Below are 121,976 nucleotides of genomic sequence, written 5' to 3' on the forward strand. Positions count from 1 at the left end.
CTCTTCTTTTTGGGCTGTTTTTTTGTGTTTTTGTAATCTTTGAAAGCTAATTCTGGACTTTAACCCGCTCAGACTAAGGGGAAATTTGTGTACAAGCTCCATATTTGCCCTGTAAAGTCTGTTGACAAAAACAATTCAATCTGCAATCCATCAATACATTTCATGCCACACAAACAAGTTTTTCAGTGTTATTTATTTTCATAACAGACCTTAATTTACAGAACCATGGAATATTTGGGTTTGGAAGACACCTTTAAAAGTCATCTAGTCCACCTCCCTACAATAAGTAGGGATGTCTTCAACTTCTCTGGGAAGGTGAATTTTCATGGTGCACCCCTGAAGGGAAAAGATACTCACTGGTGTAAGCCAGGTGCATGATTAGAGAGGCCATCAGTTGCTGGCCCAAATTTATTTAACTATTCTGTTGCACATTCAGCACCACAATGTCCGTGGGTGAGTTTCAAGCACTGCAGATTTGCTGGAGAAGGTTTTTTTGTCTTTTCTCTAGATTGTATGAGAACAACTGTGCTAAAAACTGCTTGAGGTAGAGAACAAGGTGTGGAAAATCCAGTGTGTCAGATATCATGTAAATGCCTCACACAAGAGAAGTAACAGGGACTTTGCTGAGGACTAATGTGTGAGCAATGCTGAAGCCAGGTCCAGGTTCTACTGTGTCACCATGATATTTTCTGAAAAATCCCTTCACCAGGATTTCTTCTCCTGGGAAACTGAGACGCCTTAGAGAAAAATGTAAATAACAATTATCTGATTCTCTTCTCCTGTGTTTGCTGCTTTGGAATGTGGCAGGTGCATGTTTGATTGGTTCCATGTGAATTGTTTTTACTTAATGACCAATCAAAGCCAGCTGTGTCGGACTCTCTGAGCAGCCACGAGTTTTCATTATTTTCTAGCCTTCTGATGTATCCTTTTCTCTATAGTTGAGTATAGTTTTAGTATAGCATTTCTTTTAATATAATATAATGTCCTAATATAATAAATCAGCCTTCTAAGAAACATGGAGTCAGATTCTTCTCTTCCCTCATCCTGGGACCCTCACAAACACCACCTACTGTTCTCACAAGTGTGTTTGTGAAAGAGAAGCAGCTTCAAGGGATAATTATAAGTAGAATTTAAATATGTTATGTGGGGTGAGGGGTGTTTGAAAGCATCAGGAAAGAGTAGAAATCCACAAATTTTTGAAAGGTGTAAACACCTCAGAAAGAGGTGTTACTTCTGAAGTTCAGTAAACCTCAGGATGGTACAACATTTTTTTTTCTGAGCAATGGACAAGTCTGAGTCAAACACCAGGTGAAAAGACCAGCTGAAAAACAGTTTTCTCCAGTCTGCAGGCTGGAAAGGAGATGTGGCCATCAATGGGCATTTACATGGTAATTTAGCAGGAGCCATAGAGCTCTTCAGACAGGCAGGCTCTACTGCATGCCTGGTTAAGGGTCCTAATGATTTTTTTTTTTTATTTACAGAACTAAGGGCAGAGATGACAGTTAACAGAGAGACTATTTAATACACTATCAGTTCAAGAGACTTCAACACTTTCTTCCTTTCAAAAGTGGTGAGAGTGATGAAATTTATACAGCTCCCGGATTCCCTGTTCTAACTCTCAGAAATTAGGAGAGATCTGCTCCTGCTTGAAATTTTGCTGTAGGTGGGAAAAGCAGGAAAGAACTGCTAATAGAAGTGAGAAACACCCCAGCAACCAGAGTTTTGACACAGCAATAACCTATATCACAACATTCCTTGCTGTTTTAAACAATAATTAGAAGAGCAGGGAGACTTCAAGTTGCACTGAAATTACAGGCAATTAATTTGACAGCTGCAGGAGAGATGTGAGGGGGAAAAAAGTAAAAAGGCCAGGAAGCAGGAGCCTGAGATACTTGATTAGAACCCAGTTGCAGCTGGTGGTCCCTCTCAGCTGAGGGCTGAGTGGCAGCAACTGTACCTTGTAAAGGTGATTTTCCAGCAAAAGAGCTCTCTGCTCATTTAAACGCTGAAGTTCAGTCAGCTCCTACTCCTCAGAGGAACAGCTAAAGTAGCTGTGCTGTCTCCTTCTGAGAAGGAAAAGAAGTTTGTTTTTTTTCCATGTGCTAGTGTAAGTATAAGGTCTTGGGCTGTGTTTTTTGTTGTTTTAGTTATTTTTTTTACTGGTGTATTACCAAAAAAAAAAATCAAATACCCTTTAATAGAGTGTTACTTATATCTGTTTGAAGGCTCCTGTGTGCTTAAAGAACAGTCCTAAACTAATTGCTGGGTATTTAAGTTTTAATTTAAAGGTAATTAATCTATCTATATAGAGGTAATTCATCTGTAATAATATATCCCTAATATAGAAGATTGCTTCCACTTCCTGGCATTTGTTTGAGAAGCAAATCTTTTAAGTGAGACATAGTTAAAAAGTAGTCTCTTCTCTAAAATTGCTCTGAGCTTCTTGTTATTCTTATTTTTTAAAGTATTCTTGTAGCTAAGGATATATTCATTAGGGTAAATGTTACTACTTGCAGAAATACTAGAAAAATAAACTTAGAGATCTTACCTCTGCTTACATAAACTAAGTTGCTGCCATGCAGGCAGCCTGCAATAAACCACCTTAAATTAAACACTTAGTATTTATGTTTATTTCAATCTAGATTAATAAATACTTATATATAATTTTATTCCTTGCTTCAAATATTATATAAGTGTTAGTGACACCTGCTGCTCTTTTGGGGGAAAGGAATTAATTTTTCTACATTTAAAAAATCACTTAAAATTTGATTCTTGAGAGCTTCACCCCGCTTCATTGGGAATGTTATTATTTAATAATATAGCTCCCAGCTGATCAGTGCAGGTAGTTACAATGTGCGGGGTGGACATGGGAACCTCACTGGGAATGAGGATTTATCCCTGCAAAATAAGCCTCCTGTGCCTTAGTCCCATGCAAACACACTTATCTTGTAGGAAATACCTTTTAAATGTTGCCTGGGAGATTAGAGAATAAAAATACACACAGGATGAGGTTCCTCTGTAGGGCATATTTCTTGTGTAATTCCCAGTGTGGCACTATGACAACTGTGGCTGATTATTACAAGGAATACTGGGGTTTGGAGTTTTTTTGGTCTCGTAGGCTTGCAGAAATGCTGAAAGTCTTATTGGTCTCACTTTTTCTGCCTCACCTCTGCCAACCCCAGTACAACTAAAGTGTTTCCTTTTATTTAAAAAGCCCTCTGCTAATTTGCAGGGTGTTCTTCAGTTTTTATTTTCATTCCCCCTCACCTCCCTGCTATGGTTATGGTATTTAAGAATAAGCAGTGAGATTTCAGGAAGTATTTCTGTCTTTCATCCCCAACATTTCCACGTCACCTTCTAGTTCCTTGGACAACCAAGTGTCCTGGCTGAAGGTTTCTGTCACAGCTGATAAGTGGAACAAGGGTTTTCAAACCCTTGGATACCAAAGCTTTAAGCTGCCTGCTGAATGGAAAAATCGGTATAAATACATGTTAATCACCCTGACTCTCATATCTTATGCCTATTCTTTCCAGATATTTGGCAAGAGAAGGGAAATTATGAAGTCTTTTAAATGTGGAGCTAAGAAACGGCACCACAACCCAGTGGACAGCATCTGCAGGAAGATCAAATCCATCCAAATGATGGACCAAGTCTCCAACCCAGCCTTGCAGATACCAAAATTTCAGTCCTGGAACTTTGACAGCCCACAGAGCAATATTAAAAAAAATCGGGAAGAAATACTGAAAGGGAGAAACTGCAGGAGTCAGGGGAGCACTTGCTCACCCTTGGTCAGCCCTGCCAGTGGCAATGTTTTCTCTGGTCTTGGGGCCAGCTCTGACTCCCAGACTGCAAGCAGCACCTGTTCCATCCTGGAAAGCAGTGAGAGATCCAGCTGCTCATGGGTGCCCTCCTCTCCCGTGGAGGGCTCTTCTCCATTCTGCTTTGGAGCCATGGAGGCCAATGCCCAGAGCAAACCATGTGCTTTAGCAAATGCTGGACCTAAAGATATGCAGCCCAAGCAGAAGTATCTGACATCAAGTCCGAATTTATATTACTTTGCATCTGAAAAAAAGCCAGGAAGTGCTGTGGTCCAACCTCCTGTGCCAAAGATGTTTCCTTCAAGTGAAAGAGGTAAAAATACTGAAGGAAAACACCCCCTAATTTGGAATTCTAGACATCTGAACATTCAGTCTATGTAGATGACATTTATTTACCGTTTAAACTGGTAAAACACATCTTAGTAGCGTTTAAATTTGATAAGACTGTAAAAACAGCTGAGGCAAATCTTAAATTTTCTCTAAAAATATTAATGTGAGTGCAAAAAGTGAGTAATTAATAAGGCAAGAACTTTTTCAAGTTTGCTATGTCATTTTTGGTTTAAGAGATAAAGATATTTTTAACAGTTTAAGAGATTGAGACTACGATTTGGCTAGTACTATAGCAATTTTTTTTTAATAGCCAAGTTTTATTTTGCTCTTAATTTAGCCTATGATTTGCCTATCAGACTGATTTAGAAGATACAGAAGTTTGGGTTTTGCTCTTAGTTTGGGGTGGTTTTTTTGGTTTTGAGGAGTTTTTTGTTTTAGGGATTGTTAATAAGTTAGCTCTAATGATTTCTCTACAATATATCTGGAGGGAGAGGGAAGAAATACCTGGATTCTTAAAATGTCCTGTTTCATATGTTTCTCCATAGAAATAACCAAGTTTTTTATAAAAATACATGTTTAAAGTAGATGCACTGAATACTTCCCTGGAGCTCAGAGGCTCCAGCTATGACCAGTTCCTGTTGTTAGTGCTAAAAGCTCTGTTTTGCCAGGGAAACTGGTTAACTGGTTTTGTTGTTTCAGTCATCTGGAATCAAAGTTACCATGAGGAAATAAAGATGGGCAATAATAGATTTATTCCTCACAGGACGGAAGCAGACTATGGGGTACAAAGCTGACAATATGTACAACATGAGTTTGATCTGTGAAGAGAACCTGCTGACCACCATCTTCTGTGCATGTGACAGCCACCACACAGGTTTGCCAGGGTTTTTTCATTGCTCTCTTTTGTTCTCCTCTCAACAGATTTCCAAGGTTCAGGTCGTGTTTTGGTCCCTGAGGGATGCCAGGCTCTGAGATGTGTAGGTGCCTGTGTTGTGGCAGATGTAGAATAAATGTCTAAATGCCTGTGCCTCTTTTGCATGGTGCCTGATCCTTCCCCTGCTGATCTTTGCAGTGCTTTAGCACAGGGGAAGGAGAGGAACAACCCATTTCTAGTAGTTACCTTTATTGCAAATGACTGTTTCTTTCTTTCAGCCTTTATCCTGTTAGAAACTTGGGAAACTACAGAGGAAGAGAATTCCTCCCAGTTCCACCTCAGACATGACTAAAAGTGGTAGAATCATGGAATGGTTTGGGTTGGAAGGGACCTTTAAAGAACATCTAATTCCAACCCCCTGCCATGGGCAGGGATACCTACCCCTATCCCAGGTTGCTCAGAGCCCCATCCAGCCTGACCCTGAGAGCAAGGATCAGTATCACGTGTCAACTTTTCTTCCTCTTAAACTGAAGTCCACAAAACTAGTGAACTGGATTTTCACACAGAAAAACCAAAACACCCGCCACTACATAAAAACAAACAAACAAAAACGAAAAAAAAAAACCAAAAAACCCCCCAAAACCCCCCAAAAAACCACCAACATCTCAATCCAAGAAAAAGAGAGCTCTAAACTACATTTTTTTCCAGATCCCACTCTAACTCAGTTCAGGAGTCAGTTGCTTGTCTGCAGCTCTTGAGGGCAGTTGGAATGCAGTTCAGTAGCGTGGCCTTTTACAGTATTTTATGGTGCCTTGCCAGGCTTTGGCATCCCGACCACTGTTCTTGCTTTAGGAAAAGTGACAGTGTCCAAGATAGTTGATTATTTGAGACATATGACCAGCTGGGAATCAGAGGACAGTGGTCTTGAAGAGCTGTGCAACAAGCTTGACCTGGAGCACAAAGATATCTCCATGGACCTGGAAATGTATCATGCCGTCGTAGGAGAGTGGATTGAAGACTGTAAGAGAAAATGGTAACAGCATTTAATAAATAAGTCTTCTGTGGAAAAAAATTATGTTATAAGCTTCCCTTGTGCCTCTGGAAAGAAAGAGGTATTGGGACAACATGTCCACAACATTGGGTTTGGCTAAAGTTTCGTAAGTGTTACAAGGTTGGTAAGCAGCCCAGTATCCTGCTGATTTTGTGACCCTTGATGCTCCCTTCTTTCAGGGAAGAAGGTGCTACTGAGAAATCATCATCGAGCACAGAAGACCTGGAATCTCAAGTACCTGAAAACATCTCTGAAGGTGCAGAACATTTTACTCTGTTTCTATTCAGGAAAGCTCCGCTTTCTTGCTCTATAACCAAAACCCCCACCTCTTTCAGCCAACAAGACACATGTTCAGATGAATGTTACATCAGGAAGCCTGGAGGCCTTTGGGGGTGATGTATCTAAAGGAGACATGTGAGTCCATTTGAGCTGTTCTTTCTCAGAATATAGTACTTCTGGCTTTGAACCACTTGACAGAAATTTTAAGAGCCTTTATTTTGGAATACTATCCACCTCAGTCTGCAGGAGCTCTTGATGCTGTCATCCTCTTCTGCTCAGGCTTAAAATACAACCAGTATTTTTTCCTACTAATATCTTGGTACTTCTGTGTCCGTTTGCCTTTTTAATCAGTGGTCAGATGTTTGTCATGTCTTTCCCTGTTTGAACTGGCTCCTTCCCTCCACCACATTCTTAGTTGTCTGACAGCAAGAAGACATTATGACCTGAAAGTCTGGTCTTGCATTTTGTTTGGGGTTGTTTTCCTTATGATAGGGGGGTTTTTGATGTGGGGTTTTTTTTGTTTGGGTTTTTTTTTTTTTGGTTTGGTTTGGTTTTTTTTGTAGTAGTAGCAATGAAGTCTGTGATTTGGACTGTTAATGGCAAAGCACTTAACAAAGAGCAGAAGTTTCATTTGTAGTTTATGCCGAGTCAGAAATCCAACATCTGCTCTCTAAAGCTTCCCTATAATTTCTCATGATCTCAGAAGAATGATCCTTATTTAAGTTTTGGTTGAAAGCATAAAGTAGGGGATGGCTTGGAAGAAAAGAAAGGACACAGAAATTGCAGAGTGAATACAGAAGCATCACTAGTGGCCCAAGAGGTGATTAGCAAAATCTTAAAGCACTCTCATGCAGACATCCGGCTGTGGCACTTTCTGACAGCAAACTCCAGTTGTAGGGAGCAGAAAAACACTTAAAACAAAAGTTCTTGATGCCCATAAAACTGGAGAATAGACTTGGAGCTGTTCCATTATCATCATGCAGAGCAAATGACTAGACACTGCAGTGTCACAAGTCCTCTGTGGGCTCTCATCTCACCTCTAATCAGTGCACTAGAATGCTTTAAAAGTCTGAAGTAGATGAAACCACCTTTCTCACTCTACCCTGGCTTTTTTACTGGGACAGGGAGACCTCTGACTTGATAACCTGCCTTGCGGACCTGCAGTACAACAACCAGAAGCTTCGGGAAGAGAACAACAAGCTGAAGCTCACCCTGGAAGCTTTGGATGAGACCAACAGCAAGCTCCTGGCAGATAATGAGCATTTACATCAACAATTAAAAAGGTAGGGGACCCTGATGGTGCCAGGCCTGCCATGGGCAGAGCTGTGATCTTCCAGCCTTGCTTTCATGCTTTTCTCCTCACCATTGCTTCATCACAGTGATTTCATGCAATATCTGTAAGGTTTAGCCTTCTTGCCTGGTTGTTGTGCTCTGTCCCTCCTGGTTCTTATAAAATCATTCCTCTCGGAGCCAGGTTCCTGCAGCATGTGGTGGTGTGGGTGCACACGGGGAGAATCTCAGGGTAAAGCAAACAAACAATATGACAACAAGATATATATTAAAAAAAGGCATAATATTACCAAGATAAGAGATAAGCACTGGAAGGCTTCCAATCCTAGACCACAGTTTTGTTGCCAAGCAGAGGGGAAATGAGTGTCTAAAAGCTATTTTGCTACACATTTGATGGACTGGGATGAGTTGTGTCACTTGTTCATCCTTTATGTATCCTGAGGACGTATCAGTGCTATGAGTACAAGCCCATTTTTCATTGTGTTCATCTGGCCTAATTAATTACACTGTGATATGGTTTGGTCAGCTGCCAAGGTGTTCCCAGGGTTTTCAGGGGAGATTAAGACAAGAGTTCTGCAGGGTAGCTGGCATGGGACATGTGTCCTTATGTGGAACCACCTGCTCTGGGATGCTCTGTAGGATCAAGTTAGCTTGGGAAAGGACCTTGCCTGTTGCTTTAGTACATGGTTTGGGGCTTATCAGATTAGGGTAAGAAAATGGTGCAGAGCTCATCCTTGAATGCTGAATCTAAATGGTTTCCCCAATGGTAAGACATCAATTGTTGTAAAGATGAATTTGTGCTCAGGTAACCTGCTATATTTAACTGTAATGAGCTAAATTTTTAACATATTTAACATAGCTTTGTTTGCGTCCACCTGTCTTGGATGGGGTTTCATCCCTGACTGGAAGAGGGTGATAAAAAGGAAGTAGAACCTTTTTACTGGAAGAAATTCGCTGGAAAAACGGGAAGAGATTTGCTTCCTGGACAGAAATGATGGGATTAAACTTGATTGTTGCTCTTCTGTTAAGTGTCATGCCAAAAAATAAGTCCCTCGTGGCTTCTAAAAATACTGTTTCCAGCCTATCTAAACAACCTTTACTAACTGGCTGAAGTTTCTCTGGATTTGCTTCCCCCTGTGCAGCATCCAGCACTCTGTGTTGAAAGCCAAATCCCTGGAAGAGCAGCTAGAGGAAGCAAGAAACAATCTGAACATGTCAGAAGAGGAAAGAGAGCAGATTCTTTGGCACAACAGACAGCTAGTAGGTGCTCTTCCTTCTTGTTTCCCTTGTACAGCATCTCGCACCTTGCTGTAACAGTGGTGTGGCTGCTCAGGCTGTTAAAAATCAGAAGTAAGACCTTCTCTGTGCCTTAGTGAAGGCTCATGAGCTGCACCAGCCTCAGCTCTCCCCTTTTTGTGTGTTCTCTGAAACAAAGGGATTCAATACCACAGCTGTGGATGTGTTTGTGATCTGTTGCTTACGTGCTGAAACCAACTCTTCTGTTGTTCTCTTTGTCTGTTATTTTTTTTTTTTTTTTTTTTTTGGTTTGGTTTTTTTCCCCCATAAACTTGATCAGGAAAAAGAAAATCAGTCTCTCAACATCAAAGTTACTTCTCTTCAGGAAGAGGTAAAATAAATCATGATTTGATATGTTCTTGCCTAGCTAAAATTTGCCATTAAGAAATAAAATGTTTGTCATACTTTGAAGCCCTGCATGCTTTGTATCTTGAGGTTGCACTGTGCTTCTTATTTTCCACTTGCTGGGTAAGTAAGGATATGAGGTTAGGGAAGCATAGGGACAGAGATAAACTACTTCTCCCCCACCACCACCTTTTTTCCAAGATTTATAGGCAAATTCCATGTATTTCTGGTTCTCACAGCTATAAATAGATGAACTCTATATTGAAACAATCTCCATCCAACACTTTATCATTTCATATTCACTTCTGTTTTCCTCCCTTAAGATCCAAAGGAGTAATCTTGTAAAAGCTGTAACACCAAAAATAAGTAACAAAAATAATAATTAAAAAACAATGCAGTGGGTGGGATCTCCACTTACAGATGGATCCATTTACACTGGCCAAGGACCTACAGAAGTTTTTTAGGGAATGCAGCTCCGTAAGCAGAGAACCCCCAAGCTTGTTTTTTATTCAATAGAGCTGTTCATTCTTTCTCTGTTTTTTTTGGGTTTTTTTTTTTTTTTTTTTTTTTTTTTCAATAGAGGTGTTCTTTTTTTTTTTTTTTTTTTTTGGTTTTTTTTTTTTTTTTTTTTTTTTTACTGCATCAGAGAAACTATTTTATAAACCAGTTTTTGTCAGGTGATTAAAGTTTTTAATGCTTGCTTACAGACTGTATTTCAGACTTGTCGGGGGAAATGGAGAAACAGGTTAAAGATAGTAAAGAAAATCAGCACCATTCAAAAACACCATTTGACGTCGGCCGTTTATATACAGACACGAATGGAATGGGACCACATCTGAATAGCGTCGTGAGCTGTTTATTTAAGAAGCATCAGTCTCATTGCATGGCTGTGACAACCAGTCTTTCTGCAAAGCTCCTTAGTCCAAATAGCTATTAAACCACATCTTTCTGAAAACAATTCTCATGCTGCAGGGCTGACTTTTCTTTAGCTTTCCAGGTCTGGCAGTGGTTATAAATAATGTTTTGAGGGGTTTTCTCTTTTACCGGTGCTCTGGGTGGGAAAAGGAGCAGAAGCAGTTTTGGTGGGGGAAGCACATGCAATGTATGTGCAGAAATGCTGGTAGTGCTTGAGAGTAGGCAGCAGCTTGGGGGTGGAGATGTCATTTTTGCCTGGTTTCTTCAAGGAGAAGCTTTTAATCCATTCAGCTGTGCCTAAACAATCTGTGTCTTGTTTAGATTATTAGGAATAGCATGGACACCAACGGGCTGCAAAAGAAGATTTTGGAGCTGTCTAAAAACGCAGCACAGCTTCAAGTAAGCATTTCCAAGCTGAGAGGAGTAAAGTCAACATGGATTTTACTTGGGTCTAGTGAAGGGGGAATTTCTGCTGCTGGAAGACGAACAGTCCTGAACCTCTCTGTGTTGAAGGACTGCAGTGAAATAGTAGTTTGGAGAGAGTGACAGCTTTCACTAAGGAAGTTGCTGTCTGGAGGCGAAAAACTAGGCTGATGGACACAAACCACAGTTTCACTATTTCCTCCAACTTTTTTTGGATACCTTTCCCTTACTAGTCAAGAAAATACATTAAGGTCATGCTTTGAGAGGTTGCTGAAAACATTGACCTGGACAGATAAGAGGAAACAAAAGTGACTGAAAGTTAAGAATGCTTTCACTCTTTGCTGGGTACAAGATCTGCACTTTGAAACAAACACCACACAAGGTTATTCAAAGAAGAATTTGATTTTTCTAAGAAAGAATATCAATGTTTCTTTTTCCCTTCCTAGTAAGAAATAGGAACAGACTTTTGTTATCGTCTGTAATGACAGCTGGGTTTACGTTTGGTCTTTTCATTCTTCAGATCCAAGCCCATATCTATGAGAGCACTGTGGTGAATAAAGAGGCAAGTCTAATCCAGGTTAGTTGCTTTTACTTCATTACTAATTGAAAACCACACAATCGCAGAATAATTTGGGTTGCAACGGACCTTAATGATACCTTGTTCCAATCCCCTGCCATGGGCAGGGACAGCTTCCACTGGCCCAGGTTTCTGGTCTGTACTGATGGGATGATTTGTAAAAAGGCAAGGCAATAGTATTCATGGTGGCACTTTGATTTCTACTCTTCTCACGCTGCAGAACCTGATCCTATAAATGGCTTTAAAGTAGGCGAGCTCTACTTTAGGACCTGCCCATGAGTCAGCATAATTAACGGTTTCAGGATTTTGCTTGCCTTTTTTTTTTTTTTTTTTAATCACAAGATATTAAAACAAACTTGCAAACTTCAGACAAATGTCCAGAACTCCTAAAGGCTACTTTGTTCAGCAGGGAGCTACAGAAGGCCTTTCCCTTCATGTCTTTTATTGAAATTGTTTGTGTCAAATTAGAAATTGTGACTTGGAGCCCAATGGAAAAGGATATTTGTCCTTTTATTGCCGAGGTGCAATTATCTAGCCTTTACTGAGGAGTGAACATTTCAGATGTTTTTAAACATGCATTTTATACTAGAAAACAAAGCTAGAAGACCATACAATTGTGCTGGCATTCTCTGGATACATGAATTATGCAAAGAGCTTTCTATGCCAGTGGAGTTTCTACTTAACAGAACATGCTACAAATCTCCTGATAAAATATTTTACTATTGGGCTCCCTGCAAAGTCACTGCAGCTGAATTCAAATAGCAAAAAAGAGAACTGAACTTCAGTGTGATCCAGCTGATGACTGTACTGAGCGTTTTAATAGGTTTGGCTGGTTGTTTTTCCAGATGCAGCTTAAGAGCAGAAATTCATTCTTTTTTTTTTAAGTAGCTTTCGCTTTCTCTGACTTGAATGATTCAATGCTTTTGTGAGCTCTGTAGTATCATTTTATTTCAACAAGATTCTCTTAGTCTATTGACTAAATGGGAATTTTGAAAGTAGACTGCTAGATTACATGTGGATAAATGTGAATGGTTGGAATAATTTTGAAGAAACTGTCATGGAAACTTGTTGGCATTAGGATAATCTCGTTCACTTTTCCTGCCTAGCTTTCTGTGCACTTCATCTCTTTCAAAAACCTCAATGATTTTTAAAGAGAGAGTAGGAAGAAAAGTGTGAGAGAGGACAAGAGCTCCTACTCTAATTTCCTATTTTTTCTTATAAATTCTCTGCTGTCTGTGCAGTGTCTTTTATTGGAATGGCATAACCTGACTGGAGCTATCTGCTAGTTGCTAAGAAAGGTGATTCATCTACCAATTCCTCAGTCCTACCATGAGGGCTGACTCTTTTTCAGCCTTTCTGTTAGGTTGTGTTTAATCTACAGAGTACACTCTAATAATGAAAAACAAGTAAACTTGAAACATTGGAACTTGTTTGAAGGATCAGTTGGGATTAAAACTCCTGCTGGCATATAATATAGGTCATATTTTAAGTTAAATCCAGGGTGCTTCTGTCTAGTTTAATCTGTTGGACCTGAAACCAGGAGAGTAATATATGAAAATACAACACCCGGAAAAGAGGGTTTGTTTCCTTAATTTCAGAGTTTAGGTAGGAAAGGTCATCTGAGTGCTTTCTATTAGTTAAAATGCAAGGTAACTCGCTGTATTCTTTTAAATTCACAACTATTTTTATGCCATAATCGGGTTGCTGCTCAAGCTAAACTGTACATTTTACTGCTATGATGGAGGATGGAATATAACTTTTTTGCTGCTGTTCTTTTCTCAACAATCTCTGCAGAAGGAACAGGACATCAAGGAACTCAAGTTAACCATTGTGGAGTGTTCCTCGGTCATAGAGGTATGGGTTGGATTTGGTTTGACCTGTTCTGATTCTGCATGGCAAAGTCAGCCTCTCACCAAACCCCATGGATGTTTCAGACACTGAGGGCTGAAAAAAATAAACTGCTGGAGAACATCCAACACATGCAGCAACAGCTGATCTCGTGAGTACTGTGGCCAAATCCCAGGAAAGGCAGTTCATCAGAAATACAAAATAGACTGATACCTGTTGTTTTTCCTGCTTCTTTTAGGAATGGGTTGAGTTTCTCATTGCTGTATAAATTTAACAGCAATATTCCTGAAGGGGCGAGTACACTGCACGGTGAACTGGAGCTTGCAGAGTCTTCTGAGGTATGGATTAAACTTTAAATTAATCTCTTCCCAGTTGTCTTGCATCAGCAGAGGCAGAACAAAGCTTATTGCCTGTATATGATCAGATAACTCTGGAATTTGAAGCCATTAATCCTAGCATGTAAGCACAGAATGAGAAGATTGCAATAGTGTTGCAAGCACCTTGAAGAAAGTCCAAAGAAGAGCAAACAAAACACTTGTAGATATGAAACATTAGCTAATAGTATCCTAGAACGGCCTGGGTTGGAAGGAACCTTAAAGATCATCCAGTTCCCCTCTGCTATACCAAGTAAATCTGGAGGAGCTTGGGTCATGCATTTAGCTGGCAGAAGAACAGATGGATGGGAGAAAATATCAGTTTTCCAATATATAAAGGCTTTTATGCTGCAGAAAGTAGCTGACAGTCTGCTTCTTGTGCTGCCTACATCAGACATGAACAATAATTTTTTTTTCAGTTGTGAAAGAAGAGACTTCTTTTTCTTTGAAGTTGACTCTAGTGAGAAAGGAAATTCAGCATTAGAGTGAGCATCTTGATAAAGTTGTTGGGTCCTAATCTAATGTACTCTTAAGAAATCAGATAAGCAGCTCTCATGGCAAATCAAATATATTTAAATGAATAAAATAAGTTATTTATGTAAGTAGAAGATAATTATTAGACTAAAATACTTTAATCAGAATTATTTACTTATGACTACTTGTACAGTGCACTAGCTATTAAACCACTAATTTCTAAGCTAATAATTAAATAGAGTTTGTTATTACTTGCCCATGTTGATGATCATGGACAAATCTTTTGTTCAGCTTTGAGGGGGTGTCCCCACTTGAGGGAGGGATCTCCACACACACCCTGTTAGAAGGGGTGTGTCAGAAGCCCTGGCTTTTAAAAAGTGGGGCTGGGTTTTTATGATATCAAGTGATTTGACTGTCAGATGTTTTCAGGACAGCTGTGCCAGCTCAGTCGGGTCCTTTCTCAGGAGCTTCTCCTGCCGCTTCCTCACTGGTGCCAGTTTTTGTCAGGAAACATTGTTCTTCACATCCTCAGAATTTTTAATTTTGAGATCAAGGAATCAGGCTGGTCTTTGCATTCTTCAACACCAACAGCAGCATGACTGCCCCCCCTTATAAATTCACCACTGATAATTTTTGCAAGTAGGGTATTACTGAAGCTCTTTTACACCACTTTAGGCAGAACATCCTGCTACAATTATGGCTTTGGTTCTGATTTTAAAGTGAGCTATTCTGTTCCCATTTCCTTAGACAATCTGTGGAGTCTCATCCTCCTTTATGTGCTGTTTTCCTTTCAGATGCAAGCTGTGCAGCACAGCTGACAGCAGAGAGATGTTGCTGAGTGATTTCTGCTTATTTTTATACAAGATGCATTTGCAAAGTGTTAGCACATATAGCAACAACAACAAAAAATGTACAAATAGATGAAACCCTTAGGCCCAGAAAGGAGAGGTAGGCTTAGCTAGGCAGCTTTGAAGAGTTAAGGTATCATCTTGTATTGCAGCTCCCCAGAGCTCCAGTGAGTCACTGTGTTTGCCCTTCAAATGCTGCGGAGAGACAGGATTCCACCAAGCCACCTGTAAGGAAAGGCTGTGCTTATTCATCACTTGGTGAAGACTCCTCTGAATAAAGATAACTAATTACTGGTTTCCTCTTGCCTACCCTGACATGGATATTTACACTGGATCCCTCAGCAGCTTAGCTGGCTTGCTTTCTTTTTTAAATCCTCATTGATGTGATGGTTTTGAAAAAGCTTTTCCAAGCCTCAAGTTTTGGTAGCTCTGACTTTCTGGTAAATACAGAGCAGGGGTACTTCAGGAAAGTCTAAATGTCATGCTGCTGGTTTGTAATAAGGGGATGTCAAAACAAACTAGCTGGCTCTTCCATCTCTTCAAAGATTATCAAGACTGAACAGACATCTCTGGATGAAACACTGGACCGTGAAGAGCTGCTTTTGCTTCAGGGGTCTGAATATGCAGGAAAAAAATTCAAGACTATCATGAAAAACCTGGTCAGTAGCAAAGCTTACATGGATAAGGGTGCTGTCTTTGATCAGCAATTTAATTAGGAATTCTCCAGGCATTGATAATCAGATTGTTTGCTCCTTTTGGAAAAATAAGAATAGTTTGAGATTGGAGGGGGTCGTAGTTTAAAAAGATCACTTGGCACCTACTCTTACACTAATTTATAAACTGGGTAATTCTGGGCAGAGTTGTGGAGGAGCACTAAAATTATGGAGTTTGGGGAGGTTGTTTTGGGGTTTATTTTGTTTTTCAGCAAAAGGAAGCCTCTGAAGCAGAGGAGCTTGTCATGGCTTCATTAGAATGGGTAAAAGATCCTGATGGGGACATGCAACAGGCCTGGGAAAGAAAACTTGTGGTGAGTAATTGTTTCTCTGAAGCATTTAGTGAAATGGTGGGGCTGTGCAAAAACTTCAGGTGGATATCTTGCTGCTGCATGCTGTGTGTGTTTATTACTGGAGATCAGAGTCCATCTGTGGGTTAAAGATGGCTGCATGGAGACAATATCATCTTTACTGAGGTTTTTTGAGGAGGAATGGATGATTGCTGTTCACTTACATGCTGTGCTCTTGCTGGCTTGTCTTGTGCAAGAGCTCCCTTAGTTAAAACTCTCCTTAAAGGAAAGGCAAGACAAACCAGGTCAAAAAGAAGAGGAGGCTTTATAACCAAATTTCCAAATCAAAACCTTCATAGGATCTATTTTGTTGTGAAAGGCAAAGAGTTCTGCTTTTACTGGGTATATTCCACAGGAAAAAAATCAGTAAAACCTTGTTTTACAACTTAATCTTGCATAATGTATTTCTTCTACTCCTCATACTGCTGGTGAGGCTTGCAAGCACAATATCTTCCCTATGTAGTGGCAAGTGCCTGTGGACAAAACTAAACACTTTTGTTCCTTCCTCCTCTCCTCTGTATTAGCACAATTTCTGAAATTTCCATCCATCTTATTGGATGTGGCTTTTCCTCTAACCTACTCCTTTCTGCTGATCTGTTGTTAGGAATGCTCCAACAGCCCCAAGCTGCACATTAATGCTGTTTTCCAGCTTCCTGATGGATGTCAAACCCCACAATTCCTCTCCCTTGGGTGACAGCAGGTGCCACCAGGGGATGTGCTGCGTGACATTGTTGCTTCTTTGGGGAGAAAACTGCCCTTCTTTTTTCTTGTAGTGCTACAGAATGGTGTAGCTGGGTCTCTTAATGCTTCCTGGGCAGGGCCGGAGAAATCACTGGGAGCCATCCAGTCCCAGAGCTAGGTTTTCTTATAATTTTTCTTCAGATAAATCCTGAAACCTTCTCCTTATTCTCCTTAGAGAAGGTGCAATCATCTCACTCTCTTCACCTAGATATGACTTTGGGTAGACTCTAGCAAACTACTGGCTCGTGAATTGCTGTAGCTTTTTGATCTTGACTGGAAACCTCCTCCTGCAAAGCTGTCAGAGCTGAAAAATACTTGTGAAGTTACATTCACATTGGGATCATATTCCTGTTAAACATGTGACGCTAAAAAACTTGGTGTGGGGGTTGGAGTTGATTGTGGCAAATGAATCCTATTCTGGCTCCTAAAGAGTGATGTATTTGGAAGCTGAGTTAACAGAGGATCAAGAAAGAACCAAATCCTTTATAAATAGAAGGTCCCATCCTTTAGGGTCCCATGGGGGATGAGAAGTGACTTCATGTCAAAAATTATCTCCACCTAGACAGAACAAGCCAGGCATGTGTGAAATTTCGTGCAGGCAGCTGAACATCAGTAGATCAAAAAAAGGGAGAGAGACTCAAAGTAGCTTCTTCCAGCCTCAGAGAAAAATCCATGGTCCAAGATTTAAGTAGTTGGTTAAGAAAATTGTCACTAGAAGCCTTGCCCACAATTTCCTGTGAAATTTATTGTGGACATGTTTTTCTGGAGGTTTAGTGTTCTCAAAAACATTTTAAAGGATATTAGACATAAAGCAGCCAACTTGAAGTGTGCACATATGCATGTATCGAAGTATATATAGTGACAGCAAAATCTTTTTCACCCTTCTGCTGGGAGATAAGACTGGTACATGTGCCCTGATAGGCCTATGCCACTTAAGTGTCGAAATCATGGTATTTCTATGAGTGAGTGCTGCCTGCTTTGGCTGAGGAACAGACTCGCAGGATGTGGGCAGTTGCACATGGTCACATCCCATGTCATCCTAGGAGACATATCAGCTAAAACTCCTTTTTTTTTTCCTTTTTTTTTTTTTTTCCTTTTTTTAAGCATGACCCTTGATGTGCTTTTTTTTTTTTTTTTTTTTTTGAAGCTCATGAGCATCAGACTCCAACTTGCAAGCAGATAACGTGGCCTGTATTTGTAAGATTGATGTTTTCCCCTTGGAATTGCTGCAAAATCCCAGGAATATAAACTTCATTCTTTCCTGACCTCTGTTTGACTCTCATTAAGCATTCTTTAAAAGCTGAGGACACTCTTTCATATGTTCAGCTGGGAAAGGTCAGAGAGAGAGTGCTGGATTCTTCTTCTCAGGACTTTATACTGCAAGTCTCTGTTCAGAGAAATAGAGAGTTCAGTCTTACCTAAAATTTAATTTCCACCCTTTTCCCTCCTACAAACCAGAGGTAAATCTAGAAGCCTTCATGGTGGGGGTCATCCCTGGCACAGATCATCTGCTAAGCATGTATGGCAAACAGGTTTTATTGGTTCTTGTTTATTTCATAAATTTTGCTGTAATACAAACTCAATTCGGTACCAGTGGACTCTGTACTTTGAGGAAAGGGCTGCAGAAGCCTAAATTATCAATTTTAGAGCTTCCTGCAAGATGATCTTTATTGAAACTTCCTCTTATGAGCTATGGTTTTTGTTGCTGTATCTGGGCGCCTTGCTGATGGAGTTTTATCTTTACTCTGATAGCGTGGGATGTAAATGATGATATTAATTGGTGGAGCAGGGAACTCAATTCTCACCACGTAAATTAGGGCTCTGGCTCATTTTCTGGCTCTGCTCCTTCTCTAACCACATGGTAACCGCACGGCAACTTCAAAATTCCACAGGCCCTCAAGAAAGAACTAGGAGAAAAAAGACATCTTTGGATCCAGAAACTGCAGCTTTTGGAAAAATGCAATGAGTCCTTAGACAAGGATTTTATTCGAGTGGCAGGCAACCTGAGGAGAACCAAGACAGAACAACTTCACCTAAGGAAAGAGCTCTCTGCTAGGTAGCCCTTCAAAACATGTGTGTCTTTTTTTGTGGGGGAGGTAGGGTTTTGGTTTGGTGTTCTTTTTGGTTTGATTTGGTTTTGGGTTTTTTTTTTTTCCTGGTTCCTTGGCAATTTAGTATCTAATATTGGGGTGAGTTTTTTAGTGGAACAAAGTCTACTGAATTCTCAAGGATTTTTTTCACAGAGGAAACTATCTTCTGTTTTGGAGAATGGATCTGGTTTTAGCACAAGGTTTACACTGTGTGGGAGTTAAGGTTTGTGTGTGAGCTGATGTACAACCTTGAAGGTAACTTTGAAAACACCAGGGAGACCACAGACTGAGAAGTTAAAGCATGAGGGCACTGCCTATTGAGCAGGTACAGCCCTTAAAAAAACCTCCTCGGTTTGTGTGAAGCAGGCGAGGTGTTAAAAATCTGTCTGCAAGTATTTTTCTTTGGGATACAGTTGCTAGGCTCAGGAAAGACAATACCTCAATTTCCCAAGGGTGTAACTTCAGTGAGTTGTCATTAAATATGAAAATGTAACTTTTTTGGCATTTGGTTCCTTCTATGAGTTGTGATCCTAGAAATAGGATGATAAAATGGCCTGGGCTGGAAAGAACCTTAAAGATGATCCAGTTCCAAGCCCCTGCCATAGCAGGGACACCTTCTACTATCCCAGGTTGCTCCCTAAGCCCCATCCCTGGGCTTGGGATGTTCCTAGGACTTGGCAGTCTTGAGAGCTGATGCAGAGCAGTTGTACCATACTTTTCCTGGACTTACCTTCCACTGAACCACCTATTACATGCTCTCCCTCCACCTGGAAAAGAGCTGATAAAAATACTGATGGCTTGATTTCTTAAAGCTGTCTCTGTATCAAAATTGTTTGTGGTGAAAGCAATAACAACAACAAAAAAAGCCTGAGGTGAGTTAGAGAGGAAATGGGCAATGGTTTCTGCAGTGGAAAAGAAGGGTTTTATTGAAAGCCATCCTCTTTAGCACCAGTTCCGATGACATCTGCTTGCTGTCAAATGAAATTCCCTCTCAAACATGAAGAAATCAATCCAATGAAGCAGTAATAGCTCCTGGATATCTTTCTCTAGAATGACTGCTTCTGTATCCAACCACTATTTTTCCCAAACCCTGAGAAAACACATTCTGTTGTCCAGAGTGCAAAAGCTTGCCCCACTGAGCTCTTGCTTCTTGACAGTTCTCTGGTGATTCCCCTGTGGTACCCAGAAATGTTACAGAAAGCCTTCATCCCCTTCCTGCTGTAAAAAAAAAAAAAAAAAAAAAAAAAAAAAAGGTGTCTGATTCCCTGGTGCTGGATCCTGGGGAGCTGCAGTGTGTAACAGCTGACTTGGTGCATGTCCCAGCAGCCAGAGTGTGTCAGCCCAGACCAGCCTGCTCCGAAATGTCGTTAATGTGTTGTGGTTTGTGCTCTCTCTTGCTCCACAGCCAGCACAAGATAGAAACTGTCAAACAGCTACAAGAAGAAACTGCTGGTCGGGCAGAAGCCCTGTGTTTAGAGCTGCAAAAAGCCACCAAGCAGCTGGAGGATGCCAGCAAGCACGTAAGGGGCAGCCCGGTTCCCTCTATGTGGGGAACCAGGAGATGCTTAAAGGGCTGTGGCTGAGGCGCGGCTGCCCTCGGTGAAGGGAATCGCATGTTCCAAATGGTGTGCCTCCTTGCAAAAGTGGAACCAGCAGAGGAAGTAAAATTTGAGGGGGTGGTGACAACAGTTTGCTGATGAAAGAAGCAGCATTGCATATTTATGGTGGCTTAAAAAAAAAAAAAAGAGAAAATAAGGGGAAAAAAAAAGCACCCAAAAATAGCTTCCATACACAGTCCACCCCAATGTAAAAATGCAGAAGTTCAGAGGGAGCTTTATCACTTCCTGAGAAAGAACAGATGCAGTTTGGTTTCATTTACATGAACCGTAGAGCCTTCTTGTGCTAGCCAGGCTGGTTTATTTTATATGTATATATGTATTTTATTCCTTTCTTTTTTCCCTAAATATTGTTTTCTGCTTAGGCAGAGGATCAAGTTGAAGCATTTCACTCTGCTCGTGAAGAAGCAGCATCCTTGAAAAGCAAGTTGGAGGAAGCCATTTCTGAGCAGCAGAAGCTCAGGGATGTAAATGCAGCTTTAGCAAGCACTTGCCAGTTGCTTCAGGAGAAGGTGGAAGACCACAAAAGTGAGTAGCTTCTGGCAATGTGCCAACATTCACTTTTTGCATGGGCAAGTACTTCAGGGTTTAGTTACATCAAGGGAAAATAGGACTGATCTGCAGGTCATCCAGTAAAATGCTCTGCAGAGTCTTGCTTGTTGTTTTGGGATTTTCCCCACCTTTTTTTCCACTTTCCTTTCTCTTTGAAGAGATCTGCCATCATCTGAGCTGAGAAGCAGGTGGGATCCACCAAAGCTTCAGAAGCTCCCAACAAAACCCCCAGTCCTAGGAGGGGGAATTAGTAATTCCACTGCTGGCACAGGTACTCCTTTACCAAAAGTGCTGTTCCCCACCTTATACCTAACAAAGTCATCCTTCTTTCTTAAGCTTCCTGAACCAAACGCACTTGATTTTTGTACATTCTGTGTTCTGTTTGCTGGTTGTGCTTGCTCTGTTTTTGACTAGATGTGTGGTGTTAGGCTGCTCTCTTCAGTGGAAAGCAATCCTGTCACTGCCTTGTACACATGCAACTTCTGCCACAGAACCATGGAAGCTTCATATTGCCTCTTTCTTAGTCACTTCCTGACCTCTTCTGGCACCTCAATAACCTGGGCAATTAAATAATGCTGAGGTCTGAATCCAGAACACATAACTTTTTCTTTCCTAACCCTGGAGTCTGATCACCTTCTTAGAGAAAAGGGACGTGACTCATTTAAGCCCTCTGAATGTTTTGCCCTCAGGCATGCAGTTATCATATATGCTCAACAAATATGTGTGCATTGCAAACAACTCCATGTGAAACCAGTTTGTCTCACCAGAAAAACTCCTGTGGGACCCTTTGCTTTAGCTCTAAGGCACAACTTTGCACTGATATGGCAGAAACAGCCCCAAATGTGCTTGCCTCCCTCTGACCAGTGTTTTGGTGTTGTTTGTGTGTGTGCTCATATTACTTTCATGTTTCCCACAACCTGTGAAGCTGCTTTATTTTGCTCTTAGCAAGAGGCATGACAGTGGAAATAGTTTGTCATTTTCCAGCTCTGAATAGATGAAGCTGTCCTGCAAAGTGAGCTTGATTAGATCAAGAGAGAACCCCAGATATGTGAGACTGGTGCCACTGTGACTAAACCCCACCACCCCGAAAAAAAAAAATAAAATTAACCCCCAAAGAACCACCACCACCCTGAAAATAGCTAGGACCTTGGCTCTAAATTACTTCAGTTACTTTACAGAAATCTTTCTGTAGATAAATAAACTGCCAGATGTGTGGAGAATTTGCAAAGCATTATGAAGAACAGGGCTGACAACAAGGCTGGCACTGAAGACAAGAATAAAAATGCTTCATATTGGCTCCTGTAGAAAGGCAGGCAGGTCTGGTGCCTCTTCTGACTGAAGGGCTGGGCTGTGGTCTCCTCCCCACCTGCACAGTAAGAGGGGAAAATACTCCTAGATACAAAGCCCAAGGACTTTACAACTTCTGTACAGAATGTTAGGTGGAAAGGCCAAATATTTCTCTTCCCCCAAGCTGTAAGTGAAGGATCTGTTTCCACAGGGAGCTGTGGCATCCTAACACTAATGATGTGGGGAAGTATTGCTCTTGATTTGCAGGTCAAGATGTCCAGTGTTTTCTCTTTCCTGTTACAGGCTTAACCAGACTAACGCAAACTACATTAAATTCTGATAAGGAGTAGTTAGAGATGCTGTAACATCGGATTGCTTGTTATCAAGTTGTTAGGAGCCCTGTTAGACTTTTAAATGTCTCTTCATAGCAACTGCTAATGCCCTGAGATGGGAACTGCTGCAGAAACGTCTCTGTGAATTGCTGTGCCGGGTATGGTGCCCTTTGCTGGGAGCAGGAAAGGTGGGCTTGCACAGGAAGGGCTCTGGTGGGAGAACAGCACAGCTGAGACCAGCCACAAACAATTTGCCATCTTGGCACCTGGTATCTTCTTTTCTAACATGTCCATAAGCTGTACGTACAGATCTGCACATTATTTTCCTTATTCAGCCTTCTAGGAAAAATATCCTGTCCAGTCAGGACTTACAGGTGTGGTGTTGGTCTTCACTGTGAGCAATTGTTGGTGACCATATCAAAAGGGGCTGAGGGAAACCTTCCCTGATGCACTGGTGTGATTTTTGTCCCACTCTGCAGATAGGCTTGAAAACAATTATTTAAAATCTCATAAGGTAAGGATTTTTTCAGTATCCAGACACTGGAATAGGCAATGAAACAGTTATTAACTTTGTGGCCCTCTGTGGAGAAATACATTGGAAATTACATAACTCTGGAGTGCTTTGCTTTGACTAAAATTACTTGCTTCAACTTTGGGAGAGGGTGGAGGGGGAAACATTGTGGAGAGACTTTTTTCCCAACTGGCTCTAGTAAGGAATGCTATAGCTCAGGATCTGAGCACTCTGGATTCAACACAGACCAAAAAGGTGTTTAACAGCAAACAGAAGGTCCTGAAATGTCCCCTAGGCTGTGACAGGGGCATCAGAGGAGCAGAGTCAAATCTGGGCCATCTGCACATGAATAAAACTTATATTTGTAGGTAAGGGTCTGCAGAATTAAAGGCTGAAAGTAGCAAGGGGAAACAGCTGCGCAGTTTTGCAACTGATAGCTACAAGTAGTTCAGTTGGAAAGATAAAGTTGCATTTTGCTCAGAATCAGTGGTGTAGTGGTCCTTCTCCTTTTATTTTGTTGGTTTTCTTTTTTCCTTACCTGCCTGCCTTAAACTCTCTCTCTATTACAACAGTGCTGTGCAGAGTTAGAATCTGACTACGCTCTGCTGCCCACGTTAGCTGAACATGTAAAAAGGAAGGTAAGTGTGCTTGCTGTGGTCATTGCTGAGCCTGTTAAAATGGGATGCTGAATTTATTGGGGTGGGGATTTTTCCCTTCATCACCTCAGGGAAATAACCTTCCTCATGAGAAACTGTGAGTTAAACATTCACTAAAAATAAGTAATTTGAGATCAATATCTGTGTATGTGCATGCAAGTGTTTACATGCATATAAAAACATATTCTGAACTTTATTGCAAAGCTGGGTTCCCACTGCCTCTGAAGTACAACACAGACGGGATAAATTGCTTTTTGAAAAGGATCAGAATCTGTAAATGGCTCTTCTAATTTCTTTCCATTTTTCACTGTTGAAGCAACATTAGGTTAAAAACAGCTGTGCACATGTTGTTTCAGAAGTTTTCTCAGATGCAATCTTCAGATGACACCTCTTGCCTTGGCTGAAATAGTGTGTTTTGGATTATTTTCTTTTTTTTTTTCTTTTCACCCCCTTCACAGGATTTGAGTGGCTACTTTGTTTATCCTCTCAGGCTCATCTTGCCTGGTTTTGTTGGATTTCTTTCCAGACCTAGCTTGAACCAATACGTTTTATTGCAAGTGTAAAGTTTCATTATCCTGCCTCTTCCTGTAACTGTTCTGCCCGTTAAAGATATGAGCTCTTCTGCTTTTCTAGACAAAAAAGCCACAGAAGATGTATTTGTGTAACTGTTGGTGTTACATTATGCAGATGCCTGTGTGTGGGGGGAGTTGGTGGCATTAATGTATTCAGTATGGTGGAATAGCAGCACTTCTTATTTTTTCAATTAGCAGCTCCATTGCTCCAAACGACCATGGAATGAAGGACCCACCTCATACTCTGACTTTCCCTGGGCACTGCCCTCAGGTGCTTCACACTGGCACAACTCCCCTCTGCTAGGTAAGACCTGGTAGTGTTGGACATTTCTCTGTCTTTCACCTGAAATATAGAAAGAGTAGACAGAACAGTCTCAGTAGTGCTGAGTGTGCTGTTAGAGTGTGGAAAATCTATTTCTGCATGTAATCCAGGAATCTGAACCATGATTACAGTTCTTGCAGTGAAAGGCCTGAAGAGGTGGCTCTCTGTCAACCTGACAGACAGTTCCCAAAATCTTCAGGAACTATTGGTATAAATCATACATGCAAGCATATTCCTGACAGGATGCTTGTCAGTCTGGACACAGAGGGCACGAGTTCTGGTCTTCCCATTCCCTCTGACTGGCACATCCTGGGATGTCCTGCTTGTTGGCTGCTGAGCTGAGGGCAGTCCTGGTTTAGGAACCTGAGCAGTAACAGAGCTACTGAGAATAAAATCACAGAGTGAGAGAATGGTTTGGGGAGAGACCTTAGAGATTAGCTAATTCCATCCCCCTGCCATTGGCAGGGACACCTTCCACTAGCCCAGATTGCTCAGAGCTCCATCCAGCCTGGCCTTGGACACTTCCAAGGATGGGGCAGCCTGTGCCAGTGTCCACTCAGCCTTCTCTTCTCCAGGCTGAACCACCCCACCTTTCCCAGAACGTTGTACTTGTTGCTTTTTCCTGCACTCCTGAGTTGTTTGAACTTCCTTGCAACTCTCAAACCTTATGAGGATTAAAAGCAGCCACTGGCAGTTATGCATTGCAGGGCTGCAGAGTTGCAGGGTGTTGCATTTGGGATTTCACATACAAGCATTTCTCCCAGCAGTGAGCTGGTACCACACAAAGGCTCTTCTCACACAGACTATACATGTTCAAGTGTAATTCCAGACATTATTGATGGGAATGGAAGCAAATCTTTCCTTGCTATGTGTGCTCTTAATCAGAGCATTCTGCTACTCTGAGAGGGTTGTTTCAGTTTGCCAAACTCCATCTACAGAACAAGTTGAAGCTATACAACCAAACCCTTTCTTACTAAGATAGAAGTTGCCTTATTATAAATCCCTGCTTGGTTGGTCTGCTTCTTGATTATTTTAGAGTTAGCCAAAAAATTGACTTGTAACTAAATCCAACTTTGCCAAGGACCACCTCTCTTCATGCTTGTCCTTCTTACCAGATGCTCTGACCTTGGAGACCTCCTGTCCAAATAACCCTCCTGGGCACAGCTGGGACGAACCTTGCAGGCAGAGCTCTGGCAGCTGCACCTTGGAGAGGTATGATGTGGGACATGTGTCCAGCTCAGGTGTGACATTACGAGAATGCAGGTAAGGTGATGTAATAACCCTTTTGGGGTGAAGGAGGGAAGACTCAACAGGATCTAGCAGAATCCATATGCTGGGTTCAGCTGCAGGGCCACCCCTTAGAGGTAATACTGGACACCTGGTGATCAGCTCTTGGGGATCCAGGGCAGCACTTTTCTTCTATTCCCAGCTACCAGAATTCTTTACTGGAACTGCTGGTAACCAGCCAGATACCATGATGGGATTTCTATTTCATGCTGGAGAACTGAGACATGATTTAGGCATTCTTGTCTATCTTCCATGTTTAACTCTAATTTAACAATTGGTGTTCCCATTAGGTGCCAAAATCCTATTGGCTTTGAGGAGTCACTTTTCTTCTTTTGCAGAGCTTAGAGCAGGAATTCTGAGGTCCTTGCCTATCAAACTGCCTCCTTAGATCTTTAAAATAGAGATAGAACTGCTTGAGATTATGAAAGCTGAAGTGAATTGTAGTGAATATTTAAAAGATAAGGATGTTCCTGAAGGTGCAGAAGCAGGCAGTCTGCAGCAAGAGACTGAGCAGTTCTCAAAGCTTTTGCCACTGATTTTCTGTAGAATAGTGCAGTGTGGAGGAGGTTGGGAAAAGGACTGGTGGTGGTGCTTGCTGTTTGGGGGAGGAGGGATTGATGTTGGTGATGAATTTCTTTCCCTGAGAGACCAGCTCACTGACTGCACAGAGAGTGGTGACTTCAGTTGTTGTGTGCTTAAGGAAAATGGGCACTCTATCTCTCTGTTGTTTGGGCAATATGCAAATAAAGCTTGTGTTGCCAGGTGGAAAATATGCTCTGCTGATGACTACACTGATGCAGACCTTCCTGTTTCCATTACAATGATGGATTCTTCACTTGCTGAGGTGAGTGCTGGCTCTAATGCCTGAGATGTGGTTTTGAACAGGCTCGAGTATTTCATGAGTTGCTCAGACCCAGGTGCAGATGGCTCAGCTATAAATTAGCACTGCTCCACAGTGGATGGAGCTGGCATCAGTCAGCAGGGTGCTGTGGGGGTGTTCCCTTGTGTTTGAGCATGTTTCTGCAATACCTTGGTTATAAAACTAAATTTCTTGATGTTCACGTGCAACTGGGTCATGCTTTTAGCTGTGGAGTGTTTTAGATGTGATTTCCAGGCTGGAGACCGTGCTGGTTCTGCAGTAACAATTGGTTCTGCCAGGGAAGAACTGAGTGTTTTCACTCCTTTTCTCCACCTGCAAGGAGCCACAGGATGCTTCAGTTGGGAGTACTGCCTTTCTTTACACTTTCTCCCATGGTCACCATGTAACAGTTGAAAAACTCCATCTTTGTTGTAGGGGAGCTTTCCTTCAGCTGGTATAGTCACCTATGCCTTCACTGCTGCTCTGAATCCTGCATCTACAGCTTGAGCTGCAGTTTCCTTGTGGCAGCAGCAAGAGAAACTGCAGCTCAGCACACCTAAGCTGTGCCTCAATCCTCACTGTTTGAAGTCTAGACCCCTCAGCTCCACCACACAAGGCTCCTAATGAGCTTTACAAACCCCTGTATTGGTGGGGATGGTGGAAGAATATTGATCAGTGGTTTCTGTGAACCTGGAAATAAACTTTTGGGACCAAAGAGCAGCCAGCCTCGGTGTGATCCTGCCTGGTGTCTGGTACCTGTGAGTACAGGATGGTCTGGTTGTAGTGGTAAATCAAAGCGGAAAGCGCAGTGTGGGTAGAAAATAAGAGTGCTGGGGACTCTGGTTTCAGCACACTGGGGTAGAGCAAGTGAAGAACTCCCAGTTTGTGCTGCTATTAAGTGCCCTTAAAGAGGATCCTCTAAAGGGTTTCTACTTTATCCAGTCTTTCTGGAAAGTCACAGCTGTGCCAAGGTGTGTGAAACATCTGTGCTTTGTTGCTCTGGGGCTTTCTGTAATTCCAGCTGGTCTCAAAAATGTCTTTTCCAGCCTTGTTATCACGTTTTAGTATAAGCTTTGCATGTGAATGTTCTGAACGGGGAAGATGAAAATGTTAAATCTTGCCCCAGAGAAAAGGCAAATGGGCTGTGCCCAGTATCTGTTCTAAACACTGGCATGTAGGAAAAGTTGCATATCCTTGTTCACTACAAGGTGTCTCCCTAGTTTTCTTTGGAGTTTTATTACTCTGCAGTTGCAGATGTATTTGATCAAATCAGCTTGTAAGTAACTCAAATTATTTGTGCCAAATCATTGTCACCATAAAAATTTAGGGGCTACTTAATAAAGAAGCACTTGAGAGCCAAGTGAAACTTGGGCTTTTTGTTCTTGGCTTTATAAATGTGGAAGTCATACCACAGTCTGAAAAACAGACACGTCTTCCAAATGTTAAAGATTGTTTGGGGGAAGTTGTATAAGACTGTGGCCAGAATTCATGGGTTGAGATAGAGAACCCTTGGGTTATTATGCTAATCAGAGGGATGGAGGTGGAAAAAGTGATTAGGGATGGGCTTCAGGATCTTCTTTGGCTGTTCTTCCTCATTAAAGGACTGTGCCATTCTCCAGCGCTCTGTGCAAACAGATTTTACTGTGAGGGTGGTGAGGCCCTGGCACAGGCTGCCCTGAGAAGCTGTAGCTGCCTCATCCCTGGAAGTATCCAAGGCCAGGTTGGGTGTCGGTCTGAACAACCTGGGATAGTGGAAGATGTCCCTTCCAGTGGCTGGAACTTTGATCTCTAAAGTCCCTTCCAACCCAAACCATTGTGTGATTCTATTTTATCAAGAAATCTGGAATGTAGTGTTTATCTTTATTTGGGATTTTTTTTTCCCTTTATGTGGAATCCATGGGAGTGTACAATCCTGGCAGCCAGCTTAGGGTTTTAAAAAACTCAATTGAGAGTTTTTCTTTATTGCAAACAGAAATCACTGACCATGTGCCCATCTGGGCAGGTACCGGTAATGTAGCCTAATGTATCATTTCAGTTCTAGGTGATGCAAGGGCTTTTCTGTTTACGTGGGCACTGTGTGTTAATTTTAAAAGCCCTTTAGATTTCTTTTCTTTCTAACATGATGGTATTCTCCCTCCCCAATACTTCTGCAAACCCAATGGCCTGAACAAGGCAAATATATTGCTGCACTTCCTCAACCTTATGAAAGAATTCAAATAATAATAAAAATAGCCTGAATTTGCATTAGGGGAAGCATCCTCCTGGCTGGGCCAGGGTTGTGCAAGAGCAGCCCAGCTCTGACAGGGCAGGGAGGAGGGAAAAGGCACTTCCTAATGCTGGGAGCAGTTGGTCACTCTTAGGAGTGACCAGGGCCCTTGGGTACCTCCTGTTCTAATTTGCTGGGTTTCCTGTGTTGTCTGAGGGAATTTGAGGGGGGTAGGAAAGATAACAGAACACAGGCAATCACTTGCAGATGTGGTTTTTCTGTTGTTTCTCCACACACACTTCAGCAGTGCTCTTGGGTGCTTGCTGTGTAGGGAGCTGTCCAGCCTCCCTCCTTCTCTTCTTGGAGAGAGGAGTGGGTTTGGGCTGGTTTTGTTTGCTATTCAGCACTTTTCTTCAACAGTGGGTGTAATTCAGCACAAGTCATTACCAACTTAACCCTTTAAACCTCATCAGTTCCCCTCTGTGTTTTCACCCATAAAGAAAGACCAACCCAACAACTGAATGAGCGAGATGGAGCTTTCTGGGATGAAATGCAGAAGGGGGATATTGCACATATAGCACCTCCCTCGAAATTAAAAGCCTCAAGAGGATATTGGTTTTGTCTGTGATGTGATAAGACTCAGGTCCCAAACCACACTCTGGCAATTAGAGGAACATGAGCAAAACTGCCAGCTTTTAATTGCTTTGTTTCTCTGCTGTTTGCACACCAGGGAGGCTTGAGGCCTCTGAAGGGGCTGGGTAATTGTTATATATAACATTGATGTACAACACAGAACACAAGTGTTCTGTGTTCTGAACCATCTGCTTGCTCATGTTGTGACTATTGGCACTTTTATTTACCTAATGAGTCTGATCTCTACAGCCAAATGAAGCTCTGTGTACCTCATTTGTAGGTTTTGAGACTCTGAAAATGGATCTCTCCTGATGCACAAAATTAAGATGGAGCAGTGGTGGTGCAGTAACACATTTGTTGGTCATTGAAGATGTGAGTTAGGAGCAAGCGATGGAGTCAGGAACCAAAACACATCTGAGTACGACATTCCTGAGATGGCTTTAGACTAGTGGGTGAATCTGTGAACTTACCAGCTAGTTCACTGCTGGAATAGTTTAGGCACAGCTGGGAAAGTTAAAGTTTTGACATACAGGTTTTTATACTGTCATGAATCTTCTGATACTCTGTTCTCTCTCTCTTGCTCTCTCTCTGAAGATTGACTGTGAGGCGTCAACACCACCAGCCACGCTGATTGCATCCAGGTCAGGTCTTGTGCAAGATTTGAAAGCCTTTATTAAGATCTGTATCATTGGATGAGTATCTGAAATGGTTTTGTTTTGGCAGTGATCACTTAACATCAACCCAAGAAACTCTTGCATCCTCAGTGGAAAACATAGCACCGGTACTGGGTGAGTCCTTAACCTGGGGCACTGGAAGTCCTGGATGTGCCCAAGTCTGTGTGTTTACTGAGCAAAGAAAGCTGTGTTTTCTGCTGTCTGGTGTTGCAGGCTGCCTTGTTATGGAGGAAAGATCATCCAAGGGCTTACACAAGAGAGGGGAAGATGTGCCAACTTCCGTGGCACCAGAGACAAGCAGCAATAAGGACCCAGCTGCTCCTGTGTCAGGTACAGTGGCTGCTGCACTGCCTGCCACTCACCCACTGAGGAAACAGTTTGCTTGCAGCACGTCTTTGAAGTGAGGAAGCTGAGTAAGAGCAACAACATAAGAATTTCTATTTTTGCAAGTGTTTTCACCTGCCAGTGCTCTCAAGCCTCCCTGAAGCTGAGTAGGAATAAAGTTTTTTACCCCTCTTACCACAGTACTGCAGGCAAGGGAGCATGAAACAACTTGGTGAGATCTTGGGGCTTGCTCAGCTGGCAAAACAGTGAGCAGGTACAAAAATCCCAGACCACTTTAACAAGAGAAAACATGTTTTTATGGGTTTAAATAGTTATTTAGTTCAACAGTGTCACTAAGCACTTTGCTCTCTTTCAAGGCTGTTGCACAAGAAGCTGGGATGGGTCAAGAGGAGAGATGAGGGTAGAAGCATTTAAGTATTGTTCTGTCTTCGCTAGAGCCATGAACACCCACCAGATTCTTACCAGCTCTGATGGTTTTCTTCCACTGAAAAACTATAAAACCAAACCAAAACTGGAGCATCTGTATACACTAATCAAGCTGGTTTTGTGAAACTGATCTGAATAAGCGGCACAGAATACCTGTGCATGCTTGTTTGTGAAATTTTTTTAATCTTTACCTCAATATAAGACTGCAGTTTCTTGCTTGGTTTTGTTTCTTTCCTCAGTACTATCTTCCTGAAATTTTATTCTCTCCCTTCATTTAAAAGCATTTTCCTTCTACTGATTTCCCTCTACTGTTAATTTTCATATATGATCCATGTGCCTTTGGCTAAGAAGAAGCAGATATGCAGATCAAATTTAAAGAAGTCCCAATAGCTTTGAAGTCTGAGAATCCAGATATCTGTTGCACATCTCTGAAAAGAAAGCGTTCCTAATATTAGGACTGATAAATCTCCCCTTGCAGGCTTCAAACCTGAAGCTGGAGTTTTTCTGGGTGTTTTTTTTTTTGTTTGTTTGTTTGTTTTTCTCTCTGTCATTTCTTTGGCTCACAGCTGTGTGTGACTGCATAAACAGAGAAGAAAACAAAATATTCTAGATGTTTTTAAAGGTATAAATATTAATTAAAAGCTGCCTCTTTAAACAGCAAACATATCAACAACAAAAAAAATCTCCCTGCTGGTAGCAAAATAATAAAATTAATTTATCCAAGGGAATATTACTGTAACTCCTGCATCTTTAACTACAGGAAGTACATTATATTCTCAGCTGTAGACATAAAACACTTCTTACGGGATTTTTTTCCAATCGTAGTTATCATACTTCTTCCTGTGTGTCTTTATTTTGTTCTTTGTTGCCTCCTCTTTTTCTTAGTTGTCTTTCGTGGCATTTGGTGCGGTTTTTTAGCTCAGTTGGCCCATGGCTAAAATGGTGGGTGTTGGAAGTTGTGTGTGCATTATTAATTGTTACATTTGGATTTGGGAATGTTTTCCACAGGACCAAGTCAGATCAAGAAGGAATCCTGCCTGGCCATGGAAGAACACAAGCCTGTGTTTCAAAATGTTTTGAAGCAAGACCCGGTAAGAGTGCTGGTGACAGTGAAAAGCCCAACTGGGTTGGCTGAGCAGTGACAAAGGAGGGGACAGGCCCCTCCAGGGGTGGTGTGGCTGCTCCCTTGCTCTAACTGCTCTGATGTGCCCTTAGGAAGTGGACCAGGAAAAGAAAAATAATAAAGAGTGGAGTGAGGAAGCACCAGTTGTGCTTTCCAGCAGGAAAGGTAAGGGGGTTTTGCTGAATGCCTTCATATTACTGGAGCACAAGCTGAGTGCAGAGTTGTGTAGAGAGTGTGATAAGAGGCTTTTGTTTTAGGGCTTGGTACCTGCAGTTGGAGATAAAAATGAAGAGAACAAAAGTGGTATCATGCAAAATCTGCTCTCATTTCTATAGATACTGATCTAACCAGCTCCACATTCCTCTAGACAGGAGGAAAATTCTTAGCTGCAAAGGAGTTGGGATATTTGAAACAATTTTGTCACTCCTGCTCTCCCCAGAGATTTGTAAAAGAAGCATCTCTGTGCTATCCATGATAGAGAGGAGCAGGATGTTGTTTCTCCTTAGACCTACCTACTTTTCAAATCACCTCCTCTTTTGCCTTTGGAGATCACTAAAAGCTGGTGAGGTAGTAAATTGCATAACATCCTGAAGAAAAAAACCTTCAATTAACCATTTCTGTGCTAATAAGATGCCAGCTGAAGTGCCCTGAAAAGCTGACTTTTGGGGCTTTGTACAAGTGGCAGTGCTGTGGTGCCTCACACTGAAATAGAATCTGAGGCACATGAGTTCTTCTCAGTGGTAAAAGCTTAATACTGGAAATCTTGAACAGGGGCTTCTGTGAAAGATTAAAAGAGTCTCACAGGTTGGTTTGGGGAGGCTATTTTTTCACTTTGGCCTGAAAATCGGGTTTTTTTGTCTCTTCTCAGGGAGTTCACCCACTGCAGGTGGCATTAAAGGAGATAAAACCAAGCAAAATGAGCTGTAAGTGTTTTCACTTTCAGTGATCGCCTGCAGGTATGGATTTAAAGCCACAGTCTGTTCCATGGTTCTCTTTCTTCTCCTACAGTGACTCCTCAAATGAGAAGGAAGTGGAGGTAAGTCTCAACTGCTTGTATCCTGAAGTATTTCAGATATCAGATTTTGTAGATAAACACTGATTAATATTTCCTCCTATGTAAAAGACATCCAGCTGGGTCATTCTGTAGGCTAACTTCTGAAATCTCTTTCCAAACCTAATGGAAATTTTTGCAAAAGATGGGATGGAGAAAGGTGAAAATCTTTAAAATTGAACAAAGACTTGTCACTACTGTGACATTTGTTTGCAAGCTTGAAGGAGCACAGCTGTGACCTCCTCCCAGGCAGAATGTGCTGATTTAAGACAGCTTTGTCAAAAGGCACAGATGGCACAGTGTACTGCCAGGATGTCACCTCTTCAGGCTGCAGAACATTCCCACCATCACTACAGATGGGAAGACCTGCTTTAAGGAAGTGGGTCACGTTCACTTATTCTTCTGTATTTCTCCTAAACTTTGGTCACAGGGTATAGCCCCAAATGTCATATCAGTGTCCAAATCTACATAAACTTCTGCATCACTTGGATTCCTCTGAAGGCTTTTCTCCCACAACAGGCTGAATTTCTGAGGCTGTCTTTAGGTTTTAAGTGTGACTTGTTTACCTTGGACAAAAGAGTGAAGCTTGAAGAGAGGTCCCGAGACCTGGCTGAAGAAAACTTGAAAAAGGAGATCTCAAATGCTGTGAATATGTTAGAGGTCAGTATTGGCCAGGGCTGGTAGGGTGGATGCGATAAGTAGATGTGAGTATCTCTCTTAAAACAGCTCTTTAAAGGCAAGGGGTGTGTGTGCATGGGATACATGATGAGCAAATATGAATGAAGTTCTGGAGCAGTGCAGTTGAAATATGAGAGATTAGGAGGGGTAACCTTGATCCAAGTGCATTGTGTGCTCAGGCAGCAGGGAATTTTTCTGTTGCAGAAACACCTGACCCCTGCTTCAGCTGCTTTTATGCTCCAGTCTCTGCCCACTGGAGCTCTCTATCCAATTTACACTTAAGGATGTTGATGTGGGCCTGAATGCAGCTCCTCAGTGTCATCAGCTCAACCCTTCATTCTCTGTTAATAACCAGTTTTCTTACCAATGTGTGCTCTTAGGCATTAGCTCCTTTGTGTGAAGAAGATAACCAGGCACAGGAGATCATTAAGAAGCTGCAGAAAAGTCTGCAGTTCCTTAGCCAATACGCAGCTCGAGTTGCCAGCAGAGCAGAGATGTTGGGAGCTATTAATCAGGTAACACTTTCCATCTAAAAGTACTTTGTACAAAGCTAAAACCTTCTAGCTGCAAAGGGATAGCCACATCTTCTTAATGGGCTTATGGTTCCAGGATTGCATTTGGGAATCTGGTGTGTGTAGTGTAGACTGGCCAGGACAGCTTAGTCCTGGCCTTTTCTTCTCTGTGTTCTTATAAGGCATCCCAGGCACTGTGAGCAGCTATGCTGCACTAGAATTGTGCAACAACCCACAGCAGAAATAAGGTTCTGGTTGAAAAAAGCCAAACAATAAAGACTCTGCAGCAGTGAGATGTACAAAAGACCTGCAGTGTGGTAACAATGGCCTTGATGCTGCAAATGTGGTTCTGTGCCTTATGGAAAGGGCAGCTAATCAGCTAAATCTATGGAAACTTACAAAGTCCTGCTCAAATGTTAGGTATAGTTGTGTATCATACCCCAGAGCAGCATGAAAATATGACTTGGCAATACCAGCAAATGTATGGTGGCAGCTGAGACTGTAGATCAGAGGAAATTATGATAATGAGTTTTAAGAGCTTGGAAAACTGAAGACTGATTTATTTTACAACAAGGGTGATCCCCAGAGAAATGAAACCTGTGTACCATGTGTCAGGACAGGGTTTGTAGTGAAGCTTTGAAAGGGAGGATAAAAGTGAGATAGCAGATGCTTGAGGGGGCAATCTCCAAACATTAGGCAGTTCCTGAGAGCTGCTGCTTTCCCTGCTCCCTCAGGAGAGCCGGGTGAGCAAAGCTGTGGAGGTGATGATCCAGCATGTGGAGAACCTGAAGCGCATGTACACCAAAGAACATGCTGAGCTTGAGGAGCTCAAGCAGGTCCTGCTCCAGAACGAAAGGTCCTTCAGCTCCCTTGGAGACAGAGGTAACCAGGAAAAACCTCTTTCCCCTTGCTAGCACCTGCCAGACAGACCCTTATAGCTGCAGAATAGTTGTGTAATCCCTCCACATCTTAGGTGATAGAATTATATGGTTGTTTTGTCCCCCCTTCTAAAAAGAGGGGAGCGGGGAGGAATAGCCATCTATTAATACTATTAAAAGCAGCTCTCTGAAATTTAACTTGTACCTAAACTGTCATGGATCTCAGGGAGTGTGTGTGTGTGGGACCACTGCAAGTACACAGGAATGTCCTGGCTTTAAGCCAAGTGCATGGCATGTGCTGGTGATAATCTTATTCCTTATGAGCAGTAAGTTGAGGGGCTTGTTCACAGTAGCTATTTCTAGGTAGTTATCTCTAGGTAGCTGAGCTTTGGCTACTCTCTACAGCCTGTACCCTGCCCTTTTCTGCATGGGAATTACAAACCCCTCAAGTGCAGGGGTTTTTTTTGCTATTTTTGCTTCTAAGCAGCCAGATTTGCAGCCAGTGCTGTGCACTTGTAGCTTTGCCAGGGAAGTATTAAATTCTTCTGAAAAATAGGATGTGTTTTTAAACACGGAAAGGAAAGTCTTGCACATGATAAAATCCTTGTAGGAGCCTTTTGGATTACAGTCCTGACTGTGAAAGACAGTCCTGTAATAGGACACTACCTCAATAATAGAATATATTGGATGATAGTGACAGGAGTTAATGCTTGCAGAGGATGGGTAATGTGTGAATGTTATGAACTTGTTTAATGAAATACAAAGCTTTTTCCTGATACCTCATTTCTGCTTTCTGAGAGTGCTTTGTTTAAACAAACACTGCAGAAAGTCAGACCTTAGGTTGCAAATTAAACTCACTGCACTCCTCTAAGCAGCAAGCTCCTTCTATAAAGCTCTGATGTCTCATCTCTTCACAGATGAATCTATGAATAAGAAGATACCAGGTCCTTTTAACTTTAAGGTAATGGTCCTTACATGAAATTTCAAATTTTTTAAATGTGTGTGTATTTTTCTTTGTTTTATATGCTGGTGCTCTGTTGCATGCTTGACTTGGTGCTTTTCTGTCACAAATATGGGCTGGTGTCATCAAACATTAGGATCTACTTTCCAGGCACCCCACCAACTAAGTGGTCCCCCTTAGAAGATGAAGGTGAAATCGCTGGGCTCTCACTCACTGGTTAAGAAATACTGTTCATGCGTGGTTCTCTTCAAATTAAAGGAGGGTTTAGCACAAAAATGTGAGCAGCTCAAACTGAGGGTAAGAATTCCTGTGGGCAAGGTTAGGGGAATTTAGTTACCCTTCAATGTTGGTATTTTGCGGGAAGCTGTGCAGCCAGTCTCACTCAGGTGGGCAGAAAGCACTTACTGTGGAAGGATGCTGCTTGAAAGATCTGATTTGATCTGTGCTTGAAATTGGATTCTTTGTGTGTCACTTCACACTAAGTGTCAGCATCTCCTTTTTTAATATAGTTTGTACAAACCAGATGGTATTTTGTGTGCTCAGTGAATAACTCAGTTGTGCCTTGCTAAGAGCCAGTAATGCTTCTTATTTGTGTAGCCCTCGTTAGCCCTGCGGAGAGTTAGCATTGCAACAGTGCCCAGGAGTGCTGGGAATGCAGGGATTGGGGTGCCACTGGTAAGTAGGGGCTGCTGGAGGGATGGTGAGGTGCTTCACCTCCCCAAAACTGGCTGGGATGAAGCGTCAGAATGCCAGTGCAGTAAACATGGCAAATTTCTCCTCCAGGCCCAGTTCCATGAACCTGATGGGGATGAACAGAGTGACACATTCAGCAGGAGATCAAGCAGTTGGTAAAGTCACCAGAGCTTGTCTTTGAACGGGGGAAATATTTTTTCAACTCTAACTGTGCCTGTAGTAAGCAGTTTATGGAGCATCTTGGGGTACAATAATGCTTAGGCTACACCTTTCACATTAGTTTTATGTGCTGTAATAATGTTTTATGAGCTCACCTTTTTAATTTAATTTAATGAACATTGAGAGCTTAAAAAAAATCCCACAACTTTCTTGCTTTAGAACTAAAATGTAAAATCTAAATATCTGCAATGGATGGATCTGTAGTTTTGTTTCATTTCATTTGTTTTTTTTTTTTAATTATCCTCATTTCAAGCAATTAAATTTGTAAATTATTTGTCTGTGGTTAACCAAATGAGTAGGCTGCTGCTAAATTTCTGATTTTCTGTTCTCTATCTGCTGGGGAAAATCAGACAAATTTGTTTAACACATGGCAGGGGCAGGCTAGGGGTGAAGCAGAACGAGAAGCGTCCTTCGCTGCAGAGGTTCCTCAGCACCTATTCCTGGGCGGAGTATGAAGAGGAACCTTTTGAAACCAAGTAAGTTCAGCAGTAGCCTCCTCCCAGGTGTGCTGCTTTAGTTTTTAATGAGCTTTTAATTCATCACCTGGTCAGGGCTATAAAGCCAAGCTATTGTGAATTTGGCAAAGCTTTGGAGCTGTTGGTTCTTGTTTGCAGGAATGAGCAGTTGGAATCACCTGCTGAAGTACAGGAACAACCAACTAGGAAGGAAAGTGTCTCTGAAAAAGGAAAATACCCACCCAAATGGACCCTGGAGTCAATGTAAGTTTCTTCACAAGTTAAAGCCATGTTTGGAAGGTGCACATGGGTTCAAACAAAAGGCCAGGACTTTCAGTGCTTTCTATGAGCAAGATTTCCTGCTGCTCTTGCAAGGCAGCTTTTGTGAATCCTCTTCAGAACCAGTGTAAGGAACAGGGAGCATGGGTGGATGGCTGATCTGAGCCAGCTTATCAAGAATTTGCTTTCTTGACTGTATTTTAAACTCAGAACAGAAGCTCCCATGCACAGCTCCCAAAACAGTAACAACCTGTCACTCTTGATGTTTGTGGGATCTAGTTTGCTCCAAGACTTTTTGGGGTGGGGTGGGAAAAATTGTATGTTTTGGGGAAACACTAAAGGGCTCTGTGCTTTCCTGCCCTGCCCAGGTACAATTTGATGCCAGTGTGGGCGTCCCGTTTCAAGGTTTCCTTTTGCAATGCCAACAAAACCTTCTGGGTATCCGTGTCCATCCTGGTCCTGCTGGCTGCTCTCACGAGCCTCCTGACGGGGCTGAACCTGCAGAGGCCAGCAGATGCAGCCCCTGTGGGCACTGGGGACTCCTGGAGGTCGCTGCAGCAGCTGCTGTGGCCCTACACAGGACTGCACCACCACGGCCCTCCCCCGGTATAACCCTGGCTCTGCTGCCAGGGCTGCACTGCCATGCCCTGCAGGACAGGAGCTGAAGCTGGTGTTATTTCAGGTTACATGTCTGGATTTGTTTTGTTGGGTTGTGGGTATTTTTAGGGGGAAATGAAGTTTTTTTCTTTAAAGCATGACTTGAAATGAAAAAAAAAAAAAATCTTTTTCCCATTCTGACAAAAGTCATCTTTAAAAGTAGCTAAAAGGGTCTCAGTTCTGTTGAGTTTTACAATAGAATAGCAATTTTGAATGTCGCTAACAATAAACATGTCTAGGTGGTCTAGGCACAATTGAATAAAGAATTGATTTTGCTTGAATAAAGATAAAATGTTTGCATTTTAGAACCTGTTTCAATTATTTGAATAGAAAAGGGTTTAAGACTTGAAATGTAACTTTATTGAAAGCTTTTGATAATAAAGTTTTGAAGGAAAGCATGCAGTATCTAAGAGTATGCTAAGACTCTGGTAGCAAGAAGCAGCTGATACACAGAATCAATAAACAGGAAGCCAGCTCTTTCCACTTTATCCATGGCTTCATTGCTGGCAGAATTCTTGAGCATATGGTAGAGAAATTCAGACTCTTCCAGCTCTTCTGAAAAAGGCTCACTGGATTCAGTGAGCTTGAGATTTTGTACTTTCTCACCATTGAACATAAATTGTGTAGGAATTCAGAAATGACATTGGTGTACTGATTTATACACCACTGAACAGATGGATAATCATGAGTGGCTTGAACTTTGAGAAGAAACAAGGAGCATTAGTGGTAGGCTACTAGAACTCTCTGTATTTCTCTTGGTAGAGCTGGGAGGAGACAGGAACACTTTTGAGCTCTCCAACAGGTGGAACAGGCTTGAATGCAGCAAGGCAAAACCAGCAGCAAAGCACTGACTGAAACTTTCCAGAGCAAATGCACATTTCTATGTGAAATGTACTATTTCTCATAGTAAATAACTGAAATTAAATAACCAGTGCAGTGCTTGGAAAGGAAGAGAGATTCAAATTACTCTTGTGGAAGCATCTCAAATTCTTAATCAGGGACACTGTAATAATTATGGAGGTTTTTAACTGCAAATGTTTGAGTAAAAAATGATTGACAGTACCTTCATTTGTATCTGAATGGTTGCAAAGACTGCAGTAACTGTGAAGAGTCCTTCATCCACACCAGTAGGATGCAATTCCCAGGCCTGATAGGGCAGGTTCAGATGACCATCCTGGAGAAGGGCTACTGTATAAAAGGCGCCCATACTAAAGGTGATGCTCTTTTCTTCTGCTTCATAGGTTATCTTGCTGATGCCATCAGTTCTCCACTGCTGGCCTGGACAAAGAGAATGGAAAGATGTATATGGAAGGCTTCTGGCAGTAATGCTGAAGTAAAACAAAACCAAAAAAGTAATAATTGATGTGGGGATTTTTAGGTTGGTGGTTTTTGGATTTTTTTAATTAACGTTGCCATCCCTATTTCTGGGCTCTAAACTGGCCCTTATTTTTACAGCTGGATTGTAACAACAGTCCAACTCAGGTATAGATTCTACTATTCAAATTTGAAATAAATTTATGTCTTAAGTTCACACCTGCAGGATCCCATTGGGCTACCACAGGCACTTGAAAATAAATCACATTATCAGGGAGCCTCAGGGTTATCTGTACTGCTTCCTGTGTGCCATCTTCAGCCTCTCCTGGGGAATATGGATACACCTCCAATCCAACATCCAGCAGCTTTGGCAAGAGAGGAAAAGGACAGATAAGGGGTTTATCAGGGTGGTTTTTTTCTTTGAGTTCATCTAATCACTGTAAAGCCTTTTAACACACCATTTAAAATGATTTGCTAATACTGCACATTTCCAAGTACAACTTTGAAGGCAGTAGAAGAGCAGCTACCAGGAGGCCTTGGACCCCTTCCTGTGCTGCTGAAGGCACCCTCAAGGCAGGGCCACAGCATGGGCCATTTCTCACAGATCCCCAGCCTCAGACAGGGGCACAGGAGGCAAAAGCAGGTGTAATTCCACTCTGTCCCCACAGTGTCAGAGGGAAGGAGAGGTCACAGGGGCTGGGAATGAACATCCTGGGCCTCTTCTCCTGACACAGTCCTGCCCTCTGAGTTTGGCTTTTTGGGAATTTTGCTTATTAGAGGTTTCCACAGTGCCATCTGTGGGGTAGGTCAGTGCTAGAGGAAACCAGAACCCAGTGACCACAGCCCTCAACCAGCCTGAAGAGCCTGGAGGTGAGCCAGTAGTGATTTTTTGTACCACTGTGCTTTTACCTTTCAACGTGAAAAACTGATTATTTGCAATCCTTGCCTGGTTAGTTTGCTGCTCAGGAACTTGCGTGCAGTGCATGTGACAGCAGTGACAAACCTCAGAAGCAGCTCCTCAGCTGCACCAGAGGCTGATCCCTGTCCTCCTTCACCTCCACCATGGTCCAGACCCCGACGTCCTGGGCCTGGGGTGGCAGCTGCAGGGCAGAGATGTGGTACACACCCCCCACGGGCACCACAATTTGTGGTGCCTCTTCTCTGCCTCCTGGCTCCCCCTGCAGCAGGGCATCCTCTTCTGGAAAATTCAGCAGACAGCAGGAGTTAACTGGGTGCTCAAACTCACCGACATTCCCCCTCTCCTGATATTCACTCTGTGCTGGAAGTGTTTCACTCTGCAGCATTTCAGCCCCATCTGCTGGTGCTCCTCAACACTCACTGAAACATGAGGACAGGCAGAGAGCTGGGCAATGAAAAGCACTTCTGGACTGGGGCTGAGCTTTTGGATTTGTAGCCAGTTCCAAATGCTTTCTATGGGAATAAAGTTTTACTGACAAAATGAGCCCATCGTTACCCACAGAAGAATTTCACAAACACAATAATACAGTAGATCCTGGACCGGTTTAGTAAGATTGTATTGATGTGAAATGAGGCAAATAACATAATGTATCAAAATAAATAAATATAAGGCACCAAAAGGTCATGGGCTGAAGGTGAAAAACATATAATTTTGAGAAGAAAAATTATATTTTCTATATGAGGGATTTAACATGAAATACAATTTTCAGATAACAAAGATAATTATGCATAGGAAAAAAAACCCAAATACATATCTCTAATATTAAATAATAAATTTAAGGTTTAATTAATTGGAAAATGTTAGTAAAAGGCAGAAACACTGTGGAAAATATGCCCATAAATATTTTCTTTAAAAAAGCCAAACCAGCCCATGAACAATCACAAGGGATGGTACAGGAGGAGAGAAGTTACTGTTGGCAGGAATCGAGAAAAAAGTGTTCAATACTGTAAAAACATCTACTGTAATTGTTATGAAATTTGTTCTGAGAGAATGAGACCAAATCAAAAAATGACAACTCTAAAATGCTGTGAAGTGGACCTAAATTATGCCAGTATTTTGCAGTTGTTTTATTTAAGTCAGTATTACAAGAAAACTCGCTCTTATTAAATCAATGAACGACACCACAACACTGGAGAAATTTGCAACTCATGTGGGACAGACAAACAGTTTTATTTCCTACAATCAGGCCCTCTTTTAACAAGGTGCAAGAGCAGGTATCTCACTTTAAGCACCCATTCAGGTAATACTCAGCAACACCCCACACTACACCAATGCCTACCATGATTATGCATTTGAATCATCATTTTCTGAGGAAGTAAATCTCCCCAGAGCCTGGCAGATTCATAAAGATTATGTGTCTCACCCTTAAACATATGTATAATAATACACATCTCTATATAAACATGATAAACATGTACAAAAGCATAAAAAATAAGTGTGGGGACAAACTCCATTTTCCTATCTGTCCTGTTATCGGCCCACGTGATTTAACAATCATTAATAGAAATGTCAACAAAACCCAAGTGTTATCAAAATTTTCCTATATTTATGAACTTTGCTCCATTCACATGGAGATATTGCAGTGCTTCCATGGATCATGGAATGGCCTGCGTTGGAAGGGACCTTGAAGCGCAGTTTCACTGTCACAGGCTGGCGGCCGTCCCGCGGCCCGGGGGCAGCTTGTCCCGGAATGCTGCCGCGGCTCCCACTCCCTTCCTGCGCTCGGGGCAGGAGTTGTCTCCTCCCGTCCCTGCTGCTGCCCCCGTCAGGCGGGAGCACCGGGATTCCAATCTGCGCTCACGGACCCATCCAGCAGCGGGATGGGAGCACCAGGGACAGACAAACCGGGAGTGGGAGCAGAAAGGACACAGGAAGAAAAGGAAGACTAGGGTGCGGAATGGAGATGAAATAAAAACAAGTGTGATGGGCAGCATCCCAGAGGACGACAGAGAGGGGTTAAAAAAGAATAGGAACAGGGAACGGGACAGAAGGATCCAGTGAAAAACAACGGCACAGGGAGCAGGACAGAGCAACGGGGAATAAAAAGAAACACGAGAAGGGCAAGTAAAAAGACAGAGTGGTAAACACACAGGAAGGACAGGGGGATACAGAGACAAAGAGGACAGAGAGACAAGGACAGAGAGAGAAAATGACCACAGCAGGTGGGTGTGGGGGGAAGGTGCAGCAGAGGGATGGAGAAAGAGAGGGATGGGCAGCAGGACAGGGGGTTATAAAGAGAAGAGTACAGCGAGGGAGAAGGACTGAGCAGCAGATGCAGACAGGTATAGGCAAAAGGACAGTGAGATGGACAAAGAAATACAGTCACGGCACAGGACAAAGGAAAAAGGAGAGGAGAAGGAAGAAGGAAAGATAAAGATATGAGCTTCTCCCTGCTCCAGCTGTGAAACACACCCTGGTGATTCCTGTGTATTATGGCCATCCTGTGAACTGCAGCCTGGTGTCTCAGTCTGGGTTAACCTAGCTTCACAGGACAGCATTTAATTTTTTTTAAGAGGGATTCAGAAAGAAAATTTCCTCTGCACCATTCAAGTAAATCCATGTGATCTTGAGGCAAAAGCTGGATCTTTTCTTCTGTAGAAACTGACACACCTACAACTCTGATAACGTGGATACAATCTAAATGTGCCCTACAAGGAAATGTACTTTTGCCTGCTTCATGTTTGTTTGCTTGTTTGTTTGTTTAAAAAGAAGAATTGAAGACTAAAATGCAGTAAGATTCAAGAAGGTGGAAAACATTACAGTGAAAAAGAGTTGTTTATTGACTGAGCTGGTACCTATGGTTCATATGCTGAACAAATTAAGCATGCTAAATCCCAGTGGTAGAAGTTTGCATTTCACAGAAACAAGCTTTTAAAAGTCACCCAGTAGAAATATAGGGTGATGGATGTTCCTATGGAAAGTCCAGTGTTTTGCCAAAAAGAGCAAAGACTCCAGCTTCTTGAATCTGACACCTAACTACAGCAGAACAGAATGTGGATCCCAGGGAGATGGACTGGCTTTGTGCACTGGTCAGGCACTGCAATTGCTTGTTATCACTTCTCCTCTCCCTAACTGCAGACAACTGAACACCAAGGAGTAAATCCTTTTTTCTCGATTCCAACATCCTCCTTCTTTCAGTCCACAAACTGCTGCATCTGAACAGTCAACCCAAAGTATATGAAAGGGTTAGAAGATGAGGTAATAACAACTATTTTGTTATTCTCCAGTTGAAGGTACTGCCCTATTCTGGAAGAGCAGTACAAAATACAGGGCACAAAAAAACCCAAACCAAAACACAAACATGAGGACAAGAACTCTGATGCCTGTTTAAACTTCAAAACTGTCAGAGAACATTTCTCCTACCTCTCCTCTCTGCTACCTGCTTTATGTGCCCCAGCATGGAGTTCATCACTGTTTCTCTGTCATTTGCAAAGGGCCACATCCCAAGGGCCCCAAATCCAATACTTCCCTCCCTCAACTGGACTTGATGATCCATATGGGTCCCTTCCAACTGGGAATATTGTGTTCTGCGATTCCAGCACAAGTCCAGTGGACAAGAAGAAGCTGCGTTGAAACAGGATTTCCTGCACTCCTGGGAATGATGAGATAAACCTCCAGTGGGAAGGAAATACGGGATAAACCAGATGGTTGGTATTCTACACACTTCCTTTGGGAAGACAGACCTGAGCTGGGAAAGGTCAGCCACGTGCTCTTCATTTCCTTTCCATGACCATAATAACATCACACCCCAGAGCAATGCTAGGTAGTGCTGCAAAGGGAATTACATCCATTAGCTTACAGACAGAGAGCCTGAAACCACTTTGGAGACACAGATATGTACCTATCTGCCTATCTAAAGAGAATATTTAATTTTCCATTAATAAATTTAGGAAGCCTGTAATGAGAGCTTGCCTGAACTTGCTCAATGGATTTTTTCATTTCTAAAGGCAAAGGCAGTATTTTGTTCAGTGGGTTAGATCAAAACAGTGAATAATAACCTGAACTGCTCAGCTGAGGGGAAGGGTTTCACTTCTTGTGAGAAACTCCTTTGAAATGACCCTATTTTGTGTCCAAAATATACAGCCTCTTGAGCATTATATGGTTTTATGGAGCAGATTTGGGCAAGGGACTTTGAGGGAGCCTGGTCCTGTAAGGGACTGGTTCGACTGCTCCCACCTGCTCTCCAAAACTGGCTGAATTTGGAAGGATTATGGAATCATAGAATGGTTTGGGTTGGAAGGGACTTAAAAGATCCCAGTTGGCCCCTCCTGGGGCAAAGCCCTGCACAGAGATGGGGGAGGAGACACTCCATTGCATTGCAGCCTCTCCTTATTTGTTTGGATTGTGACACTATTATTTACTTTATCTATAAATATCCCTCTGGCACAGGGAATAATGCACTGGATATTTTCCATATGGTCTCTGTCCTAGGTTGACTATATGGTGCTTTTATCCCCAATCGTCTTGTTCTGTTAACAGTCTCGTTTTCCTGGGTGAGGTGATCCCCTGGCATCATTTGGAGAGGGAAGAAAATGGGATCTGCAGGCCCACACACCATTGTGCAAGTGACCTTAAAATACTTTCATGTCTCTCCCTGCTCTCAGGACAAAGCAGGAAGAGCCAATTCCCTGCATTTTGTTGTGATTCCCAGGCTGAGACACAGCATCCCTCAAAATCCACATCCTGCAAAAAAACTCTCAGGCACACAGGAGTCAGTGGCTTTTCTTTTCTGCTTTTCTGCCCCTCAGCCTTTCCTTAATTTTTCTTCACAAAAAATGCTTTTTCTTTTAAGTGGGGGAGGGATTTGGTGTTTAAGAAATTGAAAACTTTGCTGTTGTTCCTTATTATGTTAGGGTTCTTTTTGGTTCTTTTAAAATTTCTCACACTTGTTTTGCCACAAAGAGCTGTGCAAGGCAGGTATTTGAAGTCACCACTGCTGTTCCAAACACCCTATGTTTTTCCAAGGCCTTTGGAAGGGGCAGCCTGACCAGGCAGCCAGTGGACCATGCCATGATTAGCTGCCATTAAGTTGTGCAGGTGAAGTGATATGCTTCCTGTGGCAGGACAGGCAGGATCACCTGGGGCATGCCATGGGACTCCTTGGCTGAGTTCCCCAGGAGCCCTGTGACATTCCTGCAGGGTGGGACAGAGGGGACAGCTGGAGCTGGGAGCTCTGGGAAAGGCAGAGGGGCAGTGTCCTGTGCATGGCCAAGATGTGTGTAATGAGATGCCCTGTCCCTGCATCTGGGATACCCTCTGGACACACAGGGATGCTGAGGAGGTGCTCTTGCAGGGGTCAGCAGGGTACAGAGCAACTGGATCAACTCCCTGAGTAGACTCCTTTGGGTGGTGCTACCCCACAGAGTCCTGTTGGAGTAGGGAGGAAAGCTGGGTTCTGGAGTGGAAAAGAACAAGCAGAAGTAGCCAGATGCACTGTGCAGGTGTGTAGCAGCTTTGTGCTAACCACAGGAACTCAGGGCACGCAGGCCAAACCCTAGCCAGATTAATAAAACATGTTGTGCCAATCCAAACATACATTCTTTTGTACTGTAATAATCCCATTGATTGATTGATTTATTGGGGGAGATTACAGAATGTGAGCCAATAGGGGGAAACAAGTAAATGCCTCTGCGTGGCTGAGATCACACCTCCAGACCTCCAGCTGGGACACAAACCTGCATTCACCACTGAGCCATCGGCGCCTGAGAGAAATCCTTAATGTCCGAAATTTGGAAGCTAACAGCTGGGAACCGAAGATGCCCCTGTGCCTGAAATGTCTCAGGTGTCCTCAAGGCCCTTTGAGGGCAGGAGGGGTCTCCACTGTTATTTTTACAGATTAGTAGAGCATGTAAGGGCACCTCTCGGCTTAGTAACAGTAACAGCTGAGAGCACTGGTTCCTGCTCCTGACATGCTGGCAGCCACTCCAGGGAGAACACTGGGAAGCCTCTTTGGAGCTTCATAGTTCACAGCCTGGCATATTGAGAGGCTGCCCCAGGTCAGTTCCTGTTTACTTTAATTCCCTGCTCTTTCGGGAGCTGCTTCCCAGGGGTCTGCAGCTCCCTGCAGGGCAAACAGAAGGGGTTGGCCACAGGTAACCTGTGTGTGAGGGCAGCTTCTGGATCCTGCGCCCTGCCCTTGGCAAAGCCTTGCTTCCTTGCAGGTCTCTGTATCATTTTTTATCCCAGTGCTCTCGTGGTTACCTGTGCAGCAGCAGCGCCATGGTCTTTGGATGGTTCTCCCTCCCCAGGGGTGCTGGCAGGGCCATTTCCAGCTGTGGGAGCAGTGGGGTGGCTGTGCCCTGGGCAGGAGTGCCAGCCCTGGGCAGCAAGCAGTACCTGGCCACAGCACTGGCCCTGGAGCTGAACAGAGCAGAACGGCTGTAAAACACAGGAGAAGCTTTGCCCATGCCAGTGGTGTTTCTGGCTGGAGAAGAGCAGCCCTGGAAGTGTTTAGGGGGCAGGGAGGACAGGGGGAGGATGCACTGAGAGAGACCAACCTGGCCATGCTGCAGCTGCCTGCTATCCACACCGGGAGTATTCCTAGCTCAGCCACTCTGGAAGGAGCTAGAGCTGCCTTTTTTAGCTACCTTTTCTCAGAGAGTACAAGGCCTGGAAAGAGGCTGGCACATGGGCTTTGCCCTTAGCAAGGGACGGCTCCAAGCAGGAGATCTGCGCTGTCAGTGCTGATGCACTGCAGGGAAAGTTCCCACTGTCACTGTTCCCAGGGCCAGGTGCTGCATCAGAGACAAAATCGGAGCTGTGGTCCCTGCTCATCCTGGCATTTGCCACCTTAGAGTCATTTGATGGAAACCTGGGAAGGGTGTGAGTTTCCGTGCTTCCCTTGGAAATGGAAACCACAGCTTGGGGAAGATCCTCTGGACTTCACCTGTGCACAACTCTCACAAGAGTGGCCTGCCCGCTGACCACCCCCAAAACACCACTACCACTGTACACAGATCTGCTGCCTTTAGCTTCACTTAATTTTAACTTCATTTTATTTTGGTTCACCTACTCCAGATTGGCTGTTATTTTCTCTCTGGAGCCAGGGAAAGCAAAACTGTGCATCGCTGATGGAAGCTCCTGACTGCCGCAGCTCTCAGTGGAGCCGCCTGAAGTGGGCGAGCACTGAGCTGCTTCATGGTCACTGCAGTGTCACAGGGCAGGGCACAGCCACAGGTCCCCTCAGCAGGAGTCTCCTTCACCAGCCCAAAGGCTGCACCTGCTCCAGGCTCTTCAGCCAGGAAAACGAACTGCCTGTCTATGCTGTCTGTACTTCCCGGTCATGGCAGTGGGATTAATCCCTAATCCTACACAGCTGCTGTAGGCAGGGTGTTTTCCCTCCTCCTGTGGGCTTAAGCCCTGCCTGCTGGCAAGTGAACACACGCCTTACTCACTGCTCAGGGCTGAGAGCCCTGCCGTGTTTACCGACTCCATGGCTACTACGGAAACCGCTCTGGTTTTCCTGCCCGCTCCTTCTTCCTTATCAGTCCAGGGGTGGCTAAGGATGAATGATTAGAAGCAACTGCAAATATTACAGCCATGCTACCAATTCTGCTTTTCAAATGGAAATCAAACAACATTTAACCTGACACAATACCCGGGAAGGACGTTGAGGCTGTTGAAAGACCATTAAGCTTTAAGGAGAGGATGAGCTGCAGAAAATGTTCCGTAATTAACTCAGCCACCCGCAGCCTGGTGGAAACCCAGAAAGCCTCAGTAATCATCAGCAGTTCTGAGTGTGAACAAAAGAACTCTATTTCACCGGTTAAATACTCACTCTAAACTGTGTGCTGGCATTGGTTTGTCTCAGGGGGAGTGAAAATCTTCTGTGGACCTGTTTTTCCCTGGTGTTTTGGTGGGTTTGTTGATCCTGCTCTAATGCCCCATCCCAGAAGGGAATAAATTTCCCTGGGGATGAATAGTTTCTGCTTTGCCTAAGTGTTGTGGGATTTTTGGCTCATAAAGCATCTCTAGCACCTGGCAAGGTCAGTGCTTAAGCATTTGCTAATCCTTGAGATTTGGCCTCTGGCCTCTGGCTCTGGAGTCTGGAGTTCTGCCCAGCCAGACCAGCTCTGACCTAAGCAGGACTTAGGTGGGATGCCACCAACAAGCAAAACCAGACAGGTCTGCTGGAATTCAGCCAAACAAGCACGAAACCCTTTGCAACACAGGAAGTAAGAAAAAACCTCTGTTAAATGATTGTTGTGATCCAGCACGTAATGTACACATGCCTATTCCTCTACCTGAGGATTTTTGACTGTTTCACAAGCTAGTTTTGGTGGCTCAGAAATCTCAGACAGCCACACTGTCTTGGTTTGAAAAGAGAGGTGAATGCTAGGGAAGGCAGTAGCCTCCTCTGAACTGGAAAATGTAAACCCCCTCCCTCTGAATTGTTATAATTTTGAAATTAAGGGGTCTCTCAGGCAAGATATGGGAGCAGGAATAACAGTTATTTATTAGGAAAGAAAATAAAAATAAAATAAACAATGCAGTAATACAAAACAACACTGACAGAGTCAGAATACAAACCTGACACCCTGTGGGTCAGGGTGTTGGTAGCAGTCCAATTGAAATGGTGGCTGCAGTCCTCCCAGGAGTAGCAGATGTGGTTCTGTTGGAGCAGTGATCCTGTAGGAGGGTGTGGTCTTCCTCTGAAGATCTAGTGATGGTATAGATGGGCCTGGTCTTCCTCTGAGAATCCAGTGGGAAAGGCTGTGCTGATATTCCAAAATCTCAGATTATATCCAGTTAGGAATGTTTGGCTCTTCTCTTTGGGCGGAACATCTCACAATGGGATGCTGTAATTTTTATCAGCCATGCAGTGACATTCAATGGCCCATTAACAGAAGATATCTACTGGAGGGAGGATTGGTTTGTGGAAGAGATAAAGAAAACTGCCCAATTAACAGAAGATAACTGCCACACCTCTAACAGATGGCATATAGAATACACACTTTACCTTGCAATCTCAGACACACACGCTGCTTTCAGACTAGTACAGGTTTCGTATCAAAATGGTTCACCTCCTTCAAGAGAAAACATTTAAATGAAGATGTCCAGCTCTGCAAAGCTCCAGCACTCAGACTAGACCATCCTCTTTCTTGCATTAGCACCTTGGAAGAGCAGCCCTGCATCAATAATGAGCCAGGCATGTTTTCTGAAAATGGACTTTCGCATCTGTTTATAGTCCTAAATGTATTTTACTTCCAAATGGCCTCTGAGTAAAGAGTGAGTCACATCTGAAGAGTCATGAAGTGCTGTAATATAGCAAATATCCTTAAGGACCAAGGGAGAAAAAAAAAGGTTTAAAATTACCTTTATTTGTGTAGAACGCAGTGGCCAGTTTGGTTTAGGGTGTCCTCGCTGCCTTATTTACCTCCACACCCCAAGGTGGGTTAAGTGTGAAGGTCAGAGCATTTTGTCTCATGCTGCACCAGATCTGGGAAATGCTGCAGTTGCTTTTCTTCCTTCAGGAAAATGTCACTTTATAGCCACGAATGGCTGACAATAAACAAATGTTCACAAGTAAATGTAAACAGAGGGGTGGGGGTAGTCAAACACTGGGCATTTGTAACTTGATCTCGGTACCCAGATCAGAACCACCTGATTTATGGGAACTGGCAGCTCTTACTGACCACGGTGTTACAGATCTGGGTTCTTATTAGTAGCTATGAAATTCGTCCATTGCTGTAATTGGTGGAGTTACTTTGGGATTTTTCTAGTTATTCAGGGTTTTCTGGTATTTCTTTCAAACTGGGGTTCTGGCAGGAAGAAGTGACTTTTAGTGAGTATTGAAACTAAAAGGAAATATGGTGAGGTGAATTAAAAATACACAAAAATTTTACAAAATTGACATTTTCTATGCAAACGTTTTCCCTCCAACACAAAACATATACTCCTTTTGAAATGGCATTTGAATTTTGAATATGGTTAAATCTATTTATATGTGATAGAAATTAAAATTATTTTATACAATCAGCATGACACTTTACAATATGATCCAACTAATTTGGTGGTGATATTTAATTCAGTACTCTCTAACTTTGGGCTTGGGCCAGGGAAAGCTTTTGCAATCTCAGGCTCCTACAGAAAGGGACAAACAAGTACTTCATTGTCATATACTCAAATGTTTCCTGGTCTCCCTGCTGCCAGCTGTAGTTACAGGGGAGTTGCCCTTAGGGATTCTTGGAATGGGGAGAAAGCTGAAGCAGAGACCTGCTAGGCCATTATTGTGCAGAGCAGGGGGGCTGCTGGCCTTTTGTCTGTGGTAGAACACCTCACTTTGGGTTTAAATTATGTAACAGTCATCCTGCCTTCTCTCTGAAGGTACCACACTGTTCCAATTTCCCTCAGTGCTCCAGTGTCTCTCACATCTCCATTATTAATCCACTTGCTGGACATGATGTTTATTATCACGCTTGACTCAACTGGCAAAGTGTATCAGAGTGCATAAACCAGGGTTGGTGCACACTGGTCAATAAGTATTATAATGTCCTAATGCCTCTAAAAGGATTTCTCTGTTTCTGCCAACTTCATTTTTTTTTTTTTTAAAAGCTCTTATTAGAGGCTCAGAAACTTCATTCCAAGGTGTGAGTGTCTGCAAGCAAAGCCACTCAACTTGTTTTATACTTCTTTCCTCTCACAAAAACTTGATCAAAAAAACCTGGGAATGGGAACACACTTCAGTGTCAATCTCACTGAGGCTGATTGGGAATACTACGGCACAAAAAATGCCATTTTCTTGGCATTTTGTGGTGCCATAGTATTCCCAATTTGTGGTGTTTTAAGGATCTCAGTCTGCAATCTGGCTCCTGGCAGGAGAACACCAGACAAGGGCTGCTGGCAGCATCACAACAGGGTTTGATCTGCTTTTCCAAAGGGATGGAAAACTTCTGTTTGGCTAAAAGCAAAGTAACAAGAGACCACAAGACAACAGCTGAGGCTGAAAAGCATGAGGGAGGAGAGGAGGTGTGAGTGTCCTTCAGCCCAGCCAGAGTCACCACCTGCAGCACCCCAGGACAAGCCACTCCCTGACATGACCCTGTGAGGAGCTGCTGGATGGAAAGGCAGGGGAAGTGCTGCACCAGACCCCCTGTGCCTGCAGGAGACTGCCCTCAGGCAGGAACAAACGGCCCCAAGGGCAGGATCGTAACCTGGTTATACCCGTTTACCACACTGATAAATATGCAGTTCTGTGAATATGTGGGCTGAACCTCTCCTCCAAGGAAATGGTACGTAAAACATCTGGGAGACTGATCCTGCGAGAGCTCAACACTTGTAATGTCTGGGAGACCCTGCTGGCTGCCTACCTGCCTTCCTTCCATCCCCCTGGGCTGTGTGCAGGCAGCCCTTGGCATGTCCCCCCTGTCCTGCTGTGTCCCCAGCCCTCTCTCCTGTCACAGGATCGCTGGGTGCCAGCCACGCCGCGCCCTTCTGCCTTCCCACCTTCCCCGAGCCCTTCACTTGTGCCCGGCTGGGAGAGCAGTGCCAGGACTTCGCTGCTTTTACAGGAGTAAATTCTGTGGGCGCTCTTTCCAGCCGCAGGGCTCAGCCCTGGCCAGCAGCTCGCCGGCTTATTTGAGGCAGGGACGAGGACGAGCCACCTCTATTGTCACAGCAACCCCTCCCCAGTGGCTTTCCTCTCCCAGGTCACACGGGAGTCGCCTCACCGGCTGACAGATAACATAGGAAACTGCTCCTCAAACCAAAACCGGACCCAAAGCTTGGAAACTATTTTATTCAGACGACTTGCAGCTGTCGAACTAGCTTAGAGGTGATGATGCTACTGCTCTGCCGGGTGCTTTGGACGAGTGATTTACACTTTGTTATGCTCTCCACGGGGACTTGGGGTAGATTATTTGCTTCCCACGCCCCGACTTGGCTCCCTGAGACCCCGCATACCCCAGCCCAGACCTATGAGTGGCGTGGATGGCATCCTTGGAGTACTGCCTCCCCTTCAAGCTGCAGGAACTGATGGTAAAACATCCCGGAGGCACAGGAGTGATCTGAATTCTGCTGGTTGGATATATCTCCATGTCCAGAAACTAAGATTTTACCATCCCTGCTACAGTAGTCCCAGGGGACATAAATGCTGGCTCTGGAACTCTTATGGAGACAGGTCTAGCCTGCAGACCCTCCTTCTCTACTTTGTCACCTTCCCACGGGGCGTTTGCATGTGGCAGCGCTGCAGACACTGTACCTGCCCTACGAGCCCCCACGATCCACCTGCTGGCTCCTGGACGCTCCCATAGGCTTCACAAACCCCATCTTGCCTCCCTCTGCATCCAAGGGCTGCTCCCATCCAGGGACTAGGCAAGGAATGGTATCCAAGCAGGGTGCTCCAAGGAGGATGAGCACTGACACCTTCAGTGGCAGCAACTCTCTCATTAATTTAAATTCTGCTCAGCTGCACAGAAAAAAAAAAATATTTTGAAGTATCTTTTAACTTAAAATTTGATTAAGACCTGTTCTGATAAAAGAAATAATGCATTATTGGTGGGGAGAAGCAATTTCAGTTTACTTGATTGTTGGGAAAGCGTTTTTGTTTGCAGCAATGTGAGTATTTCTGTGGTGGAAAGGTTGGTCACAGCTGCAACATTTGTAACACCTTAGTAACACATAAATGTTGTGGGAATCAAAACACGGGGCTGGAAGGCATCTCTAAAGAACCCGTGTTCAACTCTTGCTCCAGGTAGGAATATCTCTGTCTAAACCATTCTTGATTATATCACCTAACCTTCTTCGCAAAATCACTGGTGACCTTCCAGTGCAATTTACTTCACCCTACAGCAGCCTAGCAGTCAACGGTGCTTTTCTAAATTAAAGGCAAATTTCTCTTCTTTGTTCACGCTCATTAAGAACTTGTTAAGCAATCATTGCCAGGAATTTAACAGAAAAGTTCCTCCTACTTGAGGGTCGTTTGAAACTTGCTTTGCAACACGTCAGCAGCTCAGGCTGCCTTTTTTTTTTTCTTTTTTTTTTTTTAACTACAAATTTCAGTTTCCCATCTTTAGTGACTCGTGTTCTCTTTGCATATGATCGCCCTTGGCGTCAACAGGTGTGGAAAGTTTCCGCTTCCCTCTGCTCCTCCTCCAGTCCGTAATTAGCGGCTCCTGATGTCGGGATGTCTCTGGCCAGGGTAGGTCATCCTGCCACGCATCGGCACTCGAGCGAGACAACACAGGTACAACTGCGCTGGGATGCAGTTTTGGTTTGTGCTCTACCACGCTGGCTGCACGGTAGAGCACAAACTCCTGGAAGTGAGAAAGGAGAGAGCGAGGTGGGGGAAAAAAAAATCCTTAGGACAATTTTAAGTGGTACAGTGGGAATTCAAAGTCCCAGAGCGCCCAGCCGAAAGCGGCCGAGCCGGGGGTGGGGCCTTTCCGCGGGGCGCCGCCGCCGCTCCGGGGCTCGGGGAGGGAACGGGTCCCTCCCGAGGGGTCTCCCCGACCCAACCCAACCCGACCTGACCTGACCTTACTTGAGGGGAGGCCCCGGGAGGGACATCTCTGTCCCGTCCGGCGGTGGGAGCGGCACTGGTTGCGGGGCTGCGGGACGGAGCCGCGCTCTCAGCGAGGTGAGCCCGGGGCTCGGCTGGGCCAGGGCTGAGCGGCTTGGCCCTCGTGTCCCGCTCGGGGAAAGGGGCGTTTATGCACGGCGGGGGGCGCGGATCGGAGCGGCCGTGCTGCCGGAGCGGCAGCGGGACCCCGGCAGCGCCAGACCAGCTCCGTGCGGCCGCCTGGGCTCTGCGGGACAGCTCTCAGAGCTCCCTCCCGGAGCGGCTGCGGCGTTTCGGCCGTGGGGCGCGGAGAGCAGCCTCTCTTGGGTTTCCCATACCTCTGTGAGGTTTGTGTGGCGCGGGCAGCGCTGTCGGCGGCAGTGGCGAAGGGGCGAGTGAGGGCGGCAGCTTGCACGCCGTGCCCGCCTGTGCCGCAGGCTGCAAGGGCTCCATCCTGCTCCAGGAGCGCTGGTGGGATGCTGGAAGGTCTGGGAGGATGGCAGCAGTGGGAGGACGAAGAGGAAGGGGTCAGCTGGGAGGAAGAAAAACAGAATTTCTCTCTGCCAGCGGTGACTAAGAGGTCTGGCTTGGCTGAGAAGGTGGAAAGACATCAGAACTGGTGAGCGGGGAGGGTGCAGTTGGCTGCTGTGCTCCCGGGCAGACGTGCTCTGGAAAACGTCGGAGTCTGGACAGGGATAAGGTCTGAGGAAGAAAGATGGAGCTTCACAATAGCACTGTAGGAGAGGGAGAAGAGAGCACCTACTAGAGGCATAAAAAGAAAAAATACAGAACTCTTGTAACTGTAGTAACCTAAAACTATTAATGCTGCTGAAAGAAGACGAGTTTAGAAGCTTTGAGTAAAAAGGAACCATCCTGGTTAAGTGAACATGTTGCCTTCTAATGCGTGAGAGGTTTCTCAGAATAGACTGGATGTTTCTTAACTCTGAAGAAACCGGTGGTTTTGCAGTCTTCCATGGAGTTTGTTGCAATGGAAGCCAGAAGAAGTAATCTGAAGAAACTCAAATACCCCTGCGTTTGGGTTTTGTAGCAATCCCAGCAGCATCTCCAGTCAGTGGCTCTGTAGGAGGAAACATTGACTGGTGAGGCACATGTGAATGCCCTTCTCTTGTTCATGTGCCCTATTTGGCAACACACAAATGGCCATTACCCTTGAGGGCAGGAATGTGTGGAGTTGAGTGAGAAGCAGTCTGCCTACCAGGTTTAGCTTTGGGTGTGCAGTTCATGGAGCAGCTCTCCCTGCGCCTCAAGGTTTCCTTCCTGCGGGATTTCTACTGACTCTCAAGGCATTTGCTCTCTCCATCCAAGCTCTACGGCTCTAATTAAGTTTGTGGGTTTTTTTTTTTTTTTTTTTTTTTTTTTAATTTTTTTTTTTTTTTATGTGGCTCTAATTAAGTTTTTCTTGTTCAGGGGCATCACTGTGCCAAGTTACCATGCACTGAAGCTCAGTGACGCCAGAAGGATGCAGCCTCCTGCAAGCCTGCTGTAAAATCTTTTTGCGCCAATGTTTTTGTCTGTCTCACCGGTGTCTGTGCCACAAGGAAGAACATTCAAACCTTCAGCAGAAGCAGCCTTTTGCTGCATTAGCTTTAGCAAGGCTGGTCACAGCAGGCTCAGAGGAGCACCAAGGAAGAGCCTGAGGAGGAAGGGAGTGGGGCCACTTCCTTTAGCAGCAATCACCTTGGCTTTGTTATCAGCAGATATTTTGGCACAAGGTACTTACGAGAAATTCTTCTATCTTGCTTTAATTTCATTTGGTCTCTAGTATAGAGAGAAGCCTTTGTGCCAGTCACAGTCACCATGAGAAGCCATGCAGGTGTGCCTGTTCCCTGTGTAGAGGTGAGACCAGAGGAGCAGGATATCCATGTGCTGGATGTGCCTTGCTGTCAGTGCCCTGGTGGTTTGGATCAAGTTACAGTATGTGATGGCAGGAGAGACTGGGGACACTCATCTTGTCTCCACTGGCAGCCCCCCAGTAAATAACCATAGCTGTGCTATTATTCAGCTCCCTAAGGGATGTGCTTCCCAGGTTTGTCAAAACACTTGGACTGTGTCTTCTGGATTTGTGGTTCCTTTCTCTGCTCTCATCAAGGGGGTGTGTTTTACTCCTGATCAAATTAACACTAAAACACCTCAAGCTGCTGGGTTATTCAGGTTCCAGAACAGATTCATAGATCTTCTTTTGGGTGGTGTTTCCACTGGGAAACAGGTGATACTCTACCAACTCACTTCTCGTAACTGATTTTTTCCTGTCTTCACTGACTTTAATAATTATCTTAAACTGGGGCTGGGAACTCCACCCAACAGTTTACATGAGGTGTAGTGGAACTTCAGATTATGGCATTGTGTGCCAACTACTCCCCTGTCAGCAAAGGATTAAGTCATGCTTATTTAAATTTTTCTCCTAGAAAGGAAAATGTTCATACTCTTCTTTGTACAATTGCATAACACCTCCTGTCTATGCAAGGTTAGTGTCTCCCTATCTTTAATGAGTTCAACCTTGCAGTTGCACCGTCAGATAGGAAAGTACTTCCTCAGCACTCATAGGAGGAAAGTTGTGAGACAGAAAAACAACCCCTGAGATCCTTGAAGAAATTTAGACATTGACTTCAGTATCATTTCATATCAGAGGTGACACCTCCTGCTTCAGTTCTAAGTGACCTGCTCCTTGGTCTGTAAGAAACCTGTTCCAGAGCAGCAAAATAAACAGAGATCCCCTAAATCCATATGTAGTCTGCTGTTAGAACATCCTTCCTTGTAGTTAACAGTGATACTGTGAATTACAGATTTTTTTTCACTTCCTGATCAGGTGGAGTTCCGGCTTCTTATGTTCTTATGGTCTCCTCAGATGTGCCACCAAAGGGCAACTCCTTTTCCAGCCACGTGCCAGTATTCTCTTGAGCTGTGAGGGTTAAGACAGTGTTTAATCTTAAATTTTATACCCCAGCACACAAGCGCCTGCATGGCTTCCTACAGAAACACAGTAACAGGAAACTACTGTTTGGAAGCTGTTGGTGCCATGGAGCTGTTATCAGTTTCCCAGCTTGCCCACTGTGCGCATCTGTCCTTTTGTCTCTTTGCCCTTTCCAACAGCTTTACACAGCCAAATTCTGCCATCCCTTTCATTTTAAGTATTGATGAGAGGTTTATGTAGTTGCTTTCTGAAAACTAAAAGCTGTGAGGTACAAAGCTGCTCCTTTCAGTTAAAGAAAACACAAAAAATGGTCTACAAAAAAAGGTGTTGGGAAACTTCTTGACAGGGTGCTGAGAATTATCCTGTGTTCTTTGGGTGGAAAGTGAGATACCAGAGCTTTCTCCCCTGTTGTGCAATTCTATCTTCTGTCCTGTCTCACAGCCTCACAGCTCAGGGTTGGTGGTCACCTCTGATTCCTGAAACCATCCTTCAATATCTGTTGTTCCCCAGTGTCTCAAGTGCTGAGCTCAAGGGCTCTGGCAGAGTGGGGAGGAAGGTGTTGAGCAGAACAGTGTTGGGGAATTATGCAACTATCATGAGGAAGTGAGGGGGCCACAGCCCATCCTGAAAGGGGTGGATGAAGGTTCAGAAAAAAGAAAATGAGGGGTGGGCTTCAGGTTGCTGCAGGCCTTTTTGAGCTGGGAGGCAGGTTTCAGCTCCCACATCACTGGCATGCTGTGCTCTGCAGCAGAGAGGGCTGGCTGGCTGTACAGTACCTGCTGCTGGGGCTTTGCTGTTTTATCGTTGTGTCTGGTAAATCTTACCTCTCCATTCATGAAATAGGCACAGAAATCTGAGGAAGGCATCAAGCTGTGGTGTTTTTTTTGTGTTTATGAACCTTCACTTAAGAAACAGTCAAGATCATATGAGATCCTTGCAAGGACATGCAGAATCTTGCATTTCAACAAGTGGTCTTAGGACTAACAACGGCATTTTGTAAAGTTACAACAATGGCATTTTTGTAACGTTAAGAAAATTAATCTTCCCGGGGCTTTTTGGGTAATCCCAAGTATCCCTGAATAGCGAGGAGTAGACGTCACCAGAGGGTCCTGCTGCCCCACACCTTGGTGGCCTGGCCCCAGGGTGCAGCTCATACCTGCACAGCTCCCTGGAGAGCTTTGGGAAAGCTGCAGGGCAGAAATGAGACTTCTCTGTTCTGAGTAGAATCACAGAAGAAGCTGAGTCCCTAAAGGAAAGAACTCACAAGGATCATTGAGTCCAACCCCTGGCCTTGGCCAGGACACCCCAACAATCCCACCCTTGGCTGAGAGCATTGTCCAAATGCTCCTTGAACTCTCTCAGACTTGTGCTGTGACCAAATCACTGGGCAGACTGTTCAGTGCCCCAACACCCTCTGGGTGAAGAAGCTTTTCCCAAAATCCACCTTAACCCTGTATTGGTACAGCTCCAGCTGTTCCCTCCAGTAGTTTAGCCCTGTATTCATTTGAGCAGACAGTCACAATTTCAGTGTTAGAAATCTCTGCTCTTGATCAGGCAGGTGAATTATCTGTGTAAGTGCCATGTGGAGCATGAACGATATGGAATTTTAAAGGATGCATTCAGGGAGGTCACCAGTGATCCTGATATGCCCTGTTTGATCTAAGTGCAAATGGGATATTATTATGGAGTGTGCAGAAGTGAACAGAACCAATTGCATTAGCTGTTGGTGTTCCATATGTATTAGTATCAGGCTATCAATATTGGTATTCCATGTTCCATATGTTTGGGTATTCCTCAAGGAGCAAGAAACTATAATGAGGTGCATGCTGTGTAAAAAGTCAAGGCATTTGAAATGTGGTAAGGACAGTACATGGTGCAGCCTTGGGAAAGGTCCTGTAATTCCCCCTTAGGCTGTGATTGAGGCAATGGTTTTACACAGACTGACCTGCAGCTGCTCCCAGGCAGTCTGTAGCACTGGGACAGGAGCAGAGAAGCACAGATCCAAACACGAGTCCTGAGCCCATCTCTCTGCTGCACACTGCCCCATTCTGAGTATTCCTAGAGAGCAGCCTGAACCACAGCTCTCCACAGCACAGGGTAGCAATTCAGAGTATCAGTTCCTGTTTCTGCTCGTGGCAAACATGCTGGACTGGAAAGAGCAAAGGGGCTGGAAGCAGAAGGTGCACTGCAGGGCACTTTTGTCTGTGGCCTTTGGAAGGAAAGAACCCACATGCTTTGCTTTGACAATTTGTGCAGTCTGTATTTCTAGGAGGGTTTTTTCTAATTTGTTCTTGATGAAAGCTTTGCAGTCTTGAATTTTTCATTGTGCTCAAAAGGAAGAAAATGCCTGTTTGTAGCTGCTCTGAAACACAGTAACTGGGAGCTGATTTATGTAAACTTTCAGCAGCCCTTTTTTTTTTTTTTTAAATTTAACTGAAGGGTGCCTATAGAAGCAAAGGCGACCCCCAATGACAGGGAGAGAATGATGCATCTGACTCAGTCTTATCCAAAGGCTAATTAATCACTTTATTATACTATACTATACACATTTCATCTAAACTGAATCTGCCACGCACTCACTCTGCACACAATTGCACAGAACTGCACTCATCTCCTGACTCTCGTGACTGTTGTGACAGTCCAACACACTCTTGGCCCTAATAGCCCAAGGAAACAAAACATCCTCACTTTGGATAAACAATCTCCATATTGCATTCTACTTTGGCACAACACAGGCACAGCAAGTTATAAGAATTGTGTTTTCCCTTTCTCTGAGGTTCAGAGAATGTGAATCTCAGAAATATTCTTGGGAAGAATTGTGCCTTGCTTTTCTCTATGAAGAGAATGTGACAACAGGTGCCTTAACACCAAATGTATCTGTTGGGGACTACACCCACTGGTTATTTCTAAATTGCCTTAGCTCTAGATCCAAGATTAGTATGTTTAATTTTGGTGTGCCAAATGTTATTTAAAAGTCTGCCTTGACAATTGTGCTTTAATTCTAGTTTGAGCTTTTAAGATTTTGTTTATTTTCTTGTGATTTAATGTTTCCATTGGCTTTTAAAGGAAAAGCTTAAAAAAGAAAAAATCTTGGCCTTCTGGGAAAAACAAAAGCAAGGGCGAAACCTGTTGGCAGGTAGGAATGGAATCATGGATTTGACTTTCTCCATGAAGCAACAGCAAAAACACTCTGGATCTTTTCTAATGTTAATCTGGGAAAATATTCTGGACTCAATATCAAGGACCATATTTAACAAAGCATTTAAAGCCAGTGTTTCACCTGACCTGTGTGGAAATGCTCTAAGCTTGTCTTATATCACCTGGAGGGGGTTGCAGCCCTGTCTGCCTCTGGAAACTCTGGGATGGATGTTCTGTGCCTTGCTGAGCCAACAGCATGTTGCTGTAGCTGTGGGTAACCAACCATTGGGGCTGGAATGGGATGGGGCTCTGGCAGCGTGAGAATTGCTTTGTGCCTCTTGGGATTGCTGCTGGGATGTGGCACATAGTCCTGCACAGCAAGTGCCACACAAAAGGGACTGTAAAAAACCAAGCAAATTTATTCCTTGCTCTGTGTGCCACAGAAAAAGCACTCAACAGGTCAGTCCCTGGCCCCGTGGGAAGCGCAGCCTGGTTTCAGTAAGGGAGGACCTGGCTCTTGTCTCTGGCTGCTGTGATGCCTCTTTATTCCCAAGTCATTTCTGTGTTGTCCCAGTTAAGTCCTAAAGCCCTTCTTTCTGACAGGACCAGGAAATTTCTTTATTAATGTTTGCTTTATTTTTTAGGCAGTCACAAAGCACTGCTAAGGTAAAAACAGGAGTGAATTTCAGGCAAACACAGCTGCATGTTTGCATTGGGCTTGTGGTCTTTCCCCTCGCTTTATTTCCGCCACTGAAACTGCTGGGTGGAATCTCAGGGGTGCACCACCATCAGCTGTTGTGTAGCTTCTGATGAGACTTCATCAGACATGATGGGAAGAAATGGAGCTTTTTCTCTGGCTTCAGGGGTGTTTGCAGTACCCCAGAGGACCCTGTGGTTTCCCTGCTGCTTTCACCGCTGTTGCTGAAACAGCTGTTGGAACCTGCTGTGCCTATTTACTGCCTGAGATACTTCTATCTTTCTCTCCTGTTAAGCAGTGGAGTGTCTTTTAAAAAAACCAAACCAGATCATCGCTATTTCCTTGCTGTTTGTGAGGGAGAAGTGCTGAGGGAGAAGTAGCGCTCTTAACTACTCTCCCACACAGCTGTGCTTCAGTCGAGCTGTTCTGTGGAAACCAAAAGCTCAGGAAGGCTTCATATTTATTTTGTAGGCAAAGTTTTCTGCCTCAGATTACTGAGGTAATCCCCCCTTTGTTGGCAACTTCTTAGGCTGGTTTAGTTGCGACACAAATCTTTGCTTTCTGGGAAGTCTTCACAGGTGTGTGGCAGTGCTAGGATGACCCTATCTTCCTGTTTAAATGGTAGAGAGCCCTTTGGTGCATGCTAAAGAGCTGCTTGGGATAAGCTCTTGACAGGTTTAAGCAAATAATAAAATATGGAATGGGAAGCCATCAATAAATTGCTAGCAAGTCCTTTGCATTCAAGTCGGCAAATGATGACATGGCACTTAGGAGCGTTCATCTTCCTTCTTTAAAAAATTTCTAAAGAATTGGACGGGTAGTTTTTGGAAATTGACGTTACCACAAAGGGAAGGGAAATAACTATATGAGTAATTCAGGAAGTCAGTAACCCTCACCACCTACTTTCTTTTATAACCAGGTTTTTTTGCACGAGGTAGTGAGGAGCAGCTCACCAGCTGGAAAGCCAACATTCAAATCCAAGTTTCATCCTTACAGGAAGAAAAAATACCCTAGGGACTTCTCTGTATTTAAACACTGCAAAGTACTCTGTATGAGGTAGAACCGGCAGGGTTTGGGGGGCCGGGGCTGCAGGGCTCACCTGTGTGGAAAGGGGCCATGATTCCAGCTGGTTCCAACGAGCTCCAAACTAGACAAACCCAGCCCATTGCATATCAAAACCACAGCTGGTCAGAGCAGCACACTCTGCCTCTGCTTGAAGGTTTTGAAGAAAGGGTGGAAGCTGTTAAGGACAGGATGGTGGGGTCTTGCTGTTTCTTGCAGCCGTATGGGCAGAAAGTGTGTGTTACCCTTTCAGAGTCACAAGGAAAACAGAGGGTCCAGAGGGAAGCGCAGCTGAGCGGGAGGTGGCTGCGCCCTGGGCTGCTGGCCAGGTGATGTGTCAAGTAGTGTAGAAACATTCCAAAGTGGCTGGTCTGAGAGGCTGAAGGTGTCTTGGAAAAGTCATAGAACAATAAGGCTTTTGTTCAATAGAGGGGAAAAGAAAATGAGAGAGAAAAAAATTTCTCAGCAGAGAGTTTTCATCTTGTTTTCAACTGAAGAGCAATTAATCTGAAATGGAAAATTTCTGTTATCAAGCAAACCCATAGCTTTCTTTAGGAGGCATAATATAGTTATCCGTTACACTATGCACATTTCTGGTTTGTCTGACAGAATTTTTTTTATTGTTGAATTGTATTGATTTTATTTCTTTTAAATTATGCAAACTTTTACCAAAAGACAAACAGGGATTAAAGCAGAGGAGACACTAAAATGTTCTGCATCTTTCAGACAACTTTATCTCTTTCTTCAAAGAATATGTTCCTTATGAAATATTTCTGGGTTTTTAACTTTATTAAGAGAGGCACTTCTGAGAAAAGTGTTGCCACACTGACGACGGCGCCCTTCAATGAAACTGTGTTTATAGAGCTTATTTCATGCGTGTCTGCTGTCCTTGGGCTCATGAAGGTTAGCTGGTACATGGGTGCTGTACCTCAAGGGGGAAGCCAGGGGTGTGGCTGGAGATGCAGAACTGGCCAGTGCAGCAGAAGAGGAGCATGGAAGGATCAGAAAGGTAATCCTGGATCTGGTTTCCTGGGAAGTGACTGAAGGATCATTATTTTCTCTGTGCTGCCTGAGAGCTCTCCTGTGCCAGGAGCTCTTGTGTTGGGGGCATCCAGGACACACAGTAAGGAGTAATGCACCATAGAGTTATTTTCTCCCTTTTTATTCTCTTCTTTGTTTTATCCTCCCTTCTCTTGGAAGCCATGGTGCAAAGTAGATTCTTGTGGGAAAGCGCCGTTAACTGTCTTAATCTGATATATGCTGGGGATTGAGCTCTGCCTAGGGCTGGTGGGTCCTCAGCAGGAAAGAAGAGGGGAAGCAGCACTCTCCCCATGCTCTGTTTGGACATGCCATTTATGAACATCATCCCTTTATTCTTTCATAGATACTTCAGGGTTATCTCTCTCAAGTGATTGTGACCATTTCCTTGTTCACTTGGCTCGTGGTCTCTGGTTTTTGCTTTATAACCATTCCTGGAAATCAGATGAACAGGCAGAGTCCAGAAGAGAGAACTGCAGAAGGAAGTCACTCAGCTGCACCCTGCCATTACAGCGCAAACTGAGATCTTGACATTTAAATTTGTGTATAATGATGAAGCCAAACAGCATCCAGTAATATGCTGGCAGAGGTACGAGAAGTATAAAGCACTCTTCAAAATGGCATCTATGACCAGAGGGAAAATTAAGTGGGCACATGAAGTCGGGCAAGTTAAATAAGGCAACACCATGAGACTATAGAAAACACTGTTTGAAAACAATTTCCAAAAGATAGTAAAGCTACCAATATTATGAATCCTTTTTTTTTCCCAGTTGCTGAAGGAACATGAAGCCTGCTAGTGGGGCAGAAAGTCGGTAGGGAATGAGACTGGGAGTTCAGAGATCACTTTGAAACAATCCAGAATTAATTTCTGCATCTGGCTACAGGTAAGAGGAATTTGGGGATGCTGGGCCCTGCTGTTTATGAACAGAGAAGGGCTGGTGGGAGATGTGGTGGTTGGAGTCTGTCTTAGGCATAGTGGTCTTGAAATGAGAGTTTTCAATTCTTGTAGAAGTATGGAATGGAGTCACGAAACTTCTACTTTGGATTTCCAGACTTTGGCCTGCTCAGGGTTGAGGCAGTCCCTTAGGAGGTAGTTCTGAGGGATACTGGGCATTCTCCAAGATCAACATCTGAAAGGCACAGGAACAAGCCAGCCCAATGTGCCATAAGACAAGCCAGCAGAGAAGAAAACGGGCCTGGATGAACAGGGAGCTTTTGATTGAACTCAAGGGGAAAAAAATATTTACCAGTTTGGGAGAAGGGACAAATGGCTCAGGAAGATTACAAGAGTGTCATTAGGTTATGCAGGGAGAAAGTCAGAAAGGCCAAAGGCCCAGCTAGAATTTCATTTGGCAAGTATCACAAGAGATAGCATATTTATTTTTTCCAAATATCTTAATAACACAGAGCCAAGGAGTCTCTCCATTCTTTATTGCATGTGAGGGGATTACATGTGACTCTCCATCCTTTATTACATTGCCACCAAGGATGAGGAAAAGGCTGAGGTACTTGATGCTTTCTTTGCTTCAGTCTAACTGAAAGGCCAGTTATTATCAGGGTGTCAGGTCCCCTGAGCTGGGAGATAGGGACAGGAAAACACCGCTGTAATCCAGGAGGAAACAGTGACCTGCTGTTCTACTTAAATTGCACAATCTGTGGGGCCAGGTGGGATCCACTCAAGGGGACTGACAGAGCTGGTGGACAAGCTCATGGAGCTGCTCTTCATCATTTACTGCAGCCCTGGTGAACTGGGGAAGTCCCAGAAGACTGAGGGCTAGCCAATGTGACACACATCTACAAGAAGGCTGAAAGGAGGATCTGGAGAGCCACAAGGCCATAAGCCTGACCTTGATACCAAGGGAGATCAAGATACAGATCATACTGAGCGTGACCCACCAAGGGGTCAGGCGCAGCCAGCACATCTTCATGAGAGGAAGGTCCTGCTTAACAAACCTGATCCTACAAATTTCTGACTGTCTAAGTATAACAGCAGTACTGACCATTTTCCCTTCATCTAGGGCTACTGCTTATTGTATTCAGGGAGGCTGATTGACATGTAATTATGTTGCCATGTCTGGCTATCTGATTTTCTATTTTGGCCTTTGCTTAGGTACATCATTGATAGCTCTCTGTTGCAAATAACAGAGCCTGTAGGTACTTTTTCTGGACAGCCTCAGTGAGATGCCATCATATCTGTGGCTGCTTTGTGTACAGTGATCTGGGAATCAGCAGCTATCAAAACTGCCATGTCATTTCTTTCCACAATCTTTTTTGGTTTTGGTTTTTTGGTTGGTTGGTTTGGGTTTTTGTTTTTTGTTTTTTTTTTTTTTTTTTGTGGAGAAAGTTGCTAATCTCATTCTCCTACTCTTTGCTCTGGCTTGCTTTCAATGCATCTTATCCCACAGGGTGTCTATCCAGCACTTCATTACAGCTATACAAGAGGGTGTGTACACTTTCTTTTATGTCAGGAAAAAACATAGTTCTAAACCCACTTTGAGTGAATTGGATATTGCAGGGTTCATTCTGAAAAGGTGAAGTCATGATAAATACAGAAGATGCAGTTAAGAGACAGATGCCTTAAATGTCCTCTGCCTTCAGCTGCAGTATTTTATTGGTCTAATATACTACATTTACAATACTTGCTCTCCTCTTACCTCAAACATTCACACATGCTTGGTCTGCTGTCCTCTCTGGGTTCAGGAGAAGGAGCTCTAAAGCTCTTGGTAAAATGCTAAAAACTAATTGCCCTAAATACTAGGGGAATTTGCTGGTGGATGCATCCCTGTTGGGCATCACTCTGTGTTTCTATATCTAGCAGCCTGATTAGTTAGTTACTGAATTGTTGCTGTTATTGTTAAATCTCACCTCTTCTACTCTCATTGGTAATGTAAATATGGAGAAAACTGAGATCTTCAGGTGTTTTCTGGTGGGTCCCTAAAATACCTCTATCAGGCTGCTTGTGATGATATTTATTGTTCCAGACCCTTAGCAGCTACCTAGGTATGCAAAGGTTTGCTGGACCTTTTCCCCTCCTCTCTGTTTTCTGCTACTGAATTTGTAGTAAATTTACAAACACCCTCTCAGGTGTTTTGCAGTTCCTATTTATGTCCACACATTTGCTTGAAAGTCACTAAACTCAAGGCTATTTGGTTAGTTCCCCTGAAGACAACAGAGGCTGGCACAAACACTTTTTCCAAGGCTAACCTGTGTTGCTGTGTTTGTGCTGGATGTGCATTTAAACATCACTTTCATAGTTTAATGCCATAAAGTAGTTGAAGTCTTGATAAAAATACACAACAACAAGCCGTAATAAAACAAAGAAGGAAATGAAGCTATACCACAGTGTACTTTCCATGAAGACTGGATGCTTATGACTGGATGCTGATCTCTACCAGATCCTCCAGCCAACCCCAGGCTAGACTCCTTCAGTGCTGTGTCCCTTGCTGCAAGAGCTGCCACTCTGCTTTGCTACCCCAGCAGTACTTTCCCTAAACCCAGAAGGATATTTTTAGTGCCCAGAACTGTAGGAATGAGAGTTGACTTGGCCACAAGAGGGCCCAGCTATTGCGTGAAACTGTTGGGATCAACCAAAGCATCTTGCCCAACATGCAAAACCATCTCTAACCAGTTTCTCTGCATGTTCCGAGGTACAACAAAGAATTACACTGCAAGTCCATTTTAGTTAGTAATATATCATGTATCTGTAGATACACATATATTTGCTAATAGTCAGATCATCCCTTTGCACCCTCTTTCCTGTAATTTTCTGTTAATTTGCAGGCCTATTCAGCTTCATAGGCTAAATCTCCTAATTACCTGGGTATAAGCCATATCATTTAAATCCTAGAAGGGAAACAATAGCGAAGTCCTTATTGAGATCCTCCATTTATATCCTGGTTTTGAAACAATACTTGCACTTCTGTCATATGGACAACTGTAGTTTTCCTGTAATCATCTGATCACCTCTAGATAAAACACTTAGTTTTACTTGGTATAGTAAGATTTAGGCCTGGAGGTTTTGTGAACTTCTGCAGAACTTGTACTCTGAGAATTACACAATACTAATGTAATTATGTAAATACAATCCTAATTGCTTTCAGTGCAAAGTGAGAACATTTTGTTCTCTGACATCACAAATGCACGCCCTTAAAGAATTTTCAGAGTTCATTTCTTCCATTTGTTATCACTATTTCAACTATCATGTAGGTCATATGATGTTTTATAAGAATATCACTCAGTAATGAAATTTTTTTCTTATTAGAAATGATTTGCCAGGTTTCAGGGACTTCTGAATATCTACTGTTACAATTTGAAAAGCTAAGGATTGCAGGAATGCAGGATGCTTTTTTGGCTTCATGTAAGTTGGCTTCATGCACAATTCATGATGTACCATCAGTCAGTCATTCAATTATCATCTCGTTTGGGTTGTTTCCCTTTTTTGCTGTCTGTGATTTTGCTACCAAGGAAATATCAGTGAAGCACTGTTAGTCATGTAGGGCAGGAAATCACATTCCTCAGGGCAGGATGGGCTAAAAGTAGGCATGAGCATGTGCAGATCCATCAGCAGCAGACTGGTGGCAGTCTTTATATGGTAAAGTTACAAGATAATCTGTGGTGGCAGCCCTGTGTCTGTTTCCTTTGTTTTATCCCTTTTGTGCTTGGAACAAGGGAACCTTGATGATATTTTTATATCAGGGCTTACATTGTGCAGTGAGGTGTCTCTTGGCACTTTGCAATTTTTGTTTGGACACATTTTTTGTTTGCATATTCAAACCCTGTATTAGTTAACTTAGCTTTTAAATTTAATAAGCAAGACTATGAAAATTATAGGCAGCATTTTGATGGAAAGCACCTGGGCAGAAAATGGCCTTGTTTTTCCCTGGACCACAAAGCTGACCAGGAGCCAGCAGATGCCCTCACGGCCTATGGAGCATGGCCTGCAAGATCATGGGGGGTGATCTTTGCCCACCACTCAGCACTGGTGAGACACACCTGGAGGGCTGGTTCTGGAATCCCAGGATGAGGGAGGTGTGTCCATACTGGGGCAAGTCCGGCAAAGGGTCACTAAGGTGAGAAGGGGACTGGAGCACACGGTGCATGAGGAGAGGCTGGGAGAGCTCAGCTGACCTTTCTTGACTAGAGCAGTCTGGGCTGTCTGGTCAGGGTGTACAAACACCTGGCTGAAGGTGGGTGGGTGGAGGACACAAGTGAGACTCTCCTCTGTTCGATGCAGAGATGGCAGGAGCCACAATGGGCACTCCTTGAAGTGTGGCAAGTTTGAATGAAAGGAAGGGTGGTGAAACACTGGATCAGGTTGCCCAGAGTGGTTGTGGAGTCCCTGTGCTGGGACAAGAGTTGTCATGAGTCCATCCATGGTGCTGCTCTGCATGGAAGGATTTGGGGAGAGGAGAGGGGTCTGGGACACTACGGAGCAACATTTGTTTCAGGCAGCTGAAGAGGAACTGCAGTAGACCCTAAATTTAGCAGCTGTACTGATAAAGGAGGGATTTTATGAATGTGCCAGCATGTCTCATGCAAGGAAAGGCCAGCCACCCCTGCTCACAGGGGCAAAGGGGAACTGTCATAGAATGAGGGACACCTGAATGTGGCAAAGTCCTTCAGTGAGGTCCCTGGCATATGAGGGAGTATTCCCTAATGAACAAGTAAAGCATTTGGTCAAAAGAGCATGTGTCCAAGGGGTCATTCTGTACTTAGGGCTTGGGGTGGGAGCAGGCAGCTCTATGGAAGGCTCAGCTCAGTTATCATGGCAGTCCCAGCATCAGCGTGAGGGCTGGGAATTCTTAGCAAAGGAGGAGAAAACAAATTGAGCCATTTTCCCACCAGTCTAAAGCTCAGTCTAGCAACAGTGGGGTTTCAATTTCCTCCTTTTTTTTTTTTTTTTTTAATTAGCTTTGAACTAACTGGTTTGTTCACGGTACATCTGTGTGACCTTTGTATCAGCTACTCATTACGGATAAATGACATCACATCCTGCCCTTTTTTTCCTCATTGTGCTCACTGTTCCTTTTCATAAAAAGCAAGTGACAGACCATAGAGTTGTAGTCATCCTCACAGACTTTAATTTCTGAAACATCCTTTCAGCTAAGCAGGGAATTCTGTGGTGTCTTGAAAGCAGGGACAGGTGAGTTTTGTGCTTTCTCTACTGCATCATCTCTGTCCCACCATGTCTGTGCTTCTTTCTCCGCTACAGTTCAAAAAATGATTTACAGGGTTAACCCAGCTGTGGTGTGTGGAGTGTGGGGAATGTAAAGGGGACTGTAAAAGGCAGGGTGGGGTGGCTTTTGCTGCATGTAGCACTAGCAGCACATGCTGGCATTTCTGTGCGGGAGGAGAAAACTTTCTGGGGATCCAGAGCTGATCATTTGTTTATTGGCTGCCTCTCCTCTGTCCCCCAAGTCCCAGTGCCTTCCATTACGATACCTCCCAGTGCCTCTAAGAAGCCATTTAATGGGCCCATGAGAAGTTCCATATGTGATCCAGGTACAGCGATCAAGGGAGAAATGGCAAATGTGATTGTGCCAGCTGAGTTCTCTGTCCTGTTTGCTTGTTTGGGTTCCTCCTGCCAGAGTTTTTTGCATATGTTTCGTGTTCAGAATGACTGGAAATTCTAGAGGATGACAGATGAGTTCTCTAATGGTGTTCCCAGAGTTTGTTGTGCATCACTACGAAGGTGGGACACAGACCTATGAAGGAAGGCTCATATTCTGCTGCCTCATCTGTCAGGTTTTTTCTTTCCTTCCCTTCAGGCTGGCTCAGAGAGAGCAAGCTCTGGCTGGAGAGAGAATGCTTAGGATGCTGGCATTTCTGAGTTTGTGAATCACTACCAGACAGTGCCAAAGGGCTCAGATTGCTGGCGCTCAGAACAGAATTCCCTGGCTGGCAAAGATCCTTACACATGGGGAAACACATGAAGAGTATATGAAATTTGCTTTAAGAAGCAGAAAGCAGTTTATATCCCAGTGTAGCTCAGTGTGAAGTTGTTCTAAACTTCTGCAGTAAGAAAAGTTCAAATGATGCTTCCTACTGTTTCTAGATCCACAGCAGTGGCATGACTTGTCTCAGACTCCTCAGGAAAACAAATAGACAAAAGCAGATCTTTGAGGAGCAGAAGTTATGAATATCCTTGTTCTGCTGAAGTAGTTCTTGTAGGATACCAACATCTAAGCAGCCATTGTCACACTCTGAAGGGGCTCAGCATTTCCTGCTTCTGCAGTGCTGTGGGGAGGATTACATCCTTTTTAGTGGAATACTGAGCCCACTGTGGAAATCCAGAAGACAACATGTCCACAGCAACAGAAGGACCAGGTGCAGGACTCAGAGCAGTGTCCCCGGGGGCAAAAATAAAAAATCAGAAGCACATGAATTTTGGAAAAGATCTCCAAGATCAGGGAGTCCAACCTTCAATTCAGTATCACCATACCCACAAGCCTTTATCCCAAAGTGCCGTGTATACTCATTTTTTGGAGCTCTTCCAGGCATAGTGACTCCACCGCTTCCCTGGGGAGCCTGTGGCACACAGTGCTTAAGCACTCTGAAATTCTTCCTCATATCCAGCTGAACCTACCATGGTGCAGGGAGTTCTGCATCCAGCTCTGGGATCCCAGCACAGTAAGGACAGGGAGCCTGCTGGAGCCAGGCCAGAGCAGGGACACCAAGGGGATCAGAGGGATGGAGCAGCTCTGCTGGGAGAAAAGGCTGAGGGAAGTGGGAGTGTTCAGCCTGGAGAAGAGAAGGCTTTGGGGTGACCTCCTTGTGGCCTTCCAGTGCCTGAAGGGAGCTTAAAGGAAAGATGCAGAGACTCTTGACAAGGGCCTGGAGTGGCAGGACTAGAGGGAATGGCTTCACACTGACAGAGAGCAGGTTTAGGTTAGATATGAGGGAGAAATTCTTCCCTGTGAGGGTGGTGAGGCCTGGACACAGGTTGCCCATAGCAGCTGTGGCTGTCCCTGGATCCCTGAAGTGTCCAAGACCAGGTTGGATGGGGATCAGAGCCACCTGGAATAGTGGAAGGCGTCCTTCACCACGGCAGGAGGGGTGGAACAAGATGATCTTTAGCATCCCTTCCAGCTCAGACCATTCTATTGATTTCCCCTCATCCTGTCCCTTGGATCCCTGGGAGCAGAGCCTGACCCCCACCTGGCTGCACCTTCCTGTCTGGGAAGTGTGGAGAGCAATAGGGCTCCCCTGAGCCTCCTTTTCCTCCAGGTTAAACACCCCCAGCTCCCTCAGCTGCTTCTTATCAGACTTGTGCTCCAACCTCTTGCCCAGCTCTGTTCCCTCCCCTGGACACACTCCAGCCCCTCAATGTACATCTTGCAGTGCCAAGACCAGAACAGGACATAGCACTTGGGGTGAGACCTCTCCACTGCCCACGACAGAGGGACAGTCACTGCCTTGGTCCTGCTGGCCTCACCATTGCTGACCCAGCCCAGCAGCCATTGGCCTTCTTGCCCCCCTGGGCATGCACTGTGGAGTAGCAGGCCCAGACCCTTTCCTGCTGTGCTCTTCCCAGCCACTCTTCCCCAGCCTGGAGCTGCTGGGGGTTGTGACCCAGGGGCAGTACCCAGCACTTAGTATCTTGTTCAACCTCAAGGATATGAAATGGGACTGGCTCTGACACTGGGCCCTGGGGCACAGCACCAGTGACCCGCTGCCAGCTGGATTAATTCCACCACCGCTCTCTGGGCCCAGCCATCCAGGCAGTTTATTCCCAGCAAACAGGGAACCTGTTAAATCTGTGGGCTGCAAGGACAATGCTCTCCAGGACAGCGCTGTGGGAGCAGTGATCAAAGGCTTTACTGAAGGCCCAGGTACACAACATCCATAGCCTTTCCCCATCCATTGGGTATTGATAGAAAGAGGTTGGGTCAGTCTAGCAGGACCTGCTTGAACTTGTGTGCTGGCTAGGCCTGACGCCCCAGTGGTGCAGCACACATCATGTCATTGCACTCCGGGTAATCTGTTCCATACCCTTACCTGCCACTGAGGTTAGGCTGATGGGCCTCTGGTTCCCCCAGTTGTCCTTCCAAGCCTTCTCATAGAGGGGCGTCACACTGGCCAACCTCCAGTCACCCAGGAGCTCTCGTTCACCAGGACTGCTGACAAATGACGGAGAGTGGAGCTTTGTGGGCTGCTTCACCAGCTCCCAGCAGAAGGATGGCATCTCCCTAGACTTGTGCATGTCTGGGCAGCACAGCAGCTCGCTAACAACTTCCTCCTGCAGTGTGGGGACTTTGTTCTGCTCCCTGTTTCTGTCTTGTAGCTCAGGGGGCTGGATATGCAGAGGGTAACTGGGCTTTTGGTTAAAGGCTGAGGTCAAGAAGGCATTGTGTACTTCAGCCTTTTTCCTCATCCCTGGAAGTCATTCCACTCCAGCATGCAATAAAGGATGGAGAATCTCCTTGGCCTCTTTTTGTTATTAATGCATTTGAAAAAGCACTTTTTCTTAACTTTTATGCTGGTGGCCAGATTGACTTTTACCTTTCTAGTTTTCTCTCTGATTAACATCATGACATCCTTGTAGTCTTCCTGAGTTGCCTGACCCTTTTTCCAGAGCTGCTCTGTTCTTCCCCAAGTCCCAGTGGAAGCTTGCCATTTTCCAGGCCAGCCTTCCCTGAACCAGCTTATGGCACATTGCAATGGGCTCCTCCTCCACCTCTATGACCTCCTTCCTGAGGAACGTCCACCTTCCTGGGCTCCTTGGCCCCTCAGGACTGCCTCCCAAGGGATTCTCTCAACCTGTGGTCTTAACAGACCAAAGCCTGATCTCCACAAATCCAAAGTAGTTGTTTTGCTGACCCCCTTCCTCCTTCTTCCCTCCCTTCACTGAGAACTGAAATCAAATCATGTCACCGTCACTGTACCCAAGATGGCCTCAGGCAACCTCATCTCCCACCGATGCTCCCCTGTTTGTAAACAGCAGATCCCCTGGGACACCGCCTCTGGTGGGCTTGCCTGCCAGCTGTGTCAGCAAGTTCTCTTCCACATGCTCCAGGAACCTCCTGGAGTGTCTCCTGTCTGCTGGGTGGGATTCCAGCAGACACCTGGTAAGTTGAAGTTGTCACTGAGGTTGTAGGCAGTAGATGATGTGGGGTCATCCATCTACCCCTAATGCAAATCCTTGCCCACCACTCAGCACTGGTGAGACACACCTGGAGGGCTGGTTCTGGAATCCCAGGATGAGGGAGGTATGTCAATACTGGGGCAAGTCCGGCAAAGGGTCACTAAGGTGAGAAGGGGACTGGAGCACACGGTGCATGAGGAGAGGCTGGGAGAGCTCAGCTGACCTTTCTTGACTAGAGCAGTCTGGGCTGTCTGGTCAGGGTGTACAAACACCTGGCTGAAGGTGGGTGGGTGGAGGACACAAGTGAGACTCTCCTCTGTTCGATGCAGAGATGGCAGGAGCCACAATGGGCACTCCTTGAAGTGTGGCAAGTTTGAATGAAAGGAAGGGTGGTGAAACACTGGATCAGGTTGCCCAGAGTGGTTGTGGAGTCCCTGTGCTGGGACAAGAGTTGTCATGAGTCCATCCATGGTGCTGCTCTGCATGGAAGGATTTGGGGAGAGGAGAGGGGTCTGGGACACTACGGAGCAACATTTGTTTCAGGCAGCTGAAGAGGAACTGCAGTAGACCCTAAATTTAGCAGCTGTACTGATAAAGGAGGGATTTTATGAATGTGCCAGCATGTCTCATGCAAGGAAAGGCCAGCCACCCCTGCTCACAGGGGCAAAGGGGAACTGTCATAGAATGAGGGACACCTGAATGTGGCAAAGTCCTTCAGTGAGGTCCCTGGCATATGAGGGAGTATTCCCTAATGAACAAGTAAAGCATTTGGTCAAAAGAGCATGTGTCCAAGGGGTCATTCTGTACTTAGGGCTTGGGGTGGGAGCAGGCAGCTCTATGGAAGGCTCAGCTCAGTTATCATGGCAGTCCCAGCAGCGGTGTGATGGTTTAAAATTTTAGCAAAGCAGGAGAAAACAAAACCAAAAGTTTTCCTGGCACAGACTCAAGTTTAAAGTGTAGTGACTATGAGGTCTGAATTTCTTCCCTTTTTTTCATAATTACTTTATAATTGCATATGTTGTTTGCTGCACTATGTATGTCCTTTTTATGAGCTGCTCACTGGATAAATGAGTGATGTCACTTCCTTCATCTATCGTGTTTTTCTATGTACTCAGATTTTTACTCTTGTCATTTCTTCTCAGAAGGAGGAAGTGCCAGAACATAGAGTTGTAGGTGCTCTCACAGACACCAAACTCTTAAAACTCTTCTCCAGCTAAGCAGTGAATTCTGTGGTGTCTTGAAAGCAGGGACAGGTGAGTAGAGTTTGCAGTTTCTTTGCAATGGCCCTTGTGTTTTCAGCGGAAGAGATAGAGCCAGGCTTCCTGTATTTGTTTTGTAAAAGAATTGCATAGGCTATTGCGGTGTTTAAAGTGTTCTCCTGTCTGCTCCAAAAGCATAAATGTGTTTCTAACTTTATAGAGATGTGACATTCGGTTCTTTGCTGAAAAGTTCGGTCCCTTGCTGAAAATGGACCGACAAGCCCAGTCCTTGCTTCTGTTTAGATTAAAGTGGCACTTCCCTTCCTCTCTACTGCACAAGAACTTCCCCCCAAGCCTGTACCACTTTCTCTTCTTATGCTTGCAAAGCAAATACTTATTTACAGGGTTAACCCACCTGTGGTGTGTGGAGGGTGGGGAATGTAAAGGGGACTGTAAAAGGCAGGGTGGGGTGGCTCTGGCAGCACATGCTGGCATTTCTGTGTGGGAGGAGAAAACTTTCTGGGGATCCAGAGCTGATCATTCGTGTATTGGCTGCCCCTCCTCTGTCCCCCAGTCCCTGGTGGCTCCATGTTCTGACATTTGGATGCCTCCCAGTAGGGCTGACAAGTAGTTTTTGGCCACAGGGGAAGCTCCGTATGTGACCCAGGCACAGTGATCAGGGAGCAATGACAAATGGGACCGTGCCACCTGGGTGCTTTGTCGTTGTTCCCTGCCACTTTGGTTACAGCTGGTGGATTAAAGCTTTTCCTGTTTCCTGAACCTTTTTGTCCTGGAGGGTGGGGCTTTGGAGATGGAGCTCAGGGAGGCAGGAGAAATTATGGAATCCTTTAGGATGGAAAAGACCATTGAGATGCTTGAGTCCCACCCCAAAGTCCACTCTGCCAAGTCTATCACTAAACCAAGTCCCTAAATGCCACACCTATATGTCTGTTAAATACCTCCAGGGACAGTGTCTCCACCGCCTTCTTGGGCAGCCTGCGCCAATGCCTGGTAACTCTTCCAGGGAGTAAAATTCTGAGTAATGTCCACTCTAACCTCCCTTGGCACAACTTGAGACCATTTCCTCTGGTCCTAAAAGCCACAACCTTCCTCACTGCTCCTTCATGTGCTCTTGCCTGTTGACATTTGGGGCCCAGTGGTAGGCACAGGAGATGCTGCTTCTGCTGCCCCTCGATTTAAGGAGAGACAAGGGCAGCAATGCTGATGCTAATGCTGAGGATGGAGCTAGACTGACTTATCTGTTTATTGCTGCCTTGTTAATAACCTCTTCCACTCCATCCCTCCCTTTTGCCAGAAGAAGCAAGGAAGTAAGGGCAGGAGAGCGGAGGGATTGCCTGCTCACCAGCAGGATCCACTGGGAGAACTGAGCAGGTCAGAGCCAGAGTGGCCTGTGCAGGGTTGGGAAGCAGCCTTGGAACTCCCTTTACAATGGCATTTCTTGATCTTATTGTCTGCATCTGCCTCAAAAGCTGCCCTGCATCCATTCCTTTCCCACCCTCCATCCGTCCTGCCAGGCTACGCTGCGATGAACAATGGGCCAGGCTCTCTGCAGGAGCAGGTGATTGGTTTGGAAAGGCAGCAACTGCCAGCTCAACAACTGGAAGGCTGAGGCTTGTGTTTGGTTTGGGGGTAGGACATGTTGTATATCAGGAGAAAACAACTCCCCTCATGATAACCAGCTGTCAGTGGGCAGCAGCTCCACACAGTGTCTGTTGACAGGGCTCCAGGAATGGTCATAAGGACCATTCCTATTTCCTCCTGCCAGGGCTTTGCGTACGTGTCTCATTTCTCTTGTTGACAGTGACCTGAAGTTCTAGAGGGTGACAGATGAGTTCTCTAATGGTGTTCCCAGAGTTTGTTGTGCATCGCTATGAAGGTGAGACACACACCTATGAAGGAAGGCTCATATTCTGCTGCCTCATCTGTCAGGTTTTTTCTCTTTTTCCTTCCCTTCAGATCATGACAGCTGTCCCGGGAGAGCAAGCTCTGGCTGGAGAGAGAATGCTTAGGATGCCCAGCTGCCTCCTAAAAGTGACCAGGGTGGTGCTGAGCCACAGACTCTGTGCCCTGTTTATCCTCATCTTTGTGTTCGTATCCTTTGCCTACCACAAGTTGTACTGGGGCATCTGGGAGGACCCAAAGAGCAGCGGCCCCACCTACAGCGTGTCTGCTGAGATGAGCTGTGCTCACTATGTGCCTTCTGCCCTTGACATTGCTGGTGGACCCTCTCCTTCCACAGGAAAGGTGTTTTTTGTGGAGACCTCAGAGCAAACTGCCCCAAGTTACCTGTTCTCGTGCTCTGTGGAGTCAGCGGCCAGGACACACCCCACATCAAGGGTCATGGTGCTCATGAAAGGCGTGGCCAAAGGGAATGCCTCCTTGCCCAAGCACTGGGCTTTCTCCTTGCTGAGTTGCTTCCCCAACGTGGAAATCCAGCCCCTGGACCTGACAGAGCTCTTTTCTGGAACACCTCTGAAAAGGTGGTACTTATGGCCACTGCGGCACTGGGAGCCTCATTTTTTACCGGTCCTGTCTGACGCCTGCAGAATTGTCCTCATGTGGAAATTCGGTGGCATCTACCTGGATACAGACTTCATTGTGCTTAAGAACTTGCAGAACCTCACCAATGCCCTCGGCATTCAGGGTGACGAGGTACTGAATGGAGCCTTTCTATCCTTTAAGGCCAAGCACAAGTTCATGGAGCTTTGCATGAGGGACTTTGTGGAGGACTACAATGGCTGGGTCTGGGGGCACCAGGGCCCAGAGCTCCTAACTCGTGTCTTCAAGAAGTGGTGCTCCATCCAGACTATCAAGAGCATGAGCTGCAGAGGTGTGAGTGCTCTTGCCCGAGAAGTTGTTTATCCTATTCCCTGGCAGGACTGGAAGAAGTTGTTTGAGGCAGTCAGTGCCTTGGAGTTTCAGAAACTCCTTAAGAACACCTATGCAGTGCACATATGGAACAAACTGAGCCACGGGACCAAGTTAGAGATCCCCTCCCAGGCTCTGCTGGCTCAGCTCTATTCCCAGTTCTGCCCTGCCACCTATGCAAAGATGAAACAGGACTCTGAAGAGTTGTCAAGGCATGCAGTATGACCTGGGGGCCCTTGGCTGCAAGGGATGTTCCCCAGGCTGAAGGAAACCAAGTGCCTTTGACCTTCCCCAGAGTTGGTTTCTAGACCCCAGAGCAGGTGTTCTGTGTGACAGCTCTGTGGTTTTGTACCTGATATTCCTGATATCTGCCTCAGATCCCTTGTGTTTCAAATTTACAGCAGTACCTGACTCCAGCCTCTCTTGCTGTCCTCCACAAGACCTGTCACTGCAGGGAAGATTGAACCCATTCATCAGCATCCTTGAGTTGGTCCTCTCTTGGTGTTCTCCAATGGCTCTTCCTGTGAAGCCCAGCCTGAGCAGCCCCTTGTGATGTTTCAACAGCTGTAGGAGCCCCTGCTTTGCTCTCTGCGGCATTTGAAATTTTCAGAGAATATTCTGTGTTGGAAGGGACCCACAGCCATCTTGTGTCCAACCCCTCGCTCTGCCTGGGTACAGCACACTCCCTCAATCCTGCCCTGTGCATGAGAATGTCATACTTGGGGCTGTGAGCCTTCCCTGAGGAGCCTGTTCAGTGCCCCATGACCCTCTGGGGGAAGAACCTTTCCCTGATATCCACCTTAACCATCCCCTGACGCAGCTCCAGCCATTCCCTTGGGTCCTGTTCTTGGTCACATAGAGCAGAGATCACGGCCTGCCCCTCCTCTTCCCCTCGTGAGGAAGCTGCAGAACTGCTGTGAGCTCTGACCTCAGTCTGCTCTTCTCCAGCTGTACACACCAAGTGCCCTCAGCTGCTCCTTGTGTGGCTTCCCCTCCAGGTCCTTCACCATCTTCAAAACCCTACTTTGGAAACTCTCAAACAGCTTTAGATCTTTCTTATGTGGCACCCAAACCCACACACAATATTCAAGGTTAGGCTGCCCCAGCCCAGAGCAGAGTGGGACAATCCCCTCCCTGGCCTGGCCGGTGATGCTGGGTCTGGTGCCCCAGGACAGGGCTGTCCCTTCTGGCTCCAGGGCACTGCTGGCCCATGTCCAACTGGCCATTAACCCCCAGTTCCCTTTCCACAACACTGCTCTCCAGTCTCTCATTCCCAGTCTGTCTGTACATCCAGGGCTGTCCCATCCCAGGTGCAGAATCCAGCCCTTGCCTTTGTTAACTTCACATCATTGGTGATTGCCCAGCCCTGTCATTTGTCCACGGCTCTCTGGAGGGCCTCTTCACCCTTGAGGGAGTCAACAGCTCCTCCCAGTTTTTATCATCTGCAAGCTTACTTGGTATCCCTTGCTGTCCTGCATTCAAGCTTTTTATGAGGATTTTTAAGACAATGGGGCCTAAGACGGTGCCCTGTGGAACCCCACAAGTGACAGGCTGCCAGTCTGCTGTCACCCAGGCACTGTCATTCTTTGTGCTTGACCTGTGAGCAAGTTGCTCAGCCATCACACAATGTGCTTATCCAGCTGTGGGCTGCACACTGAGATTATATCCAAAGCTTTACTGAAATCCAAAATGATTACATCTACTGATGCTTTTTTATTAACTGGGTGGGTGTGGCAGTGGGAGTTTAAAGATATTTGGTCTCTCCCTGCCTATAGCAGTGGGGGTTTGGAGAATATGTTTAGTCTCTGTATAAAGTTGTTTACCCCCGTCTCACCATGGCAGTTATGATAATTCCAGATTTTCCTGTCTATCCTCAAAAATCCTACCCCTGTGGATTGTCTGTCATGATTTGTTACACCCCTTTATCCAGAGAATTTGCTGTCAGTTATGATTTTTCCTTTCTGCCATTGGTATGTGACTTTCCCACTCCAAGTTATGTTTACATCTGTTACCCCAGACCCCTCCTAACTAACCAGATGGTCTCCTCCTGGGATTCCACCTGCCCCCATAAAAACCGCTGTTTTTCTGTGTTTTGCTTTCTTTTGCCAATGTCCCCCTTCGAGCCACAGCACTCCCACGTCTCGCCGGCTCCTGCACGGCACTGCAGCCCCGGCACTGCTCCCATTGCACGAAAGAATAAAGGCAGCTTGGAGAAACAAGCAAAGAGCCCTTCCTTCTTCCTTTGCCTCGATTCTTAGACATGGGTTCACATTTATCAGCCGCTCGTGGCAGTCTGGGATCCCAGTCACTGGCCGAACCACAATCCTGCCTGCCAGCGGCTGAGTTGGGATGTGGTCCCTCCTGGTGCACATGCCAAAAGCGAAGGGGGATCAGAGCGCATGGGCAACTGGTGCCACCGCTCCTTCTGCGATTTGGACGCCATGTCAGATGGGTTATCTTAGCATAAAAGGAAATTAGTTTTGACAAGCAGGACTTTCCTCTCATGGAGATGTGCTGGCTGTGACCAATGACTGTGTTGTCCTTCAGGTGTTTTTCACTACCTCCCAGAATAATCATCTCCTTAATTTTACCAGGCACTGGAGTTCGACTGACAGGCCTGTAGCTTCCAGGGTCATCCTTCTTGCCCTCTTTGAAAACTGGGACCTCTCCAGATTATCAAGACTGTTCAAAAATTATCAAGAGATGCCTCATGATGATATCAGCCAGCTCTTTGTGTATTCTCACATTAATGCCATCATACCCCATAGACCTACAGGGATCCATCTGCAGCAGCAGATTCCTCACACCTTCAGGGTTAACTCAGCGTTTATCATTCTCATAGTCACAGTCCTCAAGCTGAGGCTGCTGGGACCTCCTTAGTCGATCACCCGTGTTGAAGACAGGCAAAGAAAGCATTAAACATCTCTACCTTGTCCGTGGTGCTGTTTGTGAGGAGGCCATCCTCATCCTGTAATGGGCTGATGTCATTTGAGCACTGCCTTTTGCCATTAATGTATTTTTAAACCCTCTTTTTATTGTTCCCCACATTTCTGGTGGCTTCAGCTGCAGTGGAGCTTTGGTCAAACAAGTTCTCCCCCAACAGCAGTAAGCAGCATCTCCATATTCCTTCCACATCACCTGACCTTGACTCCACTGGGCATACCCCTTCCTTTTTTTCCTTATCTCCAAAAGAAGATTCCTGTTCAGCTAAAGTGGCCTTCTACCTCATCGGCTTGATTTCCAATTTTTAGGAATTAGCTGTTCCTGTGCCCTCAGGAGCTGGTGCTTAAAATGTGACCACAGCACTGATGGACCCCAGGACCTTCAAAAGCATTTTCCCAGCTGTGTTGGTTCTCAAATAAATTCTCAAATCTCAAAATCTCAAATTTTGAGAAAAAAACCCTCAAATTTTTTTTCTCAAAATCTCAAATTCAAGATCTCAAAAATCTCAAATTGATGAACCAAAACCACTACAACAGGGGACTTTATTTGGTTCCCTGAGCAGCCTGAAGTCACTTCTTCCCATGTCCATGGCTGAAGTTTTGTTGGCACTTCTCCTGTCACCAGAGATTTTAAACTCAATGGCTTCATAGTCACTGTGGCCAAGACAGCCACCAATCTCTACTCAAGAGGATCACAAGATCCTCTCTGTTGGCAAGCAACAAATCAAGGAGGGAGGGAATCTTTCCAAGCCAGCCCTCTTAGTACCCATAGCATGAAGCTGTCATCCAGGTGTTTCAGGAATACATAGGGAGTATATGAAAATTTTGTTAGAGAAACAGAAAATATTTTAAGGCCTGCTGTGGATCTGATGACCATCTCCCTACCTAAGTGTGTTCCCTGTGTGTCCAAGTCATTGTATTGTAATAATGCATTTGAAATTAACCTCTTATGGAATGAGAAGAGGAGACTAAAACATCCTGGAGTTCTGCCTGTGCCAAATCAAAGTTTCTGTCTGGAAGGTAAAGTGTAAGCAAAGTGTGGTTATTGCTGTTTTAGATATGCAGTGACTGAAAAATAAGAGAAATATGTATATCAATTTTAATAGAACCTTTTCCTAAATGCCATTATTTGCTGAAAAGTACAGCGCTATCATGCAGAAGGGAAGACTGATGTAATTTAGATGTAAGTTTAATGTGAGCAGGAGTATGTTTAACAGTTTCTCAGACAGTGTCACAGCACACTACTTATTAAACACTCCATTGCAGACCAAGAGACGGAGTCATCTATTTTTACTTGAAATTAGTTGTATAAAACAACATATTAACTTTGCTCTCTGGTCCTGTCCACCCCCCATCCATTCCTCCTCTCTCCACCACTCCTTGTTTCCCTTGATTTAAAGAATAAAGTTTCCTGCTCACTCCACTAATCTTCACTAGTGGTGCTGAGAAGTACTGGATATGCTGTTCCAATATGTGGAACAACTGAGCAGTACTGGATATGCTGTTCCAATATGTGGAACAACTGAGCAGTACTGGATATGCTGTTCAAATGTGGTGCCCGTGGCGCCAGACAACCATCTGTAGCTTGTACTCATCTATCTTCACTGTTTCATGTGTGACTTTCTTCAGACAGCAGGAAAATGACTGTGTAAAGGGCAAATTCAAACTCCAGGCTGCCACCAATAAAGGTGCTTCCGACTGGCTTGACTGAACCCTTCCAGCTGAACTGGATGGTCAAAACTTGGTCATCTTTATCAGGCTGAAAGCACAAACGAAACAACAGAATAATCTCCAACACAGCTGTGACTGGACAGATAGAATTTCTGATTCCAGATTTTTGAGAGCTTTGTAAGATTTAGTCATCCTTGGTGTCTTGGTGTGCTTGGGCTATAGCTGGGCACTATCTTTTCCCTGACCTCTGGAGCATACATGACCATTTATCCCAGCTAAGCCTCAGCAGTGTTGCAATTCTGTAAACACCAGCACTACTTTTTAAAATAGTTTTTGCAAAAAAAGAAACTGGAAGACATGTCATTATTCATTCTTCTTATATACAGTTATGTACTGTATATACTTATTGCGGTTCAAAACACTGAGCCTATAATTGCATTATTACACTTCTTTCATTGCAACTTTTATCTCTGGATCCATTTGTTTTACTTGCAAAGGCCTCCAAAGGCTTGTTCTTACCCTGGTTTTGTTCTTCCAAGATACGTATCCCTTTTCTGATTGCACTTTTCCTGAAGGTAAAATTGCACCCAGTTGTGCAAACCTAAGATCTCTTTACCATGCCTTGTTTCTCCAACAAAAACATGTTCAAAACCACAAGAATCAGGTCTGTAATGAAGAAGAAAAGAAAAAAAAAAAAAGAATATATAGGTATTTTATATGTTTCATAGAGCCATAGGATGGTTTGGAAGGGATGTTAAAGCCCATCTCATTCCAACCCCCTGCCATGGGCAGAGACACCTTCCACTATCCCAGGTTGCTCCAAGCTCCATCCAGCCTGACCTTGAACATGTCCAGGGATGGGGCAGCCACAGCTTCTCTGGGCAACCTGTGCCAGGGCCTCACCACCCTCACAGGGAAGAATTTCTTCCTCATATCCAATCTAAACCCACTCTCTGTCATTCTAAAGCTATTCTGAAGCTGTTTTCCAGCTCTACATGCAGCAGATGGCACTCAGGCTTTCATTTACCTAAGTCAGAATAGCACAGAGATTATCAGTGCCCACACTCATCAAACATACCTGTCTCCTCCTTTCCTGGCATAGAGCTGGAAGCAGATGTCATAAAGCTGATGGTTTGGCCTTGCTAGGTTTTTTTTCAGCAGATAATCATGAGCTAGCTGAAGGGTAGAAAACCAAGATACATATACAGTTTACTTTTTAAATCAGTGTTTTCAGTGACAAAAAAGATCTGTGTTACTCACTCTCATGACTTCCATTGCTAAGATAGCATCAAGGAAACAATTGTTTTCAACTATTTCTTCTGGAGCCACTACTTCTGCTACACCAGTTGATGTCATATAGTTGTCCAATAAGGAAATAAAGGCTGTAGAAAAAGAGAAATTTTCAGTCTGCTCATATGCCTGATCCAGACATTAGAGTGCCACCACAAAAAGCCACTATAGAGTATGCCTTGACAGCCCTTAGAGAAAGCCATGCCTTTATGTGTCAGATTCTACTCTCAGGTATACTGTTAGGTGTAGGCCTCAAGGTGACATAAGGCCAGATCACTGCTGTACTTTTTATAGTCCTTTTTAAAGATAAACAGCTACTGAGCTTCCTTATGGAGCCAAGTGCTGAAGTAATAATGACCTTCTACCAAAACAAATCACATTATAGACACAAGCTTAGGACCTTGAGCTATGCTGGCACAAGGTTTTGTGGGCATTATTTCAGTAGAGGAATAATAGAGCATAAACCTATATCGGATGTCTTGAGCTTGAGAAAAATTAGGAAAGGAAACATACATTCACAGACATGGCTGAAGTATAGCTCCCAACAGAAATGCAAAACCTAGCTGTGGGTCTGGTACTATCTGAAAGAGCTTGGAAGTTGTGAGTAAAGGAGAAAAGATGAAGTTGGTGTCTTTTTCAATGCATAGAATCTTAGAATGGTTTGGGTTGGAAGAGACCTTAAAATCACCCAGTTCAAACTCCCTGTCATGGTCAGGGACACCATCCACTATCCCAGGCTGCTCAGAGCCCCATCCAGTCTGGCCTTGGACACTGCCAGGGCTGGGGCAGCCACAGCTTCTCTGGACAAACTATTCACCATTATGTCCCAACTGCCCTCATAGGGAAGAATTTGTTTCTAAATTCTAATCTTAACCTTTTCTCTGTCAGTGTGAAGCCATTCCCTCTAGTCCTGCCACTCCAGGCCGGATTCCCACAATTCCCCTTCTCTGTTGACCCTAAAAGAAACGTTCAAAACTGTGTCATCTACTACTTGCGTTTCATAGCCTTATTATAACATTTTTGCTTACTATCTTCTTGAGGCTTATTCTTGCGGACACTAATCATTGCTATGTTATAGCACAGCAACTTAATGCTGTGAAGGCTTAGTCAGTGAAAAGATATGAATCACGTCTGACAATAGTTATGAGTCATTGTTCAAAAAACTCTTGCCGATTCCAGGGTCTTAACTCAAAACCTTCTTCTATTTTTATACCTTCATCCGTCATTTCCGTGAGATTTTGAACACTCTCTGTGCTTCTACTTCCTTCTTCTCTCTCCACAAAAACTCAAATTTCTAGATGCAAAATAATGGGGAGTAACATTAAACTTTGGAGGATCATCTTTTCGCCAAGCACTAGCTATGAAGGTAAAGCAAAAGTCCATTGTTAGAGAAACAAAGATTTCCAATTCTTGGGGTTCAGAAGCTGCCCTGGGAAGTTTTTTGGCCCAAACGTTCCAATTTAATGTGGGATTGTTTCCATTGTTAATTTCACCTGGCTTACCATTGGATTGTTTTTTGACCAAAGGCAACTCTTTTACTGGCACACTAACCAGACAGGTTGAGAAAGGTTTTTCTGGTTCCGAATTAGACAAACATATATTATCCGAGCCAGCTGCCTTGGCTAAGGTCAACTCAAACATTTGTTTTAGGTTGTTCCACAGGCAAATCTGCATGACAAAAAACAATTAAAACCCACCAATACCAACATACAATTTGCATTTGCTTCATCTTATTCATGAGCTAAGTTTTGGCTGAATCCTTACATAGATATCAATTTTTAAAATTTTGCTTTCAACAAAAACAAAAACCCAAACTTTTGCCAAAAGTCAGCTCTATGAAACAAACATTTGACATACAATTGACACACTTATAAATAACATTAACACAAAATCAGAGTTGCAGGTTCCACCCATGTACAAGGAACGTCAGGCGTGACCCGGGATCTCTGCTCGGCTCACGTCTGCGTACTTGCTTCCTCGGTTCTGGACTCGTCGACACGTTCCAGGGTGCGATATGGTTTGACATTTTTGGCTGGGACCACTTAATTCCAGCACCTGTAGAGAAAGAAGCATACCCTTTGCTCCAGGTTATTAATCGGAAAGGACCTTCAATTTGTCCAGACTCACGGTTCCTAATTATAAACGGGTGGGTTTTCTTTCCGTTTCACCTGTGTGTTATTTGAAAAATGCCTAAAAATCGGTGAATCAGGTTCTGCAAACGAACTGTTTAGGAAATTAAAAACATACAAAGCTTTGTTCAGCCTCATCTAAGGTGTGACCTCCGCTATTTTGTTTGTAATAGTTTGTGAGCTGGGTAGTGAATAGAATAAATATTTGAGAAGTTTAAGAAAGCAAATTGTAAATTATTAGAATTTTGTATTGTTTAATTAAGATAATTTTTTTAATGGTAAATAGATAATTGTAAATTTTTGTTTTGTTAAAGTTAATAATTTGGTTTTGGTTTTAATTATAATTTGTGTAATTATTTTTAAGATTGTGAAAATAGTTTTTGGAGATTTGTAGGGAAGAAAAATTTATTTTATTCTTAATAAAGGATTTGGTTTAGAAGGGTTTTATTGAAAAATGAGATTATAAATTTGTATTTTTTTTCTTAAAACTGTAAAAAAGAAAGGTTTTTTAGGAATGTAGCGATGAGTTTGTCTTTTTTGGAGAGTTTTTGTGATCTTGTTGAGAGTTGTATGAGTTTCAGGGGTTAAGGTTTTTGGAGAAGTGATGTCGTAGTTTTTTCTCAGCAAACTGAGAAGTGGATTTAGTTTATTGTTGGTGATTTTTAAAGTAGGTTTGATTTTATTGATTTTTCTCAAAAGTTGTAAGTTTTGTAGGTTGTTGACACTGGTTTGGATCTGTATCTTTTGCGGTGTTATTGTTGTTTTAGTTATCTTTTATTTCACATACTTCTAGGGTGGAACTTTTTGGATTTTTGTTGTAGACATTTTAAGTTTAGTTTTTTGGATTTCAGCGACAACACAAGCATGGGTTTGTTTTATTTCTTCTTGCGTTGAAGTTGTGATGAGTAAATTATCTATGTAGTGTAGAATCATGGATTTTGGAAACTTTTGTCGAGTAGGAGATAAAGCTTGGGTGACGAAATATTGACAAATTATAGGTGAGTTTTTAATCTTTTGCGGTAGTGATTTTTAGTGATATTTTTGTATGGGGTTTTTTCGATTGATGATGGGAACAGAAAAAGTAAATTTTGGAGTATCATCAGATGAAGTGGAATGTGGAAAAAACAGTCCTTTAAATCAATGATGACAAGAGGTTAGTGTTTTGGGATTATTGGTAAAGAGGGGAGTTTAGGTTGAAGGGATTCTGTGTTTTTGATTACTTCATTGATTTTCTTCAGGTTATGAAGCAACTTTCAGGAGTCTGATGTTTTCTTGTGGATGACGAAGATTGGTGAATTCTAGGGACTGTTTGTTGGGATGATGTGACTTTGTTGTAATTGTTCCTTTACTAATTTATTAAGGATATTTAATTTTTTTTTTTTTTTTTTTTTTTTTTTTTTTTTTTTTTTTTTTGGTTAGAGGCTATTGATTAATCTATATAGGATGATTAGTTTTTTAGGTAAGCTTTAAAGTGGCAGGTTTCGACGTAGTTGTTATTACAGGTTTACTTTTAGTTTTGCTCTTTATTGGGATAGGATGTCTCTTTTTTAGACAGTGAGAGGTTTTTGAACAACAAAAGGATGTACTGCTGTAGTCTTTTTTTTAGGACCTGTAATGTTAATTATGGATGCACTTTGCAGACACACAGTAGCACTTCTAATTCTGGTGAGGGAACTTGAAGGAGCTACCAAATTTTAATCATTAGGTTAGAACATGTGAGAAATTACAGTGACATCTGCGCCAGTATCCGGCATGCCTGTAACATAAATTGTTTTACTACAGTGAGTCAGGCTACAAGTCAATTGACGTCGGTCATGGTCTAAGCATTGCACATAAAAGACTTCTGAATTTGAGGTACTAGAAGGTACAGACACAATTGAATTCTTTGGAAAGTTGTTTTGTTTGTGGGTATTCATAGGTGATAGAAATGCAATAGCAATGGGTGTTTTTGGAGGGATTACTATAGGAACCTCAAGTGCAAGAGCTAAAATCATTAGCTCTTCATTAGAGTTTACTGAGACAATAGTAGGAAGAATTGAGAGTCTAAGAAATTTGTTATTGATTTTGTTTAGAATTAAAAAATCTTGTCTTTGTTGAAAAGGATTGACAAGTCTAGTAGGAATGTTCACCCAGCATAAATTATTCAATAGAGGAATTAGTTTTGAGGAGGCTAATTTGAGCTTTGCACTTGAGGATATTGAGCTGGAACCATTTGAGGATTGGTTGATTGAGGCACAAATGACTGAGGTACCAACACCATTTGATTGGGACTTGGTTGCCAGGGGGTACCACTACTTGTGTCTGAGCGCGGTGATAATGCGCGCTGTTGCTGAAGTTTAATGATAAAGGCTTGCTATCGATATCAAAATGAGAGTGACAATGCTTAGCAAGATGTTTCTCTTTTCAGCATTGAGGGTAGATAGAAAGTTGTTTTGGTGGAAATGTTCTCGTACAACAATCTTTTTTAACATGACTTGGTTTACTACAAGCAAAGCAACAAGGCTTTTTATCAGTTTAACTGCACAGAGTTAACAGAATTTTCTCAAAGTTTTTATTGTTTTTCTAAGAGCTTTTCAAATTTATCTATTTGTTTTGTCAAATTATTTTCTAATGTTTTTCTTAACACATTGACCTGTAAATTAGCAAGGTGTTGTGGTCTACTCATTCTGCTGCATGATGTTAACATCTGCATAACAGTTGGAGGCTGATCAGGTAAAGTTAACATAATTTTTCTACATTCATCATTAGCATTTACAGAAGCAAGGTTTTGAGCAATGTAAGAACGAGCTTGTTCATCTGGACATTGCCTTTCAACAGCTTGGGTTAGTCTATCTAAAAAAGAACCATAGGATTCTGTTTCACCTTGTTTAATCAACGTATAAGAATTTACATGTGTGTCAGTTGGCTTTACTGAAAATAAGGCTTTCCTAGTAGCATCTTTAATATCTGCTAATACAGTCTGAGGTAAATTTACTGCTTGATTTTCCGCTCTATGGTATGGTGGATTACCTGCTAATTGAACAACATTTAACTCTGCATGATCAGTATTTGCATATTTTTTAACCAACTTATTAAGAAGTTTTTTTCTATTGTAATTCTCATAGCAGATATTGTGAATTGGTTAAAATCAGAGAAGCCACATTTCGACAATCAGTAGGGACTAAATCATAAGAATTAAAAGTACTTTTCAGCACACTATTAAAATAAGGAGAAGAGAACTCACTTTCTTTCAAAGCTTGACATAATTTCTTTATGTCATGGTAAGTAAGACTTTCATATCTTGGGTTAGCATCATTATGACTGTATCATATAGGTAATGTAAGGAGTTGTTTCTTTGAGTCCAAATTTTTTTCTAATTGTTGATTAATATTAGACCAGTTAGGTAGCCTTAAAGGAGGGTCGGGACTGGAACTGATAGTTTCTCTGACGGCAGCTGTTTTGGGAACTTTGTTAGTGTCTGAATTTTTGGCAGGGGCGTTGTTGTAGTAACAAACTTTTCTGGGAGCTCTGTCAGTATGGGCGGGAGAACACGCCTCCGAATTCTTGGCAGAGACACCTCAACAACACACTCCCCCTGGAGCCCTGCCAAGAGGGATAGAGGCGGGCTCAGCCAAGGACCACGCCCCCTCTGGAGCCTTGCTAAGAGGGGCCGGGGAGGAGGTATGTTCTCTGGATCGGGGAATAAAGTCAAAATTTGTCTCAGCTTGGCTACTTGTCCTTGAATTTATATCTCTGATAATTTCTGAAGCATTACTGCATGTTTCACACTGTCTCCCTGCTAGCAAATATTCAGCTGGAGGGCTGCCAACATTAGACTGCAAGTTTAAAATGCTATTTTTTCTTTCAGCAACAAATGAGACAGACTTCAAATCCTTCAAAATCTCAGTCTGTGTTTCCACAGAAACCTTTCGAAAATCTCTTACTTTTCTTTTCAGAGCCTCCCTAGGGCTCAACTCCTGGCTGCCGACTGCTGCTTCCATCCTCCCCCCTGCCCTGTTCTCTGAAGGCAGTGCCACATCTACAGCTATTTCATACTCTGTATCAAAAACCTGGTGAGCCATAGAAAAACCTGGCAGTCTTAGCAGAACAATGTACTAGAAAACGATTTTTCCAATGGCAACACACACTGCCTGAACCGAACCCAAGGGGGTGTCTGCCCAAGAAGAGGAAGCAGTGGCAGGAGTGACTCCCACAGCTTCCCGACCAGGTAAAGCAGATCCCAAGCTTGTCTCAGCCACCCCTGCTTGTACAGTTTCAGAACACTTAATTCTTTTATCACAAAACCTCTGCAACAAAAATTCTGAACATATTTCCCAACACGGAAAGAGTTTATTTTTTCCCAGAGGGAGGGGCAAAGGACTGCTCTCAACTGCAGAGATGCTGACAAGCCTGGAAGAAACAGGGGACGCGACCCGAGATGAAAGCTGTTCCGGTTTGCAGCTTCCGGAGGACTCAACACCGTTATCATTCCCGAGAAAAGCACCGGATGCTTCGGAAGTTAAGGAACTCTGAGGGAAGCCCGAAACTTCCACAGAAAAGGATGGTGACTCGGTATTACTTGGATTAAAGAGTCTGAGCAAGATATTTTGTTTTGTTGTTTGGAAATGTCTGTGTTACAATCAGTTTGTTTAAAACACTCTTAACAAAGCCCGAGAAACAGGCATGAGTCTGTTTACAGTCTCGTCTTTTTTGAGAGAGAACAGATTATAGATTTTCTAGTTTATTTGATACCAAAAAACAAAGGTGAAAGCAGACTGCAAATCTATATTTTGAGTGTTCGCTTTTACCCAGACTAATAAGTCTTTCAGTTCATTTTTTGAGATATCTGAACATCCTTTATCCTGTAATATTTTCTCAAGCTGGTAAAAAACATTCCATTCTGTTTTAGATAAATGATTTCCCATTTTTGTAACTCAGGAAGCCTCTAGTAAAAGATGACTTACAAAGACATCAGATGTAGACAACGAGGGGATGAAATATTCCTCCTGTTTAACAACCTGGGTCTCCAGCACTCGAGTTTTTTTCCAAGATTTTCTTTTTTATCCTAATCTAATGTTTTCCTCACAGAGGGGCACCATTTGATGCTGGCTGTTTATATACGGACACAAATGGAACAGGACCACATCTGAATAGCGTTGTGAGCTGTTTATTCAAGCAGCATCAGTCTCATTACATGGCTATGACAACGGATCGATGCGAGCAGCTCGCTATCCAGACAGCAGGCTAAGGAAACTTAATGTTGCAACATACTATAAGATAGTCTCAGACCCAGTCTCAGCCAATCACATAGAGCAAAAGCATATTGACAGTAGTTCTATCCAACCACCTGAAGCACACGTAGCCTCGGTTAAAACAATCGCAGCTTTTTCTTTCATACAATGGTTTGTTTATAAGAGACAAAGCAGAGAGCTCCATTCATATTTAACCTTCTAAATATTTACTAAAATATACTTTTTGCAACTTAGAAAGCCAAACTACACAGCTTTATTGTTCTATTTCTCATGTCTTCGCTACTGCCAATATATCTTTTCTGCTGTTTTAGCATTTCACTATCCTTACTGTCTCTGAGGCCTTGCTTTTTCCCAACTTTCCTAAAATCCTCTAATCCTATAGATTCCCACAATAGAAGATGAGTAGCAGCTTGTTGACATGGGCAAGAGGTACCTAGAGCCTTGTTCTGACAAACAGAGAAATCATATGGGAGAAGTTTTCCCACACACATTTTGGATTGAGGTAGGTACCGCTATTTCGAGTTTATCAGCAACAGGAAATTATCTGTTATAATATGAAGCAACATTGGAGTAAAGTGTGGAAGGAGCTAACAGTGGGCCTGTTAGCTGAAGGAGCAAGAAGCAAAGAAGTAGCTGATAAGGAGCTGTCTTCAAGGCTGTAACCAAGGAGACCAAGAGAAGTGAGGAACAGAAGAAAGATAAGAAGAGAACTTCGCAGCTGGATGGAGTATTTTTAGAAAGTTAGTTAAGTCACTGTAACTTTTCACCAATGGTGTTATGTTGATTTATTGTGGCCAATAGTTAAGGTAGAAGAAGTATAAACTATCACAGAGTGTATAAAAAGTCAGACATATTTCGTATTAAAGAGTTGCCAAATGAGACTGCTTCTGGTCTCTTCGCTGTGTCGTGACTGCCCCGACAACGACAGTAAAGTGTTTGAGTAACATCAGAATAAAGTGTTTGAGTAACACCAGAATAAAGTGAGTTCTTGTGTGAGTACAAAACTGGATTGTGAATATTCTGACCTATTGCAATTTGTAGCCAAAACACATGGTCATGTTTGCACTGCACTGAGCTAGCAAGGACTGAAATGGCTGCTTATGAAATCTCTCACTTCTCCCTCACATTTCCCTGGGACTGGAAGCAACAGTCTTGAAATCTTCACCCACCCTCCTCTGCTACTCCCTGCTCTCCCAGAGAAACAAAGGAATTTCTCAAATTCCTCCCTTATTCCCCTAAGAATGACTTGGGACCTGTCTCCCTTTCTCCCTTGCTGCAAGTCACCCAGACCACACCACAAGCTGTCATTCACACACTGAAACACACAGAGTGGAGCAGAACATCTGTAGTGCTGCTCAAAATGTGGTTATCACTGAATTCAGACTGTTTCTCAGGGTGTCGTCTTTTTGGGCCTTGAAAACATCCAGAGATGGAGATTTCACAGCTTCTCTGGGTATCCTGTTCCTTTGTCTTTGTTGAATTTCATGATGTTCCTTCCTTAGCATATTCCTTCAGCCTGCCTATGTCCAGTGGAAGAGAAGCCCTGCATCTGAGCATACCAACTTCATCACCACAGTTTGCTGTCATCTGAAAAACTGGAAGGGTTGCATGCTAGTTCCTCCTCCAGCTCACAGTCACAGAGATGAAATATTACAGGACCCAAGACAGACTCCTGAGAGATACCACTTGTAACCAAAGTCCAGGTAAGTATGAACCATTTGTGTTCTCTGTACCATTCCCTCTCCTAAGGGATGCTTTCCCCATTGGACATGACAAAGCACAGGCAACTTTTTAAGCAAAAAGCACTCTTGCAGGCACCTTTTCCTGCAGCACCATATCCTTGGAGGTTCCAGCCGGGCTGCGCCCGGTGGACTGCCTTGGCCAGGATAGTCTCAGTAGAGGCTCAGAGTTGGTCCGATCTCCCAAGTCATTCCCAGCTGCAGGCAGCCAAGCAAGCTCAAGTGGTTTTCAGCTCTTTAGCTCTGTGTGATTATCAGCTCTTTTGCTTGCTTGTGGCCGTAGCAGCAGACGCAGGGAGAGAGAGGAGAAGGCTGTTTGACGATTCCGCAGGATTTATTAGGGTCTTCCATGAAGGGTCTCAGTGACAGCTCTTCTGCTGAACCAGGCAGAATTAGGGGTTTTTATACCCTACAGGGGTTTTGGAAACTGTCCAATAGAAAGGGTCAGGGAAAAGTGACCTATAGGCTTACAGAGAGATAAGCAGGGTCCGAAAGGCGGAAGAGAGGGGCTTCTAAGGCCCGAGTCATCGTGACTTGGCATTTCCTAGCTCAGGCTTCTGACCTCCAAGGAGGCCTTGCAGGCCCTGGGCCTGCTACAGCACCACACTCCCCTTAATCCTGACTTGGCAATTGGTTACCTGCACATCAATTGTGTAGTCTTTCCCAGGCCTAAGGCGGTGAACATCTGCATCGCACATCTCGCTGAAAAGCTTGGAAAGTTCACGATTTAAGGCCTTCCTGCCAAGAAATATAGAGGAATACATGTAAGGCACAAAAGAAGTCACATGGTGTTATTTCTGCAAGTCACTCCTAGAGTCTTCTAATGACTTCCATGTTCTGGATATCAGCCTAGCATCAAGTTTCTCTTTCTCCCCACACCTTCCTGTCAGTGCCGCTGTAAAAACCACATTACTTATGGTCCACATTCCTTTTTAAAGAATGCAGGTAACCTGTAAGGAAACCCGAGTCTTCCCTTAGATTGTCAGACAACCAAATTCTTCTTGGTAAGTTCCTGTGGTTTTCCATGCAATGAAACAAAAAGGAAGATGGTGGTGTTTCATTCCCAAGGATTCTGTGCACAAATCAGAGGCAAGAAGGAGATTGTTCCCAGCATGCAGCAACACTGCAACAGAACAGGAAGCAAAAATTTCTCCCTATGATGCTTTTCTTGCAGCAATCTTATAAACTCTTCCCTTCTTCCTTCAAGCAAGATTCCACACAGAATGTTTTCCTTTGCCATGGGATTATCCCAGTATAAAGGTAGTGGTGAAAAAGGGTAAGTAAGGCTCTAAACGCCATGTCTGCATACAATAATAATGCCTCGTGCACTGATCTCTGCACATACCTACTGTTGTAGTGTGCTTTTATACTTTGTAATACTTTGTAATAGTTTTTATTTTGTATCCCCTTATTTTCCCCAGATGATGTACCCCTTTTTGTACCCCCTTCCTCTACCTGTGTAACCATTCTCCTGTGTTGAGATCATCCCCCAAATCCCCGCCCTGGCTCTCTGTCAGTCTCTCAGCATCCCATCCCTTCTATCTAGAACTTTCGGTCAAAGCCGTCGAGTGATTTGCCCGAAGCCAGGGGTCAGCCCCCCAAGGATGATGTTATACGCTATCCCAAATGTCCATCCCTAAGGCTGCATCCCTGGAGGGTCTTTATTGGTCAGCAAATGTATCTTACCCAAGCTTCTCCTTCCCTAATTTTTAATGGAGTTTTGTCCTGCATAATAGTGTACAGTTTTCAGAAGTTTGTCTATTCGTCTATCAACAAAATTTAGGTAGGGTTGTGTGTTGGTTTTGCATGGCCTGGTTTTTGGTAGCTGGGGGGGCAGAGATGTGACTTCTGTGAGAAGCTGCTAGGACCTTCCACTGTGTCCAGCAGAGCCAATTCCTGGTGGCTCTGAAGATGGACATGCTGCTGGCCAAGGCTGGGCCAGATAGAGGTGATGGTAAGGCCTCTGTGATAACAGATTTAAAAAGAAAATCAACATAAATTGGGCACAGTTCTACTCCTAGCCAAAGAAGAGGAGGAAGTGAGAATATGTGATGGAAACAACATGGTGACACCAAGGTCAGTGCAGAAGCCGGGGAGGAGGTGCTCCAGGCACCGGAGCCGAGGTTCCTCTGCAGGCTGTGGTGAGATCATGGTGAAGCAGCTGTGCCCCTGCAGTACATGGGGATCCACGGGGATGCAGAGATTCACCCACAGTCTGTGGGGGAGGTGCCCACACTGGAGCTGGTGGATGCCTGGAGGAGGCTGTGATTCAATGGAAGACCCACTGGAGACAGGGAGCCCTTGCTCCTAAGCTGGAACAGCCTGTCCTTGGCCGAGTGCACCCTGTGGAAAGAGAGACTCATGGTGCAGCAGTTTTGGGAGGACTGCTGCTGGTGAGATTGAAGACCCACACTGGAGAAGTTCACCGAGAACTGTCTCCTGTGGGAAGGAACACCACAGTCTCACAGGGGAAGGACTCCTCTTCCTGAGCAGCAGAAGATCTTGGGTGGTGAACTAACCAAAAACCCCCATACCCTGTCTCCCTGCACTGTTGGTGGGAAGGAGGGAGGGGCTTGGGGGAAAAATGTGTTTTAATGGCTTATTTTGCTTCTCGTTATCTTCCTCCGACTCTGTTAGTAATAAATTCACTTTGCACTTCTAAGTTGAGCCTGTTTTGGCCTTGGAGTGTTTTCTCACAGTCCTTTTCTCAGCTCATGAACCCTTTGTTCATTTTTTCTCTCTCCTCTGCCCAGCTGTGGTAGGAGAGGGTGAGGAAATGATTCTTGTGGGTGCCTGATATTTGGCCAGTGTCAAACCATGGCAGGTTGTTATTGTGATGAAGCGCCCAGAGGTAGCTCCAGTTTCAAGTACATTATGTCCACAGTAAGAGGGGATCAGGACAACAGAGTGAAGAAAAAGAGGGATGGATTAATCTTTAATTAACTGACAGTAGAATAAATCAGTTACAAACAAGCCCATGCATCAAAGCCCAGAGAAGAACTGCTTGATAATTTTTAATTCTCCTCCAAAAGAGAGGTTTTCAAGAAAAGAAAAAAAGTACAGCAATCTATCAACAATTGGTATTTCTTTCAAAAAGCTGTTGGGGCAACCTGCCATGATTTTAACAACTGGTTTTCCCAGCCTGAACCAAGGCACATTCAAGCCCAGCTCTGAAACTCTGAATAGTGTTATGTCCTCTCCTTCTGTTCTGCCCAGGATAGAGATAACTTCCTCCTGCCAGTGGCAAATTCTATGCTCTCTAGCAGGAAGAGCAAACAAAGATTGTGGCAAAGGCACAAGGGCAGGGCAGATAACTGTAACTATGGCAGCTGCCATACCTCAGCCTGCCTGCAGCTGTGGATCTGAGCCGCTGTGTTCCTGAGCAACGCTGGAGGCACAGTGCATTTTTCCTCAGGTTCTCTGGTACTTTGGGATAGCCGTGTATGGGAAATCTAAAAGATCACTTGGAATTTTTAACTGGGCTTGAACACATGTCAATACCTGAAGAAAAGATTAAAAAATCTAGTGTGTAGGAGCCAAAGGACATGTTCGTTGCCAGGGTTAAACAGGAATGTGAAGGAAGATTTGTGCTTGGAACAGGTACTTGTATGGATCTCACAGTGAAGAAGAAGGAGGCTGACACAGAGGAGCTTCATTCAGCCTTTACCCAAAACCCAGGCTCTGCTTGTACAGTAAGTGGGGCTTGTGGGGCATTGTCAACATTGACTAGGCAGCCCAAAAGAGACCCCTGTTTAATGTCCCCGGGAGCTGCCTCAGCAGCCACCAACAGCAGCAGTTTTATTTATTTCCTGCCATGCTTCCATATTCTTTCTGGAGTCTTACAAAGAGCAAGCCCTTCTTGAAAGAGCCTAGAAACCAACACCAAACAGAAAACTGTTCACTTCAGCAGCTCAGCTGAAGGCCCAAGGACAGGACTGGTGAACTCATAAAACAGTACTGGAGATGTTTTTCAAACTTCAAGCCTTTACCTTGGACTGCCTTAATTTTATTAGATCACTTTTGTGCTGCATTCTGAACCCTCCTGCTGTCTGCTCCTCTATCAGTTTATCCTGTTTGAGAACCATCAAATTATGTTTAATGGAAGTTTACTTTGGAAAGAACTACTGCTGGTGAAGAGGAGTCTGCTCCCTGCTGAACATCCAGGGTATGTGGAACATTACGGAGAGTGTGACTAGGGTTTTATTATAATATTTTGTTCCACAGATACAGTATTTTATATACACATCTTTTAGTATGTGTATATTTTGGTAACAGTCACCTATCTAGGAGAGATCTATCATCTCTTTAATACCCACTTGCTCTCAGTCTGCTCTTAGCAGATTTGTCCTGTGTTTAAAAAGCACAGTTTAACCTTTCTTCCTTTAGAAATATTATGAAATATCACATGAGCTCAAGGTGTCTACTCAGGAGAGTGTTACAATAAGAGTGTACCTACAGATTTCAATCCTCATTTTTGTTCAATAAATATACTTTTACTAAATGTATTTCTCCATTCAGGAAACTTGTCCCAAAGCTGAAATAACTAAATTTTACCAAGTAAAAGCCTTTACTGTCCTTTATCTCTGCTAGGTACTACCACAATATCATCATGGACTTGTCCTCTCCTTTTAGTTGTCCCTTTAGTTTCCAAACAGAGAGAGCACCTGTTTATGCTGTAACTGAAGACTAAAAAAATATACCCTTGCCAAAGCAAAAAACTTGTCAAGTAATTTATACAGTCATCTTATAAAAACTCTTTCTGGATGGTATATCTTTAAAAAGGGCCACAAATTTAGCTTACACACGCAAGGTGAGATAACTTAAATGAGAAGATGCCCAACACCTTCATGCAAATCCATGACACACCAGCATGTAGGTGAGGTTGTCCTGGAAAATGGTACTGTGTATTTTTTCCCTGGTTTTCAACACAATGGCATTACTGACTCAAAGCAGAGATGTTTATAATCAAATCTCAATCCCTTCCATGTGTGAATGCTCTGCATTGTTAGATTTATGCTTTCATATAGAATTAATTATTTCTGTGCGAGAAATCTGGCAATTGGATTTTGTCCAGTTCAAGCCTTGCTTGGATGTGCTTATGTGAGCAAAGCACCACCCCCATAACAACACTCAGTCTGCACTTTTAAGAACTGAGAAAACCTGGGGGAGGTTCTTTGCAATAGCAATTGATGCACCAGCAGTGTGTTTAGAGCCAAAGAATCTAACATCTCCATTTCATTCTTCATTCTACCTAAAACAATGCTCCAAGAAGAAGCCTTTATTGCTATAAATCAGAAATTATTCAAGACATGGAAAGAATTAAAGGTCAGTGGCAAATAATGTGGCAAATAAGTCAGCAGTGTTAGAGCAAGAACAGGTATTGCAAATGGGTCACATGAAGCCTGCAGGCCTGATTGAAAGGTCTGATTGAACACTTTCTCCAAAGTAAATTTACTTTCAGAGGTCATCCTTTCAATGACAAGCAATTTTATACAGCCTTTAACCTTTACATAGAGAAGAAAAGGATTTGGAATACCTGATGAGCAGCCATTTACAAGAAGTTTCCAATAATTTAAAAAACTTGGTTCAAGTGCTGTGAAATATATGCAACAGAAGACAGAAACAATTCTCTAGATTTTCATCTTATGCCAGTGTCTATGTCTTCTATTTGAGTTCAGTGATTTTTTTTTTGTTCATGTAAAGCTGGTATTTATATTTGGCATATTAAAATACCAAAAGATACATAAGGCAGGTTATGTATGTGGAAAGGAAAAGGCAATGACAACAGGCAAACATGAGAGTGGAACAATCTGTCAAGGTCCTGGGCAGGCAAATGATGTTTGAATAACTGATTCTAAGTTACCAGCTATATTGAAGCACAATCTGATTTTAGCATCACCTTCATTTTAAGCTAGTGGTTCGGTAGCCTCACCAATGTTTTTCACTGCAGTGAGTCAGTAAAACAGAACAGAAAGAGGAAGACGGTTCTTGCTGTGCTGCATGTCATGTAATATTCACCCTTTTACAGAAAAATATATCCCACCTCCCCTACCCTGCCTGTTAGAGGAGAATTAGTATGATTGTCTCTTACCCACTTGCCGTGCTGGGAAGAAGTTTTTCTCTTGGGAAATACTCTGAGCAGGGAGAAGGCAGCCAGAAGCTCAGCAATCCTCCCGCAGTCCAAGGCACGAGATGTGCTCCCCTTCCACTCCTCTTGCCTGGTGAGGACTGTCATTCAGCCTGGCAGGAAGGTACAGGAGAGGCAGGAGGTGCCAATTCCCACAAGAGTCTGAGGACAGCACCACAACTCACACTGCTCTCAGTGCAGGAACACTCACACTAGGAAGTCAGAGGCACCTGTAGCAGGCTCCTGTCTCACTTTATCTTGCATCATGGATTATGTGCCAAATGGATTTTATGTCTCTGGATGAAGTTTTAGCCCAGAAAGAAGCACTACAAGCCTAACAGCCTTGAAATGGATGGGACATTCTAGTACTGTTATTCTGTATCCAGTTATTATTTGACAGTAGAAAGGAAGATGATAACTAATCTGAGATCAAAAAATCAAAGGTGGTGAAGGAAAAACTCCAACAAATGCATCTCTATTTACAGCTGGAACTTCTAAGTGTGATCTTGTGAATATTAGGAGGTGTTATAAACAATAAATGTTTTAGAAAGGCAGAACTTTGCATGTGCCACTGGAAGCAAGTGGTGGCAGGTGCTGGTGCCTGTCCTGGGAAGCTTGCATTTATTATGTGCCTAAATCAGCCTTCAGATGGTTTAAAGCTTATTGTTGTTTGGTTGGTACTTGTGACATCTTCTTCTTCATCCTAATTAATTTCTGAAAAGCATCCTTTTAGGTCTAAACTAGATATATGCATATAGAGAAGACAGAATGGCTTGATGCTAGCTACCAGTCATACAAGTGGTTCTGCACCTCTGGTCCATGAACCCCTTCAAAGAATCAATTTAGGGCTAAGTAAAGCCCCTGGTGATGAAGACACACAAAATTGCATAGAGAACAAGACATGCATCCCACTTAATACACTTAAAAGTGAAGCTTCCTTCTGACACTGGTAGGGGAAACTGAAGTATCTCAAAACTGAAGATCCTTAATTTTAACAGAAATTTTCTTTACATCTTTGGTTAGTATTTATTGCAGCTAAGGGTAAAAAAGGTAAATGGCAAAAATCCAGTGCCCTGGATTTGTCAACTGCACCAGTTTATCAACTGAATGCAAGCACTCTTCTTCTGTGGTTTCATTTAAAATACAAAAGCCAGTGGACATATTCTGTCTATTAAAAAAATGCAACTTCTTTACTCACATTAGGAGAAAGAGCCCAGATGGGAGCCCAGGGAATTTTCACTTACAAGCAGCATCATCACTGGACTCAATGGTTTTAAGTTAATCTTTAATAAAATTACAGCTCAGTAGCATCACCAGCAATTTCACAACTGTGTACTTGTATGTCTTTTAAAATTTTTGTCTTTTGATTTGGTCACTGATACAAGAAAAATTCAGAGATCCTGAGGAGAGTGAAAGAGTGTGTTTGCTGACAGAAACTAAACACTGATCAAAGGCAAATTAGATCAGCACAGAATCTGGGTCATTCCCGGGTTAACACAGAAAAAGAGAGTGTGCAGAGAGCAGCCTTGGTGTCTACATGGGTGTTATTACAGATATTGGCTTCCTCTGCAGCAGAGCCCAGCCAGTGCTTTGTCAAACCCATTGCACAGGGCAGCGGACGTGGTTTTTGTGCAAGAGTTGAGGCCATGCTGCCTCTGTGCTCTGTTCCTCTTTTTCTGTCCCAAGGGAATGGTGGGAGTGTTTGGTGCTGTCTCACTCAAACGTAGCCAGCATTTCCAAAGGAGTGGGGCAAAAAACTTCTAGAAGTTCTGCCTGACAAAACCACCACCTAAAGCATCAGATGCTGACCTTTGCCAACATAAAGGATCAAGGAAATCCAAGGGAATAAAACATGTTTCTATAGCATGTAGGCATCTCTGTGCATTTCTGGCCTAAATATTTTACTTTTCCAGTCAAGGTGGCCAACGGATAAGTGTTGGTTTGTCACCTCTAGTCTGGTGCTTACACTTCCCTGAGGGGAGAAAGAGTTATTTAAACCTCTTTGGTTAATCTAGAGAGGTGTGAGTGAGAACATTGAGTTTTACAGGCTTCCAGACCAAAGCAGTCAAGGCTCACACCAGCACAAAGGGAACGTTTGGGCTGGACAGGCTTGCTCAGGAAGACTGAGTAAAAGCGGCCAGCTAGAACAAGCATCCTGCAGATCTACAGCACACTCAGTTCTTTCCCAGGAAAAAGCAGAGCAGGTCTTTGAATCACATTTTACATGGAAAGAGCAAAGTTTATGAGACACTGAGGATGCTGGACATTCCCTTGGGAGCTTTGACTATTGCTGCCAAGTCCGCACAAGCTGATTCACACTGAAAAGCAGTGGAGACACAGCCTAGGCTGGTCACTTGGAAGCCAGCCAGGTCAGAGCACAGTGAAAGTAGAGCATGGGTACACTGAGGTCTCCACCCTTCCTTAAATATTAATATTCAAGTTGGAGCCTCTCCTGCCAGATTTTTTCCCAACAAATTCCAGGATCCCTGTGCCTGTCTCAGTTATCTCCCTTTTCCTAAGCCTCAGCCTCTCAGTCCTGGAGTCCTTCTCTGTAGCCAGTGGTGTTACAATCCCTGCACTTGCTGGGGAGTTTCTGCTGCATGCAGCTGTCATCCTGAAAGAGAAAACGATGAGGATTACAGAGCCAGGCATGTTCTTGTCATAGAAAAAACAGGAATAAATAACTCCATGCCTGCAGTTAAATGTGCATACCTGGACTGAGGCACGACCTTCTTAGCATTAGGTTGGTCTGTTAATATTCTTTCACTTCCCAGTGCTAATTCTCAAGTTTAATAAGTTAATCATGATGGACTTATGTTCTCACAGCTAGATAAGCCAACTGCACACTCAGCAAACCATGAGAATGAAAGAAAATATCTACTTGGGCACACAGGGGCTCAGCACCTCTGTGTGAGCCCGGGGGATGAGGGAGGACATTTTTTAAAAATCATTTTGTTTTTAAGACTGCCAAGCATACACCTTTCTTGATTTTGTAAGGAAAAATTGTCTAGGAATCATTGAAGGCATGTTGTGAGGACATAATATGTGAAGACATATTAATTAAAGAGATTTGAAGTGTTTCATGTTTAGCACAGACACAAAGACACATGTGGTTATTAGTCACTAATATTCACTCACTGGTGTAAACCAAAATTTAAGGGAGCCTGGCTGAAATCGTATTTTATTGCACAGCTCAGTTCAGGTGCTTTTTGGAAAAACATTGTCATTAATTAATCCTTAAAGCTGAGATAACTGGGATTATTCAGTCTGGAGAAGTTTTGGGGTGACTTCATTGTGGTGGCCTTGCAGTGCCTGAAGGGAACCCACAGGAAAGATGGAGAGAGACTCTTGACAAGGGCCTGGAGTGACAGAACAAGGAGCAATGGCTTCACACTAACAGAGAAAAGGCTTGGATTGGCTATTGGGCAGAAATTGTTCCCTGCGAGGGTGGAGGGGCCCTGGCACAGGTTGCCCAGAGAAGCTGTCGCTGTCCCTGGATCCCTGAAGCGTCGAGTCCAGATGGGTCTGTGAGCAAGCTGGGATAGCGGAAGGTGTCTCCGCCCATGGCAGGAGGGGTGGAACTTGGTGATCTTGAAAATCCCTTAAACACATGGCAGTCTGTAATTACTGAGGCAGTTAACAAACGCAGAAGGGCGCCCAGAGCGCGCCACCCTCACACAGCTCCAGATCACCCCCGCGGGCATAACGGGGCGGGGCGGGGCGTGGCGGGGCGTGGCGTCACGAGACGGGGCGGGGCGCAGCCCAGGGCGGTGTCTGACGTCACGGGGCGGAGCAGGACAGGCGCAGCTCATCGCAGTGCGTGACGTCACGAGACGGGGCGGGGCGCAGCCCAGGGCGGTGTCTGACGTCACGGGGCGGAGCAGGACAGGCGCAGCTCATCGCAGTGCGTGACGTCACGAGACGGGGCGGGCCGTGGTGTGCACTGTGTATCTCGTCACGGGGCGGAGCGGGATCGGCGCGGTTCATCGCGGAGTGTGACGTTCTGGGGCGGATCAGGACGGTGACCGCGGTGTGTCGGGGCAGCGATGGGGGCACAGCTTAGCGTGGTGAGTGCAGGGGGGCGGCTGGGAGCGGGGTTCCTTCCTGCACAGTCCCGGCTCCGCCCGCAGCGCTCCGGGGCGGGGCGGTGTCCCGGGGTGTCTCCGCTGCCTTCCGCTGTTCCCCGCTGCTCGGGGACCGCGCGGTGCCGGGAGCCCCGCAGCGCTGCGCAGGCTCTGGGGCCGTCCCGCAGCTGCCGCGCCCTGGGCGGTGTTGGTGCCTCTGCTGGCTGCCTGGCCGGGGCGTTTTGTCCTCCCAACTCCACGGATCTGTTGTTACTCTTACTGTTGTTGTTGCTGGGGGCTCTGGACGCTTGTGGTGTTTTCCCCGTCGGAGTAATTTCAGACTGTAGGTTTCGAGTGGCTGTGAGGAAGAAATTCTTCCCTGTGAGCGTGGTGTGGCCCTGGCACTGATTACCCGGAGTTGTTGCTGCCCCATCCCTGGCAATGTCCAACGCCAGGTTGGATGGGGCTCTGAGCAGCTTGGCGTGGTGGAGGGTGTCCCTGCCCGCGGTGTTGGAACGAGATGATTTTTAAGGTCGCTTCCAACACAAACCATCCCGCGATGACCGTGCTTGCTGAGGAGTGGGTCTGTAGCGCTGTCAGCTCTGTCCCACATCATTACCCTCTTTTCTCAGCTGCCTGTTACAGTTCTTTGCTCCGGTGCTCAAACACTCTTTTCTTCGGGTTTGTGAGAGGACAGGATTGAGCTGGATTCAACATGTGCTCGTTTGGGTACAGCTGCTCATAATGTCCATTGAACAGGGGAGATGAGGCTAAAGCTGCAGAAGTGAAGAAATCCTGTTATCTTCTCGTTGTTTTCTGAAACAGGTGAGAAGAATCTGTTAGCTGCTATTCCTTCAAAACCAGGGTGTTTGAAGCCCAGGGTACAATGTGTCTCATGCCAAAGCAGGGTTTAGTTTGTGTGCTTGTAGGGCAGGGCAGTGCTGGGGTGTCGAACTCTGAGCTCGTGTGTTGGACTGTGCTGTGCTCACCACACCCCGGCACTGCAGTCTCCATGGCTTTTTTCTCTCACACAGAGGCCTTTCTCCATTAATAAAAATTCCTGCTCTTTTACTAATCCTGCCTCATCTGTTCACAAAGATTTGTGCAGCTGGAAGTGATGAGTCACAAGGTCCCCATTTAGTGATTCCCAGGTCTTGTGGTCAGCCTGTTGCTCTCTGCTGCTGGAGACCTGATGCTGTGCAGTTATCTTCATTTATATCTTGGTTTGCCCTGTGGTGAGAGTATATAGGCTGCTTTTAACTCAGAGAATGCTTGTTTTAGCAAGCATGGCTTTTTGTAATCATTCAGCCTTCAGTTCTTCCCCTTTTTTCTGCCCACCTGGTGATAGATCTGAGTAAGGGCCTAAAATAGCTGTCTGAATTAGGGGGTGTGCTGTGTCTTTCCAGGCCACATCCCATGAGACTTTTGCACTAATTGACCACAAATAACAGATTGCTTTCCATGAGGTTAACGCTGTGTTAAAATTATTTCTCACTGCCTGACAACAGCAGCTCTGTTTTTTGTTCATTTGAGTTAGCCACATTTGGAAATGAAACTGTTTTAACTTAGGTCTCATTTGAAACACCTGCTGCACAGTCAGCTTGCTATTGCCTCCAGACCTCACTCACATGTTAATTTCTCATTAATGAGTTTACTTGCTGCTCTGTCACCTTGAACAATTTCCCTCCCTCTGCCCTTTTTTGTGACTCAATACCAAAATTTCTTCCCAGAGCTGCAGTAATCTGATGGATCTATGAGAGTTAAGGAATAATTTTCCTGTGAACTTCAGCTTCTTCAGAAACAACCTGTATGGAGCTATTTCAGTATTTGCAAGTAAAAGTGAAAAGTGCAGTGTGTGTATGGCATGGTGTGCCCTCACATGTGTATGTGATGATACACTTTAAACCCACTTTAAGAAGAGAGAATTTATGCTGTCCCACAGTTTTAATATTAATAGTGTAGGAAGTTTTTATAGCCTCCTGAGTGACTGCCATAGTTGCACAAATGTCATTCTAAAATATTATGCAGGTCCCTTTAAAATAAAACGAAAGTGAAATCTAAGCAGGCAGAACTTTGAGCTCATTTTTTTTCTATTTTTGCTATAGTCATGCTTTCCCCCTCTCCTTTGTTGACGTGTTGAATAATAAATTACTGAGTCCAAGAGGATTTTTCTAAGTAGTTGTGCAGTTTATTCTCCTGCCGCAATGTGAAGAGGGTTGTGTGGTGTCAGAGCATAATCTGTTCTTGTCATATAGGGCTTCAGAGGTGGGGAAAATGATGGTAAAGGCACAAGAGGGACTGTCCCTTGGCTGTGTCCTGCAGCTTAGCTGCTTTCCTAAGGAAGGGGTGCTGCTCTGCATGCACAGGTCTGTGGTGGTGGAAATGCTAGTGCCTGCACCCAAACTCTGAGCTGGAGGGTGTGTGCATGGTGCCAACACCCAGCAGCAGCGTGGCATGGCTGGCAAAGCAGTGCTCAGTTGCGTGAAAGAGAACAGGGTCTGTGCTCAAGTGCGAGACCCCAAATTATGGGGTGTCAGCAGTGCGTGGGGTGGCCAGTGAAGGGGTCTGTTCAACAGTGTCCCCTATGTCCAGATGGCAGCAGCTGGGGAACCTGGGGAGTGGGCACACCACTCTGCCAGGGCAAAACCAGCTGCTGGGGGATCCACATCGTACAGGTGTGTGTGTATGGAATTCCCAGTCATGGACCTTCATCCCGATCGGTGGGGACAGGAACAGGATGAGCCCACCAGGGCTGTTTGTGTGTGTCTGGCTATGTTGATCAGTGTGGTCTGCCACAGGTTTAGGCTGGATATTAGGAAAAGGTTCTTCCCCCAAAGGGTGGTTGGGCACTGGAACTCCCCAGGGAATCGTCACACCCCCAACCCTGACAGTGCACTAGGAACATTTGGACAACATTCTCAGTGGTTATTGGGGTGTCCTGTGTGGGGTTGGACTGGATGATCCTGATGGGCTCCTCTCAACTCAGGATATTCTGTGTGTATTTGGATATGTGTGATACATATGTCTGTGTGCGTGCTGGAGATGGGGATTCAGCCTCCCTGTCAGGGCACCTGGGGATATGGAGCTGTGACAGCCTCACTTTGTGTCCAGCTGCCAGCATGGCAGCGCCGTGCTGGTGTGCAAGTGCCTCAAGACAGGAGTGATGCCAGGTCTTCACAATGCAATGGGTTTGGGATTTTTTTTTTTTTAATAATGCTTCCTTTTGCTCAAATAAACACATTCTTTTTGGTGGTTAGTAGTGCTGTGGCATAGTACCCTATTCCCTGTCATCCAAATAACTCATTCTGCTCACGTGTCTAATGCTGTTTCTGTGCTGCTGCAGTTGCATCAGGTTGTGACATACCCAATATGGCTGATCTACACCACCTTCATGAGGCTCTTCAGGAATCCCCAACCTGCAATTACCCTCAAGGACCCAGAAGTGAAGTATGCACTGAGGCTGATTGATAAGGAGGTAGGTGCACATGCAGTGCTGAACATGACCTCTCCGTGAGCGCTGTGAAATGCTTACAGCTTCTGAAGTCTTGGGTGATGTCCCAACAGGGTGAATACTTTTGTCTTGAGGAAAGGACTTCTTTATAAAGGCTCTTTGTGTGGTTTAACTTGCAGTTCTGCAAGCAGCTTGTTTCCAAACATTTTAGAGTGGAGAATGCTGCTTGGAAATGATCAAACTTACAGTGACGTGTGTCAGCAGAAATTGCCAAACTGTGCACCACTGACTGGGCTAAGGGCCGCAAGTCATGCTGTCAGGCAGAGCTGGCAGCTTTTTCATGGTCAGTGGCATTCAACAGCAGCTGCCAGAACTATGTTGATGCTGGTTCCTGTTACTGGATTGATATACTGTAATGTTTTACAGGAAGAAAAGTGTGTTTAAGTAATGCAGTCCTGACAGTACCCAAGCTGTCTTCAGCTTCTTTACTCTCTGTTAAAAGTAAAGCCTTCCGGTACAAAATTAAATGCATGCTCAAGTGGGATACCAGAGGAAGGTCATGATGCTTTCAGGGGTGCATCTTGCCATCAGAAACTGGTTCCTAAGCTTGTGGGAAGTGAGCCAAAGCCACCAAAGTTGAAAAGTCTAGGTTTCTATTGGATAAACCCGCCATCAAAAGCATGAGGGAGAAATCCTGGCTTCTCAGGTGTAAAGTCACACCTGAGGATATTTTTAGTGTTGACTTTTTAAGGCTATGACTATTTATCAGAAGACTTTGGACTGGAACAGGGCTTTGTTTGAGGTTTAGAGGGTGCACTGATAGCTTGGCTTTCACTGGTTCTGTCCAAGGAAACAAAAAAAAATACTGTCATTTTGAATCCTGGGTTTGTGGGAACTGAGAGCTTCCCTGTGGCTTGGGCTGGGCTGCATTGCTGAATTTATTTCCCAGGTGTACTGCAGCCACACTGTTATTATAGACTTCTTACTTCTCATGAGGTCAGGAAAGGCTGAGGGAATTGGGATTGGTCAGCCTGGAGAAGAGAAGTTTTGGGGAGACTTCATTGTGGCCTTGCAGTGCCTGAAGGGAACCCACAGGAAAGATGGAGAGAGACTCTTGACAAGGGCCTGGAGTGACAGGACAAGGAGCAATGGCTTCACACTGACAGAGAGCAGGTTTAGATTGGATATCAGGAAGAAATTGCTTCCTGTGGGGGTGGAGGGGCCCTGACACAGGTTGCCCAGAGAAGCTGTGGCTGTCCCTGGATCCTTGGAAGTGTCCAAGACCAGGTTGGATGGGGCTGTGAGCAAGCTGGGATAGTGGAAGGTGTCTCTGCCCATGGCAGGGGGATAAACTTGGTGATCTTTAATGTCCGTTCCACCCAAATCCTTCTATGATTGTGTGATGCGTCCAAATTGAGTCTGCCACACCTGTCTCTTGAACAGAGAAGTAGGAGTCTCAAGGCTGCTTCCTAGTGCATAGCATAAGAAAAATCTTCTATAATATGGTTAGGTGTGCTAATTTAGTTCATGCCTTAAAAAAAAGCTAACAACTTCAGATTGGCTGGTTGGTTTTGTAATGGTGTGCGTAAGTAATTTGTTGCCTTTCAGTGGCTTCTGCAAAATCTGTTCTCCAGCTTTGCCTTTGGCAAGGGTGGAAGACTCCTTGGCACTGCAGTTTGAGACAGAAGCGTGTGGCCAAGGGCTTCCAGGTGCTTAGGGCAGTGCCAAAGGGGAATGATCTCGTGCTGAAAGTGCATCCTGATCCAAGGCTGTTTGTAATCCAGCCTTGATGGCACCTTGTGGGGTGACAGGATCGGTGTCCTGGTTGTGTGACAGAGAGGGGCACAGGCATGCTGATCTTGGTGTTGGGGATTCCCTGAGCCTCTTAGTTTCTCACAGTTGCCTCAGGATGCACCAAAATACTTGTGTTATTCACCTTCAGCTAAACTCTCTCGACTTTAATTGGTGAGGTGATTAAGTGAGAATTCAGAGCTTTGTTCTTTTTGTATACTGTTAAAGACGGCATAATAAAAATGCAGCATTATTGGCAAAATCCAGTGATTTCCATACAGAAACAGCAGCATTGTTAAGTCCACATTAGTTGTCTTTCTAAAGGAATTTGCAGTGGCAGTTACTGCTCCTGAATAGACATAAGTACAGAGAAGCACTTTTGAGACTGCCAATTAATTCCTTTCTTCTTCAGAATTTGCCTTAAAATGAGGTACTGTGAGGAAAATTTTGTCAGTATAACCATAGCAAGGGAAGATGAGACAAACTGTGAGAAAGAAATTTGTCTCTATTGGTTACTTCAAAAACAGGCAAACAAAACAAGGGTTACAACGCCCTTAAAAACAGAAAGTCACTGGATGAGGCACTAAGCTGTATGATGTTTCTTTCTGTCTTTAATTTTTTGCTGTTTTCCATTCCTGTGAATACGACCTGATTTTTGAAACATAAAATTTACATAATATAAGAAATAGTGTTCAGTTACTTACTGCCAAAATTTTATTAAAGGTGTGACTTTCCTAGTAAAGATTTGAATAATTATCCCAGCAGGACTGGATGTATTGTCATCATTTTGTTCATATCTAAACATAGTGCTCTTTTCAATTTCATTTATGGATTAATTCAGTTTTTACAGGGAAAATATTTTAAGAACCTTACCACAGCTGGAGGAACCTGGTTGCTACTTCCATTGAAATGGTTAATTCATCTGATTTTGAGAGATGAAAATCAGACTACTTTGGCCTTGAACTTCTGCATATTTAAACTTGAAATGAGAATTGAAGAACTAATTAATTAATGTCTTGTGACCTTCTCACAGAAGGCAGTGTAAATGTCCATAATATTTGGAAAGTTATCACTTAGTCTTAATCTGCACACAGGTATCTTTAAGTGTCATTAATTCTTAATCCTGCAGGATGCCAGACCTGTCTTGTTTTAGAAGTGAAATCACAAACATTAAATCCCAACAACAGAGCTGACTGTTCTGTTTTTCCTCTTTCAGGAAGTTAGTCATGACACAAGGAGATTTCGATTTGCTCTCCCTTCCATGGAGCACGTTCTGGGTCTCCCTCTAGGTATGTTCCTTATGATTAATCCAAGTGTTGCTTGTATTAATTACACTTAATTATTAATTATAAAGGTTTTGTGGGGCTTTTTTTCCCTATGTTTTGTATTTGGAATACTGCTCATGTGGCTGGAGCTGTTACTGAGAGCTCTGCAAGATTATCCTCATGCTGTGAGTTATCTGCAGGTTCTGAAATGCAGTGTATGTGAGTGAACATACAGCTTGTTTCTGTGGAGAGTGTAGGAACAAACACAGGTCTTCACTTGTCTTTTCCAGTACGTGTTATTCCTATGGGGCTGAATCCCTCCAGTCCCCTTCTGTGCCCTGAGGCACCACTCTCATCCACTTCCTCTAGCACTTGTGGTTTACCAGATGATCTACTCACTTCTGAATTTCATTGAACTAGTGAATCACCCAGGGGTAGCTGTTTCCAAAGACCCTGCCACGTGGTGTGGTGCCTTACATAACAGCTTAGTGCCATTTTTTCCTCCTGCTTGTATAAAGAGCATTTAGTTGTGACTTGCGTTTAATAGAACTTCGGCTTTAACGAGCTGCTGCAGTGATCCAGTGATCCGTGGCTCCTGTGCTTTGTGGTTGTTGTCAGCACCTTTTCCAGGTGTTAAGTTCAATCTTCTTTGGGACGTTAAAAATCTCTTGATCTTTTTAGTAGGCATGAAAGCAAGGCTCCTTTCCCTGACTTGCCCAAAATGGACATTGAACCACTGAAAGCTTCATTCTGAGGGAGAGGGTTGTATGTGGCCCCATGCAGAGACTGCCAACTTATGTCCTGTCAGGGTGGGGTAAAGCTCTAACAGGCGAGGGCATAAGGCACATTTTTTCTCTGGGAGGGGCACCTTTTCTGCTTTGTACCAGTTCTTGTGAGGTGTGCTCCAGCAGCAGCCCCACTGTCCAGGCTGGCAGTCTGCAGGGGTCACCAGGGTTCTGTGGGTCTGTGCCTGCAGCCACTTCTGCCCTAGAGAAGGAGCAGGAGCTCCCTGCTGCAGTTCCCTCCAGGTCTGCCCTAGCAGGATGTCTGTAGGCTTTGCTGGGAGGGTTACTGGAATATGATGTCCATGCTTCAGGTGAGTTATGGTTGCTTGTTCCCCAAGTCACCAAGTAGCACATCTTCCTTCACCTAGCACTTTGTAATCCTTCTGAAGTAGCATGCCTGAAGGATCAGCTCCTTCTGGAGCTAATGTAATATGGTCATTATGATAATTTGCAAACCAGCTCCTGGTAAAAATCCCCTCTGTCATGTTCCCGTAACAGGCAGAGGAGCTGTGCCATCTTTGGAGATGCTTTGCTCTGTTGACCTAATGGTGAAAAAAACCCCAAAATTCAAAACCTCTCCCTCCCCTCCTGGGTAATCTTCACTTAGGTGTCTTCAGAGTAGTGGAAATTTATAGGAAAACCTTCCATAGAAGTTAGTTATTTTCTTGCTTTTTTCAGAAAAAAATATGTATACATTGAGAAGAGAAACTGTTGTAGAGAGCTCTGAGGATGTGTGACAGATGGAAACATGGTTGCTCCATTCACATGTTAAGCTGGAGGAATAGCAGGGTTAGAAAAGTGCTTTGTGTCTAGGCAGCCTTAGCAAAGGCAGCTGGAGAGCTCCTGGAAGATGTGAGGGATCTATGGTCAAAGCAAGAACAGTTACAAACTCAGTTTTAACTAAACTGTGGCAGTTTACAGCCAATACATTAATAAAGATGTGTGAACAGCATTTGACAGTTCTCCCCTCCTGTGTCCCTTTTATTTGCCTGTATAGGAGAGACAAATCCCATCTTTTGAAAGATCTCGGGTGCAGTTCAGGCTTTGGTAAATGTAAATGCATGAAGTTATGATTGGCACATAGAATTAGCAGTGGAGTTGTCTGTCCTTCCAGGTAGATCTGTGCATGGCTAACAACTCTGGCAGTGTTAGGAAAATAAGAAAGGAAGAAGTGATGCCCAAAAATAAGGTAGTTAGAGCTTTGAGGCTGCATTTCAGCACATCCACTGAAAGAAAAATCTTTTGAAAGAAAATTAGTTTTTGGGTTTTTTTCCCTGCAATAGGGCAGCACATCTACCTGTCTGCACGGATTGATGGAGCTCTGGTTGTCAGACCTTACACTCCAGTTTCCAGTGATGATGACAAGGGCTTTGTGGATCTTGTTGTCAAGGTGAGAATGTCATGCTCTGTTCCCTGCCTGGGCAACTTCTGAGCCACCTTTACAGTGCCTTTATGTGAAGTTTGGTGTACTGGCTTCTCTTCAGGAATGTGCCATTACCTACAGTCCACATGGCATTCTGCAGGCACTTCTTTAGTGAGGGTGTCTCATGAGATGCTGCATCATTTCCACCCTCTGTGTAGACCTGCAGATGTTCATATGCTTTTTAATCCTTCTGGAATAAGGAGTTTACCTTGCCTGAATGGGCAGCTGCTTCTGAAGCTAATGGAATTTGGTCATTATGATCAGAGAGTAATGATCATTATCATTACTGATCCAGGCAGTAGGAATGATGAATTTAATTGGTAAGAATGTGATTTTAACTCTTGTGATAATGTACCTTTGTTTTGCCTCTTGGTAGCTAGACTACCTATCATTTAAAGCTGTTAGGAATTTAGAATACTAATATCTGCACTGGGTTTCCTCTTAGAATTTTGCACTTTGGAATCACAATGTTTTGGGTTTTTTCTTTATTTTTCTAGCCCCTTTTAAACTTGGGTGTAAATTGTGTTGATTATTATCAATATTTTCTATGTTGCAGAACTACAATGGAGAAATCACTGGTCTCTGTCAAAAAATTGGGGCAGGAGTGGCATTTTGGTCTTTGTCAGTCGGACAGTGCATTTCTTTATGGAGTAATTGTGTTTGCATGAGGAGTATTTGTACCTAAAAATTTCAAGGGCAAATACTCTTCTCTGAGCTGTGAGACTGAATTGCCTTGTTATTGTTTTTAACAGGTCTACTTCAGAGGTGTCCATCCCAAGTTTCCTGGTGGGGGGAAGATGTCTCAATACTTGGACAGCCTGAAAATAGGGGACACCATTGACTTCAGAGGACCAAGTGGCCTCCTTGTGTACAAAGGAAAAGGCAAGGCTGGTTTGGAATATAGAATTTACCCAGAGCAAACAGTACAGGAAAAATGTCTTATTACTATAGAAGTGCTTTTTTATTGATGCTGTTCCCAAGTAAAGGATGGGTTTTTTCCGTGCTTATATGGGCACAGTTTATACACTGACAAAAACACTGGGTATTTGCACTGTCCACTGCTAATTTCCCAAGTAAAAATGAACTTTGAGTAGGCATTGCTTTTATGTCAATGTAAAATACCTTCTGTTAGTATAACACAGTCACAAATGTGTCACAAAAACCTTCTGGTAGTTTTATGTGAAGCAGAACTCTGACGTGTGGTTTTCCGGAGCTTTGTATGTAGCATTCATGTTATCCTGGATGAAGAGAGCTGTGAATACAGCCCAAAACTTCGGGGAGTTTCAGACTCTCTGTTGTGTTTGGCTCAAAAATAGAAAAATGAAAAAAAACCCATGCTGCATATTTTGTGTTTTAATTTAAAACAATCTGCTCTGGGGAAATAAACTTTCTGGGCAGATCAATTCCTTAATGTAGAACTGTTTCCAGAATCTGGGCTTGTGAATGTCACTGGGGGTATGGGGTGTGAGCAAATTGAAATACAGGTGGTGTGCATGCAGGCTGTGATCAGAGATAATCATAACCCTTGTCAGTGTCTGATGTTACCACCTCATGTCTTAAAATCATCTTTCAGGATTGCTCTAATTCAGGACATTTTCACCTTTTTTGTTCCCTGGGAGGGAAGGGTGGCAGGGCTAAAACGAAGTCAGTTTAGCAGGATGTGCTGGAAAGGGTAACAGGAGGTGTTTCCTGCTTGCTTCAGTGTTTTCCATCTCTTTTTCTCTCTTCAGGCAAGTTTGATATTCGGCCAGAAAAGAAAGCTGAACCAGTTACCAAGACAGTGAAATACGTGGGGATGATTGCAGGGGGGACTGGTAGGTATCTGTAAGGATTCATCTGTGGTTTCTGACAACTGGTAGATGCATTTCCTTACATTTTCCCACTTCTCCCTTCTTTTACTCCTCGTCCTCACATCACTGGCCTGCCTCTCTCCCCCAGGGATAACACCTATGCTGCAGATCATTCGAGCAATCATAAAGGACAAAGATGACCCCACCACTTGCCAGCTGCTGTTTGCTAATCAGGTAATTCTGTCCTTTTTTTTTTCTGTTTGTAGTGTTTTACTTACCTAGCAGGACTCCACTCAGCAAGTGAACTCACAGATATAAACCCTGAGGGGAGAAGTGAACTGAAGTGTTGGAAACCTCTCTTATAAAAGTACTGTGATAAATTGAGGGTTTAGTATTACTACGGAAGGGATTGCTGTTTGCCTTCCTGTGACTCATCGCTCTGTTTCTAATCCAGTTTATAAATGTTAAAGCCCTGCATTCCTTTGTGCAAGTTGTTAATGTTTCAGGCAGACTTTCAGAGCTGTCTTTCTTAGTGGAAACATGAAACGGGTGGACATTTGTCTCCTCCAGCAATTTCAACTCCCCAGCTTTGCAGCAGTGTTTGTCTGTGGAATCTTTCTGTCTGAGGACATCTTGGGTGAGGCTAAAACTAATGGTGGTCTTCAGCAGCTCCCTCAGTTCCAGAGCTATGGTTCTTCTCAGCTGTCTGCTTTTATTTTCAGCCTTCTGTCAGTTTTTGACTGCTTCTCTTGCTCCTTGAGGTGTGGCATCCTGCATGCTGGCCAGAGGGAAGCTCTCATCCATGGAATCCTTGCAAGAGAGATTTCTTGGAAAACCCAAATTGCTGGTGTGCTGCTGGGCAATACCCCCTTCTTGGCCTGATGTTCTTCTACTGTGACTTTCTGCTTTTTAATTTCTCCTTCTAATGAATATTTGTGTTTGGATTGAGTCATTATTTGTGGTGAGCTTCACTTCATGCTTGTGGCTTTTAGCTTCTTTAGGCTCTTCTCTGTTTTTCTTCTCATATTCAGTGTGTGTTCATTCATTTGTGCCATATCTATGCCTACAAGAAAGATGGAGAAGGACTCTTGACAAGGGCCTGGAGTGACAGGACAAGGGGGAATGGCTTCACACTGACAGAGAGCAAGTTTAGATTGGATATGAGGAAGAAATTTTTCCCTGTGAGGCCCTGGCATAGGTTGTTCAGAGAAGCTGTGGCTGCCCCTGGTTCCCTGGCAGTGTCCAAAACCAGGTTGGAAGGGGCTCTGAGCAGCCTGTGGGGTGGAACTGGATGGGCTTCCAGGTCCCTTCCAGCCCAGGCAGTTCTGTGATACCTGAGTTATAACCTGAGGTTTTTCTGCCCAGGAGCTATGATCAAAGTGCTGAGATTCCCTGTTCTGAGGAACCCTGCCAGTGCTCTCTGCCGCTGGCTGGAGCCCTTGGATTTGGCATAAAGTGCAGCAGTATCAGGGCAGGAGGGGCAGGATTTGCTAGGAATGATTCAGAATGGCTAACACAGGGCTGGAGTTGCTGTGGTAGCTTGGGAAGCCCACTGCATCTGGGAGGGAGAGCCTGGGGAAAAGTTCCCTGCCTGTTAGCAACAGACTATGGAAACATCAGTCCCTGGCTTTAAAGAGTCCTTGCACACAGTAACTCCACAAATAGGGAGCAGTTTTTAAAAATATTTTAAAAGTGTTTAAAACAATGTACATGGACTCCTACTGTGCTTCTGGCTGGCACACTTTGAGTTGGCTAGAGCCAGCAGGAGTTTTTCTGGAGTACCCACAGCTGCAGATCCAGGAATAGCACCTTCTCTGGAATAGCTGCTGCACATTCCTCCTTATCCCCACAGTTACAGACTTAGTGGTGACCTCTGTGCCAAATTGCTATGGCTGCAGGGGCTGGCAACACTTTCAGTCCCAGCCCTTTTCCTTCCTGCCCAGACTGCAGCTGCTCTTGGGGAAATAAGGCTTTCCTTTGGCCTTCAGTGATGCTGCATGAGGGAGGAGTCAAGCTTGATACCCTGAGTAATGTTTGTTGTTCCTACCAGAACTTGATACCCTTTTGGTTGTTCATTCCACATGCTTTTTAAAAGCCAAGCAGTCTCCATATGGCAGTGCTGATGACTCTTGTATTGACAAAGGTGAAAAAAACCCTGGCATTTCCCTGTCTGGATGGCAGAGTATGAAGGGGTAGGGAGATACTTCTGTGCAGTCATGATTAGTTTTATGACGTGATAGTGCTAAAAGGGGCTTTATTCTTCTGATTCCCTGATTAAGTGATGGTTCTGCTTTGTTTCATTTTTAGTGGGAAGGTGTTGCATGGTCAGGATTTGGGAAAGTTATGGGCCTTCTATTAGCTCTGCCACAGGCTAGGCGTGGAAGTAACTTGGGTTTGTCCTCTTCAGCCTTAAAAATGGAGTTGAATCATCTCTTCCATCTCTAAGGGCTGTGCAAGTAGCTGCTGCTCTGTGGCCATCTGAGGGCTGCACTCACATGCAGGATGTGATCACTGTTTTCCTTGTCCTGCAGACTGAGAAGGATATCCTGTTGCGTTCTGAGCTCGATGAGATCCAGGCTCAGAATCCTGGTCGCTTCAAGTGTTGGTACACACTGGACACAGCGCCTGAAAGTAAGACCTGGAGTGGCACTTCTTGTGAAACTCGGGAGCATTAATGTGCTTTACAGGAGACATGCTATGTCATGGGTGTATTTCTGAGCTTCATGATTCATTTCTTAGTGAATTCATTGCTTAGTGAATGTCTGAGTAGCATCATTCTCCACATAGGGATGCACACAGGCTCCGGTATGAGCAGAGAAGTGTTTCCAAAGCTCACCTCAGGCCAGTGGCAGTGCAGTGTTCCTCCCATGGCTACACCTACATATTTACCATTGTCTCCTGTGGAGAGTGGCCTTCTTTTCTCCTTCACCACAGACATAAATACAATGTGTTATCCCTGTGTTTGGAGCCTGCCCTGAGGCAGCTGCAGTGCCAGAGGCACTGTGTAGCTCATGAACACAGATGCCCGCCTGAGCTTGCTGAACAAGCTTGAGGGAGAGAAGGCTAAACACTGTCATTCCTTGTGGCTTTCCTTTGTTACCATTCCTTGTAATGCCCACCCCCATCAGGATAGATTCGCACTCCTATTCAGTGGGTGCTTGGGGCAGAGGAGGAAAAGCCATATATGCCTCCTCTTCCTTGTGACCAAGAATACACCTCTGGTACATTGACGGAAGGCTCTGTTTCTGTTGTGTCATCCACTGCAATTAGTGTTCTCCTGGAATTTTTGATTGCCATTCCTTCTTTGGGGAAGTCGTGAACTGATCTTAGCAGTTGGGATAAAAGTTCCTCCTTGGACCTCCTCAAGACTGTTCTGCAGACTTTCACTGTCATATGTGAAGTCTGACCAAAACTGTGGTAAAAAAAATGTGTTAGTTTTATGGTGCCCAAAAGTTTGGGTCAGCAGCAGCACAAGTTTGTTCTGTATCCAAGACTGGGGATGTGATGGTTAACCTCAATCCCAGTAAAACCGACTTTCACTGTAAGTGTTCCAACTGGGAACAACTTCATCAGCAAGATTTCTTCTTTCTAAAGTGACTTGTATCTCTCCTTTCCTCCTTTTTACCTCATTCCCATCCCCTACTTTCATTTTCCTTTAACAGATTGGGATTACAGCCAAGGATTTGTGAACCAAGAGATGATCAGAGACCACCTGCCCCCACCTCAGAATGATGTTCTGATCCTCATGTGTGGACCTCCTCCAATGATCCAGTATGCTTGCCTTCCCAACCTGGACAAACTGGGCTATGACAAGGATATGAGGTTCTCCTTCTAAAGATGACTGTTATTCAGGGATCTTGTGTAGAAGGGAAGAAAAAAAAAAAAAGGCAACAAACATTTAATGGGGAACAGGACAAAGTTACAGAGGTGGCTGATGCACAGTGCTGGAAAAATACACTTACATTAAAAATGCTTCGTATTTTCAGACTATCTGGCAAGTAAGACACGTAACTGCTAAACCTGTGTATGGAGAGGTGGTTATGCCTTGTGCTCTGTGTTGTGTGCTCCATGTTCAGGGAGGACAGTGCAGCTGCTCAGGGCAGCATACACTCACTTATGCTTTTTCTTAGTGCTGTAATCAAGTGGCAGTAATATCCTACTTCCTAACACTGTGCATACCCAGTATTTTATTCAGTATGAACTATGAAAACAATAACAAGTGTTGGATTATTCTTGCTTATGCCAAATTGTAATCCTTAATCTGAGGGCCAGGAGTATTTGCCTTGTATCCATAACCTTTGCAACATCAGTTTAAAGATGCATGTTGAGTTGAAGGATGCCAATGAACCATTTATGGCTGAAGGTGTTGCAGCTGCCTCATAATCAAAACAGAGAGGTAGACAGTGATAAAAAATTGGTTTCCTTTGTATTTTGGAATAGCCTCTCTTAAGTGCAAACTCTTTTCCGTCTGGTCACAGTTCTCATCCCTGGGCAATGAAAGAAACTGCAGAAGGTGGCTTTGGGTACTGTTCCACAAGTACCTTGAATTTTTTGCTTGATAATGCTGGGATACTGAAAAAAATTCTTAATTTTGTATTTACTCCTAAGAACTGGGCAATGACATAGGAGTACAAAAGCAGTTCTTCTGCATGCCCTGTGCAGTGAAAGAAAATGCTGGGTGAAAAGTGGATGAGATTTTCTTGTTAATTGTTTCCCAGAGGTGGATTTGGGCTGAAGGGAGTCCAGGTTTCATTGCCAGGGGGGTTTGGCAGGCAGCCCTGCTCTGGGTGCAGTAGCAGCTGATCATCTCCGTGTCTCTATCAGGCAAAGCTCCCCAGGGTTTGCATGGGAAGGATGCACAGGAACAGCCTTAAATCACCAAACTGACAGCAAATTCAAGTGTCTCACTGAGTCTAAAACTGTTTCCTAGAAGCTGTTTACTACAGCTTAAATTCTTATTTTTTAATATCCTTTTTTTACAGCAGCCTTTTACCCAGCTTTTAGGAGACTGCAGGCATCTTGCATGCCCAGCCTTGTGCTTCTGACCAGCAGAGATGCTGCTGAGGTTAGAGGTGTCCTGCAAGGAGTCTAAAAACCTTGTTCTGGTGATGACACCAGAGTGACTGGAAGGGTATTTAGTCATGTATGAAGTACTATGGGTGCTGAGGTAGCTACAGGTGTCAATGTACAATAGCAATTTTTAAAAACTGGGTAGGAATTCGAGGTTATAGTTCACTGTGTTTTCTTTTGTGCTGCTACAACAGGTGGGTACTGTGTATTTAAAAGGTTCAGTTTTCAGCCAGAATTAAAAAGCAAAGATACTACAGTTAACTTAAGGAACCTCAACTAGATAATACTGTTATTAATTTTATTAATTTGACATTTGCCTCAAGTCTTGAGTCTTTGATGTGTGTTTCTGAGACTTGTTCTTTAATACTATGCTACAAAGTTGAAATACTACTCAATTTTTCAAGTTTTAGTCCCTTTCTTGGAAGGCAAAAAGCAGAAATATGAGAGAAGTGGTCTTGCTGCTGGTCTGTATCACTGTGGGATATGCATAGATTTTTTTTCTTTATTGTATTTGCCAAGGTCATTCTCATCCTTTTTTATCCTGAATAAAGTTTTGAAAAGCTGAGTTTCATGAGAACTGGTTCATATTTTGATTATTCTTAACTTAGAGTTTACCTTGGCACAAAAATCAGTGGGTAAATCTAACATGTCCTTGAAGGGCCATAAGATCCAAGATACCGAATCCCCAGTTCCCTCAGGATTTGTTCATTTAAAATTTTCAGGTTTAATTTACCAAACTTAAGGTTTTGGCCATTTCATTATCAAAACAACAAGAAAACTGTGAAACTTAACTAAAGCTGGCTAAAAGTGGTCCCTGCTGATGACTAATTGATACAGCTCATTAAAAAGGAGGTAGGATAGTAAAGTAATTCCTGGCTTTCCACACTAAAAATGCAGTAGCAGAGGGTTCTGTTATCCCAAGGGTTTGGGGGATATTTGGCAAAGATTTATGGTTGGACTAAGCTTTTAACACGCCTTGGATCACAGGGTCAGGCATTCAAGCGTGCGCCGCACAGGTTTTTGCAGGGAAATCCTTTGATCCCCAAATCCATGGGAGTTCAAAGCAAAAACCCTTGGGAGTTGAAGGCAAGAGGATGTTTTTTGGGCATTTTGAAGTATTTGGTATGTCCTAAATGTTATGTTTGAATTAATGCAAATTTTCCAGGATTGTGTGTTCAGAGTTGCTGGTTTAGGGATGGCAAAGTCTGGATTTGGATTTGTGGGCACCGAGCGTTCCTTGTGTCAGTTTTAGGTGTGGATTGGTGGGAACTGTTGGAGGAAAGAGAAGGGACTTGAAATGCACAGATCCATTCCTGGAGAAATTATCAGAATGGGAGAAAAGAGGATGTGGAATTGCTGGGGAGCTCCTGGAGTGAGGGAAAGGATCCAAGGATTGGAAGCAAAAGCTGTGGAACAAAGCCTGAAAGGGGGCAGGGGAAGGAGAGAAAGAATCCCTGCTCCAAGAATCCAGCAGGGCCAGGGAAGGATCATTTTCCATCTACCAGCTCTTGGTGAAATCCTAATAATGAAGGTCAAAGGAAATTATTTGTTTGCTACTAGGTTTGGAATGAAAAGTGCTATTCCAGAGGGAAATATTCACCTGTTAAAATTCTGTTGGATAAAGGAAAAGAGGGAGGAAGCAGCTGGGGAATGAACATTTTTTGACCAAAAATGAAGCATTTTTGACCAAAAATGAAGCATTTTTGGTCAATACAGGGGAAGACATCGGAAGGGGCTCTTAGCTAAAATACACCTCATGGGCACCACCAGGAAAAGCCCCAGCTGCCCTTCTTTCCAAGCTCTGATGTTCCAGAGGCGTAACCAGTTGTTATAACATCCATTTATATATCCTTTGGACGGGATGCCCAGTGCTTTGTTGGGAAGAGATAATATTAGAAAATGAACAAATACAGGGATGTAATTCCTGATAGCAAAGCCCTGGGGACTCAGGTTTTAATATTATTCCCAGACCCAACAGAGGGTATCCTGGAGGAGGTGAAAAACACTGTCACTCTGTTGGTGGAATTCCTGGGAACTGGAAAGCAGCAGAAGCAGGAAGAACAGAGCTGGAACCAGACTTCAGCCAGGTAAGGCATACACCAAATCATTTGGAATTAGAACTAGGCAGTGCCAAGAAGAATTAACTACCAAATTTGTACCCCATGGGATACTCCATGAGAAGATCCAGACTAGGGACTGGGAGCAGTGAGCCTTGGAATTGTCTGAAGGGAAGAAAGAGGGATCCTTTCAGCACAAGGATCAGCTGTCAAACATGGAGATGCTACCAGAAAATTACTCGGGAGTGTTTAGTTCCCAAGCCAGGTCAATCTCCTGCCTCACGAGATTTGGAAATCTGGCAAGACCCCTACTAAAGCTGGCTAAAAGTGGTCCCTGCTGCTGACTAATTAAAACAACTCATTGAAAAGGAGGGTAGGATTGCTTCAATACTCAAACCCATCTTGCCAAGATCAGAGTTCTCTGTCCACTGAGGAACCAGCAATCAGCAGGGACATTTCTCCCACTCTCCAGCAGAGACCTCCTCCCTCCACATCCAGGGAGCTGCAGCCACTCAGAGAGCACCAACTTAGTCCTGGGCTGGGAACAAGAGAGGGACAATGATTTTTTTTTAAGTCATTCCAACCTCAGCGATGTCCAGATCTGGGAGAAAGTACTAATCACACTTCTCACACCACTCAAGGAAGAAAGGCATTTTCTTCCTTGTCCCTTCCAGCTTTGGAAGGTTTCTGTGGGAGCCTGACTACTTGTGCAGTTCAGAAACTGCACATCTGTAAAGCATTCCCATGAGAACATTAATCTTCCCTCATGCCCTTCATTTCTTTATTGCAAATATTTTCCCTGATTATCCACAATCTAGAAAGAAAAAAATTCCCCTACTTTTCTACCACTGATTCCCTCATTTTTACTTCAAAGTATTTATTTAATGGAGCTTTTCTCAAGATTTATCTCCACAACTTTCCCTACATGCCCACTACTCATCACCTCATCTTTCTCTGGAAGTGTTCATTCTCTACTCTTGGAGTTTTGCCTGCAAAATTTTCCATACCTGTCCACTACACAGTTCCTTATTTTTCCCCCAAAATATTCATTCTGTCCCCTACAGATATATGCACAGCTTCATTCCCTTGGATCTTGTCACTGGTCACCAGAGGGGAAAGATCAGTGTCTGCCCCTCCTCTTCCCTTGTGCTTTGTATACATTTGATTTGCCAGTTCTTCAGGAATTTTAAGAATACTTTTTTTTTTTTTTTAAAATCTGCAAATGCAGTTCCAGTATCAGATACTATTTTCAGTATCATTGAAGAGATGATAAATTGTAGTATTGCATTTTATTTAAATGGTATGCTCTGTCTCACCCCTCCAAAATGTATGGTATATTCTAAGCCTGTGGTCCTGCCCTGAACCATCCTGTATCTGTCATCCCATTGGCCCAAATCTGATTCCACGCCCACTTCAATTCCCCTCTTACCTGTGCTATGAAATCAGTCGCTCTCCTAGCCCTTCCGCTCTCTTAACCCTTCTCCCCCTGCCCTCTTGCCCCTTCCCTTCCCTAGGCTCCCCCTCCTTCCCCCTCCCCCCTTCTCCTTCAGTAACCATGCTGTTCCCGGGGATGGGACCCCCAATAAACCTCCATCTGATCAGCACCCTCAGAAGCCGTGTGGAGTCTCCTTGCCTGCCCGCTGCTGCCAGCCAGCTCACAGCCTAGGGGACCCTCCGGGGACTCCCTGTGGTGCCCCCCCCCCCCCCCCCCCCCCCCCACCCAAAAAAAAAAACAAAAAAACAAAAAAACAAAAAAAAAAAAAAAAAAAAAAAAAAAAAAAAAAAAAAAAAAAAAAAAAAACTTGAAAAAAAATTTTTTTTTCTGTATTGAAACCACTCTAATGAAAATATCAGAACCAAAACCATTACATAGGTTTCCTACAATATTGTAATAAAACTTT

General features: G+C 44.1%; 3 protein-coding genes and 1 pseudogene across 21 annotated transcripts; 3 read left to right on the plus strand and 1 right to left on the minus strand.

Annotated features, from left to right (window-relative positions):
- The first annotated feature begins 3,557 nt into the window (after positions 1 to 3,557).
- Positions 3,558 to 38,921, plus strand: IRAG2 (inositol 1,4,5-triphosphate receptor associated 2). The gene is made up of 39 exons (XM_041464760.1): positions 3,558 to 4,131; positions 4,912 to 5,022; positions 5,875 to 6,055; positions 6,253 to 6,329; positions 6,409 to 6,487; positions 7,477 to 7,635; positions 8,785 to 8,902; positions 9,219 to 9,269; positions 10,520 to 10,597; positions 11,142 to 11,198; positions 12,993 to 13,052; positions 13,133 to 13,197; positions 13,285 to 13,384; positions 15,288 to 15,401; positions 15,668 to 15,769; positions 18,439 to 18,602; positions 20,042 to 20,156; positions 20,618 to 20,780; positions 22,520 to 22,581; positions 23,507 to 23,572; positions 24,358 to 24,466; positions 25,600 to 25,747; positions 26,534 to 26,615; positions 30,064 to 30,110; positions 30,193 to 30,257; positions 30,357 to 30,473; positions 31,923 to 32,005; positions 32,130 to 32,202; positions 32,906 to 32,960; positions 33,046 to 33,073; positions 33,608 to 33,748; positions 34,147 to 34,281; positions 35,013 to 35,160; positions 36,074 to 36,117; positions 36,715 to 36,792; positions 36,901 to 36,965; positions 37,404 to 37,505; positions 37,644 to 37,748; positions 38,132 to 38,921. Exons 1-39 carry the CDS (start codon positions 3,558 to 3,560, stop codon positions 38,373 to 38,375), a joined length of 4,365 nt encoding a protein of 1,454 aa, XP_041320694.1. The 3' UTR covers positions 38,376 to 38,921.
- A 14,307-nt stretch (positions 38,922 to 53,228) lies between these two features.
- A4GALT (alpha 1,4-galactosyltransferase (P blood group)) lies at positions 53,229 to 81,463 on the plus strand. Of its 17 annotated transcripts, none has more exons than XM_041464695.1 (5): positions 53,229 to 53,896; positions 55,640 to 55,944; positions 63,849 to 63,962; positions 74,305 to 74,415; positions 76,339 to 81,463. In XM_041464695.1, exon 5 carries the CDS (start codon positions 76,342 to 76,344, stop codon positions 77,473 to 77,475), a length of 1,134 nt encoding a protein of 377 aa, XP_041320629.1. In that variant the 5' UTR covers positions 53,229 to 53,896; positions 55,640 to 55,944; positions 63,849 to 63,962; positions 74,305 to 74,415; positions 76,339 to 76,341; the 3' UTR covers positions 77,476 to 81,463. The 17 variants fall into 17 exon arrangements, with proteins under 17 accessions (XP_041320629.1, XP_041320630.1, XP_041320633.1 ...); XM_041464696.1 differs by having other exon boundaries at positions 53,229 to 53,851; XM_041464698.1 differs by lacking the exon at positions 53,229 to 53,896 and adding an exon at positions 53,906 to 53,992.
- LOC121352109 lies at positions 79,556 to 93,926 on the minus strand (annotated as a pseudogene).
- An 8,362-nt stretch (positions 93,927 to 102,288) lies between these two features.
- On the plus strand, positions 102,289 to 118,583 carry LOC121352102 (NADH-cytochrome b5 reductase 3). Of its 3 annotated transcripts, XM_041464748.1 has the most exons (10): positions 102,309 to 102,446; positions 103,076 to 103,268; positions 105,787 to 105,918; positions 108,902 to 108,974; positions 111,019 to 111,125; positions 111,911 to 112,040; positions 112,889 to 112,972; positions 113,097 to 113,182; positions 115,480 to 115,579; positions 116,611 to 118,583. In XM_041464748.1, the coding sequence occupies exons 3-10, from the start codon at positions 105,835 to 105,837 to the stop codon at positions 116,781 to 116,783; spliced, it is 837 nt and encodes a 278-aa protein (XP_041320682.1). In that variant the 5' UTR covers positions 102,309 to 102,446; positions 103,076 to 103,268; positions 105,787 to 105,834; the 3' UTR covers positions 116,784 to 118,583. The 3 variants fall into 3 exon arrangements, with proteins under 3 accessions (XP_041320681.1, XP_041320683.1, XP_041320682.1); XM_041464747.1 differs by lacking the exon at positions 103,076 to 103,268 and having other exon boundaries at positions 102,289 to 102,446; XM_041464749.1 differs by lacking the exons at positions 103,076 to 103,268; positions 115,480 to 115,579 and having other exon boundaries at positions 102,289 to 102,446; positions 116,611 to 116,778.
- The last annotated feature ends 3,393 nt before the right edge of the window (positions 118,584 to 121,976 follow it).

Source organism: Pyrgilauda ruficollis, unplaced genomic scaffold, assembly GCF_017590135.1.
Source record: "Pyrgilauda ruficollis isolate IOZ18807 unplaced genomic scaffold, ASM1759013v1 scaffold183, whole genome shotgun sequence".
Lineage (NCBI taxonomy): Eukaryota > Metazoa > Chordata > Aves > Passeriformes > Passeridae > Pyrgilauda > Pyrgilauda ruficollis.

Excerpts from the sequence above, each read along its gene's own strand:
- IRAG2 (XM_041464760.1), top strand. The coding sequence starts at position 3,558 with ATGAAGTCTTTTAAATGTGGAGCTAAGAAACGGCACCACAACCCAGTG. Across the intron at positions 7,636-8,784 it reads TTACATCAACAATTAAAAAG|CATCCAGCACTCTGTGTTGA; the intron begins GTAGGGGACCCT and ends CCCCCTGTGCAG. Across the intron at positions 33,749-34,146 it reads ATGCTGTGAATATGTTAGAG|GCATTAGCTCCTTTGTGTGA; the intron begins GTCAGTATTGGC and ends GTGTGCTCTTAG.
- LOC121352102 (XM_041464747.1), top strand. The coding sequence starts at position 102,426 with ATGGGGGCACAGCTTAGCGTG. Across the intron at positions 111,126-111,910 it reads TTGTGGATCTTGTTGTCAAG|GTCTACTTCAGAGGTGTCCA; the intron begins GTGAGAATGTCA and ends TGTTTTTAACAG. Across the intron at positions 113,183-115,479 it reads AGCTGCTGTTTGCTAATCAG|ACTGAGAAGGATATCCTGTT; the intron begins GTAATTCTGTCC and ends CTTGTCCTGCAG.